At 43.1% G+C, this 117,317-nt stretch overlaps 3 protein-coding genes across 4 annotated transcripts; 1 reads left to right on the top strand and 2 right to left on the bottom strand.

Annotated features, from left to right (window-relative positions):
* Positions 1-9,349: 9,349 nt before the first annotated feature.
* IGF2R (insulin like growth factor 2 receptor) lies at positions 9,350-94,363 on the bottom strand. Of its 2 annotated transcripts, XM_066616194.1 has the most exons (48): positions 94,167-94,363; positions 89,047-89,177; positions 73,948-74,066; positions 71,534-71,632; positions 70,096-70,228; positions 69,563-69,680; positions 68,512-68,623; positions 67,185-67,347; positions 66,313-66,484; positions 63,399-63,502; positions 62,484-62,648; positions 61,194-61,334; positions 59,776-59,922; positions 57,474-57,611; positions 56,400-56,541; positions 54,663-54,840; positions 54,310-54,425; positions 53,693-53,843; positions 52,723-52,905; positions 51,065-51,166; positions 50,141-50,242; positions 49,124-49,304; positions 47,980-48,147; positions 41,008-41,151; positions 40,037-40,215; positions 38,899-38,986; positions 38,081-38,299; positions 37,065-37,198; positions 35,805-35,902; positions 35,223-35,359; positions 32,400-32,590; positions 31,812-31,938; positions 30,848-30,973; positions 29,899-30,167; positions 27,901-28,104; positions 26,374-26,523; positions 24,914-25,075; positions 24,484-24,691; positions 23,086-23,232; positions 21,826-22,060; positions 20,534-20,670; positions 18,073-18,190; positions 17,304-17,450; positions 16,297-16,481; positions 14,444-14,630; positions 13,653-13,808; positions 12,848-12,917; positions 9,350-12,096 (listed from the first exon to the last, which is right to left on the bottom strand). In XM_066616194.1, the coding sequence occupies exons 1-48, from the start codon at positions 94,304-94,306 to the stop codon at positions 11,686-11,688; spliced, it is 7,434 nt and encodes a 2,477-aa protein (XP_066472291.1). In that variant the 5' UTR covers positions 94,307-94,363; the 3' UTR covers positions 9,350-11,685. The 2 variants fall into 2 exon arrangements, with proteins under 2 accessions (XP_066472291.1, XP_066472299.1); XM_066616202.1 differs by lacking the exons at positions 9,350-12,096; positions 12,848-12,917; positions 13,653-13,808; ... (4 more) ...; positions 20,534-20,670; positions 21,826-22,060 and adding an exon at positions 22,387-22,529.
* An 8,099-nt stretch (positions 94,364-102,462) lies between these two features.
* LOC136647342 (proto-oncogene Mas-like) lies at positions 102,463-103,416 on the top strand. Its single transcript, XM_066622819.1, has one exon. It carries the CDS (start codon positions 102,463-102,465, stop codon positions 103,414-103,416), a length of 954 nt encoding a protein of 317 aa, XP_066478916.1.
* A 7,053-nt stretch (positions 103,417-110,469) lies between these two features.
* On the bottom strand, positions 110,470-111,117 carry LOC136647335 (proto-oncogene Mas-like). Its single transcript, XM_066622807.1, has one exon. It carries the CDS (start codon positions 111,115-111,117, stop codon positions 110,470-110,472), a length of 648 nt encoding a protein of 215 aa, XP_066478904.1.
* Between the last annotated feature and the right edge of the window lie 6,200 nt (positions 111,118-117,317).

Genomic DNA, 117,317 nt, shown 5'->3' with positions numbered 1-117,317 from the left:
CCCCGCTTAGGAAACTAGTGACAGCCATGCAAATAAGAGGTGAAGGTTACCACTAGAAGCGAGAGTGGAAACTCATGAGAAAGCTGTTTGACAGAGATACACAATTCACCCCCCCCACCACCACCAGCAGATTGGTGTAGCCTTGGATATTGGAGCTGCTTTTCTACAGATTGTGTGTGCTTCCTGGAGAATATTCTGTAAACCAGCTATTTCTAACCACTGTGCCATGGCACATTGGTGTGCCACAAGTGGTCCACAGGTGTGCTATAGGAATTTGGGGAAGGTCTTTTGTTAGTAGGGCCAATGGGGGATGTGAGCCTCCACTGGCAGCATGGTGTGCCTTGTCAATTGTCAAAAACCTGATGGTGTGCCTTGATCATTTTAATGCCTTGTCAGTGTGCCATGAGATGAAAAAGGTTGAAATTCACTGCTATAGACCTTCAGATGCTGGCTGACTTCATCCTGCAATAGATAATATACTAACCAAAATGCCCATAACTGTGATGAGCAGTGTGTTGGGGGTGGGGGCAGGGTCTTCATATTGTCCTGATTCCAAAGGTGTGATATTTCGCTGGGTGCTCTGTACCCCATAGGTTTGTACCCTCTGGTCTGCAGAGCCCAGGTCACCTACCATAATTACTGGGGAACATGGTTTGCTTTCACTCCAAGATGGTTTTTTGGAATTGTGTAGGATGGTGCTTTACCCCAATTGGAGTGAATGGTAATAATTCACTTATGTAGGAAAAAGTCAAGGTGTGCATTTGTGGATGTCACTGGGGTCGAGGATGAATCTGCCCTGTGATCCCAGTGTCTAGAATGAGAGACAGTCCCCAACGCTGACTCTCTACATATTGCAGTTGTCTCTATACTTGAGTCCACAGAGTTCAGGGCCAATTTAAACAAACAGCCTAAACCGAATGGGAAAGTTCCCCCCCCCCCCAATAGAACCATCTCCAGCTGCAGGTAAAGGGATTACAAGGTTTCCTACATAACAATATCCCTAAACCAGAGGTTCTCACACATTTAGCACTGGGAGTCACTTTTTAGAATGAGAATCTGTCAGGACCCACTGGAAGTGATGTCATGACCAGAAGTGACATTATCAAGCAGGAACATTTTTAACAATCCCAGGCTGCAATCCTACCCAGGAGTAAGTCCCATTTACTGTCATTATTAAAAGAATATATACAGTAGTTGTATATATTGTAAGGTCTGTTATATTACCCCAAATGCAGTCACATACCATGGTAGCATCAAGTCCAATATATTAAAAATAAAACATTGAAATGAATGGTGAACCACCTGAAATTGGCTCGCCACCCACCTAGTGGGTCCTGACCCACAGTTTGAGAAACACTGCCCTAAACATTAAGAAAAAAACTAACATACCAAAAAGAGGTGTATCTTAGTTAGCCCAAAATTCTGGCCACACGAAGTTGTAATTCATCCCCGATGTGAATCTGTCCTCCCAACACACTTGTCATTTACGGCAGGGGTGCCCAAACCCCGGCCCTGGGGCCACTTGCAGCCCTCGAGGTCTCTCAATGCGGTCCTCCGGGAGCCCCCAGTCTCCAATAAGCCTCTGGCCCTCCAGAGATTTGTTGGAGCCCACACTGGCCTGACGCAACTGCTCTCAGTGTGAGGGCAACTGTTTGACCTCTCACGTGAGCTGTGGGATGAAGGCTCCCTCCATTGCTTGTTGTTTCACGTCTGTGATGCAGTAGTGGCAGAAAAGGAAAGCCAGCCTTGCTTTGTGCAAGGCCTTTTATAGGCCTTGAGCTATTGCAAGACCTTCATTCATTCATATAAGTTTGTCTTTAATACGTATATTCATTTATGTAAATCTATGTAAATTTATTCAAATTTTAAATGTAAATTAATTCTTTTTTCCCCAGCCCCTGACACAGTGTCAGAGAGATAATGTGGCCCTCCTGCCAAAAACTTTGGACACCCCTGATCTATGGTAAGGGTTTGGGGCTTTTGGTGAGAGACCATCCAAACACAAAACCTATTCATTTTGGCTTCATGTGGCATAGACTAGAAAAAGCTTTGGCCATCAAAGGAAGCCATTAAGAATGGAGTGCCCCCACTACAGGGCCCTACACCATCACCAATCATGCAGGACCGCAAAGGAACAAGCTCACACGTGGATCCTCTTTCCCAGCTCTTGCACATCATGGGATGAGTCAGCACAGTGGTTGTAGATTACACAGGGGAAAAAAGGTTTTTGTTTTGTTTTTGTTTTTTAGGTGCCAAGGATGTTTGAACAAATTTAGGATATTTTTGGGGTGCTGAATCAAAAATGGTATCAATTTACCTGATTTGCTCTAGTTTGGGGGTATGGCATAGCCACCTTATATGCCGATTCAAGCAGCTTCCGCATGAGGAAGCTGACACCATGGCTCCCTCATGAGGAAGCTGCTTGAATCGGCATATAAGGTGGCTATGCCATACCCCAAAATGAGAGCCAGTCAGGTAAATTGATGCCATTTTTTGATTCGGCACCCCAAATACCCAATAATAGGTCTAACTTTTAAGACAACAAAATGTGTGTAGACCTGTGTTATGTCTGCATTGCACATTAACCTTTGTGGCCTCATGAAGTTTGTCTAATTGTGGCTGACAGCTAGGAGTCTAGAGAGGCTCCAGGCAAATGATCCACCTACAGATACTCTGGGTGTCATAAACCCCCTTCCCCATAGGGTTCCAAAGGAACATCCCTTTATTAAGCAGAGTACTGGTTCATTGCCTGGGATGCTTTCTTGATGTTTCCTTAATGGGAGTTAGGGAGATGACTGGCAATCTCTGGATCCTTTTGAATGGAAAAGTTATTAGAGCTTGGGGGGGGGGGTGATGACACCCCACTTCACCCCTGACCATTTTGGGGAAAGAGATTGATGTAAGGTACAGAGTGAGTGAGTGAGTACAAAAGAAGCAGTTAGAGGACAGAGACAACGTCAGATGCAGGGAGTGAGCAAACTGTATTTTGTGGGGTAGAGTTCATACACACTCTGTGGGGACCTGATATGTGGTAGTGGATGTGCTGTGTGGTAGGACTTGGAGCGAACATGGGCCACTTCTGCATTGGTAAATAAAGCAGTTATTACACAAAAGTTCAAAGTCTCCAGTGCTTTCTCCCGCAAAGGAAACCAAAAGCAAAAAGCAGCAGTGATGCCCCTGTGGCAAACAGACAACCAATCTCTCTCATTTTTATGTATTTAATAGCATGCCAAAGATCATCATAGACATTCCTGTAAGCTGTGGACTGATCCAAGTATCTTCTGTTCCAGGAGCCGCTTTTTAAAAATCACTAACTACCAATATTCCAGCAGTAGAAGAAAAAGGTGTTATTTGTAAACTATACGGTCAATGAGTAACTGGAGTGTTGGCACCTAAGAAGAGGCGCAGCCAGTTAATGTACATTTCCACTGACTTGGTTTGTGCTACAGACTCTGTTGAACTCCTTCACCATTTTAGATTATGTCTGCATTGCACGTTACCCTTTGCTGGGACAATGACAATGGTAAAAAAAAGGACAGACACAGATATTCCCTACAGAATATAAATAGGTTTTTTAGAGGTAAATGGAAACAAAACCTGATGTGATTAGCTAGACCAGTGGCTCCCAAAGTGTGCACCCCAGGGTGCCATGGCGAGCTCACAGGGGCACTGCAGGATTTTTCTGGGAAAAATAGTTCCCACCAACCTCGCAGGGCCTTCTAATTTCAATGAGTGTGACTGCAGGCAAAACGAGTCGTGTTTTCTCTTTTGGAGGTTTCCTTGAGAAAAAGATGCTGACAGCCAGCAGAGAAAGCCCCAGCCCCAGGGGTTCTTAATCTTGCGTCTCTCCCCTCAGCTCAGGGCCTGGCAAAGAAAGGAAGGACTGACATATTAGCTAATTGGGCTGTCACCAATCCCTGCCATAAACATAGCACAGCTATCATTTCTGCACTGGGCTGCTTCACCCTCCCAGGACAGGCATGTTCTTCATGCCAGTCAGGGGCATTTGCTTCGTAGTGGAGATGGGATGCTTTGGGCTCCCATCATGCCTTGGAAAGGTGAGAAAGCAAGAAGTGCAGGGGGAAATAGGCAGCCTGCACTTGACAGTGTGAGGCATTCTGGTCGAGCTGCACCAGAACAAAACGGTTAGTATTATAATGCCGTTGTACAAATCGATGGTAAGGCCACACCTGGAGTATTGTGTCCAGTTCTGGTCGCCGCATCTCAAAAAAGACATAGTGGAAATGGAAAAGGTGCAAAAGAGAGCGACTAAGATGATTACGGGGCTGGGGCACCTTCCTTATGAGGAAAGGCTACGGCGTTTGGGCCTCTTCAGACTAGAAAAGAGACGCTTGAGGGGGGACATGATTGAGACATACAAAATTATGCAGGGGATGGACAGAGTGGATAGGGAGATGCTCTTTACACTCTCACATAATACCAGAACCAGGGGACATCCACTAAAATTGAGTGTTGGGCGGGTTAGGACAGACAAAAGAAAATATTTCTTTACTCAGCGAGTGGTCGGTCTGTGGAACTCCTTGCCACAGGATGTGGTGCTGGCGTCTAGCCTAGACGCCTTTAAAAGGGGATTGGACGAGTTTCTGGAGGAAAAATCCATTATGGGGTACAAGCCATGATGTGTATGCGCAACCTCCTGATTTTAGGAATGGGTTAAGTCAGAATGCCAGATGTAGGGGAGAGCACCAGGATGAGGTCTCTTGTTATCTGGTGTGCTCCCTGGGGCATTTGGTGGGCCGCTGTGAGATACAGGAAGCTGGACTAGATGGGCCTATGGCCTGATCCAGTGGGGCTGTTCTTATGTTCTTATGTTCATGTAGTAGAGTGGCATTTTCAAAGATGCTGCTCAGAAAAAGTGGCATGTGGGTGCTGTGGGTTGGCCACCCCTGCTCCATAGTGATGGAACTGTAGGGGTGCCAAGAATTACTGTGACCTTAAGCGTACCAGGTCTACAGAGCTTGCATCCTGAGTACACTTCTGTACTGCAGCGAGTCATGGATTCTCCATTCACAACAGGAGAGGAAACTGAACGCTTTCCACATGCGCTGCCTCCGGCACATTCTCGGCATCACCTGGCAGGACAAAGTTCCTAACAACACAGTCCTGGAACGTGCTGGAATCCCTAGCATGTATGCACTGCTGAAACAGAGACGCCTGCGTTGGCTCGGTCATGTCGTGAGAATGGATGATGGCCGGATCCCAAAGGATCTCCTCTATGGAGAACTCATGCAAGGAAAGCGCCCTACAGGTAGACCACAGCTGCGATACAAGGACATCTGCAAGAGGGATCTGAAGGCCTTAGGAGTGGACCTCAACAAGTGGGAAACCCTGGCCTCTGAGCGGTCCGCTTGGAGGCAGGCTGTGCAGCATGGCCTTTCCCAGTTTGAAGAGACACTTGGCCAACAGTCTGAGGCAAAGAGGCAAAGAAGGAAGGCCCATAGCCAGGGAGACAGACCAGGGACAGACTGCACTTGCTCCCGGTGTGGAAGGGATTGTCACTCCCGGATTGGCCTTTTCAGCCACACTAGACACTGTGCCAGAACCACCTTTCAGAGAGTGATACCATAGTCTTTCGAGACTGAAGGTTGCCAATATAATATATATAATATAAGCGTACCATGACCAGGGTGCATTTGAGACCACTTAGATAGACAATATTCCCTACCTAGATTTGCATTATAGCTACTGTCTATCTTGTCCATTCAGCATCTCCCCAAGCCTAGAAGAGCTGGATCCTGTAGTAATATATAGGCTGATCCTGTGAGCATCAGAACCAAGAACAGTCTGAGGAGCTTGGTGCTCTGCCTTAAGTAACTTTAGGTACAGATGCTCCTTGCTGATTGGAGGGATCAAAACCCTCTTAGCCTACCTTCTTGGTCATCAACTTGGACAGGTGGGCTCAAGCACCTAGTGGGCTGGCACAAGCCAATTTCAGGGGGCTTTGTTGCTCTTCTACCCTGTGAAGAAGATAAGCAATGCACAAAAATGTTGACAGAGCTGACCCATGCTGTAGCCTTAACAGCAAAAAGCCCAGAATGACTCACTGGAGTCACTTTAATGATAAACCTATCTAGAGATTCCCTTAAAGGAAACCAGGGACAAAGGGAACAAAAGGGGAGGGATAGGTGAGCACATGGATTGTAATTTGATGCCACCAGAGATTAATCAGTTCAATTTTACCTATTTAAAGTTTTTGCATATGCACAAACACACTCCCAACCATCTTTAGGGATAATTGTGTAATAGCAGATAGAGAGGACATAAGAGCCTATTAGGTAAAGGAAGGGATCTGTGTGTTGGGGGAGAAGTAGGCACCCCTCACTAGATTGATTACACATGTGAGAGAAGACAAGAGACAGAACACACTGCAAGAATTACTGGCCCTTATTGTAGTGCTGCAGGGGAATCCCCAGTATAGAGTAACAGATACAATACTGGACTTAGCTTCCTAGGTGAGCAGGAAACCTTCCTCTCCCTAGGCTAACTGTCTTGTCTTGGACAAGCTGTTATTTCATATCTCAGCCTATTTTAATCCACTTTTAATCTAATCTACTTTAAAGAGCCCTTATGAGGATAAAAACGGGTAACACAGGCCTACAAAATTGAGGGTCAGAAAGGTTTTTCCCAAGCTTTATGGTGGTTTGATATGAATTTGGGGTGCCAATTCAAAAAATGGCACCCGTTTTGCCCTATCACATCTAGTTTTGGAGATACAGTATAGCCTCTTTAGTGAATGGGTCGAGCTGCTTCCTCATGAGGAAGTCATGGTGTAGGATTCCTCATGAGGAAGCTGCTTGAACCATTCACTAAAGTATCTCCAAAACTAGATGTGATGGGGCAAAACAGGTGCCATTTTTGGAATCGGCACCCCAAATATATTGAGGAATTGGTGTAATATTTAAGGAAGCAAAATGTTGGCCTGTGTAATGTGGTGTAAGCATTAGAGAATAGGGGTTCAGAAAAAGGGGTTCAGAAAAAGGGGTGGCCGATCATTTTGGAAGGGGAAATTGATCACTTGAAGCATGGGGAGCAGCGTGGTTTAAGCAGCAGTAATTATTGACCAAGTTGTGGCCAAGTCAGTACAAACTATGGATTACAAGCTGCTTACTCTGGACACACATTCTTGTAGCACTAGAGCTCTTTGGCTACAACCCTCTCCATTGTGATTAGACTTTAGCCCTTCTGGTCAAGGCACCTTTTGCTCCCTGTGTATCTGCTGTTCATATGGACTTCCTCAATTTGTCTTCCAAGAAGTACTACCTACGAAGATCACATTAGGAAGCTGAAAATCATTAACAAACTTGAAGAGACTGTTCTTGGGAAGCCGAGCAGAAGGGACCTGCCACATTTCTGAACCAGTAAAACTGCATGTTGAAATCAGTAAACCAGACTACTGCAGTTTGAATAGAGTCATGTGTCAGGCCTGAGGTAACAACAGCCTTCCACTGGCGGACCTAGAGGAGGCAAATGCCCTGAGCGCCGACCCTCTAGGGGTGCCTCTCGGACCTTCTCCCCCACCCCCCCAGGAGGAGCACCCAGGAGCTCCTGACGCCTCGGGGCTGACTGAGCCGCCCCCCTGCCCTCATCCACTATAGGAGGATAGGAGACACCTTAGAGAGGCACTGACGCTCTAGGGCACCCATCTCGTCTCCTCCTATAAAGGAGGGGGGCAGCCCAGTCAGCACCGCGACACTGCCTGAGAGACAGCTTCCCGCTGCCTCCCAGGAGCACTCCTGGGCGCCCCTGCTCCACCCCTGAGTGCATCCCTCAGAGGCGGAGCGGAAGCAGCGCGCGCCTCCTATGATTTTGGAGGTGTGCTGCTTCCTGGGTTCCAGAGGAGCCTTCCGCACCACTTGTGAGTGGCATGTAGGTCTCCTTTGGAGCAGTCTGGGGCTGCTGGAAGCCCGCCTGTGTGGGGCGCTGCTTCCAACAGGCCCAGACTGCTCCAGAGAAGACCTCCGTGCGGCTAACAAGTGGTGTGGAACGCTCTGCCAGGTCGTCCCTCAGAGGTGGAGAGGAAGGGCCACGCGTGTGCAGCTTTCCACGCCCCCACGGAGCCTTCCGTGCTGCTTACAAGTGGCATGGAGGTCTCCACTGCAGTGGTCTGGGGCTGTTGGAAGCAGCCCCAGACTACTGCCATGGAGACCCCCACGGAAGGCTCAGTGGGGGCCTCGATTGCCTTCTCCATCCCCCTTGTTTTGAAAGGGGGAACGGAGGAGGCAGCTGCGCAGAAGTAATTGCGATGTCACCACAATCACTTCCGGGTCAGGTGTGCGGGTGTGTGTGTGTGTGTGTGTGTGAAGTGGGGCAGAACAGGGTGTGGGTGGTGGAATACTCGGGGTTGCCCCGGGCGCGGGGACCACAGGAACGCCTCTGCAGCCTTCCTTGTCTGCTTGCCCGATTATATTACCTGCTTGCTAATCAGATTGCAGTGTGATTACTGGAACCTATGAGAGCACTACCTCCTAACACTGGCCTACCTGCAGAATATGCCTCTAGTCATGGCTATATAGGTACATTGCAAATGTATAGTCTTACACATTCAGATTGTTGAACTGTGTAAATGGCTTTTTGTTGAAAAGTAGTATATCAATAATAGTGACATTAGAGTGGATAAGTTTCCTTTTAATGAGATACTCTGTTCAGCCCGCAAAAGGTACCCTAATCAAGGCCATTATGGAAGTGTGTAAAAGGTGTGTGTGTGGGGGGTGTACTTCTGAAGAATCCTCTGCTGTCATGGTTACATTTTAGCATATTCACATAGCATAGCAGCATACTGAAAGAGGTGCTCTCTGAGCATTTTTTAAAATTATAAATACAGGCATGCGTAGCTTAACAACCTCCAACTTAATGATGGACAACATATATGTTTTAGGGCAATATATCCTAGCTCATGTTAGTAGAGCATTTTGTTTACTACTAGAATTAAAGTAGGCAGGATTGAAATTGGCGGAAGTGGAGTATACTGGCCAATTCTCCCTGGAGAAGTGAAACAGATCAAATAGCTACTTGCCCATCATATTAATGGAATATTGAAAAGGTGCATTAGATCACTAGTACAGGGAACTTCCACATGCCCACTGGAGGTTCAGAAGCCCTTGCAAGTACAGCTCTACTGCTGTTGAAATTAAGTCTGCTTGATCAGTTAGATTCACCTTTTTGATATAATTTCCCATGCTTAGAGGGCATGCAGCCATGCTTCTCCAGAGCATGCAGCCAAATCAATATCTGAACCAAGCCTTTTCAAGGGTACACAGTGGATTGTTCCTCACCCATGCAGATTGAATTTGTTTGCGCACCGTCCAATGAACACTCGAGACAACAGACATGGGAGAAAGGGCCACTTTATTAGTATTTACAACCGATGGGGAGGCTGAGACCTGCAGCCGCAGAAGGAGCAAAGCCCCCCGTGGTGCGGTGGTGGGACCACTGGGCAGTACCAGAACACATCTGCCCCCATGCTGGCATGCACCCAACTCTAAGCCACGCCCCAATTCTCAGGCAGCATAGCTCATCCAGGTCTGTCCCTTAAGGGGAAGGCAGCCGGACCACGGGCTGTGCCGCCCCGAGCCTCTGAGGCGGACCCTGCGATCCTGGCCAGGGCCCCGTCTACATCCTTGTGCCGCCGGGCCCCTGAGGACTGCAGTTGGGTTCTGTCCTGCCTATGCCACCTGAAGGTGAATGCCAAAGTCCACTTCTCCTAGCCCGCACCACCTGCTGACCTAAAGTGACCAATGGCATTTAAAAGGGGGAAGACCCCTTGCCCCAGACAGTCTGGGGTAGGCGAAAAAACTGCCTGCCCTTGGCCAATTGTGGCAGGCAGCAAAAAATTCCTACCCAGCCCCAAACGCCAACCAGTCAGACTGCCTTACAGGTGGGTGTCCACACAGCGCCCAATTGCTAAGGAGGAGGGCTGGGTGTTGTCCCTTAAAAGGCCTCTGCCTCCACTCAGTTCCAGCCCACCTCCACTCCCCCCCCCCCCCCGGAGGAGACTCTTGTGTTTCAGGCCAGGCTAAACAAACTCCGAACACCCTTGTAATTGGGCAATCGGGATAAGTGGAATTCCTCCAAAATACACAATATTTGGACAATTTCATTTTGATTCCACATAAATTGTTGCCAGATGCTTAAACTCTGCAACATCAGGTGCACCAATTTTTAAAAAAATCAGTTTGAGTCCAATTGAGTCCCCTCCCTGAGCTTTAAAATGACAGAGTTATTTTTATCACTTACAGATTCTTAGGGAGCATAACTTAGCTTTTATTGAAATTGTTTGAACACTTGTGTTACATTAAATCTGATTCCCAAATGGAAACCATCCCTAAGGAAACCAACATGAGCAGGAAACATACAAACAAGGAAGAATGTCTGGCCAGCACACAAGTACTAGTACATTGTCTATTGAACTGCTCTGATTGCCTCTGACCCCCCCTTAGGCACTGAGCAGGTACCAACAACTGCAAGAAAAATCTTAATTCAGTCTTGCCAACAATACTGTTTAATCCTGCATGCAACATCACTGAACCTTCCAGGAAATAGTACTCAAGATTTTTGCCTCTCATTGTCCACACAACTAGTATCAAAAAAGGATTTGTATATATCTGTGCAATTAAGGCTTCTGTGGACCTGTGGCTTTAAAGTGGACAACACACCTCCTAGGGCAGTGAAGCCAATGTTCTAGGAATTCTACAGCTTGGCCTGAAACAAATACTTCCTCAGTGGGATCAGGAACCTTTTCAGAAAAATCACTTTCCCCGTAGGGTTTCTACCCCCCCCCCCCACCACAACTCAGGCTCCTAAAACAGGACAACATTCTAAAATATGATAGCAATGTTTTGATGGGAGGAGCTGTACCAGTGACTGTCGCTTTTAGAGCAGCAAGGCAGACAGAAGCTCATCTGGAAATTGGCCACCTTATCTTTGATCCAATTGGAGCTAAAGGGAAAAATCTGGGTGTTTTAAACAGTCTTGCAAACACTGATGAACAACTTCATGTGATTGGTACCAAAAAAGATTTGACATGCAAAGAACAGCCACTGTTCTAGGCTAAAGCTATAACGATCTGTACCGTCCAGTAAAAACACTTTTTTTTCCAAATCAAAACAAGCTTTAAGTTAGGATACAGGAATCAAATGTACAGGCAAGTATATCGGACCAGCTCCAAAATGTACATCAAAGCAAACCTAGCAAACAGAGAACCCCTAATCTCCATTTTGTGTGATGGGTGAATCTGGAGAACAAATACCCCGCCTGCAGGAAGAACACGCCTATTTTCACAAACCTGAGTCGCGAGAGCAATAAATACAGTGTTAAAATGCAAGTCTCTTTTTCGAAGCTGAGGAGAATTGATCATACCCTTTGAAAGCCTTCTGTAGCCACCACAAATCTACAGAGGGAGGAGGAGTGCAAATCCTGGTTTAGGAGGAGAATTGCCATCATTCAGTTCGCTGGATGCTGGAAATCCAGTAATCACACACCACTTACAACGAACAACTAGGATTAGCCCTTTTTCCATTCTCCTCTTCCCTTTGAAGCATTCCCTTGCAAAAGACATCAGCAGCTAAAGGCTTCATATTTGGTTGGAAGTGTTTTCTTTGTACCACCTTAATATATATATATGCACATGTACACACACACTGAATCCTGATTAGGCACAATAGAAAGTTAAACGTTCAACAAGTCCTCATCGCTATCATCATGAAATGTTGTATTTGCTAAGTTCTGAAGTTTCCGATGGCCAAAATTGGTGGTGCCTTTGCTGTTCTTGCTGCCATTCAGCAGGCCAGTTGCATCACTGCTTGGAAGGTTATGAGCCTTCTTATAGGGAGGCCTACTTGGGTCTGAGCCCCTGGCCTGGACAGCCCCGGTTGAATGAATCTTCACCTCAGGGAAAGTTAGAACTTCATCCTCACTGTCCATCTCATCCACATGAAGGGACGGGAGGGTCTCTGCCTTCACTGCTTTACTGGGAATGTGGCCATTTCTTTGCCCTTCATTTCCCAACTTCTGATCTGGTGCATCCACTTCTTCCATGAGCCATTCCATTTCATTCTCATTCACTTCTTCAGTGTTGATCTACCATGTTCAAGAGGATGCAAGTTAGTGAGCAACACTTTAAGAGCTTTCCACAACCACTGAATGGATGCCCCGAGACTGCCCCACATTTTCTTCTTTTCCCCTTCTTATAACTTGTCTTATGAGTGTACAAAGGACTCCTGAAGCAATTTAAATTTAACAAAGAGTAAATTGCTCTGTAAAGGCAATGGCTGTCAGAATTCACTACAGAAACATACACCTTGAAACAAGCCTGCTTCTTCTTGACAATAATTTCCCCAGAGCAACTTTTATTAGCCATTTTCTCTTAAGAACATTTTACCGTAAACACAATGGAATTGCTTCAGACAGTCCTGGTTTGGTCATCATATCAGAAAGTTACCCTCTTCTTGCTGAACTACTTTCTTTGCTATAAGTATAATCAACATGCTTAAGCAAGTTAATTTTCAGGATAAGTCCCTTAAACATAGCAGGATGCTTTGGATACTTTAGCAAAGGTCACTCAAATATGCAATATATGGAAATTAAGGGATTTTTCTCAGATTGGAACAACAGTGAATTTCAACAATGGAATATTATGAATAATCAAGTTTTAGATCATAGAGATTCTATGTGGGTTTTCTATAAAGGAAATCAACATACATATCATGACGTGTATGTTTACATGGAATCAAATGCCACCAATATTGATGCCTTTTCCAGCTAGGCTTATCATTCACAGCTTTAGATAGCAAGACCTTCAATTTACATACATGCAGATTGGAACAATTACCTTTGTATATTTATAGGAAACATTTGATGTTCTCCGACAACAGTTGGCTATCTTTTGCTTCATAGTCTCTCTACAAAATAGAGTGATACACTTTGATTACATTTGACTACAATATCCATGAATTCAGTTTCATTAGTAACTGCTAGCCCAGCCCTGCCATAGGTTCTACAACCCACACCAAGAAGTAAATGCACGTGCAATTGGATTTACGCTGTAAATCTTTGAAAAGGAAATTTGCAGACCTTCTGGCTCAGGTAAGCACCATACTCTGAGCAACTAGAGCATGTCCTCCATGCAATTTCCCCTTCTGAAGTTACAGGCTATAACAGAAAGAGGGAGGGGAGGACTAGTAGTGTAGGAAGTGCAAGAGTAAGCAAGTCTTGCAGGGTAGTTAGAAGAGGGAGGTTAATGGAGAGAGCAGATGAAAGAAGCTCTTTGGGCACAGGTGTAAAGGTGGGAATAGTCAGAAAATACTGGTAGGCATAATTTAGCATTCAAAGGGGGCATCTAGACAACAGCTTCCCCAAGAACTGTTGTGTCAACAAAAGGCAGTAAATAGGACATCTGAGACTCCTGTTGCTAGCTGTGCTATAATTGCCATGTCAAGTCTGACTAGAAGTCATCAGTTCTGCCATCAGTTCTAACCAGGTTAGTGATGTAAACTATTCTGTGTGTATAGCACCCACAAGCCCTTCAGTCCAGAAGTACTCTAAAGTATGGACCGATATGCATTAGAAAACAGGGGACAAGAATATGAAGTTCTTGATGAAAGTTAAAATCTTGCAAACCCATCTGTCCGTCTTACCTCCTTTCCTTTTTATAAAGTAACAGGATCACTAGACATGCTGTCAGAATCACAAGCAGCAGACTCAGCACTGCACCAACTGCTTGGCTCGTTCCCGACAGGCCTTTATGAAAGTTATCTTCCACATATGTTTGGTCGTTGGTAGTTTCAGAGCTTCTATGGGTGCAAAGGAAACAGGAATTAGGTTGCACATTAGTAATTAAGCAGTAGTGAAACATGAAAGGCTTTGATTACATACAAAAGGATTCTGATAGATTTGACCAGGCTGCATGCTGTGAAACAAACACATGGAGAAGAGGCGTTTTAGAAAAGGTTAATGATTATGTTCACACTAGGTTGCACCAGTCTTCAAAAAGGCACTCGGATGCTTATTCAGTGCCTCAGGGGTACTCCAAGTCTGCAATTTTTCCACTAGGGTAAGCCCTAAACCTGCAGACAGCCAGGTTAGAAAGAAATCTGTCAAAGTGTTATGCATGAACATTGTTTTAAAAAAAAACAACCTAGGAACCACTTTGCCTTCTGCCAATTACAACCATCCTCAGAAATGACAGCAAAATGGGACCTCAGATTCAGTTAAGAAAATTTTCATCAAATACCCCTTTGGCAGATGCCACTGAATGCCCCAAGGAAAACTGCTAAGGTTGCCAATGAGTGTGGTCGTTAGATATTGTTTAGGATATACTAAGGACACATTCAAAGTGATGAACAAGTCCTCTGCTATTGGATGTTGTAAAAAGTGCCAAGTCTTGCTAATCTATTAGGACAACGTGCAGAGGTAAGGGCTCACTTACACCAGTGGGCAGACTGCTGAGGTGTACCAGGTGAACAAATACTGGCAGTCTGATGACTCGTGAAGGAATTCAGGGGTGCCTTCCTTGGCCTGTGGGCTGCAGTGGAAGAAAACAGTTGAAGATGCAAACTTTGAATTGTCTCTACCACATGGGGAGGAGGAGGAGAACACAACTTCCAAGTCATCATCTGCAAAAAGAGAGAAGATAGAGAGGTCATTTCACATGAAACTGTGAACACACACAATCCAACTATTAATATTTAAACTTGTAAAGTGAGAGAAAAAGTCAAGTCACTACAGCTGCTTTTGGACAATATTCCATTGGGTTTGGTCCCAAACACTTTAAGGGAGTCCTTCAGACTTCTAGGTAACGGATACACTGGTTGCATACAACTTTGGTTTCCTGAATGCTTTCCAGATCTTAAGCATCGTTTATCAATATATGCATGATAACATCTACTTGAATAAGCTTCTTCTCTTAGAACATAGTCTGTACAGGAAGAACCATTCCTGTAAGGCAGAACCATGCAAACCGCGACCTGGGGGCCAGATCCAGTGTCCCCGTAGATCCGTCCAACCAGTGAGCAGACCTTTTGAGTGCCATTGCTGTAAGGTAATGAGAGGACGAACCATTTCAAAAGAACATTAAGGACCCAGAAAGCTCTCCCAGTTTAGAGGTTAATACAAAATGAAAGGTCATCCAATTCCCTCTATACAGCTGAAAATAGTAATAATCCCTTTGGAATAAGTGCTTTTCAAGAGAGCATATTGTTATGTGATTGACAATCGCACACTGTTCAAATATTAAATGTATATGCATGCATTGCTCATCATATGAACATGAATCATGTCAGTGGTGTTGAAAAAAAACTAACTCCTGCTTGGAAAGTAATTTTACCAGTGGGCACTCTGAATGTGGAGAAGAAATGGGCACAACCTTCTGTGGAAGGGTTAGATGACAAGGTTGCACACTGTGTTCTTTGCACAATGAGTGATGGGTTGAATGGTAAAAGAGGTACAAAAGATCAATTCCTTTTGTACTATTTGTCCATCTATCTCCTTTTGCTCAATCCTGGAAGATAGAGGGGGAAGGAATACCGAAGATAGCTCCTCCCCCCTCACACTCTGCCATTACTGCAACTATCTCCCTTTTGCATTTCAAGCTGAGAAACTGACGAATGATGAATACACATGGGAAACCACTTCTACTTACTGCCTGTCAGTTATTTTTGCCTTTCCCAGATGTTTCCAGACTTGGAAAGGCAATCGGGAGAAGTAACAAAGGAACAAGAAAAGGGAGAGTTCATTTATTCATGTGCGGGTGTGATACACACAAGGAAGTGATTGAGAAATCCCCTGAAGGGAGAATTCTCTTGCACGATGTTATCTACCTCTTCGGTAAGAAACATGTCAGTAAATCAAGGGGAAAAGGGACACACACAAAGAAGGCAAGAATTCTCTTATCCATCAGTTACTGTTTCTCCTTTGCTGAGAAGCCAAGACAGAGTGGGGGAGTGGGCAGATAGAATCCTTCAGAGCAGCTCTTAAACTCCACAGATCACCAATTACCAAATGCTCGTGTAAAAACTTGGAGTGAAGTACCCCACTTTGACATGTGACCGCTATAAGCTCACTCCCGAATTGGCCTTTTCAGCCACACTAGACGCTGTTCCAGAACCACCTTTCAGAGCGCGATACCATAGTCTTTTGAGACTAAAGGTTGCCAACATTTCAGGCTCTTTGGAAGCCAAGAGAATGAATGTGAAGATACGCAAAACAACGAAAAGGAAAACCACTATCCTGGATCATCACTAGTGCAAGACTTATGAACATTAGCCACTACTAGATACTTACCACGAATAAAATATTTTGCATTGTTTGAAGTCCCAATTTTTCTAAAATGAGTACCCGATGTTTTAACCTGGCATATGCTGGCCCCTGAACATTCTGGATGCTTTGAATCTGTGATTGCAGAGAGTTGAATTTCATAAATGTAGGTGTCGCCATTAGTTCTGAAGTCACCCGAGGCATTATATAATCTGAAATACAGCAGATTTTTATTTTTTTAATAAACAAACTATAGTTAACACGAGGAAGAGAAGCTTCAGGGTAAACAACCAGTCACTGCAAGCACCAATTCCTTCTTAGCTCATTATAAATTATATCTATTCAAAATGGACCTTGTTCTTCCAAATAAAAATTCAGCTCCAGTTCTCTAAGAAATGGACCACCAGAGTCCCTTTCCAACTAACCTATGATCTTTCAAAATATTGTATATTTCCTAGTGTATTACGCCATTTTCTGTTGATAATTAATGATACTTATTTGTCTTCACTACTGTTTGCCAAACTTACTAATCTCTATCATTCATCATATACACGGCTACAACACTTCTGCATGCCCAAGACATCCTGCTGTACTAACTGTTGCCCTCAGATGCTTGCTCAAAATCCTTTTGACACCAGCATCATAGTTGAAAGCCCCAAACAGACCCATTGCTTTGTGGATTTGCCATCTTCTCACCTGGTCTTCCCCAAAACCATAGGCCATAGCCAGCCCACCTGCCAAGGGGGGGCATGAGAGTGTTTTTGTTAAAGAGAGAAACCACTTCTCAAAGAGTCATTATTTTACATGGGATTGGGATTAACTATTGCTTTTAATTGGGCAGAAGTCCTGTCCATCGTAAAATATGCCACATGTTGTGTACATGTGTACACTACTCCTGTACTGAACATGTTCTTTCAGTTCATCCTATTGCTTGATCAGTTGCTCCACCCCATTTTTTAAAAAGCACCAGTGGCATCCGAGCAGTTGGATTTTGGCAGCCCTCTTTTGACCAATTCCATTCTTCTTCTACTTACTTGTAATAAATATCACCCAGACTGAAGTTCTTCCCAGTTGTTGGATTTATAACTGTGCCATTCTTTATTTCTACTTCTTGGGGTTTCACTGCACAAGCAGCCCGAGTTTCCCATGTGATATAATAGATACAATTTTCTTCATCAATCCTAAAGAGGAAACACAGGCATTAGCAAAAAGCTTATCAGCAATGAGCACACATTCTTGCACAGTGTAAACCACAAGACAAAGCAGCAACAGTTTCAACATATTGTTTACCATCTTTACTCCCTTTCTGTGACTGTAATGGTACAATGCACCAGGGAGCATTTCACCAACATTATACATTATAGTGCTCCTATTAACAGATTTTCTACACATATCTGAACCTAGAAATCCTGGATTTATCCTCCTTTGACACTGGCCCATAAACTGGGTCCACAGTGAGCAATTCATGATCATATTCTTCCTCGTCAGCAATCGCAGATTGGACATGCCCACCCCTTTCTTGAAAAATCTGACTTCTAGTTAGATAAAACTGACAGAGAGGAAGCAAGAGTGAAGCCAAAACCGTTGCCCTGTTTTTGGGTGGGTCTCTCTGCTTAAGCCATTGCTAAACTAGAAATATCTTGGCCATAGACACCATCCAGCTACACCGTCAAGTAGACCTTGGTCCCTGTGACATGTCACTGAAAACACACCCATCAACTAAGCCATGTTCCTGTTTATCCAATAACATAAAAGGGGGTTTCAAGTACGCTGTGAAAGCCGGTCAGTGCAGTTTATACCTACCTATTGAACTTTGGCAAGCCAACTGTTTTTCCACATTTCAGTTCTATCACAGTCGTTGCTTTTTTGTTTCTCTGTGGACATTCATGGCCATTTGAGTAACTGACAAGGATTTTATCATCTGAAACAAGCAAGCACATTAATGGTAAAAAAAGGCCTGCAACCCATCTCTCTGAAAGTGTCTGGAAGCTAGCAAGCAACTCTTTGAAACAGAAGATACCCCAAAGTTAAAGTCATATCAAGCGTCACTAGTTCTGGCATCAGCATCCACCCTTCTTCCTCTCACAGGAGAAGAACTTCCTTGGGCTAAACCTATTGGTTCTGCATGTGAAAAGCTCCTGATTTACCTTAGAGTCATATAGACATGCTCAAATATCCATTCATCTTCATGTGTTTAGTTTTCCATGATTAACAAAAAACTTTCATTGTCGTAATAGACACAACTACCATCATCATCAATTCAGATTATGAAATATTGAGAAATGAACAATGATGTTATCAGCAGTTGGCCCTTTACAGCAGGGCCTCCAAACTATGGCCTGATCTAGTGCGCCAAGGAGATCTTGCGTGCAGCAGCGGTGAAGTCTTACAGTTTCAACTGCCACCTCTTGTCTTACATCTGGTGCAAAGAACATGGGAACATAAGAACAGCCCGGCTGGATCAGGCCAAAGGTCCAGCTTCCTGTATCTCACAGAGGCCCACCAAGTGCTTCAGGGAGCACACAAGACACAACCTGCATCCTGGTGCCCATCTCCATCTGACATTCTGAGGTAGACTACTTCTAAAATCAGGAGCTTGCACATACCTATCATGGCGCATATCCGTGATGAACTTTTCCAATTTTCTTTTAAAGACATCCAGGCCAGATGCCATCATCACATCCTGTGGCAAGGAGTTCCACAGACTAATCACACACTGGGTAAAGAAATATTTTTTTTGCCTGTCCCAACTCTCCCAACACTCAATTTTAGTGGATGTTGCCTGGTTCTGGTGCTATGTGAGAGGAACAAGAACATCCATCTATCCACTCCATCCCCTGCATAATTTTGTATGTCTCAATCATGTCCCCCCTCAGGCACCTCTTTTCTAGACTGAAGAGCCCCAAACACTGTAGCCTTTCTTCATAAGAGAGGTGCCCCAGCCCAGTAATCATTTTGGTTGCTTTCTTCTGCACCTTTTCCATTTCCACTAAATCCTTTTTGAGATGTGGTAACCAGAACTGGACGCAATACTCCAGGTGTGGCATTACAATTTGTACAACGGCATTATAATATTAGCCATCTTAATCTCAGTCTTTCAAGACTGAAGGTTGCCTACATTGTAATCTCAATACCTTTCCTAATGATCCCAAGCATAGAATTAACCTTCTTCACCATTGCTGCAAATCGGGTTGACACCTTCATCGAGCTGTCCACCAGCACCCCAAGATCATTTTCCTGATCTGTCACAGACAGTTCAGAACCCATTAGCCTATATGGAAAGCTCTGATTCTTTGCCAGGGACAGACTACATTTGCTCCCAGTGTGGAAGGGATTGTCACTCCCTAATTGGCCTTTTCAGCCTCACTAGACGCTGTTCCAGAACCACTTTTCAGAGCATGATACCATAGTCTTCCGAGACTGAAGGATGCCAATGATGATTCTTTGCCCCAATGTGCATGCCTTCAAATTTACATCTGTGCATAAACTGGCACTGGGCAGCTGCTTCCCCCAGAAAATTGGGGCACAGAGCCTCCTGGGCTGATTGGCAGCAGAATCAGCTGCCCGGCATGAAGTGCTGCACAGATTGGGCACGAGGGCGGGAGGCAGCAGGGTGGACTGGTAAGGGTTTGCCACTGCCACACCAGAGATTATTTTTTCAGTGCACTGCAGGTCATGGTTTGGAGGTCCCTGCTTTACAGTGAAGGCCAAATGACAGCAAGTGTACAACTTTTGTCGTCTTCCACACATGTCTGTGACTTTAAGAAGACAATACAAGTTACTGCTTCACCAATATATGCAACTGCACTACACATTAGGGTAAAAGCCAGTTATTCCAACCAATACTTGACATTTGGGGGAACAGCTGGGTTTTCAAACATTAAGAGAACTCCTGCAATAGCCCTTATACTTGGGAAGGGGGGGGGTAAGAGAATCTTTATCCTGTTGTATCCTTGCAGTGGAACATCTAGTAATAAAGTGAAACTGGATTGCATCATTGGATGCCAAGTTGCAAAACTGAATATTTTCAATTAGACTTAGTTTTCAATTAAAAACCCAACTTCTAAGTAGTCCTATGAGCAGTCCTATTTAGAAATCCTAAATAACTGGGATTCTAAAAATGGGTTTAAAAGCATATTTACTAAAATGTGCAATACCTTTCTAGTGGCAAGGTCTCCTGAGAAGTTTCAGTTGACCCCTGGAAATCATTCACTGCACTCCAACTCCTCCCCCAATGGAAAAGGCTCCAAAACGTATATCATACCTGTTAAGTTTAGAGTTTGTGTGTGCACCAGTCCGAGAACCTGAACAGCCCCATTTGGTTGTTTCCGGCAAACACTTGCCCGGTCAGGGCAGCCTGAGGGCCCTGCATGGACTCTCTGACAGAGATTCATGTAGTAGCTAGAAGTTAGAGAAGGAGAAGAATCAGCACTGTGATGCACTAAAGCCACATGAAAATTGCATTTCCAAAAATGAAAGCAGAGGTGTTCGAGAAGCTGCATTTTGTGCCCAATAACCAGATTCTGTGCTCTTATAGTACTGCACCACACCCTAGCCTTTGCTTATTGCCATCAAGATGGTAATTTTTTTTTCCTATGAACTCAACATGGTAGTATCTTAAATACATGTGTTTTGAAACAAGATTCCAAGAACCTGCATTGCTACCTTTCACACATGATACTTCCCAAAGGACATGAAAGACCAACTGCTATTTGAAAAGGGAGAAATCCTGTATCTAATGCAGTGGTGGCCACTTTGGGGCAAAAATGTTATTAAATTCAATGCAAGTTCAAAGTGACCATGCCACTGTAGTGCAAGCTACTATACGAATGCAGCCCTTCTAACTACCACCCCCCCCCACCGGTCTGGATGTGGCTTTGCTTCCAATTTATTGAGCCCAAGAGCAGACAAGTATGTAGGCCTGACCATACTACAGCAGGCCATGGGTCCCCTGCTCCAGTTCAGATACTCTCGTAAGAGCTGACACAACCTGCATCACTTGTGGTGGTCATACTGCAGGCTGACTACCTATGATATAAAGCACCTATAGAGGAAGTCTTTCCCAATTCCCATCCCATCTATCTTTGCTAAAGCATCCAAAAGAACACCCAGTGACTTTCCAATGCCCGGGGAAGGCTCACCCTTTCATATATAACACTTCACCGATCTCAAAATCTCTTGTAGCTTGGCAACTTCTTGAATCCTATTTTAACGACATGGGCCCCTACCAAGTGGCAACCTGAATGGCATTAGTCACTATGTACTCTTCCCCTGCCCCCCAAGATGATCTCGCCCCCCTGTGATCACCTTGTGGCAGATGTTCTCATTTTACTGCGACCAAGTACATTGAACTGGGAGAGTTGGCACGTTAAAAGCAAAACTAATACCAAGTACTGCTTGGCCCCAACAATTTCAGTGTGGCATTGGCACACTTTGCTGAACTTTGCACAATATTCATCTGCACATCAGCCAATTAGCACAACCAGTTGCTCAAGGTGGTCGTGTGTCCTCCAGTTAAAATTGGTGATGTTTCTGTTTGAATGATAAAAGACTCACGAGCTGCCCTTGTCGACAAAGGTCCACGATCCTGTGAGGGATGAGAGTACCCTCAAATCATAGGTTTTGTGCTGCAGAATAAATTTGCATTCCATCTTCCTGGGTGGACACACAGCTTGCGTTTTCCACTCAAATGTCACAGCGCAGCCACGCGTCTCACTCAAGAGCTGGGGTCTCCCATCGCCAGCACTTTCGTCACACTTGAAAATAATAGTAGACTCACGATGCCCAGTTACTGTAAGACACAAGCAAGTATTTACTACCACAAAGGACTCTAAATTCATGCTTGGCAACTATAGCCCAATTACAACACAGAATTTTTGGTAGGAGAACGTGTGGCTGGGCTGAAGCATGTGGCATTTAGGGAAAGTTGCAAAGGAATTCCCAAGCAGAGCCGCCAACCAACAAAAGATGCGTACCAAAATAAAACTGCTTTGGTGATATTTCCTGCAAGACTAACGTGTTAGGCAGGGTAAGTAATCATTCCAAGTTCTGCAGAACCCTCTTGAAGCTTTAACAGCAATATGTGAGCTGGGCAAAGAACAGTTTGGACTAACACAGACTTGTTTGCAAAAATGCCTAAATCCATACCACAGTGAGCACCAGGCAAGAAAGTCAAAGCATCAACCATTACCATTGTTAAAAATGTCCCTTCAAAACTTGGAAGCAATTCTTACTCCACAGGGGAGCAGCCACTTACAACTCTGCAATAAGAAGGCCAAGTTAAGCCAAGAGCTGAATACAGAGAATCTGCATAGGAATGCAAGCATTTTTATTTATGTAAGAATTAATGCAAGTCAATGAGCCCACTGGAGAGATGTACAATTTAGAATGCAGGACATCCCTGGTACATGAAGCTGTATAGAGATTTTTTAGACAGCTCATAAAAAGCTAGCATCTTCATTCAAATTGCATGCCAGTCTGGCCCAGAATTAAATAGCTTGTCACAATCATTCGAATAGCAGACTGGATCAGGTGGGAGAGCACTGTGTAATGCCCAAGTGTTGCAAAAATGCAAACATTCAATTATGGTGTCCAATGTGAATTAGGGCAAAGGAAGAGGAAGCACTTGTAAGCATGGCTGTTGCCACATTTCTAGAGTATGTGCTAAGTGCTGCAATACAGGACATAAAGCTGGATTTTTCTTAATTTTGTTACTCCACCCTTAGAGTTTAACTAGTCCTGTCACTATGTAGGGAGGATGCTTGTTCTCTCACTCCCTGCATGTACTGCTGCAGCACTCTTGGTGTCCTTACTTACCATTTCCACAGAATCCCCATTTTCCATCTCTATCCACATTTTCAGTTGTGGCACACCATGGCTGCTCTTTATTGTTTCTAATGCATTTGTCATAACTTTTACCGTTGTATTGGAAAGGGAATACACAAAGTTCATCCATTTCAGTCACTGTAAAAGAAGGAAGACTTCAACATACTAGCCCTGTCAAACTTCCACACATTTGAAATCTACATGATGGTGGGATGCCCAGCTTCCTGGACCAGAGAGAATCTCTCCCAAGGTACAGCAGTTGTTGCCCCAGACCAGTGCCCACCAAACTACAGATCACAGGCCAGATCCAGCAGGATGCTGAATCCCTCCCCACTGTGAGCAGCGCTTACTGCTCTGCTGCACTGCTTGCAAGAAGCCCCTCTATCTTTGTCGCATAACCATCTAGTCCAGTGGTTTTCAGACTGGGGCATTGTTACGCCCCAGCCTGAAGGCCCTGGCCTCTTTAAGGGGGAGGCAGTGATGTGATCCCTGGGACCACACCGCTCAGGAGGGCTGCAGGAACTGGGATGCACTCACCACTCCCTGCAGCAGCCTGTCGCGGGTGCGGGGAGCCCTGAGTGAGTGTCTGCAGGGCTCCCCAGATCGTGAAAAGTGAAAGTGGAGCGATCACGCTCCACTTCTGATTTAGCGGAAGTGGAGTGCAATCGCTCCACTTTCACTTCTAATGAGCAGCTTCAGGAATGTGCTAGCATGAGTTTTCTGGCACACTCTTGCTCCCCGCCCCCCCCCCATGCATGGTTTCACGCCAAAGTTAGCCTGTCCGAAAAGGGCTATTGTGGATTGCATTTTTGAAATATAAATGGTTAACTCAATACACACAAGTCTTTCTTGGGCAAGCTATTCATCACAAGAATGCTTTGCATTTAGCACATCTTCAGATTTTATTTTTCCCTGCTCACATCATACAAAGCACCACACACCTCCACCCTTTTATAATGCCTGAATGGCAAGGTGTAAGTCTGCAACATGCATCTTGCCTCCCTCTTAAGTCCTATTCATAAAACATTCACCAGATATTGAACGTTGGGAAGATGTAAGAGCCAAAAACCATGCCTGAAACAGCCCTGGAGGATCACATGATCAACCTCGCATGAGGTTCAACCTCATTTCGCCTGGGAAAGTTCCAAGGGCTACTTCAGTTTGATTCGCCTTGGAGGTGTTAACTCTAACAAATGTGTTCTTTAAAATGGGGAATTGCCTCTTCAAATGGCCATTGTGAGGATAAAAAACTAAGGAAGAAACATTAAACAGTTTGGGCTTTAGTTGCTGCTCAACTCTACGCTTAGCTATGGTTTGGCTTTAGAGTCTTTCTAAAGGTAATAGAAAGTAGCTTGAGGTTTGATGGGAACAACTGTAGAAAAATCTTACCTGGAGGGCATCCATCACCTCCCTTATACTGCACCAAGAGAGCTTCATATTGATGCTGATAGTCCATTTTCATCTCCTTTACATTGCCAAATGAGGCGGCATTGTTGCCAGAGACCAGGCATACTGCAGCATCTTTGCATTTTCCTTGGGGCACCTCAGTTGCACCAGAACACACCCCAACATGGTACGTCCTGCGTTCAGAAATGACCTTGTGAAAAAACCAACACGACACCATTACTGAATTGAGAAAACTCCATATTCTTACTAAAAATACTTATATACCTGCTTTTCAACAAGAGTAGTTCACAAGGTGGTTTACGTAGTAAAATAAATCGTTTCCTTTCCCCAAAGGGTTCTCAATATAAAAAAAGCTAATTTAAAATATGCCATTCCTTACTGGGTGCAGCAGCCAATACACGCAATATCTCACCTTGAAAGGCCTGCTGGAGAGGCTGGAGAGGTTGAAAGTATAGTGCAACTGCTCATCCGTCACAGAGCAGCCCGAAATATCCACTTTATCAGGGCATACAACTGGAGTGCCCCATTCAAATATGTATGTGCAGGTGGACTTCCATACAAGTTTTGGCTTCCCCTGTTAACAGAAAATTGTTTACAATTAACTTTCACTACAATGACTACATAAAAAGCTCAAAGCTACTCAAATGACTGTCATCTTCAGAACTTATATAACCTGCTGAATTCAATAATGTAATATATTTTCTCTTTGGCCTTTGTTATTTTATGCCTACCAATTCACAATCAAATATTGTTTTCTTTCTCTACATGAATACTTTTAGCAAAGACAGACCTATACTGATGGACCTGAACAGCCTATAGAAAAAGTTCATCTGCATCCAGTATTTTAGATAGATGATGCTCCAACTGTGGGCACACAACCCAAACAACATCAGGACTACTACAGTATGGCTTCTTTGGATGCTACTTTGGTGCTGCAGTAATCCCAAGATCGTGTTACTGGGGAACAGTAACACTACTTCCAACAAATTATGGTGAAAACTTTAAATTCTTATTAAACTAAGCTTCATTTTTCTAGTTATACCTTAGAAATACATAGGTCCAAGTCTTCTATTCACAGAGTAACTATTACATGCTACTAGTTCAGCCACTGTTTCTCAAACTGTGAGTCAGGACCCACCAGGATTGCGAAAAAATACAATATTTTTATTGTATTGACTTGATGCCAACATGGTATGTGACTGCATTTGGGGAGATTTGTACTTTTAACAGGCTACAATGTATATGCTTTTAACAATGATAATCAATGGGGCTTACTAATGGGTAAGTGTGGATAGGATTGAAGCCTAGGATTGTTAAAAAATTTTCCTGCTTCATGACGTTACTTCCAGCCATGACATCACTTCCATGTTAATGACATCACTTCCGGTGGGTCCCGACAGATTATCATTCTAAATTGTGGGTCCTGGTGCTAAAAAGTTTGAGAACCACTGACCTGTTAAGCCATTTCTGCCAACGTTGCATATACGCAACAGGGATCAAATATGTACATCTGTGGGCTGGGCAGAAATGGGCTTCACGTGTTTTTCAAGTGGGGGTCAAAGATAGTTAGCTGTAGCTTATGCATCAGTACTCTTGTGTTAAGAAAAATGAGCAACGGGTTGGGGCCCGTTTCTACAGGATTAGGGAGGAGGAAGGAATTTAAGTTGAGAGAAGTAGGTTTAAACAGGACCTCATCTACAAAACAGAGTGGGGTATAACTGAAATAAGCAAATCCAGTGCAGGCTCTTAAGATATCATGAAAATCACAGTATTTTGAATGGGTGTTATTGCTTATCCATTAAGCTTTTCTAATTCCTTTTTCAGAGGAGTTCCCTCCAGGCTGGGCAGTGAACAAAGAAAGTAATTTCTTACCAGATCTGTTCCTCTGTTGCAATGGAACATGATGAGAGAGGAAAGGTTGAGATTTTTATCATTTGGACAAGTGGTTGTACTGTTAAAAGCAATATAAATTTCATTTGTTACAGAGTTGATCTTAGGAGGTGCAGTGATGCGGCCAATATCCTAAATTGAAAACAAAAGTAATTTAAGTTGGTTAGGATACTTCAAACACACCACTGGACTAATTCTTCAGCTAGACAAGTTTTATGACTGACGGCTAGCATCAAAGCAGGTTCAGAAGTTCAGTACATGAGATATACTGAGCAAAGGATGACTTGATGGCATGTGAAGATCATTGGAGTGGCTCAGGTTGGAAACTAAGGAGATTCCAGGTGGTGGAAAGAGGAAATGTACAGGTATTGTATCTTTCTGTGGAAAGCCTTGACCACCCTAATCAACGTACTGCTCTCTGCCTCAAACCCTGAAGTCGGACTGGGGGTGTTGACACATCTGGGGAGAGCTTGTTCTTTGCCCCACTACCAATGCAAATACAGCAGATGTAGGATCAACGAGCCTGCCTCTTCCTTCTAGGGAGGAAAATCTATATGCAAAAAGACAGCTCCTGCTGAAACAGCAAACAACTTTTTTCAAACATCTGCAAGTCATTTTGAAGACCCAAATAATGGAAAGTGGCAAGTCTAAAAAGTGGAAAATCTGATCAATATAAATAATTTAGGAGTAATTTAACAGAAGGCCTTACTCACTGTCCATGCATGTGCACAAGAGAGATTTACCAGGTACTCAATATCAAGCAAGAATCAAGCTCACAATTCAGAAAGCTACAAGAAATGACACTCTCAGTGAAATACAGGAATGCCAGTTTTTCTACTGTTCAAAGCCATACTTAGAATGGCACCCTACAGACAGCTGGTGGATGCTTGTAACTGCCTGTGATTATAGTTTACCACAACTACAACAGCCTGCATCTTACATTCAGAAGGAATAAGATTCCTACATTGTGCTCTTTCCCTAAACACCCTTATAATGTTTATGGGTCAAGATTCAATAAGAAAACTTTAGCTTTCAGTGTTTTGAGCATGCCCCATTGTAACCTGATTGTTTTAGAACTCTTAGCAGACACCAGCGAGCAACTTCTTTGTTCCTCCGCCAGCCATATTATACTGCATTAGAAACACCACAGTTTCAAAAAAGGTTTAACAGGAGGGATGGAGAGTAGATATTTAAAAACTAAAGTCCAAGTGCTTCCAGGAGCGAAAGAAAACTAGCTGCATAGTTCTTTGGATACAGATTAAGATTTTGTAGGAGCAGCCTACTGAAAGTGCCTTGCATGCAAGGAAGAGACTGTGTGCAAAAGCCCATCCCTCCCCTACTCCTTCCCAACCAGGTTTCATACCATATGCAATCATCCTCAAGAGCAATTGTATCTCTGGCTAACCCACTGCTTCTACATACTAGCATCATAAGTTGTTAAAGACGGTCTAATGTACGAGATGTGCTTTTCAAAGTCTAACTCAGAAGCTAAAAAGAAACTGTACTTACTACAGGAGCACCATTAGTTGGGACCATGCAGACAGCCACTCCAGGTGGGCAGCTGACATCTATGATGGGGTTTAAAGGTCGGCAAATATTTATGTAGAAACTTGCAGTAAGATTGGCTGTATCAAAAGCCTCATAGGATCCCCTTTGCCGGATCAAAGGAGAAAGGTCAAATACTGTCCTGCCACTTGTAATGGAACATTCCTCCTGTTGGAATGGGAAGAGAAGGGGACACAAATCAGCATGTGTGGGCAGCCATTATCAGCTGAGCTCCACCAAGCAAAACCTTAATGCAATGAATCACTGCCATTGTTGCAGGCATCTCTGCTTCTCCGCTTCCATCAGGATGCATTTCAGGGCATCTGTTGTCACCAATTTATCTCATCCCAACTTGGATCTTTCTGCAGTCTGTTCCCATTTCTAAGTACTTTTGGAACCACAGCAAACGTTTCAAGACAGATACTTGGAAGCAAATTTCTCTAAAGTCAGCTGCTTTTTACATATGGTTAGGTGCTGAACAGAGAGCTAAAAACCTTAGCAAGCCCACTCTTCACCATAGCACTTCAGCATCACAAGAGTTTCTGCTGCTCCAAGAGCATTACCAGGACCAATGGCATAGCTAAGGAGGTGCAGAGGGTAGCAATTACACTGGGCAACAAGCTTTAGTGGGGCAACAAGCAGAGTTCGGCACTAGTGGCCAAAATTGTGAAAACCTTGGTTATGTACAAATAATACCATAATGTTATATATCATTGGAAAGGTAATTTGATGCAGAATGCAATGAAACAAACTGCATTGGAATAGCTGTATTCTATCAAAAGTTATGGCCAATTAACCAGAAAACAAAAACGTAACTGCCTTATGGAACAAAAAACTGAATTTGCTTAAAATTGACCTATGAGACTGACTGTTCTGCGAGCCAATGAAATGTTATTAAGATACAGCATGGAACCAAAAAGGTGTCAGTGTGAGTCAGCTCTCATTTCCATGTAAAATAATACAGTTACCCCTGCTAACTGGGTGAAGAGACTTTTTCAAGTGGTGCTCTTATATTTAGTAGGGGTAGAATAATCGTCCTTCACCCAGGACAGTGTCTCTAACCAATAAGGCGCACACTTTTTATTTACTAATTAAATTCCATTTTGTCATGGGGGTACAAAATCTTCTTTGATCCCAGGTAGCAGATAGATGCCTTAGCTATGATGCTGACTGGGGAGGGGCCGCAGAGCAAGTGGGTGGCAAGCTGCTGGGGGGGAGGTGGTGGGTTCCCGCTCGATTTTCACTTTTTTAAAAGCCTCGGTGTGGTGGCACTTCTGGTTGTGACAACATTTCCAGGGCATCATTTTGAGCTCGGCACTGGGTTACACAATCATTAGCTATGCCACTGATCAGTACTAAATTGTTCACAAGATGTACTCGTATTTCCAGTGTACCATGATATACTGAGGATTAAATGTAAGAAGTTCATCTACTAGCAAAATCAACACGCTCAAATCAGTTGTTACAAGCGTCAAAGAGATCCAGTGTAGAAACAGTTAAGAAACTGCAACATGAGTTTGTTTTTTCCCTTGTCACGCTGCCTGTACTCCTCCACATGCAAATTCCCTCTGCCTTTCCTCCCTGGTGCAGTATAAAACTGTCATTAAGTGAAATTAATATCAACCTAAATTCTGTTTCGGAATCCCACTGGTCTGCTCCTGCTCTCTTAACCCTGGGTAGCGTTACATCTGCACTGTCCAAGAGTGACTGGTTTAAAATGCATTATTTTGTGATCTTCACACTCCTAATAAACCTGTGGTTTACTGCTTTCTCAACAGAACACATCTATAGAAAAAAGCACTCTCAAGTAAGCACAATTCTAGTATTGCCAATTAATATTCTCAGAACAGCTTCAGAACACTCGCTTTTTCTAAGTAAAATAGGAGTAGACAATGCTGCTACCATACTATTAGGTTACCAGTTTCTAAGACAGGAAGATAGTGAAGTTCTCAATTCCCTTACCACACTCTCTTCTTCACAGGCTAAAGGAGTGCGCCATGAGAAATAATAGGTACACGTTGAGTCATAAAAGGAGACAATCACAGGCTTGCTACCAGGCCCAGCATCAGACTGGCATACAAAACTGACAATGCTTGTGTATTTCAAGTCAGGATTTCCAGGGCAGGCATCTCCATCTTTGTAGGTAAGTTCCAGTGCTCCATCTTCATAAGTTAAGGCTTTGTTCAATCTTCCAGCATTAATTTGTTTCTGGCCTTCCGTGAAGCAGGCACCTATGATCAAGCTCACGGTATTAGTGTTTCTGGCAAAAGGAATCTCAAGTTAAGCAGTTCCCAGGGTCACTCCTGGTCTGCTACATTTTAAACCCAATTGAAAGTAACTGTACCAGTTAGACCAATAACTCGCTTTGAGGCTACCAGCAGCCAGCAGTGCTGCAGCAGAGAATGCACTGGCTCTTAGTAATTTGAATTCAGTGCTCTAACTCACTGGGCCACCTTAAGTAAAATTGCTCATTGTCAGTTCATTTCAACCACCTGTAAAATGGCAGCAAGACAGAATTCAGATACTTTCTGAACCAATGTGAGATCGTTTGCCTAGCACTAGATTTAACACATGTGCACCTTTGGTGTAAATTCTTAGATGTGTGGATGGCTGGTGATATAACAAGTGGAGTAGGCATGCTGGTTAGGTGGGGAAAGCATGCTTCTGCCCTCCCACACAGGAAGGGGAGTAAATATTGTCCAATGCAATCTTTAGAAAGTATAGACAAGTTATGTAGAATCAGCAGCCTTTCATTTTTCTGTACACTAGTCTTGCCAGCAATTTCTGATACACAGTCAGATAATAGCTAAGATTTATTATAAACTTCCACTATCCCATGAAAATTTATTCTTTATGGGCTCAACATTCATGCAGAAGTTGTTGATGGAGAAGAATAAAAAATCAGCCTTACCTATTCCACTACCGCATGAACTTGTAGCTTCATCACACACCCCCAACCAAAGTTCTCTGTGGTTCTTGTGGTCAGAGACAGTGTAGCCAGCCCGTCGTTTTAGAGGATTAAGGTCAAAAAGATGGCCTGAAAAGAAAGCAGAGTCACAAGTTTTTTCTTTAAACCAAAGGCAGCAGAGACATTCAAGTGTCATTGCTTTCCCTTCAGCAAGGTGGTGCAAAATCAAAACAAATTAAAAGGAAATCCAACACACTGGGCCATCTACACATTCGTTTGACATGCACGACCATGATATTTTAAATCTGTGTGTACTTTCAAAGAGAAAACATGCAGGTGCCAAATATGTGAACCATACGGATACAATCACAGGGAACTAAAGTCTAACTGAACTCATTACTGAGGTCACACACTGTTGAAGACCCAGGTTTAGCTCTGTATAAATGTGGCTCTCAATCTGAGCTACCAAGAGCACTTGTTCTGTAGTATAGGCAAGCAGCATCTAGACAGATGCAATACAGTATCTGGAGAATCACACCTTTTGTCTTGACTTCAGGCCAGTGCCTTTTCCTTTGCCATTTACTGCTCAAAACACTTAAATGATTTGTTCCACATTCTTCCAGTGCAAGACTCCACTTGGGTCATATGACTTCACAGACTTCTCTGCAATCTTCCAGGATGGCAAATACTTGCAAGATTCAGGGAAGAGAGTGTACAAAGACACAAAACAGGCTGTGCAGCTGCTACTGGAATTTCTCTGACTGCTTTCCACATCTTTAAATGTGGTCAGGGGGAATCCGACATTCAAATTAATGTGATAGCTTCCTGGATGGCTGTTTACAGCTTACTGAGAAGGTAGTGGGTGGAAGTGGATGCAAAAGTTCACCAGAATTCCCTCCCTGAGCAGAATGGAACTTAGCTCTGACTAGTTACTCCAAAAGCTTACACATAAGAAAAAATGTTTTACCTGTGAGAGGGTTGGTTACCGTGCAGTTATTTTGTACGGTGTTTTTCAGAGGACAAGCAGCAGAAGTGAACCATATAAAGGTATATTCACAATCCTCAAGGGCTGTTACTAGTTCAGGTTTGGAGTCCTGAACAAAAAAGAATCAGGAGTGAACATTCACAAGACAGAGCTACTGCTGATATTTTTGCAACAGTCCTGTAATTTGGGGAACATGGCAGAGTACAACAATGGCTACCACTGGGGTGAGGTCAATTTTCAGCAGAATTTTAAGTCTAACCCAAGTTTTTGTAGTTGGCACTGATGAGTAGGAGAAATTTTTCCCCCTTTGTTAGCCTTCATTAGCACTATGCCCATTCTGGGCCATGACCACTGTTCTCTTGCTTCCTATACAAGGAGCCAGTTACCTTGAACGAGCTCTTACTACAGGATGGCTTTGCATTCTCCTGCAAAGTGGCAAGGAGGACTTTTATGTGGTACAGATGCGTGCATGGGGCTTAGAGTCCCAATCCTGTTACTTGTCCTCTCCCTCAAGGGTCGGGTTCCTCCCCTTCCATCATTACAGAATCATACCTACTGAAGCATACTTACAACTCTGTTTTCATCACACTGGAAGCGTATTATTGTAGACTTCTTGCGGACCTGGTCTGGACACTTGGTTCCATTGATGTATTTAAGAACAAGAACACCACTCTCCAATCGTAGTCCCTCAGCTACTTCACCCATGTTTATATGGCTGGTCCCCTCCACCAGACAAGCTGCAGCATCTGATGAACAGGAGCCTAAATTTGACACATCAAAAATAATTTAGCATTGTTGGCACTTGCCCCTCTCTCCTGTTCCCTTGCTCATCTGCTTTTTGAGAAGTGCATACAGATCTACAAACTACTCTAAGGAGGTAACAGCTACCTTTTCAGAGATGCTTTTATCTTTCCTTCAGCTGAGCTAAAACTGGATTGTCCACATAGGGACAACTTTAAACAAATACTTCCCTACAAAAAACTGAGATAGTTTAGTCCCCATGTCAGAACCTACACCTATAATCAACCTGTGTGCAATTTCTATTCATCCGATACTCAAAAAGTGTGTTTGTTTTGGGAGTGTGTGTGTTTTACTTGTTTGTTTTTAATTCTTATGTGAATTTTTCAATCAATAGTGCTCCTCACATTTCCAGCTGCTCAGATTCCTAAAGCAGGTTTACAAATGCATATAGTGTACATTCAATTGTTCATCTGATGTAACCAATTCCATTCAAAGTTCATGTCATTGTTTGTCAAAACAATATTCTGTTGGTGACAGTATATTCTCTCTTTTACATCACTGCAGTTAAATGATGAACATGTATATGTATGAACTAGTCCTCAGCATGCATGTCTGCAAGAGACATGGGTATGTAAACTGGGATGGCTTGCAGTAGCATTTCATTATATGCCCAACACAGCAATATTAAACCAGCTTCTACATAAAGACAGATTTAAAATCCATCTTAGGTCTCTTCATAAGATTCCAATTTCCTTCTCAACCACTGAGGAAGATCTGGTTCTCCATGGATTACAGCAAATTCCTTATTTCCCAATACATGTTGAAAGTCAGTAACAAATTAATCATTTGGAGGATACAACAAATGCCTATTACTTAACACTAACTGAGAAACAAGCTCTGCCCCAAGGTTAGGTAGAAACTGAAGTAGTCAAGAGTGGCATGATCACACTACTGATAAGTACGATCATCACCAAAGGAAAGAGCTCTTACGCTTATACAGCTGGGCCTCTTTATAAACAGATTTGGGATCTGTGGATTTATCTATCTTCAGGTCCCAAACCCACAGGGTTGGCCTGACCTGGACCCTCCAAAAGTGTGCTTTGGTCACCTCTGGAGGGTGTTCTGAGGCTCATGGAGGCGGGATGTGGTCTCCACAGGGCTCAGGAGGTCTTACAAAGACCTAAAACGTCACTTCATTTCTTCAGGAGAAAAATGGAAGTGACAGTTTAGGTTTTTATAAGGCCTTCTGAGGCACAGGGGGGCCATGCACAGCCTCCACGGGCCTCAGAACACCCTCCAGAGGTGACAGGAGCATAGCATAGCTCTGATCACCTCTGGAGGGTTAAAAGGTGCTGGGTCCCATGCATTTGATCACCTGAGGATTTCAGCATCTTCAGGGGTTCCGGGAATGGACTCCCCTCAGATGCTAAGGCACCACTATAGTAGCAAATTCTATGTTAGCACTGCATTTCAATTCTTAGCTGGCAGGTTCACCTTAGCAGGTTAAATCACAGCATTGTTACATATCTGAACCACCCACACCTAATTCTTTCTATACTAGATATTAATCTTTGTTCCTTCTTTCAAAGAGCCTGTAATAGGTTCACCTCACTTGCTGCAAGGGAATTTCACACATAAAAAGAGATTTGCTGGATAAGGTCAAGGCCAATCTAGTTCAGCTTCCTGTATCTCATAGTGGCCCACCAGATGCCTCAGGGAACACACAAGACTACAAAGAGACCTGCATACACGTGCAGAAACAGACACCTGAATGAGACAAGGCTAGCAGGCTGTTGCGCATACATATTGAAAGAGGCTGATGAGGAATCTCAACTTCTGAATAGAACAGGGAGGAACATATTTCTACATTTTGCGGTGGCAGATCTGTTTTCAAATAGGACAGAGAGTGTATGGGGAAAACAGGATCAGTAATCAGGAAATGGTGCACTGCTGCTCCACAGAACTATACAATCATCACTCTTTGCTTCCAATTGCTGCCCACACTGCTCCAATCGACTGCCCCAATTGACACACTGCCTCAGTTCACTGCCTCACCATATCCCTCCTCTTCTTCCTAGTTTGTACCTTACAAAAGGTACCAGCAATTCAAATAGCAAGTTCAGTAAGCAATACAAACTGAAAACATATAGTATCTGGATAGCCACAACATTCACAAGATTAATAAGATACCTTTAACAGGAAGAACATTTAACCATGTGTGAACATTGCTGTGTTTCAATAGGGTGTATTTTATTAACCCTATGAGTTCTGTCCTAATGAACTAATGTGGTGGTATTCTAAATCCGAAGTTGAATTCTGTTTCTTGATGCAAAGGCTAGCTTTGTTCCTTGGCTGCATATAATCTTGGAGCAGCTAGGATGAATTACCTTCAACATTAGTAACATTTTTATTACCAAAAATTCAGCTCTGACTATTCCAAACTTAAATATTCATAACAATTTTTAGTATACAGCTAGGAAGGAAAGTGCTCCCCAAATTTTGGCTTAATTTGCATACTATGACTTGCTAGCATATTTGGGTACAAAGCCTGGGTTTCTTTAAAGCAAAATGTGGCAGACATTAATGGAGAATTCCACCCAGTCTTGCCACAGGGTTTCTGGATAAGAAGTTCACCCATTTTCATATTCTTACCCGTGACTTGATGTGGTACTAAAGATTTACAGACATTTATGTAAAATTTCTGAGAAGGGTCAGCCCTTGAGATGGCTTCCCAGTTTTCCTTATGTCGTGTCAGCGGAGAGAGATCATATGAGCTCCCATCACTGCCCCTGCAATGAAGTAAAACAACATTTTAAAATATCGAAGAAAATTGAAGTCTTTCTGCAAAAAAGTGGGCCAACACCTCTAAGGCATTGATTATGTAAGAGCGCTACCATGCTATCCAAAAATCTAAGCCCATTTCCAACTCAAATCAGTTGGTTAGCTTATCTAGCAGTGACATTACCATATCCTTCAGTATTATGAGCATATGAGAACACCGAGTATCTGAGGTTCAGAGATTGCCTAAATTTCCAATTAGGTTACCTTTGGCACCTCTATCATTTAACTGTTGGGATTCCTGTTGCTGCTGAGGAGAAGGGGGGGGGAAACAGGACAGGCTCTATAAACAAGTGCCTACAAATATACCGAATTACTGCTAAAATAGGGCATCCCATGTTGCCTGGTGAATGGTGCCTATGGAACACTTATTTCAAGCATGAAAAAATAACTTACTTGTAGGAGCAGTCTATGGACTTATAGGGTGGGCAGGCAAAAGGGGTGTGCCACTCAAACATATAGGTGCAATCTTCAGTTTCCTTTAGAAATACAGGCTGAGAAGACAAATGGAAAGCCTCTAATATACACAAATCCACAGAACAAGTAGTGCTGAAGTAGCATCAGCATGGCAACCAATTATACTAGACAAAATTGTAACTATTTGTCGTATTTTCAAGAAATGAAACCTACATTTCAATCTTAGGACCACAACAGTGTACTGAGCAACTTTAGCAGCCACTTTAAATTATAAAACCTACATGAAAACAAAAGCTTTGGCATCCTTGACCTTGCCAGCTTCCGTTTCCAAATGTATATTTGGAAGAGTTCTCAGCTTCTGTTCATTTTTTGACCTTCTGCTCATCAATGCCATTCACTTGCAAAGCAAGATAAAATATCTTCGCTACTTCATTAAGAACTGCAGCAACTGCACCCAATGAGCTCTCATTATGGTTAAAAGTCTCTGGGTTAAAGGGCACTTTACTCTCACATAGCAAGGACTTTGTAAGAAGTCAAGTATAATACTTGTAAACCCTAAATCTGTTTAGGGCTCAAAAAATGTTGAACATAACCAAAAATGAAGTTAAAAATTTGATTTTAATGCAAGTTTGGGAAATTAAGACTTAATGTTCACCCATTTCTGCCCAACCCACAGGTGTACACATTAGATCCCTGTTGAATATATGCAATGATGGGCAGAACTGGCTTAAGTTAACAGTCAGATTCTCTTTAGCCTGGGAGGAAAGGCTCCATAAAGAGGACATCCAGTATCATGAAATCTTATTGGTAATACAGACATTTATATGGCCCTTTGAAATTCACAAGATGCCTTATGTATATGCATAATCTAGTTATCCTTGCAACATCTTAATACAGAAGGCCAGTACAGAGACTGTCGCAATCAAGAGTCGTGATCACGTGATCCACCCACCTTCCTAGGTGCTCACACTAGAAACAGCACATTGACTAGACATTACATGCAGGCCTAGATAAATAGTTGTGATCATTATTCAGTTAAATAAAAAAAGGAGGGAAGAAGATGACATAACAGTATAGAAGAGTTCAGTGCACCAACTCTACTTGTCTGAGCTTCTACCTGTACATGTCATCTGGACACTGGCTGTTAGGAGAGCTCAGGGCTCTTGGGAACAACAAACATTATGCAAAGATTGTCATGATTAGTGATCTAGGGAAAGATGGAATTCCCAGTCTACCTACCTTTAAGTCTGGATGAGGATCACAATAGAAAAATATGGCTGTTGAGCGCTGATATATTTTGTGGCACTTTTCCCCACTGGTGTAGTTAATCTTGATGAATCCATTTTCATAAGTCAGATTCCTGCTAACCAATCCTAATAGCAAAATTATAAATAGATACCCATTTTTAATACTGTATGGGACATGCCTTTTTTATTTTGTAAAAAATAAACAGCACTAGATGCTGGAAACACTGATAGGACAGATTTCAATCAGTAGGATTACTTTGCCAATATCAAGTGCACTAAAAAAAGTTACAGCTTTAGAAAGGGCAAAAATCGTTTATATAGAATCTGCTCCCATTTCAGCAATTTTAGAAGTAATTCCATTCCTACTCATGTTAAGACAACTTTTTCCCCCATATTTTATATCATTCTGATGTCTCCATCACTGGCATTTTCCTTTTTCAGTTTTTTTTCCCCAATAAAATTTTTCATTTTATTGGATTCCCTTATAGTCAAATAGCTTATCTGTTCTCAATCATCAGTGACTAAAGAACTGGCCTTTCCTATATTTTTATATTAAAGATTGCCACCCATCAGACAATCTTTTCTAGGAGTTAAATATCAACTATATGAGCATGAGATCCAAACCTGTTTTTGAGCTGAGTTTACAGTTTAGTGCAAGTGCTCAGGAAAAGTCTCAAACTTAGCTCAGTTTCAAACAGCAAAAAAAACTTCATTATTCTCAACACTTTAGGGGTAAGAACAAAAAAATGGAAGCTCATATTAAACATGGATCCTACCTCTAATGATGCACAGCCAACATGCAATTGCTACAGCCAATCCTGAGCAAGACCGTTCCCAGGAGGTCAGGGGATATGAAACCAAACTCAGCAGATGCAGGCTTTAAATCAAAATGCAAATGGGCATTTTCTCTGGAAACTTATCTTGGTGCTCCACACATCTATTCCTACAAAGTCAGACAGTCATCCACTCTGATAAAACTAGAGTCAGTAAATCCCACAATTACATTACCTGCTATTTTTTTAAAAGACTGGTTTTGCTTCTTAATTTGGCAGGATGCTACAACATCAGAAGCTGGCACTGGGGTTTTGCATGTTCCTGTTGATAATCCACCACAGACTCTGAAGTAGTAATCATATTCTTCAGTGCTTACTTTCACATCCTTTTCAGAAAGTGGTGTCAGGTTATATACATAATCATATCTTGGATGTTTCACTTGACAGTTCTTACCTTTAAAAAAATCAGATAAGGAAAAATGAAAAGAGTCAAGTAGGTAGATGCACACACTTAAAGGAGTTTTATCCCAATGCAGAGCAAAATCTACACAAAGAACACCAGATTCCTAGGTCAATAAACTGACTAGAGATACCAGTGCACAACATTTTAAGCCATTTCTGCCCAACCTTTCATATATGAAACAGGGAACAAGTGTGCACACCTCCGGGCCAGGCAGAAATGGGTTAATTCATTTCCTGAGTAGCTGTTGATTGAAGCATGTCAGCAAAAATATAAACAGCAGTAAGTCCAGTCACTTTATAAGCCACCACGTGCTAAACAGAAAAGGTGATTTCAAATAAGGTGTTCCAATCAATCATTTCCAACAGCTAATCAGAGAATTAGAATTGTGTTTAGTCAAGAATTTCAATGGTGCTTAGTCATGACTAACTTTCTTTGTATTACAACACAATGCATTTCGCAAGCTAATCATTTTTGTAATCAAGGAGAACTTAAGCTCAAGATGGGATCTGCCTTGATTCTCTCATTTCTTCTTGCATCCTGATTACAAACACTTTTTATACAACAGCTTCAAATAGAACACTCATACTTGCCTTCTGCTTTGTGCACAGGACAAGCTGCCGCTGTTCTCCAAAGAAACACAAACTCACAATCCTCTTCATGTTGAAACACTGGGGGTCTCTACAGTATAAAGATGAAGAACAGGTTGCAAGTTTCATATAAATGAAGTTCTTCTGGAATCTCTTTCCTAGCAATTAACTAAAGGGCCACCAGCCATCACTGGATTACATAACTAGCATCCAAATATCATGTACCACAAGAGTTCTTGTTGAGAAAAAACCTATGAACTTGAGACATGTGCTGTTCACAGATCTACTGGTTGAGTCAAATGCTTTGTGGGATCAGAACCGCTTCATGCACAATAGGTTACAGGGCAAAGGAGAGAATAAGGAGGGCATGTACTGACCCATTAAGTCTGCAAAGCTGATTGAGTTTTTCCTGCTACAGGTATATCATGTGGCTGCAGGACCAGTGAACTCATGGCAGCGGCGGGGGGGGGGAGTAGACACAATTCATATGTACCACATTTCAAATATTGTAAGTCAACACACTTTTGCCCACACCAAAAATCAACCTCCATATAGGATATTATAATCAAGAAGATCGTCTTTGCGCACAACATGCAAATAGCACCTTTTCAGACAAGGTGAGAATCGCTAAAGCATACATGTGTCTTGCATCAGAGAACACTTTTTACCTCAAATGAGCTGGGACATGGGAACACACCACAACTAGCTGAAAGTTGCGAGCATTCACAAAGAACAGAAAAACTATGGCCCACTTTCCTCTCTGCACAAGCAGAAGAAACTCGCACTCCTATTCATTGAGACAATGACATACATTATAAAAGCCATCTCCAGAAGACAGGATAAAGATGAATTCCACATCACTACTGTTTAAAGTCTGCTTTCTGGACAAGCAACTGTGCCCTTCAAGTGGTAGGGAACCTGTGAACAGGGTATGCAAATGCAGTTTTTCTCCTTTAGTAAGGAAGAGAGAAATCCTTAGCTGCACAGTATTTCTTAATGAGGATTCTTAATTCTTCTTAATGAGAAGAGGGAGCATTGCAAGCAAAGACCTATTCCCTAAATAAGTTTGCAAAGTTAGACCAAAACAGATAGTCTGATTACATCTAGACACTTCAGCACGCATGTGCAGTCACATACTTACCATATCTTGAGCACACTGGAAGATGATTCGGGTCGAGTACTGCTTGTTACCTTTGCATCTGTCACCATTCAAATACACAATACTGAGGGACCCATCAGTGGCAGCTTGAGGACTTATCTGAATCATACCAAGATTCTGGCCTCTCTCACCATGTTTCATACACGAGCCTATTATACCACCTGCAACCCAAAAAGAATGCTTCAATATTTCCTTTGGCATTTCACCCAGTATATTGCATTAATTCTCTCTGAAAGTGGTTGGAAACAATTCAGAATGCTTTCCCCTCTTCTTGAAGCTAGGCATCTGAGCTTACCACCAATTGTGTTTACCTGACATAAAGCCAGTTGTACTAAGGCAAGAGGATTTTTTAATAATGGTTTTGAGATGTTCTTAACATTAACCATTTGAACTACGGAAACTAGCCCACGTTACAGCTAGAAAGACTAATTCTGAGTCCAATATAAATTGCCTGTTGTGTAGAACTAATTGGTTATTCACTTTTCCTCCCTAGTAAACTTCTAAGTTTAAAATACAATCCTTAAAAGGTCAGAAAATAGAGGCAATTTCAAAAATAAATTAGTTGTAGGCATCCTACAAACCAATCCATCTCTACATACTATAAGCAGCTAGCACTGTCTTGTAATCCAGCAGAAATGGATCCAATAAAACTCTCACCCGAAGTAACATTTGAAGAAATTAAAGCATGTATTCTTTTCTTCTGGACTTCTGAATAATTTGAATGCCAGGTTTTCTAACACTTAGCTGGCTAGCCCAGAGCTGCCCAGATGCCCCGCCTTATCTGCCTAGTAGCCAGAGGGCTATGACTGCTGCCCTAGGGAATTAGTAGACCAGCCAAAGCCATCAATCAAGAGACCCAAAGCAGACAGAGAAGGGTAAACCACACACCTGACAACCTGTCATACTAACTGTCCCTTTCAGTACAGAAGTTGGATAAAATTTAAGATCCTTACCTGGGCATCCTGGAACGTATGGAAGAGGTTTGCAAACATTCAGATAGAAAGTTCTTGTTTTTGCATCTTTTGAAGTATCCAATGCAATCCAAGGTTCGGTGTCTTTGCTCAAGTCACTCAGATCATATTCATTGCCAGCAGAATCTGAATACATAATCAGGAACCACAAAACTCTCAGTTAAACTATATCTGCCTTATCCACATGACTCCAGCTTCTGTGAGTTAACAACCCAAACCACAATTACAAGTAAGAAGTGATGAACAGTGTCTCATGGAAGGTTATCTCTAGGTCAGCGGTGCCCAAACCCTGGCCCGCGGGCCACTTGCGGCCTGCTGCAGGTCCCCATCCGGCCCCCAGGGGGTCCCCCCACCTCCAATGGGCACCTGGCCCTCACCCCAGCCCGCACTGGCCCGCCGCACAAGCTCCATGCCTTGCTCTCCCTCGCTGCCACTGAGCTCAGTGGCAGCGAAGGAAAGATGAGCCCAGCCAGCGTGCAGGGCCTTTTATAGTGGGAAGGTAACGTAAGACTTGCAGGTCTCGCGTTACTTCCCACTATAAAAGACTCTGCGCACTTGCCTACTAGTCTCTTCTTCATTACCCATGGGCTGGGCTGGGCTGGGCTGGGAGCAGCTCCATTTGGCTCTGCTCGGCTCCCTTCCCCTCCTCCCCTCCCCTCCTGCAGCCTGAGCAGAGGGGAGGAGAGAGAGATCATGAGGGAGGGGAACCCAGCCCAGCTCGCAGCACGTCTCCCTCCGGAGGGAGGGAGGGCTGGCTGGCTGGCTGGCCAGCCAGCCAGTCGGCCGGCCAGGCAGGCAACAGCAGCAGCACATGGGCGGGCAGGTAGGCAGGCAGCTGGGCAAGCAGGCAGGCAGCCCAAGCGAGGGAAGGAGGGAGGGCGAGGGGGCAGGTGAGCAGGCGGGTATGTGAAAGTATGAAAGATCCCCCCCTCCATATATATGTGTGTGTGTGTGTGTGTGTGTGTGTGTGAGTGTGAGAGAGAGAGAGAGAGAGAGAATGTGAGTGTTGGGACATGTGAGTGTTGGGAGAGTCAGGACAGACAAAAGAAAATATTTCTTTACTCAGCATGTGGTTGATCTGTGGAACTCCTTGCCACAGGATGTGGTGATGGCATCTGGCCTGGATGCCTTTAAAAGGGAATTGGACATGTTTCTGGAGGAAAAATCTGGCATGAAGATCCCCCCCATTCTTAGGGTGAATGTGAGCATAAACTGGATTGAATTCATTCATTCATTTTCCGTCTCTAATATATTCATTTATTGGCCTTCTTTACTGCCGCCGCACATTGGGTCGACACATTCATCGACTTGTCCACCACCACCCCAAGATCTCTCTCCTGATCTGTCACAGACAGCTCAGAACCCATTAGCCTATATGTGAAGCTTTGATTTTTTGCCCCAATGTGCATGACTTTACACTTACTGACATTGAAACGCATCTGCCATTTTGCTGCCCATTCTGCCAGTTTGGAGAGATCCTTCTGGATCTCCTCACAAACACTTCTGGTCTCTGGTGTCACTTCTGACACCACTCAGAAAAGTTTGGTGTCATCTGCAAACTTAGCCACCTCAATGCTCAACCCTGACTCCAGGTCATTTATGAAGAGGTTGAAGAGCACCGGTCCCAGGACAGATCCTTGGGGCACACCACTTTTCAACTCTCTCCATTGTGAAAACTGCCCATTGATATCCACTCTGTTTCCTGGTCTTCAACCAGGTCTCAATCCAGGAAAGGACCTGCCCTCTAATTCCCTGACTGTGGAGTTTTTTCAGTAGCCTTTGGTGAGGGACCGTGTCAAACGCCTTCTGAAAGTCCTAATATATAATGTCCATGGATTCTCCCGCATTCACATGTCTGTTGACCTTTTCAAAGAATTCTAAAAGGTTTGTGAGGCATATCATATTGGCAACCTTCAGTCTCGAAAGACTATGGTATCGCGCTCTGAAAGGTGGTTCTGGCACAGCGTCTAGTGTGGCTGAAAAGGCCAATCCGGGAGTGACAATCCCTTCCACACCGGGAGCAAGTGCAGTCTGTCCCTGGTCTGTCTCCCTGGCTATGGGCCTTCCTTCTTTGCCTCTTTGCCTCAGACTGTTGGCAAAGTGTCTCTTCAAACTGGGAAAGGCCATGCTGCACAGCCTGTCTCCAAGCGGACCGCTCAGAGGCCAGAGTTTCCCACTTGATGAGGTCCATCCCTAAGGCCTTCAGATCCCTCTTGCAGATGTCCTTGTATCGCAGCTGTGGTCTACCTGTAGGGCGCTTTCCTTGCACGAGTTCTCCATAGAGGAGATCCTTTGGGATCCGGCCATCATCCATTCTCACCAGGTCTACAGAGCTTGCGTCCTGAGTACACTTCTGTACTGCAGCGAGTTATGGACTCTCCGCTCACAACAGGAGAGGAAACTGAACGCTTTCCACATGTGCTGCCTCCGGCGCATTCTCAGCATCACCTGGCAGGACAAAGTTCCTAACAACACAGTCCTGGAACGTGCTGGAATCCCTAGCATGTTTGTGAGGCAAGACTTACTCTTACAGAAGCCATGCTGATTCTCCCTCAGCAAGGCCTGTTCGTCTATGTGTTTTGAGATTCTATCTTTGATGAGGCATTCCACCATCCTATCCAGCATAGATGTTAGGCAGACTGGCCTATAGTTTCCCAGGTCCCCCCTCTTTCCCTTTTTAAAGATCAGCGTGACATTTGCTATCCTCCAATCCTCTGGCACTGTGGTCATTTTGAGGGACAAGTTGCACATTTTAGTCAAGAGATCAGTGACTTCATTCTTCAATTCCTTAATAACTCTAGGGTGGATGCCATCAGGGCCTGGTGACTTATTGATCTTTAATTTATCAATGAGGTCTGAAACATCTTCTCTTTCAACCTCTATTTGACTTAATTCCTTGGTCAGGAGAGGCTGTTCGGGCAGCGGTATCTACCCGAGGTCTTCTGCCGTGAAGACAGATGCAAAGAACTCATTTAATTTCTCTGCCATCTCTAAGTCTCATTTCCCCTTTCCCTCCCTCACCATCCAGAGGGCCAACCACTTCTCTGGCGGGTTTCCTGCTTCTAACGTATTTGAAGAAGCTTTTATTATTCCCCTTAATGCTGCTGCCCATGTGTTTCTCATAGTCTCTCTTGGCCTCCCGTATCACCTTCTTACATTTCTTTTGCCACAGTTTATGTTCCTTTTTATTCTGCTCATTAGGGCAAGACTTCCATTTACAGAAGGAAGCTTTCTTGCCCTTTACGGCCTCTCTAACTTGTCTGGTTAGCCAAGAAAGCACCCTCCTGGACTTAGTCGAGCCCTTCTTCCTTGGTGGTATACACTTCCGCTGGGCCTCTATTACTGTTGATTTGAGCAACCTCCATGCTCTATGTAGAGACTGAACTCTTTTTACCTTCCCTTTCAACCTCCTTCTAACCAACCTCATTTGAGGGAAGTCCGCCCGTCGGAAATCAAGGGTTTTTGTGAGAGATTTGCCCAGTATTCTTTCCCCCGACGTGCATGTCGAAATGGATCGCAGTACGATCACTGTTCTCCAACGGCTCAGTAACATTGACATCTCTAACCAGGTCCTGAGTACCAAACAATATTAAATCCAGTGTCACCTGTCCTCTGGTGGGCTCCATGACTAGCTGCTCTAAGGCACAGTCATTTAGCATGTCAAGGAATCCGGTCTCTTTTTCGTGACCAGAACACAAATTGACCCAGTCTATATGAGGATAATTGAAGTCACCCATGATTACAAACCTGTCCCTCCTTGTCACCTCCCTGTTTCATTTCAAGGTCACCTGATCTGTTTCATTTCAAGGTCCCCTTCCGGTTTCTGGTCTGGATGATAGTACGCCCCCAGTATTACATCACTCCTCAGGCCTGGTAATTTAACCCACAGAGATTTTATGGAGTCAGACCCACCTTCAATCTCTACTTTGCTGGATTCTATTCCTTCCTTAACATAAATGGTCACCCCACCTCCAACATGCCCCTCCCTGTTCCTCCTGTAGAGTTTATAGCCCGGGATTGCGGTATCCCACTGATTCTCCGCATTCCACCAGGTTTCCGTTACGCCCACTATGTTGATGTTTTCCCTTGTCACCAGACATTCCAGTTCTCCCATCTTTCCTCAGAGACTTTGGGCATTTGCATAAAAGCATTTGCACATGGAATGCCCCAGGATGCTTATTCGCTCCTTTATCCCTGAATCCTCTCATTGTGCCAAATCGTCTATCACATTCCATCACGCTACCATTCCCAATTTCTTCTCCTACTCTGCCTTTGCCTTGTTGTTCTCTAACCTCCCCATCCTCGTCCTATAGGGATGAGGAGTTCCGAAGCGGATGCCCCTCGGCTCCTGTTGGCTTTCCCCCAGGGACCAGTTTAAAAGCTGCTCTGCCACCTTGTTTAATGTTATGTGCCAGCAGTCTGGTTCCATTCTGGTTCAAGTGAACCCCGTCCCTCTTGTACAGGCCCCGCTTGTCCCAAAACGTTCCCCAGTGCCTAACAAAACTAAACCCCTACACCACCATCTCATCCACACAATGAGACCCCTTATCTCCGCCTGCCTAGCTGGCCCTGCGTGTGGAACAGGTAGCACTTCAGAGAACGCTACCTTTGAGGTCCTGGCTTTCAGCTTCCTACCTAATAGCCTAAATTTGGCCTCCAGGACCTCACGGCTACACTTGCCCACATCGTTGGTGCCGACATGCAGCACAACCGCTACCTCCTCCCCAGCACTGTCGACCAGTCTAAACAAGAAGTGATGTCCGCAACCTTCGCACCAGGCAGGCAAGTCGCCATGCGGTCCTCACATCCGTCGCAAACCCCCCTCTCTATGTTTCTAATAATCGAATCCCCCACTACAAGAAGCCCCCGAACCCCCTCCCGCCGAGGCGTATCCTGAGTGCGTTTGGATACAAGACTGTCCCCTGGAGAAGGGGTCCCCCTAGGGGATTGTTTCCCTCCTCTCCAGGCTGACATCCTCCAGCCCCGAGACTTCCCACCCGGGCAGCTGAGGAGCTGCATGCCTGAGGTTGGGACGATGCCCAATTGTCCCCAGCAGTCTCCCCACAGTCCTTCTCTGCCTTCCTCTGCTTCTCCAGGTCAGCCACCAAGGCTTCAAGGGAGCAGACGCGTTCCTTGAGTCCCTGGAGCTCCTTGCACTGAGGACACACCCATGACTTATGCCCCAGAGGCATATAGTCATACACGTGGCACTCAATGCAAAACACTGGATAGCCCCCACCCTGCTGCTGGCTGTCTGACTGCATAGCTTTTTTTATTTTGTTTGTTTTTGTTTAGGGGTAGTTAAAAACCCTACACTGGTTAGCAGCCCCCCTTCTCAAGGGAAGAGAAGGGCAGTGTCTGGGGCCCTGGCTTCCTCGCCCTGCTGCTGAACTCGCACTGAGTCTAAACTCGCGGTGCCTTACCTGGCACTTTGTTCCGGAAGCACTGGGTTTCCCAGAGGCCACGGGCGCTTCTGCAGAGAGGCTCACGCGGTGGCAGGCATTAGCTTTATACTCCTAGCTGGCTCCTCCTCCCTCCCTCCTTGCTGACTGAAAAGGGGCTGGTCTTCCCAGGTGGGATTTCCCTGAATAGGGTACTTGGATTTGCCTAATGGGGCTCTTATCAACTCCTAAAGGTCAATTGTTATGACCTAAACGACAATGACTATGCTAAATTGCCCTGGCTGGGTGGGAACTGGCCCTTCCTAGGTTCTTACCCTCCTACTTCAGTTCTCTGAGGCTGGACTGTTTTTTTTAACATCAAGCTGGTTTTTTATTTGAGTTTAAACTGCACTGGTTTAAGAGTTTTTTGGTTTGCAGAACTTGCATACCGAGGTTTAAATCCTGTTTAGCCCTGCTAAAATCCTACTTTTATTAAGAGTGCACCTTTATTTTATTTATTTATTTATTGCTCTCACCTAGATCCTGTGTCCTAATTTACTGAACCTTTAGATTATGTTCTAGCTTCGATTAACTTGGGTTAAGTATAAGGTTTATTTAAACCAAGTAGAAAAACTTGCTTTCCACTTTATCCTCCTCTGTTTTATTTATTTTTCCAAGTGCCTGTACCTTGGGTTCTTATTCACAAGTAGGACTCTGCTCCTGCTCAGAGTAGACCACTGTATGCACTTACATTCAACCAAGCCAAAACTATCCTTAAGTACAACAAACCAGTTTCCCAAAAAAATCATTTTCCAGGGAAAAAGGCAAATGCTATTGCAGTGTTCTACAAAGCTGGATGAGGAAAGAGATATAGAATTGTCCATTCCTTATATTCACAGACACTCTCTCCCCCCTGCTCCCCCTCCAACTGCACTTCTTCACTCCTGTTAACATATACATCTTCAGCAGACCCTCTAAGGCAGGGTTGTCCAAACATTTTGGCAGGAGGGCCGCATAATCTCTCTGACACTGTGTCAGGGGCCGGGGAAAAAAGAATTAATTTACATTTAAAATTTGAATAAATTTACATAAATGAATTTATTAAAAATTGACCTTATATGAATAAATGAAGGTCATGCAGTAGCTCAAGGCCGATAAAAGGCCTTGCACAAAGCAAGGCCAGCCTTTCCTTCGCTGCCACTGGTGCATCACAGACATGAAACAGCAAGTAGTGGAGGGAGCCCTCATCCCACAGCTCAGGCGAGAGGTTGAACAACCGTCCTCATGCTGAGAGCAGTTGCGTCGAGCCAGCAAGGGCTCCAGTAAGTATCTGGAGGGCCAGAGACTCAATGGAGACTGGGGGCTGCCCGCGGGCCAGACTGGGAACCCCCAAGGGCTGCAAGTGGCCCCCGGGCCGGGGTTTGGACACCCCTGCTCTAAGGGGGGAAAAAAACTGTTGAAGTATCCCATATACTAGCACTTCTTGAGAGAAAATGTGCCATCTGTAAAACTATACCACTGAAATGGAACCTACTGGTGTTTTGAGGAAGTCTTCCAACTCTAATTTACTTACCAGTAACCTGGCAATCTACTGGACTAGGTGGACAGGCCAAAGCTGTGTGAAACTCAAATAAAGTATGATGAATTTGCTTTGCAGAATTCAGTTCTTCATGTGCAAATTTCAATTCTCCAGGGTAGGATTTGTTGCAGATAAATATCACAGTGAAAGAGTCAACAGTTCCTGAGAATTGAAAAGTCAGAGTCAAGTTATTTACTTTTGGTCCCTTTAAAGTTGCACACACTCATCATCCAAACCTTATTACCATGCCATTTCTATCCCTGTTAAAACTTGTTCATTGACTAGACTAGTACTTCCCAAACCTTTGGACTGCATGAATTTCTAAGTACCTTAACTCTCCTCTTACAAGAACATAAGCTCTGTTGGATCAGGCCAAAGGCCCATCTAGCCCACTTTCCTGTATCTCACAGTAGATGCCCCAGGGAAAGGTTTCTGACCCAGAATGAAAAAGTTCACAACCATTAGGTTAAAAAATCCATTAGCTGCTTTGAATGCCCACTAGGGAGATAAAGTGTAAGTAAATAAATAGGATTTGTCATCTGCCTCTCCTTCTCTGCAATTGTGCGTGCATCACATATGCCCCATCTGTGTAACTTGCAAGGTCAACATACATGCCAGGGTTACAGTAAATTTGCCTGCAGAATGCCATATGAGCTGGGAAGGCATTTATAGTCAAATCACGATCAGGTTCCACCAGACATGGTTCGCAGCACCCATATAGCGCAGGCTGATGAAACAAGCAGTATATCAAAGTGGCTGCAGTAAGCCAGGGCTGTGCAAACAGCAGTCCGGGGGCCAAATCCAGTGTTCATGCAGATCTGTCAATCCACTGAGCAGACATTTTGGTTATGCCCAGGCGCCACCCCTAGGATGCTCTGGGCAGCTAGACGTCCTGTTGTGTGGCCTTCTGGAACACCAGGCAGACAACACAACTGCCCAGAGCATCCCTGTCCTCTGAACGAGGAGCTTCATGTGGCACCCAGGCAGAACACTTGGATGCGGTCCAGATGGGGACCACATTCCAGGCGCAGGCACAACTTTGAGTTGCCACTGCAGTAAGCCACCTAGAAATTCTTCCTTCTAACAACAGCCCAGGTAGTAATACCAATCCTGTATAAAACTCACACAGCTCCTTTACCTGTGTAAGTAAGAGACAGATATCCTTCTGTAGATAGTTGAAGAGTCTTGTTCAGTTTCACCAAACGAACATGCTTCAGATCATCTGTTTCACAGCCACCAACAACGCTACCATCAGCAGCCCCACCACCTGAACTACCATCAGTAGATGAACAGACTGTTGCTGGTCCACAAATATTCAGCTAAGGGATTTAACACACAGTACATATGATTTGCCCTAAGGTATCTTAACCCATTATTGGACAGCATAGTAATCTCTGGCCCTAAATATGGATCATCCTCATTCAATCTTGCACCTGTTTGCACACTTTGGAAGCACAGCATTTAGTATTCTTTCAGCTCCGGCAAACAACCTACAACATACTCTAAGTCAGGGTTCCCAAAGTGGTGGGTCACAACCCACCACTGAGAACCCAAACTGGGCAATTCCCTCTTAAGGGGAGTAGCCCACTAATGGGTGTCCCGACAGTGCTGCAGTGAATGTGGTAGTGTGGGGATTCAGGGAATTTCCCCTTACCTCACATATGAAAACTAAAGTGTGCTCCAATCGATAGATAGAGCGATTTTTAGCATCAGGGAGGCCCACAGCCCCTCCTGGACTCTCCCCAAGGCCAGTGGGACTCCCCAAGTAAGGGGGAAAACCCATAGGTCCAAGAAGCTCTGCAATGCTAACAAGACACATATCCTGCCCCAGGTCCCACTCCCACAAATATTCACTTGCAGTCTGAAAGTCCGAATAGGACTTTGGGAACCGCTGTTCTACATTTAAAGAGAATTTGGTTTTATTTCCTTTCAAACCTTACCTGTCTTCATATATACACAGTACTTTCTACTTGCTTTCTTTACTGATCTTTATTAAATCTACTGGATTTAATACCCTTTTCATGAACACTGAAGAAACAGACATAAATACTTTCTGCTCTTCCCATATGGGAGGGTAATTACTAATTTTCAACAAGAAAGAAAAACCACAAAGGCAGGTGCAATGTGAAACTCTAAGCTTAAAAAAATGGTTTACCATATATTGCTTCCCAATTCCATCGACCAAGTAACCTTTTTCTGAAGCCAGCGATTCCAGGTTATACACAAAGCCACTGTTAGGATCCTTTACAGAGCAGCTCTGCAGAATACATAATATTTTATCAAAGAGGAAGAGAAAGATGAGATCCAATGAAATACTGGCATGCTTAAAAAGGTACGTTACAGTGTAGACATCTTCAATGTTGATTAGGGCAGAGGTGGTCAAATTTTGTTACTGTGCCCTATAGACATTTACCAAAAAGATCCATACTACAGCTAGTGGTGAACCAAACTAAGAGGCCCTTTCAACTCTCATCAGTCTTTCTACACACAGTTTGTCCACCCGGCTCAGTATTCCCTGCGTTTATCAGCAACAGGTTCCTGGGGTTTCGGACAGGTCTTCCCCAGCCCTACCTGGAGATTCCAGGAACTTAAACTACTTCTTCAGAGCTATGCAATCCCCTTCCAAGCTGCTTGTGAACTCCCCCCCCCCCCCAGTTATAACCCAAAACTTTGAGAACCCCCTGGGCTAAGATAATCCTATTTCAGACTACTCTCAATGGATAGATGGCTATCATGTGAAACAGTAATATCGGATGAAAGCAGGAAGCCCACAGAAGTTAACTCCCTGTAGAATCACACCAGTCAGACTGTGCTCAAATCCCATTCAGCTCCCCTTTCGCTCAAGAGTTTGAAATGGCACAGGCTGTTTCATGCTTTCCTTCACAACCAGAAGATCAAACAGGAGCATTCCAACAAACAGGATTCTCAAGTGCTCCACCTAATTAAGCCTGTAGTCCTCATGCAGACTTGAATTTCTCCCAACAGGACTCACTTCTAAGGAAACATGAATAGGCTTGAAATATAAGGGTAGCTAAGTGGCAGACAGGAAAATGTCACATTTTTGTTTCCCATTCCTCACCTCAGATTGGCCTTCCACCGTTGCAACTGGACAAGCAGCTTCTGTTTCCCATAGAAATGTTGCAACACAATCTTTAATCTCTATGAACTGTGGGCTGCTAGTCTGGAAATACAGGCGGTCAGGAATTTAACAAACCACTTTTGCAAGCACTACAAGAGTCTGTTCTTTGTTTACTGAAATTTTTCATGCAATTGTTTCGGGGTAGGATTCCAGCTGTGGGTACAGCAACTATCAATAAAAGCAACATCCTTAATACAGGTGTGCGTCAATGACATTCTCTGATCACCACTGTTATGTGATTAGGTTGTTAAGCAAACATTCAGCCCAATCTAGTGCCTTTCTGGTATAAAGGGACACTCACTGCCAGACACTTGCTGGCTGCACAGGCTACTGGAGACTGATTGCCCCCTCTTTGCATTAAGAGCCTCTTTGTTGTGTAAACAGACACTTCTGCCCCAGCCTATGAAAGACCTGATTGCTTCATTAAGAGTCTGTTGTGCTTTGACCACCATCATAAATGCAATCTGTTAGGTGGAAGATCCTTAAGCAATGCATGAATGTATTTTATAAACTATCAAAAGGGTTCAGGTGAACCAGGCTTTTGCTATTACATAGCATGCACCTATATATGAACATCAGTTCAAAAGACAATAAACACTTTTAAAAATCATAGGTAGAGAAAAAGTTATGTACATTATAGAACCCAAAAACATTCCATATTGAGACATTAAAGAGCTTTAGAAAGAAAATGAAACCAGACCATACAATGTTCCGTAATGAGACTGCCAAGCTGATTTTCAGAGTTTGGCACATAAACAGTGACCCTTAGGCTGTAGCATATGCATGTTACAGAGAAGGGACTTTTTTCCTCCAATAGATGCCAGCTTAGCTCAGGGCCTGGGTGGGGATCAGAGTGAAGCAGAGAACTCTAGCAACTTTCCAACCCCTTCCCTCTCACAGCATTCCCAAAACCCCAACTACCACCGCCACTTCTGCTTCCAGGAGTGAGGAAGATGGAAGGACTTTCCCCAGGAACTGTTTCATCTGGAATGATTCATTCCAAGTTTATTTATTTACTGGGTAGTTGTTACTGGGATTAAGAAAATTAATCACTTCACATTGCTTCTTATCAACTTGAGCAGTATAAAAATGTGAAAAATAATTTTAATACTGTACTATCAACGCACGCACTATTGCTGAGGATTACAGATAATTCAGCTTTAGTTACAACTCAATATTGTAATTATATTAAATCAGGTTCTAATAACACTCTGCGGATTAGTCACATCAACAGATAAAATGTGGAAAAATAATATACTGTATAGTTTATGTACTGAACTTCTGCCTTTTTCTGTAAACTTGTCTCAAAGCACCCATAAATGGCTTCTACCTTTATCCACAATGACAATGTAACTTTGTAACATGATTTACTTACTAAGATTAGCTGCAATCCAGTCAGCCCACCCAAGAAACAGGAAACTGATAAGAATATGAAATCAGACTTTTTCATTATGGGTCCAAGCTATGTAACAAGGGGGACTTGAGATAACACCCAGAATTTGTCCACAAATACCATCAGTACTTTCATATTGACTGCCTAGTCAGATAACACTATAGTGACACTATAGGAGAAGAAAGGATGCTATCTGGGAACTTACAAGGGTGCCCTTGGAGCAGACAAGATGGATGAGGCTTGTGAAAGCTTCACTCTTGCCACCATCTGCCCAGGAGCACAGGGAGCCACTGGTGTAGTTTAAGAGGATTCTACCATGTCCTTCAATAACTGGACCTTGACTGGCAATTCCCAGGTTACTGATGGAAGTGACTTCAGAAAAGACACCCTGCAATTAAAAAGAACATTGTTCTGAAACAGTCACTTAAAAAAAAAAAGTCAGTTCTTTTAAACTGAATACAGAAATCAAAATAGACACGGTCATGTTACAAACAGCAACTGCAAGTTCCAGCCAATTTAGGAATTGCTAAAACTCTTGCACAAAAGTAATTCATCACATAAGGCTGAAGCCTGTAACATAACATCACATAAGGCTGTAACCCTGAAGGGGTTACAATTAGAAAAATAAGGGAGCAAAAAAGGGGGGAGAGTTAAGGAAGAGGATCTCCAAAATACTAGCCTTGAACCAGAAAACAGTTTTCTAGGAGAAAAGAAACCAATTAAAGGTGAAACATGGGTTATTATTAAGAGAAAGAATGTCTGGACTTCAAAATGCTGCAAGAGCTAGTGCTGAATTTAACAGACTTCAAAGATTAAAATGAACGAAATGTAGCAAACTAGTAGCGGTATAAGAAAAAGCCAGTAAGGATAGAAGCAAAATTATGCACAGTCTTACAATGCAGGAAGGGTGTCAAAATGTTGGACAAACTTGGGAGCCCAAGAAAAGTGTGCTATTGCCAGAACACAGTACAAATTCTACTTCTAGGACAGTATACCAGGTACCAATAAAGTATCTTGCCAACGTAACAAAAATCTTGACAGCATTCCCAAATACAAAAGGGAGATCTGCATTATATGTACCCACTACACTCACTCAAATGCTCATTTTGCTTGTCTTGCAATAACAACAAAGTCTGTTTCGTGACTTCTTTAGGCATTAGCATGGAGATACTCACATCAGTTTCTTTGTATGTCATTTCACAGACAGATGCCTGTCTATCACAACCCGGGACAGGATTTAAAGGCCTGCAGATATTTATGTAGTACTTTTTGCGTTTGCCCTGTTCAGAGCTGTCCATGGCATACCAATTTTTCGTTCTGTCTAAGCTGAAATGTACAAAAAAAACTAGTACCAAACTCTAGTGTATCTGCTTAGATTAAAAAATACAGATGGTGAGAGCTTTACTGAAGAGCATTGCAACATTCGTTCACTCTTCCATCCTCACATCTCACTGCAATACATATTAAAAATACAATGGGTTTATGCCTCAGTGCGGGTAACATACTAGTTCAGATTCTATGCCACTGCTATCACTGTGTTCCCCCCCCCCAAAAAAAATACACACATTACAATTCATGAGTACCCACTACCTTAAGACTAGAACCCCAAATGGACACACTTAGGAGTCATAAGTCCAGACAACCCTTCCTCCCAAATGATGGTAGAATGCAGCAATGGCACTACTGGTCTATGCACTGCATACAAAATGAAAGCTCTAGGACAACAGAAGCTTTCTTGCTCAGCATTTCCATTCACATTCTACATTTTTAGAGCTATTCCTGTACTGTTTACCTTGAAAGGTCATATTGCTCCATGGTCTGAGGATCTGTTACAACACATTCTACAGGTAACGCTGGACAAGCATACTGGGTGTACCACTTGAAATTGTATGTAAAGTTGTCTTCTGCCTACGTTACCATATCCATATAAAAACACAGCAAAGAAAAAAGTCATTAGAACTAGAAAATGTCAAACCATTTTGGTTCCTTCCTGTCTTGAGAGAAAAATCTAAGAAGCACTGTATACTTCTGAGCTAGCACCTTCATTGAAAAGACTCAGAGAGATTGGTTAGTTTCCCATTATATTAAGATATTAGAGGCTTCGTGAGAGTGTGTAATGTAGAGTTAGCAACATTTAGTTCTTACCTGATACTCAGGTTGACCTACACCTGCGTCACGATCGCACAAGAAAGTTATATGGGTAGATCGTTGTGTGTGCTTCTCATCGTTGTAGACTGTGCCATTTTGATAGTTCAGCTGAATCATCCCATCATAGTAAGAGAGCTCAGAACTAGGCATCCCCAGACTCCACGCATTCTTGCTACTAAAAATACACATAAAAAACCTCTCTATGTAGTTATACCAGTTGGTTTATGCAAACAGAAGGTTATAGAATTGTTCATGTCACAGTTCCCAAGAGGCATCTGGTATCAAGGCCCACAAGTTAAAAACTACATGGACGAGATCTGTCCTTTTTCACGCAGCAACTGACATGATACCTACCATACAGCTAGCAGTCAGATACTGTATACTACGATACAGCAATGACAGCTTGATATAGATAGCAAGTAATAGATTTTATAAAGATTTTATTTAGAAAGATGCACATTCCAATTGATCAAACTTTGTTACCACAGCCAAGTTTGAGAACACTACCGAAACAGATGTTTTTACATTTCCGGAACAGCAGCACCCCAATGCTTCAGGGCAGAAAATTTATTTATTTATTTTTAAGAACAAGGAGAGTTACAAGAGCAGTTTTTGAGAGGATATGGGGATGGAAAGAGAGACTGCCATTTTACTTTAAACATCCCATTGAATGAGCATAAGCCCCTTCAGAAGTAATTTAGATACGAGGCGATTTCTATAATTTTCTTCAAGATGAGGACTGTTTAATACAATTTAGAAAGTACCGCTAAGGTTTCTTGATCTTAAGCTTATTAATTCAAAATTAAGTCCCACCAAATTCACTGGGGCTTACTCTTAATAACTGAGCTGTCTGTGACAGAACAGAAGAGAGATCTGGAGTGCTTGCGGAGAGCTCAATCAAAGTATCGACCCAATGTGTGGCGACAGCGAAGAAGGCCAATTCTATGCTTGGGATCATTAGAAAAGGTATTGAAAATAAGATGGCTAATATTATAATGCCATTGAACAAATAGATGATAAGTCCACACCTGGAGTATTGCATCCAGTTCTGGCCGCCACATCTCAAAAAGAATATAGTAGAAATGGAAAAGGTGCAGAAGAGAGCAAACAAAATGATTACTGGGCTGGGGCACCTTCCCTATGAGGAAAGGCTACAACGTTTGGGCCTCTTCAGCCTAGAAAAGAGGTGCCTGAGGGGAGACATGATTGAGACATACAAAATTATGCAGGGGCTGGATAGAGAGGTGCTCTTTTCCATCTCACATAACACCAGAACCAGGGAACATCCACTAAAGTTGAGTGTTGGGAGAGTTAGGACAGACAAAAGAAAATATTTCTTTACCCAGCGTGTAATTAGTCTGTGGAACTCCTTGCCACAGGAAGCAGTGACAGCATCTTGCCTAGATGCCTTTAAGAGGGGATTGGACAAATTTCGGGAGGAAATGTTTATCACAGGTTCATGGTAGGTACAGGTAGGCTGCCTCTGATTGCCAGATGCAGGAGAGGGCACCAGGATGCAGGTTGTGTCTGTTGTCTAGTGTGTTCCTTGATGTATTTGGTGGGCCACTGTGAAATAAAGCAAGCTGGACTAGATGGGCCTGTGGCCTGATCCAGCAGGGCTCTTATGTTCTTAACTGTGCTTAGGTCAGCCTTTGTCACCACCACATAAGATATTTGGGTGCATGCACACACACACACACACACCTCAGGGAAGGGAGTATAAGAAATTCTTACCTTTGCTTTACTTGACAAGCTGCAGATGATGACCCACACAAATTATCTGGTAAAGTGCCACAAATACTGATGTAAAAAGTGTAGACGCTTGAGTTTACACTATAAATCTCATTTGTCAGCGGTGATAAGTCAAAAGAAAACCCTGATCAGAAATAGATAAAAGTCTTTGTTCAATGCAGTAGCTTTTAGGAGCGTGCTCAACTTGTCAGCTTAAAAAGACAATAGGTTTCCATGATAGACAACTAACGCAGATGTCATATATTATGGCACAACCATTTATAGTTGCCGGTTTACACTAAAAAATTACACTTAGTCCCCTACTTAGGTTCCAGGAATCTGTACTTAAGTCCAACGTGCCATGGAAACAAAATTGTGAACTATTTTGCAGCAGTTGAATATTCTTGAATAGCAGTTGAATATTCTTAAGAATAATTTTACTGCATTGGTAACAAGTATGCTATGAAACAGGAAACCTGTATTTAAGGTACACCTACAGTACAATACTATATAATGTGTGGTCTTTTCTTGAAAAGTAGGGTTGTTTCCCAGGAAGCCATACTGAGGGGGGAGCCTTATCATACAGCAAAAATGTTCAAAGATGCAGGGCTCGTAACCTTTGCCCCACATTCATAAATTTACTGAATAGTACAGTAGCAAAATTTGCTATGGGTGTGCTACAGTGGGGCCTTTGCACAGGCGTGGTAGTGCCTAGGCTGATGAGCACTGCAAACAGGATGAGCACAGGACACCAGTGTCTGCTGGTGCACAATTTTAAAGCTTGTGTACGGTTTTAAGGGCCATCCACAGAGTTAACAAAATGAAGTCTTGTAGCACTTGAAGATCTGTGCCGTTTATTTCAACATAAGCCCAGAAAGAATTTTTTTTAGTCCCAAGATGCCAACAAGACTTTCCTGCTGCAACAGATTAACACAGGCTGCAATCCTAACCACACTTTCCTGAGAGTAAGCCCTACTGAACAAAATAAGACTTACTTCTGAGTAGACCTGGTTAGGATTGTGCCCACAAATAGTTAACCTCTGAAACAGGTTTAAAAGATTTCAGCTGGATACCTACCTGCTTGAGAAGCAGAAACTTTGCAATTGTCGCCTTTTGTTTTAGATAGGACACAGGCAGCAGCTGTATGCCATTCAAACTCAAACAAGCACCCATTGTGCCTAGAGTTAATCAGAACAGGAGCACTTTCCAGATCACCTGGCAATAAAAAACAAACAACTTTACCATTAGTTTGGCTGTCCACCACTCATTTTCAAAAGCTGGTCAAGAAAAATGAGGAGGAGCATTTCACTCCCCAAAGTCTCACATAATTTGATCAAGAATACAGATAACTTGTTTCAGTCACTAATCTCAGAAAGGTTGGAGTTTCTCAGTCTCTCCTCAGGCAGAATTTGCTTAGCCTTATATGTTTTTAGTATCTTTTTTCCCCATTTCAGAACACCACAATATTTAGGAGTACCGACTCCCTGTTTTTTTAATGTGTAGCTTCTGGGAGGACATACATACTCACTATAGTACCCGAAATTTTTGCCAAGTAATCAAGCTCCAATTATCACTTCACCTTATCTCCGGGTCAATCAGAGGGCAGAACCTTTCAACTCTGAACAGTTGAGCTGTTGCTCAACTCAGGCAGGCACCTCATTAGTGGCTATAGTTACTTTCCAGAGACATTCCAGCCAAAATTAACTTTTTCTTCTCCTTCCTTCTGCTGCAGCCTGGTTCTGCCTTGCAAATGCTTGCAAAGCAGGTCTGTTTTTTGAAACACCAGGATGGGAATCCTCCTTCCCAGGCTACAATTCAGTGCACCATTACTTCAGAATAACACCCATGGAAAGCAGTGGGTCTACTTCTGAGTAAAAAGGGTTGCAAATATCTCAGCTCTCTGCTGTGAATTGAATTGCACACTCTCAGTTATGTGTTATGGGTTGTGTATTGTATGTAGAGCTTCTGGCTTAACACACCAGACACCTTAAAGGTGGATTTGATTCATGGATCTCCTGCAGTGGTTCCCAACCTTTTACACTTGCATATCCCTTGGCAGCCCATTTCCATAAATTGTACCCTTCATATTAGCAAAATGTTTGTAATTAATAATACAAGCCCTCATCTCCTCCATATGAAAGCCCAGACTTCATGTATTCATCACAGTGTTTTCTCTTTTTATTTGTTTGAGGAACAGAAGACTCTGCCTTTGCACTGTTTTGCACCAGAAGTGTGCTGAGACATTCTGGGTGATTGATCACTTTCCATATTATGTTTCAGCTTTTTTACTGTGCTGGTTTTCAATCACTGGTTCATAGATGAATTGATGACCAAAAACTAGCTATTGGTGGGGCTTTCACAGCCAACTAGCTACCTCCCTTCCTGCCTTGCTGGTCCTTGCAAGGCATTCTGGAGCACGGTCTGCCTTTTTCTGCCATTATTTCATTCTTTTTCAATTACCCCTAAAGGTTCTGTTGAGTGTCCCTGGGAGTACGTGAATATCAGGCTGGGAACCACTGTTTTACTGGTATATAGTTTACAGTGCACTTACTCTGACAGTGCTTACAAAAAGATGGTGAAGACCAGAATTTAAAAAATAAACATGTATCTTATGATCTTTTACTATGTTTTTAATTAGAGACTGCAGTTCTTACGTAACAATTAGTGGTAGGTTATTTTTCAAGATCTGGCCTGGGGTCAAATCAGACAAAACTATAGTCAGACACCCCCCTAAGTTTAACCCCCAACTTATCTTAGGGTCATAGAAAATTCCATGATTGTTGGCTCAAAACCTGCCCTCAACTTATCTGTGGGGTCAACTTATGGGGCGAGTGTCTGAGGTGGTTTGAGAATGAATTTACACTGACCACAGCTTTGAGTAGCATTCAGACTTTTTCAATTGGCTTAGTTTTTCATGGATTAATTGGACTAGAACAAAAAGCCAGCTCTGAAGGCACTGGGGATATTAAGACAAATTGCAGAGGAGACAAGAGAGCCGGTGTGATAAAATTAGAATATTGGCTTCGGGCTCACATCCACACTTGGCTACCAGATGATCTTTGCCCTGTCACCCTCCCTCAATCTAAACCATCCTGCGACAATATGTAGTAGTATTTTAAGCCATTATCCTCTCATAAGGGTCCTCACAGCAGCTTACGAACAAAAGCAACATAAAGACAACATACAGCAGCCCACGGCATATCTGTAGACACAGTTCTTGAAATGTAAGACACAGTTCTTGGCATGTGTGGTACACTGACCAGATTCTGAACCCACCATCACAGCAATTACAGCTTCTCAGACCTCCATGAAGTTTGGCTGTTCAAAACTATATTAACAGATCTTAGCTTTAATCAACCTTTGGGCAAACAGTACTCACCTGGTTTGCAGACAAGGGTTATATTTGTCTCAATTTTCTTGCCTTGCTCCTCACATTCATCACCATTTGAATAAACAAGCTGAATATTCTGACCAACTTTTGTAGGAGGAGACATAAAAGTTCCCAGATTTTTTATACCATCTTTACCTAAAAAGCCATACAGACAAAAAAAAATGCCAGCTTTAAAACAAAATCTTAAGGTCATTCAAATAGAAAGTTAAGAAACCAACAGAAGGGCCATATAAATAAAAAGTCAGAAAGATACACTTATTCAGGAGATAATTTTAAAAACGTATTTATGCTGAGAACAAAAAGGACATTTCTAAATAAGTAATTAAAAAAAACAAAAGTAGTACATTCATTCCTGTCCTTCAGGGACATTTACATGTAGAGAATAATAAAAGGACTCTCTAAGTCAAGCAGACTTTCAAAATTCTCTTTCGTTTAGTCTACTTGTCTATGGACAAATTGCAACAGCTGCCATAACCTGATCAGCCTAAACCCAACTTCCCAACATGCTACATCACAAGATACCAAGAGGCCTTCCCAAGTACAGAAGACAATTCCATTTGTTTCCACATCACCTAAAATTTGCATAGTGCTTCTCAATGAGAGAAAAAGTCCCTTACTCTGAGGGACTTACAATTTAGATACAAGGGAAAGGGAGAAAGGAAATGAAGATAGAGAAAGAATATGTGTTTGCTCTTCTACATCTTCTCAGGTTAGATACAGCAGGGATTGGATTAACATACGGATGGCAAACATAAGGGTGGCAAGGGAGAAAGGGCAGAGGTGTCTGAAGGAGGCAGAGACCTTCAAGGAACTAAGGATAGTGAAATATTGAGTGAAGGAGTATAGAGGAATACAAGTTCAAACGCAAGGGTATAAGGCCTGGAGGGCAATTGGAAAGGACAAGAAACTGGGGCTAAATTTGGGAATGGATGGGGAGCAGGTGCTGGGACTCAAGGACAGGGGATGATGTGGTCAGAGCAATGAGAGGGGTGAATGATTTTTGTAGCAGAGTGCTGGATAGAGGTTGCAGTGGGTCAAGGAAAGGACAACCAAGGTGTGAACTACAGTTTTTGGTCAGGGGAACAGCATTTCCCAATTCTTGCAATACTGTACAGGAAGAAAAGGCATAATCTGGTGACAGACTGAACATGGGAAATAAAGGAGGAAGAAATGTCAATGATAAAGAAAAAGCTTGAAGTCTGAACAGGATACATGGTGATAATATGTACAAGAACATTTTATAGGTCAAGTTCCCGTATATTTTTCAGCAGTTGTATCTCAAAATACACTTATAAAACCTGAGATTGTAAATTTTGCAGCCAACACTATTCTCTCTCTAGTGCTGATCTACTGCAAAAAAACAAAAAAAGATAAACAGCACTGACCCTATTCAGTCACATACTCACCAACCGAGCAAACCGATGCCTCTCTTGAGCAGTTCACTGCTCCGCCTGTTGGAAGTACCTTGTGACAGACATTTATAAAAAAGTGCCTCCTGTCTGCTTCAACAGGGTTACCATCTACGGCTTCCCAGTTCTGCTCCAACTCTAGAATCAAGAAGTCACATTTTAGATTTAAACCCACACTTGACCAGAGGGTTAATATTGCACACGGACTTGTCAACTAAGAACCATCTTGTAAAAGCTAGTCTGTGCCAGTTATAAATTGAGCAAAATGACACAGGTAATCCTCTGGAGGACACTCAGCCTTTTCTTACCAAGCATTACAAACACCTGAAATAAAATGCATGTGTTGTGCAAGCAACAATGCTGTTTCAAGAACCCACCAACAAGTGGAAGTGGGACTACTTGGGTCTTACCCTGCTTAACCATTGTTGAATAAGAACAAGACTATTGAAAGACAGACCAGATAATGACAGACTGGAAGACTGATCTGGAGAAAATTGGGATATCAAGTGCGGAGGCACAGCTCATTTTGCTAGACGAACACAGCAGTGATAATTGCACAAATCACATAAAAAGGACAGAAAACAGATTAATCTCTACCACCATTTCATTCACTTTATCAGTCATATTAATCTAGGACTAAGAAAAGAAGGAGGTCATCACCCACAAGAGGTGGAAGAGACCCTCCTACGCTGGGTCAGTTTGCAGTGTTTTTAGAACAAATCTATGTGCCTTTCAAAGTCAGGTACAGCAGAAGCACTTGACAGGAGCAATCCTGCCCTACTGATAAAACACCCACCTTTACCCTTGCAAATTGCTATAATTTCAGGTCTGCACACAACACGTACAGATCAGGTTCTGGAAGATGTTTATAGCTAGTGCAGAATATGGTGGCTCATTTCATTGCAAGCAGGACAAGACAGTTAAGGCTTTTAAAGTAAAAATTGACAGCTTAAAGGCGACAGTGACCCATGTTCCTCAAAGTAGCATCCCTTATGATTCATTCTGACCATCAAAATAGCCAGAATGGACAGAACCATTTTCTGTTGTCCCTCAACTACAAATTCCCTTTGTTTTGAAGAACCACCACTATCTCATCACTGACCAGCCAGATATACTGCTACCAGACAATGAATGGTCTTGCTGATTTGGATGGTCCTTAAACAGCCAGTCAAATATCATTCTATGGTCTCTGTTCTAAAAACACCTGCAACTGAGATACAGAAGATGAGACAGCCAGAAAAATATAGCGCATGTCTTTTAATAAGAAAAAATTTCAAACAGCCATACCAGAATGACGAATCAGTCGTGCCAAGTCATAGCGTTTCTTATGGTCTGCAACCATGCAAGGGAGAGCTTCGTTTTCTCCAACACATGCGTATTTTGTTTCCCAGGTGAAGAAATATGTGCAGTCTGTTTCAGTCATGAACACTGGGACTCCTTTGCCATCATTGACTTTTGAACATTCACCAAAAAAAAATACACTAATATTAAACACAGAATAACTCCACCAAGGAGGAAGATTATGAAACCCGCTAAACCAGTTTAGTCCACAGTTAGAAAGAAAAATTCAGTTCTCAGGTAGAAGCATACTCTGAAGTACTAGGTACAGGAACTGACCATACAGCTTGGAAGAAATTCCCCTCTTAAGAAATTAAAGTTGTGCTATATATGGATGGATAACAAGAATTGTTTAGCCTGGTCAGACCAAGCAGTCCTCTGGTTCAGCATTCTGTTTCTAATCAGGACCAGCTGCATGGTTCTGGAAACCTCCCAATAAGAGTACTAAAGGCCCATTCCTCATTTGCCTCCAGCATCAACAACACTAGACTATATGACCTCTTAATACAAAGGTTTCATTTCTCTATCATAGTCAACAGCCAGTTATGCCTATCCTCCACAAGTATCTTATTCTTTAGTTGCACTGATATGGGATATACTGTTCTTCCCAATAGGGCACAAAGCTATGAAGAGTGGTTGAATGTGCACTGTGCCAGCAAGATGCTTAATTTCTTTCTTGATGGTGGAAGACATGTTCTTAACACAAGAAAGGTCCTGCTGGGTAAGACCAGAGGTCCAATCTCAGGCAGTATCCCATTTCCCTTTAGTCTGCCTCTAAAAAGCCCACAACTCAGGCATGACAACTGTTGATCATTTCTATAGCAAAAGCAAGATACATTGCTCAAAGCAAACCACGTTTATCACCTGCTGTTTGATTGCACTCAAAGCTTATGACAGTCATTCGCTGGAAGCCTGAGCTGCACGAGTCTCCTTCTGGGTATGTTAGAACGAGATCCCCATCAGCATACCTGATTGCAAAAATCACAATAATACAGTTCTGATTAATAATCACCAACTGATGTAAAGAAGAGAACTTAAGGGGTCCACGCTCCATGGAAACCAAACCAAAGTGGCTACATGACAATCTGAATTTAAGAACAGGTGCAGAAGAAACTCATCAGAATTATTAACAGTCCAGTTTAGTTCATAAGAATTTGACTCAGAATTTTGCATTCATACTCACTAAAATTGTCACACTCCAAGGGTAGTTATTTTCTAACTTGGACTTGCCACATTTGTGCCAATGAAACAGGAAGTTCAGTTACATAAAATAAAGTAGTTGCCTGAGCACTGTCATGGAGAAGAATCACACCTTTCATTTACACAAATGCAAGCTGGCTTAGCTCCCCAGCATCAACTTTTTTGAGGAGGGGAGACAAAAGCTTGTCCCAGGATAAAACAACTGCCTTGATTCAGGTGGAGATTACATGGAAGTGAAGTGCTAGCATGTTATGTAACTTTTGAGCAGTATCAGATTGTTTTCTTTCATTCTTGTTTTTAAAAAGCCAAATGAAGGTTAGAACATAAGAACGTAAAAACAGCCCCACTGGATCAGGCCATAGGCCCATCTAGTCCAGCTTCCTGTATCTCACAGCGGCCCACCAAATGCCCCAGGAAGCATACCAGATAACAAGAGACCTCATCCTGGTGCCTTCCCTTGCATCTGGCATTCTGACATAACCCATTTCTAAAATCAGGAGGTTGCACATACACATCATGGCTTGTACCCCATAATGGATTTTTCCTCCAGAAACTTGTCCAATCCCCTTTTAAAGGCATCTAGGCTAGACGCCAGCATCACATCCTGTGGCAAGGAGTTCCACAGACCGACCACACGCTGAGTAAAGAAATATTTCCTTTTGTCTGTCCTACACCGCCCAACACTCAATTTTAGTGGATGTCCCCTGGTTCTGGTATTATGTGAGAGTGTAAAGAGCATCTCCCTATCTACTCTGTCCATCCCCTGCATAATTTTGTATGTCTCAATCATGTCCCCCCTCAGGCGTCTCTTTTCTAGACTGAAGAGGCTCAAACGCCGTAGCCTTTCCTCATAAGGAAAGTGCCCCAGCCCCGTAATCATCTTAGTCGCTCTCTTTTGCACCTTTTCCATTTCCACTACGTCTTTTTTGAGATGTGGTGATCAGAACTGGACACAATACTCCAGGTGTGGCCTTACCATCGATTTGTACATAGATTTGCATTATAATATTAGCCGTTTTGTTCTCAATACCCTTCCTAATGATCCCAAGCATAGAATTGGCCTTCTTCACTGCTGCCGCACATTGGGTCGACACTTTCATCGACCTGTCCACCACCACCCCAAGATCTCTCTCCTGATCTGTCACAGACAGCTCAGAACCCATCAGCCTATATCTAAAGTTTTGATTTTTTGCCCCAATGTGCATGACTTTACACTTACTGACATTGAAGTGCATCTGCCATTTTGCTGCCCATTCTGCCAGTCTGGAGAGATCCTTCTGGAGCTCGTCACAATCACTTCTGGTCTTCACCACTTGGAAAAGTTTGGTGTCGTCTGCAAACTTAGCCACCTCACTGCTCAACCCTGTCTCCAGGTCATTTATGAAGAGGTTGAAAAGCACCGGTCCCAGGACAGATCTTTGGGGCACACCGCTTTTCACCTCTCTCCATTGTGAAAATTGCCCATTGACACCCACTCTCTGCTTCCTGGCCTCCAACCAGTTCTCAATCCACGAGAGGACCTGTCCTCTAATTCCCTGACTGTGGAGTTTTTTCAGTAGCCTTTGGTGAGGGACCGTGTCAAACGCCTTCTGAAAGTCCAGATATATAATGTCCACGGGTTCTCCCGCATCCACATGCCTGTTGACCTTTTCAAAGAATTCTATAAGGTTTGTGAGGCAAGACTTACCCTTACAGAAGCCATGCTGACTCTCCCTCAGCAAGGCCTGTTCGTCTATGTGTTTTGGTTACTAAGGTTACTTTTTGAATAGCCCTTGTAGAACAGCTTGGTATAACCATACTATGCCTGCCTGGCCTAGCCCCACAAATTTCTATTCAGGACCACCCCACAAATCAGTGCAAGCATCTCAGCACGTGCACCTGCAGAATACACAGAATACCCTGAGGCATTGATTCAAAGTGGGGCCTTCTTTAATGTTTACAGAAAAGCCACATGGAATATCATATGTTTTGCTGCCATGACCATAACCACCTGAAACAGCTGGTCATTTTTTCATTAATCTACTCACAGTCTGCTTGATCTAGTTAGGCTAAAACAGCTATCCGAATTCCAAAAGCCATGTCTATCGTCACTTGTGTGAGTTAAGCCTAGTGTGATGAAAGAAACTACAATGATCTTGGATTTTGAACTAATTAAGGGCTCATGTAATATTCTCAACTGTCTTACCTTGTTTACATTGCCAAATACAAAAAGCATGTCACAGCAGGTCAAAACAACATTTGCCCAGACTGTTAAAGAAATGAGCACCTTGGGGAAGAACAAACTCAACGGGAGGAAACTAAAGAAATGTTACAGGAGCTTTTTAGAGCAGGACCAACCGGGTAACACAGAAGCCAGTTTCTGGACGGCTAAACAATCTGAGCACAGAAGGCTGCCTTACGCCAACTCAGATCTTTGTTTCATCTAGGTTGGTACTGCCTACACTGCAGTGTTTCAGACAGGGGTCTTTCATCTCACAAGGACTGTCCTCTCCATGCAACACCGAATTAGAATTATCAGGCTCCTGAATGACAACCAATAAATTTCTAAGAATTTTAAGTTGAAGAAATGAGTACGCACCTTAGGGTTTGATGCGCAAACCTTCCTGCCACTTTGTGCTGATTATTCTGAGGTTTGACTTGGCATGAAGAAACATACTGATCATTGCAACCACCTCTAGTTATTTTCCCACATACGTTCAAATAATAGTAATACTTTTCCTCGTCTTTAGCAACGTAAGGTGCCACATAGCCTAAAGGAAGGGAGGAATTGGATGGTTGAAGCATATGTTCCGTCAAACTAGTTCAGTGGATATGCACAAGCAAATAGGCACTTGAAATGGCAGTGTAATCCATTTCCATCCTTCTGACCTACTTGCATGTCAGTTCCTGCTCCACACCCTTGTCCCTGCATTACTTTCCAATTTTTTCACTCAGCCACTTCAAAGGGCCCATGCAATCATTCCCCAGAAAAGGTTTAGTCACAAAGTGATGCAAGCCACAATTCTTATTTTTATCGAAGCAGGACTGAGTCTAGATTCCTGTGCAGCACACAGTTTTCTCATTCTCCACTAATTATTCCTTCAACAAGGACATGCGCATATCTTTGGCAAATTCCAATTCATATATTAAAGACATAATGCAGGCACATGGTACAATCCAAATAGGACTGTATCCTTTCTATAAGGGATACAGGCAAAACCCTTGTTTTAAAAACACCTTCAAATTAGTCTCTGTGCCTGTGCAAAGCACACACCTCAGCAAAGATGCTTTTTAAACTCACGGCCATGGGAGCATTAAGCATTGGAAACCTTTCAATGGACACTTCCAGAAGTGCTACAATCCCAGGCAAAATTGCTATTTACCTGCACTGATGTACAAAGTAGAGCTACTGATAACAGTTGCTACCCACAATGCCCCTACTTCCATCCTTGAAAGACAGAGGACATTTACCTGCAGGTTGTGTGAGGGATGTCAAATTCACATAGATATTATGTTGTTCATTGGTCAGAACACAGCTTTTACTTTCTAGGTAGTCCCTGTGACAGGCAGACTCTGTAACCCATTCAACCTCATACCTGCAGTTGCTTTGAGCAGTGAGTTTGGGGTTTGTATCCTGCAATGAAAGAAAGGTATTTGAAACCAGATTTATAACCAGTCCTCCACATTTTTTAACACATGTACTCCCACTGAAACACATATTCCTACTCTGTGTGAGTAGAACTAGCCAGCACTATACATAATTTAAAGGCCCCTAAATTCACATTCTTCCCTGTACTGGATACATTTTGTGTCTCCCTCTTTCAGAGAGATTTAATATGTACCTCCTTCACAGTTGCCTGGTTATGGATCTATTTCTACAGAGGAAAAGTGGCAGAGCCTTCATGGTCTCTAACACTTGGCATGAGTGGAGGGTGCTGCTCTTACATGGCAGCCAGGCCTGCTTCCAAATATACTCCATTTTGGAGATGGCTTACAATACAATTTGCTGAACTAGGACCACTTTGACTTTTGTACATTAGTTCAAAGTGCTTGCCAGGCAATTAAACTGAAAGGTTGACCAATTTCTCCAATAGCTACTAAAAGCCCACTGAGCAATAGAAGTTCCTCACTTAAGTCCTGTTGGGTTCAGGTACTATATTAACAGCACAATCCCATACGTATTTACACAGAAATAAATTCCATTTATTCAACGGGGCTCACTTTCAGGTAAGTGTTACAGGATTGCAGCCCAAGTCATTGTTAAACAGCCACGATACCTATAAGTGTGACAACACACACATGCAGGTGGGCTGCATTTCGCTTGACCAGAGTTACAGTCTCAACAATGCAGCATCAGTGCCAAGACGGCTCTTAGGATATGAGCCAATGGACAACCAACTTCACTGCCTCACTCCCTACTCTTGTCACACCATACAGTCCTAACTTGTTGAGAAGTGCAGGGATGTCACACCTTTCCCAAGGGATCCCCAGTGCATATGATTAGTACCTCCATAACAAGAAGGAGATTAGGTTAACCCTTATGGCATGTGCTAAAATCTGGGCACTAGTTCCCCCAGACAGCAAAGCATGAATTGCTTGTGTTAATATAAAGTGATTTAATTTACAACAACTTTTGGCTTCCCCTCATTTTTTTTGGAGAACTTTAGATTTGGAATCTACACTGCATGTTTAACTGAGACAAGTCACCTAATTTTTGATTATAGGAGCCAAGGGCATGAGCCAAGAGTTTTCCTGAGTATTCAGTACTGACTTAACATGCCACAGGAGATTGCATTACCTCACTTCTCCTCCCCTGCGGACACACAAAAGTAACCGTCACTGCTGGACTGTGACCACCACAGAAACTTGGCTTTTCATCACCAAGTTCTGTCTCATATCTCATTACAAGCCTGGAAGACAAGAATAAATCCATTTAAGACAAGAATAAAATCCATATAGTTGAAAAGCAGTATATAAATACTGTTGTTGTTGTTGTTGTTGTTGTTATTATTGTTAATAATAATAATAAAACAGGAAAAGACAGTAGCTTTCCAGTTGTGTGTCACACATAAATAGCAAGGACTAACTATGTGCTGCCACTTTGCCATAATTTCAAAGTATTTAAGTTTAGGTGGTGTGAGTGGGATGTACAAGTGCCCTTGTGTCTCCCTTCTTTACTTCAGATCTGTCCCTATGACAGGGCCCAAAAATAAATCAGTAGACCTGGCTGCCACCATGAGGATAAAACTGGGAAGAGAGAAAGATCACCCTGAAAGCCTCACTCCCACTTATGGAGTTAATTCCCACAAGTAATGTTGTGGAGTATAATATGTAGTCTGTGACAGGAGTGTCAAACATAACGCCTGCAGGCTGGTTACAGCTTGTAGAATTCCTAGAAGAACTTTGTGCCTCCATACGGAAGAAAGTAGAGACCATGGGGAGTTAGTTTATCATAAGTGGTCTTCAGAATAACTTGCTGAAATGTATACAATTCAAGAACCAGATGCTTGCCTGATCCTGTGGCACATCACAATCTAGCTATTCAGATTCTAACTTCCAACAAATTGAGAACTGGTCATAATCAGTAAAGAATTCAAGTGTTTCTGTTTTCTAAATAAAGGACAGCAGCCCAAAACATTAAAAATGAACTAACATAACTCCAAAACTGAAGATGAAAAAACACATAAAACCAATATTCTCAAGCTTCCAACAGCCTCAGTAGTGACAGAAAAAAGGAAATTTTGCCATCAAATGATGCATTTGACTTAACAGTTTTATTCTTTTGTGTGCCATTTAATATGCTAGCAAATAATAGTTTCTTTAAAATATCTCAGTGGTTTCACACACACCTGTTTTTATCATGTTGTTTGAGTGGTTCTCTAGGACGCCCCATGTTAAAAGCACGACCACCTTTCAAGAGACAAGCTGCAGCATCCTCTGGACAATTCTTGGCTTCGGTTGACTTTCCTGTTAATACGTTAGATATTATCCACACATCATATTATTTTACATAAATAGAACAAATAAGACCTTGGTCAGGCACAACCTATCACTTTGGAAACTTCCATTCCTATCTTATTAGATATGGAATCTTTATTGTAAAGATGCTGCATTTCTATAAAAAAAATAAGAGATTTTTTCTATTAAAAAATAGACTGATGAATAAGACTAGGCAAGACAAAAAATTCACTTCTGTGGCCAAATGAGTTTTTTTTCTTTCTTAGTCTTGTTCCTCAGGCTTTTCCTCTATAACAGGCTTCCCTGATTACTTTCAAACCATTAAAAGAAAGATTCCGATACAGCAATTTGAAGCAAGACTAAAAGATGGAGAAAGCAAGCTGAACTATAGCATATCTAATACAAAGCTCACAGATGTTCAGACCTATGTTTCTACAGACGTTGATTAACAGCTCCAGGTCATCATCCGAGTCATCTACAGGATACACTCCAGAAATCTTAATCAATGGATTCAGGTCTCGCTTCTGCAGGTCGTCGTCGAAAACATAGCAGGGTACCTGGAAAAAACAACAAATATTAGTGGAATACAGACCAGCTCTCATTGATCTTTTGCATAATAAGACAGACTTCTAAAGGACTACCTACTCCACAGGAATCTGCCTGCCAGCTCATTTAGGGACCTCACGTTAGATGCCTCCACTGTCTGAGATGAGGCAGGCTAGGAAACGGCCTTTTCTGAAATGGTGCCACAACAGGCTAACTCGCCCTTAAAAGTTTAATAAAAAGGTCTTGGTTTGGTACTGAAAACTCATGCAGCGAGATGTTCCACAAACAGGAGAGCATTCCAAAGGACTAGTCAGTCTGTTGTTATACTATGCTTTTAGTTATTTTCCTGTTTTCTGCTTTGCCAGTTATGTTTAGTACAGCAATTTCTCCCATGATACAGGGAATACATTCCTGCAAGCCAAGCACTGCATGAAACAGTGCTATAGGCTAAGGCAGGACATTGGAGCCAATTGGCCCACACTAGCCAGAATACAATGCTCCCACTGGCTGCAGGATGAATCATAGCCAAGGAGCACTCTAATGAAACAGCACTAAAAGCAGCATTTTGGGAAGTATTCATGTATTGTTATGATTATATTCTAATTGGCAGCTTTTCTTATTTCTGTAGGCAAACCTGAAAATTTCTAGTTAAAAGGTGGAAAATGATTTTTCAGACAAACAAATCTGCACAGGTTGTGCAGGTATGCATAGTTTCAAGTCATTTCAGTAGGGAAAAATAAGAATGCACATTTTTATTAGCTCCTAGAAACTTAACCAAGATCATGAGTTATTCTTCACCACTAGAACTGGGAAAATGCCAGGATGCCCAAACAGACACAAAAGGGCTGGGGTCAGCATGACTGGACAGATCCCAAGACCTGGAGCTCTCTGTAACAGCTTGCTGCCATCATCATTTGTTCACTGCCTCCTGCCCCTAAGACAGAATGGAAGCAATGGTTGCTCTTCCTCATGTTGCTTTTCCCAAGCACTCGCTCTCTGAATGACTGTGAGAGTGGCAGGAACAACCAGGAGGAAGAACCGTCATCATACAAGGGGCACCTAAAGGCATTTCCTCCACCAGGACTCCCCACAGAATGCGTTTGGGAAAGTGGGCGCTGATAGCAGCCAACAAGGATTGCAGAGTCCCTTCAGAGTAATTGATTATTTAACCCTGAAGAAAAAAAAAACAGCCACCTAGGAGTTTATGAATCTGACATTGCTAAAAAACCAGAAAAATATATTTTGACTGTACTCATTTTAAACAATGCAGTAGAACACTGCTGGATCCTTGAAGAGACAGCAGAAAAATCACTTACCTCTTTTATTGGTTTGAATGAGTCTTTCTTGCACGCAACAAATGTCTTCCACTCAAAGTAGTGCACACAGTCATCGGAGGTCACAAATTCTGGGGAACCCTAAATTAGGAAAGTGGCAAGACAAAGTGCTCAGTTTCATATTTTGAAGTTAAAAAATAGGAAGTTAAAATCTGTTATCTGCTTGATTTATTAAAAGAAACTAACCACCCAAGCTAAGAATCACAAAAGCAATCTGGCAGGACATTCGTGGTTGAATGATCTTTTGCAGCCAAGAGTCTACTTCATTCCCTCTGCATAATGGAACTGGAGGTACTACACTGTGTAATCAATAGTCTGAAGAACAGTATGATAAATAAGGCAAGGACTACAGATAGTAAAAATACACCATGCACTGATTACACACTAAGAATGATAAATGCGACCAAATTAGTTTAATTTATCAATGTGTTGTTCAAAGTAAGAACATGCAGGAACCCATGGGGGACATTTCAGTAAGCGATAACTGAGAGGTTACAAAAATCACTGATGTGCTCTTTCAACACTTGAATAAAAATTACTGATAAAAGAGTCATGGTGGAAGGGGGTTGAAGATGGAAAAGGCAAAGCAAAGAACTATACAGAAGGAAGAAATCTCTGCTACGTCATGAGAAACTCATCTCAGACTCCTTTTCATTCCTGAATTTCACCACATGCCACCTACATGTTTTCCTACTGGGGGCAGGAGGTCTGGTCTAGAGGGTAGAGCCTTCGTTAGCCCAAAGATAACATCAGAAGGTCGCCCGTTCGAGGACAGCAGACCTCGAAGCATCTGACAAACCGAGCTGAGTGATTCTACCTGCTCTTGGTGTGAGCAAGAAGCGTCTTGGCTGCCCTCCATGTGAGAGATGGAGCTGCTTGTCAGCCTGCATGGGAGAACTGGAGGCCAGAAGTGAGACCAAACCAGGAAGATCCATTCTGAAATGTTGTTGGTTCTTGAAAGAGAGAACCTCTATGATTGTAAAAATCCCCTTGAGGGATTTACAAACGCCTGCCTACGTAAACCACCTTGAATAAAGTCAGAGGAGTAATCTGATGACCAGAAAGGCAGTATGTAAATACCTAGTTATTATTGTTATTACTACTACTACTACTATTACTACTACTATTACTACTACTACTTTCATTGCTGTTAATCCATTAACCCAAGAAAAAAAGCAGAGCTTCACAGGGTACTGTACTGATTGCCAGGTACCACAAATTGTCAGTGAATTATGCACCCACTTGTTATACTAGACTTTTACTTCTATGGGATGTTTGGCTGCTTTTTCATTCATACCCCTTAAGTGCTAGCAATCAATTAAAATTGAGGCTGCACCAAATACTTGCCAAATGGCAATGTCTATTTCAAAATACTCTCAAATACATATTTCTATGGTAGCTGGTATCTCCCACTTCTCTGCTGCCACTTTGCCCTTACTGCCATTTAACCTGATCAGATGTGATGACCAGCACAATTTTATTTACAGTTATTTAAGATGTCGTCATCTCAAAACACCAACTGCTACATGGGTCAGCACAACCTGATTAAACATTAAATGAGGGCAGCAACAAACAGGGAACAAAGAAGGGGCAGTGAACACAAGTGTTGCTTAAGCCCTAGAGACACTTCGACATTGGTAGCGAGGGACAAACATATTATATCAGACAAACTGTTTTGACTCAGACCTAGTTAAAGCCAATATTCCCATTCCATGATTGGAGCGGTTTACCTGGGCCAACTTGGACCAAAATCTCACTGCTTAGCCAATGCAAACATCACTGAGTTTCTTGGAGGACATGAAAGCTCACAGAAGCCATAATATTCCTGTCCGTATCTGGTCAGCTAAAAGGGGAAGTGGGGAAAGGTGAAAGAGGGTGGAACAAAGCATGCCACAACACAGGAGTGAGGACTCAATGTCACAAGAACTTTAACATCCTTAGGATGCAATCCTAATCAATTTTCCAGCACTTGGCATAGCTGTGCCAGTGAGGCATGTGCTGCATCCAGCAGTTGAGGGGCAGTCACAGAGGCCTCCTCAAAGTAAGGCAATGTTTGTTCCCTTACCTCGGAATTGCATTACCCTTATGTCAGTGCTGAAAAGTTGGTTAGGATTGCGGCCTAACCAACAGGAATTTGACAGGAAAAGGTGTGCATGTGCCTATATTTTTTAACATTAGTGCTCCTCTCCACATACATGCTCCAGGAATAATTCAACAGACTTCAGTAACCCCACATGCTTGCAGGACTAAACCAAGAAGAGACAGTCAAGGCACAGATGAATTTCCAGGTCCAAAAGTGACAGAATTTCATGAGAATGAGGCATGCATGGTGATCTACTGCTATCAACATACTTGCTCCTTTTGCAGCAAAGATAGTTAATAAACACCATACTAACCAAAGTCTTCCCACAAGAGAACTGGATGTTGCTTTGCAACGGAGTGCCTTGATGTGAACAAGACTTCGTACTGTTGAACTCCAAGAGCAATTTCGAACTTCTTATCAGTGAGGAATCACCTAAGTCAAAGAAGTTACAAAAAATCAATTTAGACTTTACACTTCAACCATACCAGAGGAAGCATGAAACCTGTTTCTCTCCATACACAGATCACTACAGATGCCCAGCCTTCAAAGTGACACATCTGCCTACCAACAGAAGTAGACTTTGATAGAAAAGTTACCAAGTACGGGTAGTGCACGCAAAAAACACAAAGCTTCTTATGTGCCTGGGTTAGGTGGGGATGGCAAATGCAAATTCTGATAACTGTGGCAAAAATCTGAGAAACCCCTGCTAAAGAATACCAATTTGAAATTCAAGGTATCATTTTTCCAGGGCAAAACGTAGGCCAAAGTTGCACACTATCTACCTGACCAGATACTCTGCAGAGGTAATTGCAATTTTTAAAAAGATCATTTTGATATGCTGGCTGCTTTAGATGCCTCAAGTGGCATTTCCATGTCACGGCAAGCTATTCAGGGAAAATTCATGCACTTATAGTATCCTTCAATTCTCGTGTAGGGAATTTCCACAGATCATTGCCTTTAAGTATTTCTAAGATCAGCATTCATCTGGAAAATGAACACGTGTGGCAGCAGGATGCAGTAATTCACAATACTGTACTTGCATGGCGGCCTTTGCTCATGGATTCTTAATTTCAGATTTTAGTGCTAATTACCATTTAATTAACACAATGCATGAACTAACAAAGACAGCCACACATCACACAACAAAGACAACAGTATTCTTACCTATGGTTAGGCCCTTTCAAATGTTCTACCTCTCATGCCTTTTCAGTAACCACCAAGGGCCTGTTTTTATGTTATCAAAACAGCAACAATTACTTGTAGAGTTACCACAACATTGACCCATTCCACTCACTTTCTTGCGCCTATGTTAATAGAATAATGTGGATGGAGCCTTGAGAAATGGCAACTCCACCACACTACTCCAGCAATGCTGGAACAGCACCCAAACCTTCATAACCTGTGTTAATTTTGGATGAAAGGTCAAATCACTTGCATGTACAAATGTTTTCATTTAAATTGGTCATTCACAATCAGCCTGAAGAAAACACAGGTCATGGTTCAGGATGTGGACTCACCTCCCTGCATTACAATCTCTGAGCATGAACTGGAGGTTGTCCATGACTTTGTGTACCTTGGCTCAACGATCTCCGACACACATTCTCTCGATACCGAGCTAAACAAGCGCATCGGTAAAACAGCTACCACGTTTTCCAGACTCACAAAGAGAGTCTGGTCCAACAAGAAGCTGACGGAACATACCAAGATCCAGGTCTACAGAGCTTGCGTCCTGAGTACACTTCTGTACTGCAGCGAGTCATGGACTCTTCGCTCACAACAGGAGAGGAAACTGAGCGCTTTCCACATGCGCTGCCTCCGACGCATCCTCAGCATCACCTGGCAGGACAAAGTTCCAAACAACACAGTCCTGGAACATGCTGGAATCCCTAGCATGTATGCACTGCTGAAACAGAGACGCCTGCGTTGGCTTGGTCATGTCGTGAGAATGGATGATGGCCGGATCCCAAAGGATCTCCTCTATGGAGAACTCGTGCAAGGAAAGCGCCCTACAGGTAGACCACAGCTGCGATACAAGGACATCTGCAAGAGGGATCTGAAGGCCTTAGGGATGGACCTCAACAAGTGGGAAACCCTGGCCTCTGAGCGGCCCGCTTGGAGGCAGGCTGTGCAGCATGGCCTTTCCCAGTTTGAAGAGACACTTTGCCAACAGTCTGAGGCTAAGAGGCAAAGAAGGAAGGCCCATAGCCAGGGAGACAGACCAGGGACAGACTGCACTTGCTCCCGGTGTGGAAGGGATTGTCACTCCCGGATTGGCCTTTTCAGCCACACTAGACGCTGTGCCAGAACCACCTTTCAGAGCGCGATACCATAGTCTTTCGAGACTGAAGGTTGCCAATACAATTCTTTGCCTAGGATTTCAGAAGCCATGTTCCAACACTTTCTGAAAGGGATCACACAGTCCCGTCAGTTTGTCAATGACGATTACTGACAGAGCCCCAGAGCATAGTCTAAAAGCACACGATGCAGCAACCATCTCAAAACCAAGGAGGTCTGGTTTGTGCTTGGAGGAGAGATAATCTGCCCTCGTTTCCATCATGAAAGAAAATCAGGATGTAAATTGTAATAAACTAAAATCAAAGGCGTACTACATCCTAACCACTCAGAATACAAATGCCTGTTCATTTCTCAATTTCTACTTTTATCACAACCATATTTCTGGCAAGATCTGCCAAGTGAACCAAATTTTGCATTAAAATGAAACACAAAAATTAGGAAGAATCAAGACTACTGTTTTTAAAAAAATTCCTTTTTACAGAAGTTTTAAAGCAGGGGTGTCAAACATAAGGCCCAGGAAGCTTTTTATCTGGCGCTCAGGCTCTCAGCTGCTGAGCAGTGCCGAGGTGTTACTGCTAAAAGGGCAGCCCCCACAAAATATGGGCTGTCCCATATCTTGAAATGTGATAAAGATTTTCGTGTTTTCTCTTCTGTCATTTGAAGTTAATGAATTCCTAAGTGAGGAAAGAGTACTAATTTTTGGTTATGGCCTGTTTAATGACATCACTTCCTGCCTAACGACATCACTTCCGGCCCTCAGCTGGCATCATGAATGCCATTCAGCCCTCGGTATGAAACGAGTTGACACACCTGATTTAGAGTTAACCAGTTCACGGTTATCTGTATGCAAAGCAGTTGTGTCTCGATCCAGATTATCAGAAGATTAATCACCTTATTTGTCTGAACAAGTCAATCCTTCAGAGCAAGTCAGCAACACCTTCACAAAGAATCAATGGGAAATCATTGAATGGGGGTGGAGGGAGAAGAGGAAAAATATTATCTAATTTAAAGAACATAAAGGAAGTAAAACTTGCTCTAAGAAATTGCTTAACAAAATTTCTAGAAGAATCCATAAACTGTTTTTTATTCATGCATGTCAGAAGGCAAGGATAGCCAAGGAGAACTGGTGATGCAAATTAAACATGACAAGTCAAACAATACTAAAACCATACTGGACAACTCCCACCCCCCACCCAAAAAAACTACAAACCATTAAATGGAAAACACCAGTCAGTTGGTTATATGCCCTGTGAAGAGGGAGTCACTCTTCACTGCTTATTTGTTATAGATTCTTATATACATGCTAGCCAAATTATAGAAGACCATTGTGGCAGAGCAGGTCCTCTGCGGAAAATTTTTTTGAAGACATTCAGTTAGGTTTATTCCATACTGAAGGCAAAGATAAGGATTGCTGCTTAAAGAAACAAGGATAATTTTAAGAAGCTGACTATGCAATTCTAGGAAAGGCAACTCAGAAGTGAACCCCAATAGAATAAGTCCTATTAAACTCAAATTATGTATATATAGGGTTTCGTCACTAAATGAAGAATAGGTAGGCTTACACAATTCTGCCCCGTCTGGGAATTCTAATGATGTGATCTAATTTCACTTTCCAGAGCAATACCAGTATGCTACTAACTGTAGTCTGACTTCCGTTTCCAGCTTGTCTTCCGGAAAGTCATGGATTTTCCAATTCCCTGTGCATGTTCAAGTTTGCAGCCGTCTTCAACTATTTTTTCCCCCTCCCACTTAGGAGCTGTAAGTACACACCAGTAACCATATGCGCCAATTAAAATCACAGTGCAAAAGAGCAATCATAACAGATCATGACTCTCTGCACTGCGATTTCACACGTGTGGATAACTTGCAAAAAATAAAAGGTAACTCATGATAGTGGCAAGCTGTACATGCCTCAACTTTAAAATTAAATTTCTCCCAACCGGAGACAGGCAGAGGAAAACCTACTGACCCCCAAGAATCAGACACTCAGTACAAAAGTGTAACACCTAATTATAAAGCAAGTATTCACTTAAAAAATACTTTCTATTACACTGATAATCCAGAATGCTTTGGGCACTTGAAAGTATTACATCTTCCTACACAGTAACTGTCTGGAAGTGAGCCATGACTCTAATTTAATAGAACACAGGCTTCCAAAATCCATACAGCATCTAGGGATTTAGGTCCAGGTCTCAAATGCAAGCACATTATAACCATCGATTCACCAAGCTTCCTGTTTTCTATAGCTACAAGGCAGCTACTCCACAAGGCAGGAGTGCCACAAAAGTCAGGTCTCTTTCCTTTTTTGGCTTGTTCTTTTTTATTACATTTGTTTAAAACAAAGTACGTATGCTTTCTATAACAGTCACAAACCATTTTCATTATAGTTACAAACTTAAGTCAGCATATGTGTGAATTAATATTATGAAGACAGTTACGAATATTTGTTAGAATTACAGGTCCAGCCTATTTACACACGGATTTTTTATACACTGATTTGACTCAACACAAATGGCCCCTGCAAATGAGAAAGAATATGCTGATCCCTAGAGAAGGGGAAAAATGCATCCCTTTAAAATCAGTTTTAAAAACTGAACAGTCCTTTAACAGCAGCCTCCCTAATGAGAGAGGGCAGCAGGCTAACAATCCATCAATGCTTCTCTCTCCTGCAGACCCCTTCCTTCCCCCAGCACATGAATGAAAGGTGATCATTTTGCATTGGTGAAGGGAGGGGCTGAGTGAAGTGCTGATGGATTGTCTTCTTAAAGACTCTTATCTTAGAGGCAAAAGGTCAGCAAGGCTGTTTTTCAATCACTGGAACAAAGAAACTGTTTTTTAAATTGATCTGCTATAGTGCATTTTTTACCCACATGAGTGCTTGGAACGGAACCCACGTGAATAATTAGTCTCAACCTGTATATTTAAGCTCCCCTTCAGGGGAAAAAAAACCTTAATGGACACCACATTTTACTGTCCTGTGCTTTCCATCTAAGCTTCATAAATTCTGAACATCAATATTTGGACTTCAAGCCGAATTTTATTAAGTCTTCTTAAACTCTGCCACTTTAGCAGCAGGTAGCAATTCAGAAACTATGAAAGAATGATCTTCTTGCACATTTGTATTCAACAAAGGAGAATGTTCAAGAGGTAATGCAGAGGATGCAGTTGTCTTTAGAATTTTAGTTCAATATGCCTGCATCTTAGAGAACTTCCACCAGATGAAATCTACATCCCCAGTTTTTACATTTATTGTCCCCCTACCTGCCAGGTTCATCTTGCAAGATGCTATATATTTTTAAAAATTGTACCCCAACTTTCCACTGCCAAAGCAAATGTCTAAGGTGGCTTACAAAGTTTAGTTACCAAATTCACATGTTACAGAGATACCAACTACACAGTTCTTATTGTTATATACTTTTCACCTCTTAATATTAATAGAAATCAGGGAAGTGAAACCTTTAATAAAGCTTTTACACTTACCTGCATTGTTTATGACAATTCCAAACATCCACAATGGGCCCTCCTTATCCATAGGCTTGGAATCTGTGGATTTCAGTACCCATGGATGCCCAGCCCACAGCTGGAGGGCCTCCCGGATGCGCTTCGGATTGATTATATCTGGGAGGTGTTATGAGGTGGGGAAGGCAAAGTGATATCTCAGCAGAAGTGGCACTGCTGAAAGGGTGAACCATATTATAATTGGGCTCTCACAGCACCATCCATTCAGCAGCACCACTTCCACCAATGTGTCATGCTGCAGCTCATGGTGGTGCTGGGAGAGCCCAATTATCATGTAGACCATATAAAGAGCTTTTGCACGCCTTATTGGACCACAGGCCTTATGTTTGACACCCCTGGTCTAGAGAGTAAAATTTTATGTTGAGTTTACGGGCCCAGATTTAAACTTTTTCTTGTTAATTTTATACCCATAGGTTATGCATGCCAAGCAAGGATCACACTGTACAGTATTTAGATGCTTTTGGACTCATCCAGGATAGCATAATGTATAGGTAAAAAACCTATTTTTTACTTATTTTTAAGACCTATTTTACTTCTTTTAACCACTTGCTCATACCTGGTTACAATAGACAGAAGTGCTATACCTAATATGAATAAGAACTAAGGCATCTTGAAATAGTATGACCTTCACCACTGACAACTGGGCTTGTGGCTTACAAGAAACAGCTGTTTTGCAATCAAGGAAGTGATCATTTGCATTAAATGTTTCAAGAGCTTGGAAAACAATTGTATGGTACAATACTTAAGCATGTGAGCCTCTGTCTTCAAAGTGAAGGGCAGAATTTCAGCCAGCCACCTGATCCCCTCAGAGAGAAACTAGGTCTTTCTGCCAGCGGCACACTAAAGAAAGAGCAGGACAAGCAGTTTTGAGCTAATGAGCTCCAACAAAAGACAGGAATTCCATTTCCCCCACCCAAGCCACAAGTATATCTAAGTGTAGGTCAGTAAACTAATCACAATGCCATATTTCAGGACATTAGAAATATTTTGTAGCTGGTATTAGCAAACACAGCTACAAGTAATTCTTCCGCCTCAATCCTACAGCCGGGTCCCTCTCTATCTACCTCCACCACAGCTTGTAATGTTTTATCTTGTTCTTTAAATTATGTTTTTAATTTATGTTTTTAACCTTTGTTGTAAGCCGCCTTGGTTCCCTTCGGGGAGGAAGGTGGGGTAAAAATAAAGTTGTTATTGTTATTATTGTTATTGTTGTTAATAATGTTGATAATAATAATAATAATCTTGTTTGGGTTTTGTTTTTTTTTAAACAGTCATCTGACAACCCCCAAAGTATGTTGCCATCATGAAATGCTTGAATAATAAACACCTGTAAAATTTTGGGTACGTCAATTTATTTTACTTCCATCAAAAGAGGATGAAAATGGTGTGAAAATGCTGGTGTCTGGAAAGGATCCTACTAGAATCAGCCCTGCAGCCTGGACCTTTGCCCATGCAATGAGACTGAAAACCAATCTACATTTTGTCTGGCTTTGACACTGCTATTTAAAAATTGTAAAGACAATAGTACTACTTTAAAGGACTCCAACTCCTCCTTCTGCAGCAAGGAGCCAGTCTATGGCTACGAAGGTTAATGGTACTTTGCTGGAACTAACATCTGTTCTCCGGAAACCTATTGCAAGACACTGGTTACTGTCATCAAGAGAAGTGCTAGATTTCAAGGTTAAATACCCAAGTCTACAAAACGAAGAGACTTAGAAATGTATGAAGAATTCTTTCTATTTGAAAAGTTACACATTTTATAATTCAACAACTGTAACTTTCTATAAGATCAACTTACTTTACTCTCAAAATTGCAACAAACCAACTTGACCCTCTTTACTTCACTGCCTGTTCAGTTGCATGCAAGAATAATAATTCCTGATTATTGTTAACCATATACCTGTTCACGCAGGTGCAGTGCATCCTTTGTGGGTGCTCCTGCACAGGCAAAATAGTGCTGTACACAGTAGAAGAAGGTCAGTAGCTGTGGACCAGGTACCATCACTGAACTTCTCACCAAAAAGTTTTAGGGCAGTGATTTTCAACCTTTGTTGTCCTGTGGCACACTGATAAGGTACTAAAATTGTTAAGGCACACCACCAGTATTTTGATAATTGACAAAGCACACCATGCTGTTGGTGGGGGGCTCACATCCCTACTAATAATTGACCCTGCCTCAAATTCCCGCAGCACACCTGCAGACCATTCGCGGCACACCAGTGTGCCACAGCACAGTGGTTGAAAATGGCTATTTTAGGGGGATACCAGGCGTCTGAGAACAGTTTGAATGTCACCTACTGACCCTGTATTTCTCAGCTGCCGAAAGTAATGTTGTTTCTTCCATACCAAAAAAAGCAAGGATGACTTTCTACACAAGTGATTAGCAGACTCCAAAAATCCTATAAGAACAGCATAGGATGCATGCCAGTCAATGACAAACCTATTCTCTTCCATCACATAATGCATTTTTTACAAAAAGAATCTTGAATTCTGCATTTAACTCTGAATTCTTCAACTGGACTAAGCAGGAACAAAAACAGTGTCTTAGATACCAAACCTGGGGCACCTAGAAAGGTGTTGCTCTCTAGGAAACCAAAATATTTTTCAAACCCTGATCCTAGTTTGTACAAAATTAGATTTGCTACCACAGTAAAGTGTGCAAACTACCTTAATGCACACTATACTTCTTTCTTCCTCCACTGCCAGGACCATCCAGCTACCTTCACTAGGGCAAAAATAGGGGACAGGAACAATAGTCAAAACAGGACATAGATTTCAGCCGAACCTCCCGTGCTTTACAAGAAATACATACATTATAGGAGTGCACATAACTGGTTACAACAATTAACGTATATTGGGTGGCATCCCAACAGGAACTCCCTCCACAAACAGAAGTTTCCTGTGAACAAAAGGAGCGTTCTGCTTTCGGAAGCAGTGTTTGCATGAGTGGAAGCTCCTTCCATGAGTGGAGGAAGCTCCCCACAGCGGAAGAACTAGACAGGATGGCATTATTTGTTTTGCAGCCTAGGAATAAGTGCCAAAAGCTTCTAGTCATGCATAATGAAAGCAAGCATGATTATGTGGGCTAAACAGCATTTCTCCAGAAAGAAAGAAGCTACACTGTTTTGCTGGAGCTGAGCATTTATGATTTGCCACAGTAATACATGCATGACGTTGCCTTGGAGCATTCTACCCCACTGGAAAGCTTGCAGAGCTTCTGCTCAAGAGAAGGTCATGCGCCAAGCCAAGACAAGAGTGTAGTACTTAACTGTTTCTCTTACATTAAAACTGAAATTTTAAATGAAATCTTAATGAGACATTTAATTTGCCTTTTTTTTCTAAAGATCAGTTTAAAATAGGATGTCCCCCCAAAAATACTGTGTTTTATCCATCCTGAGTGGACAGTAGCAAAATAGAATCATATATAGTTAGGGAATCAGGGAGTTGAGAAGACAATAAATCTGACACCAAGGTCATTAGAACCTGTCACTTCCAGATTCCAAGCCATGAACTCATCCTGCATACAGAAGTATTGCTCTACAACCACCAGAGGCATCAGATGAGCCAATTCAGCCACTTGATTGCACAACTATGCATACCATTTTAGCTCCCTTGCACCATTATAAATTTGAAAACAGACACATCACCAGGGAACTATAAGGCAGACCACCAAAGCATATGGGTGCAAGTTCAGTTCTGTGAAACACAAACATGAAGCCCACATCAAGCTCAAATGGTATAGACGGCATCACAGGCTTTGCTGTAAGAGAAAAGGCTATGTTTTGAAAAAAGAAACTAAGTGATAGTTTTCAGCACTTTTTCTGCTCAATAACCATCACACAGACATTCTGCAAGTGTAGCCATATCAGATTACTCTAATAAGCCAAGAGGCTTGCGGTATATAAAGGCTTATAAATTTGTTGCAGCATCTGCTTTTGTGGGCTCTTACCAACAGGCTTTGGATTTTATACACACACAAACTCTAAGACAATAAACTATTGGGAATATCAAGTCCAACATACACAACTGAACAGTGCCCATTTACTGATTTTAGTAGCTAACTGAACCACATAGGAGTGCATCTTTTATTCCATGACGGAGGGTGTCTGAAAATGAGGAGTGCCAACAGGAGTAACAAATTACTTTGTTTTCAACGCTGTTTATTTGGCCACAGTTTAATTAAAACAAGCTACCCAGCTGTGTTTTCAACACAGCTATTAATACAGAGTCATTGTCATTATAAGGTGCAATAGTCTGTTCCACCCATACTCAGCACCTTGTATTGCCTATTGCCAGAGACTGACAACTTTTCTCAGCACCATCAGCAGTTACTCTGGGGCTTTCAAAATGCTTGAAACAAGTATGCAAGCAAACAGCAAACAAAGCAGGGCAGGAGGTCTGGTCTAGAGCCTCCGTTAGCCCAAAGATAACATCCGAAGGTCGCCAGTTTGAGGCCACCAGCACTTTGAATGGCGAGACCTTGAAACATCTGACAAGCCGAGCTGAGTGATTCCACCTGCTCTTGGTGTGAGCAAGAGGCATCTTGGCTGCCCTCCATGTGAGAGATGGAGCCGCTTGTCAGCCTGCGTGGGAGAACTGGAGGCCAGAAGTGAGACCAAACCAGGAAGATCCATTCTGAAATGTTGTTGGTTCTTGAAATAAAGAACCTCTATGACTGTAAAAATCCCCTTAGAAATGCCTGCCTGTGTAAACCGCCTTGAATAAAGTCAGAGGAGTAATCCGATGACCAGAAAGGCGGTATATAAATACCTTCTTGTTGTTGTTGTTGCTGAACAGAGATTTAAGTCCACACTTTTCTATTTCAGGTGATCTACACTAGACTGCAGTACTGAAATAGAACATTTCTACTGCAACCCAGGATCACAGTTTCAGCAGCATGGCTGGTAAGGAAGCTAGCTTATCCAGGCCTACTCCACTCCTCCTTTTGCAACTACAGGTGGAACCTATTTATCTGCATTAGTTCCGTTCTGTGACGTGACTCGGCGCAATTAACAAAAAACGCGTTGGGCTAAATTCCATAGAGTTACGCAAATACACTGCAGCCTGACACTTCCAGATAGGAGGAAACTAAGGCAACTGTTATCAATTCCCTAGTTGCCAGCTGCCTGGCTTCTTTCACATGGGATGCTGATCTTTTAGGAGTCCAGCCCTATGCGTTTCTACTCAAAAGTAAGCCCCATTGTAGTCAATGGGGCTTACTCCCAGGAAAGTGTGGAGAGGATTTGGGCTAAATCTCATGCTTTGCTTGGTGGGAAGGCTTGCTTGTGTCAGTGATAGCCTGCACCATGGGGGCCGGTTGCTTGTGTTGGTGATTGCTGCACCATCTCAATGGGGGGGGGGGAATTTGGCAAACACTCCCTGGGTTTTTTAAAGCAATCCCCTCTGTTGCTACCACACCTGCCCCTGTGTGAGTGAGTGAGAGAGCACTCCACCTTGCTGCACATGTTCTGGCTACAGAGATTTTTGGGGCCCCCTTCCCCTCTTCAGTCTCTTTGCTAGCTCAGGGGCTCTAGGAGTGTTACTGTTCCTTTGCAAGGGGAACCTCTTCCAGGGCTCCAGGGCTAATTCCTGCCTCGGTGAGGCAGAGCCTTTTTGCAGTGTTTTGGGCTGCCTGGAAATAGAGAGAGAAGGGCAGGGCAAAGGAGGCAACGGTGCGTGTGACTTTCAGGTCCTCCACCCCATTAGCGTTGAGACAAATCTGCTGATAAAAAAATCCGTGGGTAAATAGGCTGCACCTGTACTTTGTAATTTCATTCCACACCAGAGTTGTAAGAAAAGTGCACACACAGTTAAATAAAGGGCCATGGCTCAAAAATAAAGAATGCCTGACATGTATAGTGACCCAGACAAATTCTGCCATCTGATTAAAGATCCCACAGATAAGCATGGCTAACAAAATTGTTCTATATCCCTTTCTACCAAGTCCTTAAAGCCCCTGCCAGACCAGACAATACCAGGTTACATTATTTGTTTCCCAACTTTGCTCTGATGAACTCTGGACTTCCTCAAAGTCAGATCAGTAACAGCTAGACTTCCTTGAAAGACAAGATTGTCCACCAATACAATTTGGAGTTTTAGGGGATGTTGTGTTTACTCTAGGGTTTGAGATAGGAAGGCCTGGGGAAGGAAAAAGCATGTCTTCCTTGTAGAAAGAAAACAAACATTTTAGTAAAAAACAAAAACCTCTCTTGAAATATTTTTTATCAGAATATGGGCAAGATGCTTGAAGACCATGCCTCAACACAATACACTGGGTCCTTACACCACAAACATCTGCATCAGCACTTTCACTTAGTAACAGTTCATTCATTATGATGCTTTTGTAATGGCATTATAGCACTGAGACAGCAAGAAATACAAAATACATATTTCCGACTTCCAGACAAACCTCCAGAACAGAACTTGCACTTATTAAATACAGTGGAACCTCTTTAAGTTGACCACCCAAGGGACTGGAGGAAATTGGTCAACATAGGGAGGTGGTCAACATACGGGGAAAAAAGGCATTTAAATATTATCATGTTTAGCTCCCAGGACAACAAATGCAAGGCCAAGTTACTATTTAGATTGGATTTTTTAAAAGTTTTACTGCAGTTATGAATGAGAATTGATTCTCTTGTGATGCTTACTATTTATATCATGTATATCTATATCAAGAGACAGAGAATAAACAGCCCACAATCAGTGTTTAAAAAAAACCCTGAAAATTCATAAGCTTAAAAAAAATTATAAGTTAAAAAAATACTTGGTTTCATAGCAGACAGGCAGACCAATGCTAACCCTTGCCAGCCCATAGCATGTAGCATGTTACATAGCCCCAACAGCTAAAAAGAAACACAAAACACTTTTTTACTTAGGCTGCCTGGCCTCCACTGGGTCTCCTCAGATTCACTAAATGCCAGAAGGTGTTTTCCTCACTAAAGGCTGTTGAGAAAACTCCACAGTCAGGGAATAAGAAGACAGGTCCCTCTCATGGATTGGGAACTGGTTGAGGACCAGGAAACAGAGAGTGGGTGTCAATGGACAATTGACAAAAAAAGTGGAGAGAGGTGGAAAGTGGAGTGCTTCAAGGATCTGTTCTGGGACTGGTGCTTTTCAACATCTTCATAAATGACCTGGAAACAGGGATAAGCAGGGAGGTGGACAAGTTTGTGGATGACACTAAACTTTTCTGAGTGATGAAGACCAGAAGGGATTGTGAAGTGCTCCAGAAGGATCTCTCCAAACCTGAAGAATAGGCAGCAAAATAGCAGTTGTGTTTCAATACAAGTGTAAAGTAATACACTGGTGATGGGAACCAAAGTGAAAGGACAGTGGCTTCACTATGCACAAGCAGTATCGCGTTCAGTGGGCAACTTACGGAGGGTAAATTAATACTCTGTGCAATCGTCGAAGTTGTCTAGATACAACTTACGGAGGTGGTCAATATAGAGAGGTTGGTCTCCCATAGTGTATATGCAGTGTCTGTCCATACTGTGAAAATTAGGTCAACTTAAGGAGGCGGTCATTATAGAGAGGTAGTCAACTTTGGAGGTTCTACTTATTATTAACAGTATTCATATACCACTTTTCAACAGAAAGCTCACAAAGCGGTTTACAGAGAAAAATCAAATACCTAATGGCTCCATGTCCCAAAAGGGCTCACATTCTAAAAGATGCAAAAGAACACCAGCAGGCAGCCACTAGAAGGACACTGCTGGGGTGAGGCCTCACCCCTTATCTTATCCCCTTATCTTGGGGAGTGAACATACTACCACAGCCAACTTGTGCTGCTACAAAGTTCTTTGATTCAAGAGACAGACAATGTTAGTTGCTACCACAACTAGGTTACTAAACAAGCCAGCACTATTTAGGACTTGATACTGGAAAACAATACTGCCAAGTGTTGCATAAGAGAATATTTTCCAAGTCTGCCAAATAAACTGCTCCTGCAACATCATCATTGCATAAACAAGCCTATGGCACCTCTTGGTTCTTGCGTGCCTCATGTTTATGAAGGCAACTACCTTCACCATTAAAGGAATAGTATCCTCACTAGCACTGTCACCATTTGGAGCTTTTCCAAGAACACAATCATGAAGAAATCATCTGCTTGCTCAGTGAGCTTCCAAAGGCAGAAGCACTAGTCAGGATGTCACTCAATGCACACGCTCACTTTCAATCAACAATTAAGGAACAAATCAGCATATGAGAGAGACAAAGAAGTCTGCTTCAATTAATTGGGCTTACATCTTTCCAAATTCATGATGCTCAAGATGCTATACATTTTTCAAACAATGCTTAGAAACAAACACATGTTTTTCAAAGTGTATTTACTATGAACAAAATATGGGATAAGACATTTAATTCTCTACAATTTCCATGATACTTGCAACAAGTTTGCCTCTATGCCTATTTACTCAGACAGTCTGGCATTCATTTCATAGCACACTAGGATTGCCGCCTGTAAAAATGGATATTAGGTTAAACTTTAACACCACTGGGCTCTTTCAACTGAACAACTATTTTTTATTATAAGACAGGAATTATGCCAAACCTCTCATTAGGCTCTGGGCTCAGTCTCATTCTTCTAAAAACCACTATTTCTTCATGAAGGAGAAACAAAATTGTTAATAAACCTCATTTAAAAAATTCCTCTGTTGATGGTTTCTGTTTTCAACTGATAAAAACTGTTCTGCAGAATTCAAATGGCAACTTCATCTGTAACACTGGATACATTTTTAACTACTGTTTGAATAAACACAAGCATTTACTTTGTTTTTTAAAAGCATTTACACAATGCTTCTCCAAAAGAACCCAAAGTATTCTACAAGAACCACCAACCAAAGTATCAAACAAGTGAATAAGACAATAAGTGTGCACGTTTAAGTATCAAATACAATTGAATGAGCAACTATCAACCATTGACAGAATCCCAATAAAACAAGGAAGTCTTGCACGGACACACACCCCAATTTCAGAGTTCATGATACAGCTTTGCAGGTCAGGCAAGATCACTGCTTAAGACAGGGGTTTGTACCACTGATCTATGAGCCTGGGAAGTTACAAGGAACAATTTGCATTTTGCTGTTAGAAAATCTGCCTAGCCAGATACTTGGAGATATGGGGACAACAAGAGGGACCTTCTTTACAAACACAATCCTTGGAATACCATCCTATTTTAGGGCCACTATTTTTTCCTTTAATAAAACCGTTTTTCTTTAAAAAGTTGTGAACTCCTGACTGTTGGCTTTTAGAGATCCTCCTCTGGTACTCAACTACTCTAGACGCACAGTTCATGTTATGCATACTTGAGCACATGGCTTAGAAAAGTTCTCCACACTTCAACGAGAAACACCCCCAACATTAAGCCAGTGTCCCTGCTCTGGAAATGCAATTGAGATTCCCATTATGTAAAGATATGTTGTTCCAGGTTTGCTCAGATCCATAAGAAAAGAAACACTGAGACAAGCACCATTAAAGCCACCTTGGGTTCCCCAATGTGTGGTAGAAAAGCAGGGTAGAAATTATTTAAGTAAATAAATACATAGACTGCTGGCATTGGCATACCATGTCATAACTAAACCGTTGGACTTACCTACTGAGAAAGATGATCTGCTTTTTAGGTCATATGCACAAACAGCACTGGATGCTCCACAGTCCAAGACATTCCCACAGGGATTTATTTTATAGTGCACTTTATCTGGATCAACAGCTTCCCATGTATAACTGAAAAGAAGAAAAGAGAATCAATTTTTGCTAAACTGCATTATAGCGCTACAAATATTTATTTCAGCCCAGCCTACTCAAAAAGGATGCTACAGCCAGCAATCCTTCTGTGTACATTTGACCCCTGAAGTCTTCCATTGCACTACTGGCAAGCACAGATTTAGGATCAATTCAGGGAAAAACAACAGCTCCATCACTAGCCATCTTTTTTGACAGACAAAATTTGGGTTAAATTCTAACTTAGTGTATTCAAGATAAGATTTCACCTTCACTATCATAACCAAGCCATTTCATTGCTAGGACAAGCCAACTTAAAATACAGAAACCAAAAGGTTTTGTGCATTGGTTTCACATCGTGAAACCAGACTTTATTTTCAAGGGCTATCTTTGGCTGAAAACTAGAGACTCGCTTTTTAATCTGACAAATGCTGTCAGCAGCAAGTATTTCTGCTGGATTACTAACATTTATTGCACAGTACACCGATATGGTGGAAACACCAGAAACAAGAGGGTCATGATCTGAAGAAAAAAACACCAGCAGCTCTTAGCAACAGATAAGAACACTCAGGGAGAAATGAAGTTTGATTGTAAGTTTCTAGTTATAGAACATTTCTGCTTATCAAGCAACCAAGAGTTTAACAGGTGTTCATCACCATGCCCAGAAGTCAAATATGTTAGAACAGTGAGCTTAAGAAAGCCTTCCTCTGAGTTTCCTGTTCCAAGTTATATGATGCCAGAAAACCAAAACATGTTTATTATTATGAAGAAGCACAAAAAAAGAAAGACCAATTTAAAATGTTGTGACCGTGTATCTATACTGTACTTCCCCACTAAAGTAGCAAACCTGCACTACTTCACATCGCAGATGGGCATTCACATGACTGAGTTCTCCTCCATGCAAAACATTCCCTCCATACAGAAAACTGTATCCAGGAGAAGAAAAAATTCTCCCATTAGATACAACTTGGAAAAAATCTGCTCTAGGTAAGACTAGATGTGCGGGAGAAGTAAGTATACAGTGATAAGCCCCAGGTTGCCATGACACTTACAAATTTCATTGTGGCATCTATTATTTCCAACAATAACAGTATTTCCACTTCTTTTCAAGTCATTGTAATAGTAAAAACATAAACAGTAGCGACTCTTGAGTGCTGAATTTTTTGTTTAGCAACATTTGCAATTGTGTCCATCCTGGGGTATATGATCCATGGACCTTTCATTTGGCCATGCCACAAAGCAAGGAATGCAGAGACTGCTTGTGTACCAATCTGAAAATCTGCATAAATATGTAGATGAACAACAAATGACACTTTATATTCTTGCTGGTGTGTAGTTTGCATTGAGCATTTTTATGGCATGCTAATAAAGTTGAGCACACAATCACACCTAGGAGACAAGAAAAATGTGAGGCAATAGTAGAAATAAGCAAGTAGTGCATCTGATTCCCATCAAAACATGTTATACTGCATGGCACTGATGTCCATGAAGTTCTTCTCTATGCTTGTTCATACCATTCACTGGTGGCACAAGAAGCGTTTATTTAATTCAAATATAAAAACAAGGAAGTTGAAAAATTTGTCTGACTCCTAAATTTGGAGGCTAGCAACTTGCTCCAAAGCAAATTTGACAAGCCCCAATTTACACAACGGAAATAATACCTTGAAATGACAGATTAAAGGACAATTGATGCAGTGCTAGACATCAGCTGAAGGAACTGTTTCTGTGGATTCATGTCACAATGTCAAAGAAAAGGCCTGTCACAATGTAAGCATGGCCAACTGCATGGACTTTTACCACTTAGCAAAAATCAAGATTTACCACTGCAATCTCGCAGACAACTGCAAGAGAAAGACCTGTGACTGTCCCATCTCTGTAGCACAGGACTCTGAAGCAGCATCCTGGCATGAGCTCATGTAAGAGAGTAGCTCCTGCAGCAAAGCTGTAACATCTAAAGTGTCCAAAGAAGCACCCCTGCCTGCCTGCCACATTCCTCATGCAGCATCTATAAAAGGAAGAAACACAACTGCTTGTTAATTAGAAAACAGAAAGTAAAAGGCACGTTGGGGGGGCCCACAAAGCATTTGCATCTATAGGGTTGCCTCATATCCAGAGTTTTCGTCTCTTTGGCAGAGGATTGGAATGGCTCCCCCCACCAATAAGGTGGGGGGAGGGCAATATAGACAAAGTATATGGACTCATTGTAACACAGCATTCCTCTGATATAAACAACTGCTTCATATATTAGAGAACACAAAATTTAAAAAGACAAACATGTACAGGACAACTTATTCATCCAATGAATAAATGTTTGATGTTTAAGGTTTATTTGAATTAGGAAAGCACATTTGAACAGGATGTCAAAAGAGCTTCTCTCATGTTGCTGAAAAGTGTATTTAGATTATAAATAAGAACTTTTGTTTCAAAATTATCAATATTTATAATTTAACTTAATGAGTCACACTAGTTTTTCGTATGCACAAGCACCTGCTTTGTTTATCCAAAGCTTCTAGTTTGAAAGTTTCTAATTGCAGAAATAGATGCTATTGTAAAACAGTGTCTAAGGAAATAAGCTGAAATCAAAGAAATCCCAAATCATACCTCTGCCATGAATTTATAATGCACCACTGTCTCCTGAACCTCAGCCCTCTCCTTTCACAATATGGGGACAATGATTTAAACTTTTCTTAGAAATGGAAAGGTAGGATATAAATATTCATAAAAAATATTATGATTTCAGCTGTCGAAAAACCATCTTTTTGAAATCACAAAAAGGCAAGACACTCCTGGCAAAGAACCACTGCACTGACAAATTCATTCAGAGCTTGCTATACTTGTCATGAAAATATGTCTACTGATCCCTTGGCAAGCAATAAGAATCACTACAAAAATTGAGTCCTCTATGTAGCCTCATCTAGACATAGAAATGCCACTTCAAGAAAGACAAGTGTGTTGATTCTGATGTTTGTTTTTACTGAGAACCAACTATTTTGATAGCTTCCCTGCAACCTGGAATACAGTGGTTGGAGGTATCTGGAAAGAAACCAGAAAGCGGCCTGCTTGGAGGCAGGCTGTGCAGCATGGCCTTTCCCAGTTTGAAGAGACACTTGGCCAACAGTCTGAGGCTAAGAGGCAAAGAAGGAAGGCCCATAGCCAGGGAGACAGACCGGGGACAGATTGCACTTGCTCCCAGTGTGGAAGGGATTGTCACTCCCGAATCGGCCTTTTCAGCCACACTAGATGCTGTTCCAGAACCACCTTTCAGAGCGCGATACCATAGTCTTTCGAGACTGAAGGTTGCCAACATGGTATGCAAATCACTCTGAACATTCTAAACACACACTTTTGATTAACATAATGAGATGCAGAACATCCAGATGTTCTGGGATATTCATAGGACAGGATGCTACTTTTGCATAATATGCTACCAGGGGCTAAGCTTCCTTACACACTGTGACTTTTTGGCTCAGAAACCACCAACACAAAAGAAGTAGAGAGTTTGTCTGTGTTCTACCAGAAGAATAAGTTACTTTCTGCTACTATTTAACTTGGCATCTCCTAAGGTGGCAACAGGAAAAACCTGCTCTACTGCTAGATTTGCAATCACACATACATTGTTTTTTACACTCAGGCAATACTTTTGATTTCATAAAAGCCAAGCCCACTAAACACATACAAGAATTTTATAGCTATATCCCCTTCAGTAGAGGAAAGCCGGATTCAAGCCAATTAAGTGCACTTTACGGTAACATTCCCATAGTGGAAGTTTTATTCAAATATACCCTGGCAAAGTGCCAGAGATCCAACAGCAAAAACAGTGAAACAAAAGCCTGTGCATGAACATTATGGTAAGAGATGACAGATGGTCACAAGAGGAAACTAGCAACATTGCTCTAGAACGTGCATGCTGCAGCAGCTGACACCTGAACAAAACTCTTTGTGGAGGAAGCTTATCCTCCCACAAAAGCAGTCCATGAACTGGAAACTCACATGCTCTGTAGTCACTTCTGCCGTTATGACAAGCTCTACAGCTTGCCCAAGTACATGTCAGAAGGGCATTTTTAGAAAGAAGTCCTGCAGAATGCAGGCAACTAAATGGAGGGTGGCTTTTGTTAGACACACTCATTTATTTAACGTGACAAGGGTAGGGAGAGGAAGATTATTTTAGAGAAAAAAGGACTACTTTGACATTTAAATGCAAGATGTCTCCTAACCCTTACACACTCTTATGAAGAAATGTCTAGACCAGTAGTTCCCAAACTGTGGGTCGCGACCTGAATTTTGGGGGGTTGCCAAACGGTGATGGAAAGCTCAGATAAGCAATTGCCTCCGGCCCTGAGGTTATTCAAACATCAGATACTGTAGCTGGTAACCGCCCCGCAAAGAGCCAAGCTCCTCCAGTTTGCAAGGCAGCTGCTAACTGCCCCGCAAAGAGCCAAGCTCCTCCAGTTTGTAAGCACATGTAAGTACAGAGAGATAAAGTTTTAGGGCCTTTTTTCTGGTCATTATTACTAGTGAATAAAGAAAATATTTGTTTCTAGAGCTCCTTTTTAAAGTCTGTCAAACTTACACGTGTCCCCACAAAGCGCTGCTTTTAAAAGCAGGTCCTGGTACTACAAAGTTTGGGAACCCCGGTCTAGACAGCTTAACACTTGTCCCTACCAACTGCGTGCCAAGCTCTGTACAGCAGCAGAGAAGTAACTCACAGCCCAAGCCTCTGCGTGTCCACTCAGCAGTAAGACCCACTGTGTGCAACACAGGAAAGTGTAAAAGTAAACACTTTTACTCCCAGGAAAGTGTGGGCAGGGCTGGAGCCTGAGGCTGCGGTCTCAGCCACACTCACCTGGGAGCAAGTGCCACTGACTGGAACAGGGCTTACTGCTGAGTAGCCACGCCGAGGCCTGGGCTCTCGGTCCCAACTGCAGGGCTCTGGAGCCGACCCTCCCGCCCGCCTCGCTGCCACTCCCCAGGGCTGCGCGGACGGCCACTCACCGGCACAGCTCCTGGTAGCTGAAGCCGCCCTGGGCCGCTACGCCGGCGCTGCCGCCCCACAGAGCCGGGAGCAGCCACAGGAGCAGAGGCAGGCGAGGCAGAGGAGCCCCCCGAGCAAGAGCGGAGGCGACGCGTCTCATGGCCGGGGGAGAGAAGGCGCAGCCCGGCCGCTCCGCGAACACCGTCCGGCAGAGGGGAGAAGGGAGAGCGCTGGCAAGGCGGTCATGTGACTCCCACCCCAGCAACTCACGCCCTCACGTGACTGTCCCGCGCCCGTCACGTGGCGCCAGACCTCTGAGGCGGTGCCAGGACTGGCTGGTGGGGAGGGTGGGGTGATGGTGGCTGCGCAGCCAGACATGCTGACTCCAGAGTAAGCCCCATTGAGTTCCATGGGACTTACTCCTGGGCTGTGAGGTTGCAGCCTTTTAGGGCCAGCCTCTGCCAAAGTCTAGAGAAAAGGCACAAGCCTCACCAGGTCTACTCAGAAGTAAGTCCCATTTTGTTCAATGGGGCTTACTCTCAGGAAAGTGTGGTTAGGATGACACAAAATTATGCAGGGGATGGGCAGAGGGAGGCTCTTTTCCTCCCAACACCAGAACCAGGGGTGAGAACAGAGCAAAGGAAATACTTCTTCACCCGCCATGTCCTTAGCCTGTGGAACTCCTTGCCACAAGGTGGGGTGACAGCATCTGGCCTGGACGTCTTTTGAAAGGGATTGGACAGGTTTCTACAGGAAAAGCCCACCATGGGTTATAAGGTGCAACCTCCTGATTTTAGAAATGAGCTACGGAGGACTCACTGAAATGGGTGTGAATCCTGTCAAACTCTGATACAAATCAGGCTCTTAGTTTAAGAGCCGTACAACTGCCTTGGTTCTGAAATTAGATTTTTCTGTTATGCATGACAGGTACATAGCCTCCTAAACTAGAAGACATTGCCTCAAGCTATTAACTTCCGTCATCAGTCTTTTACTAGATATGTTTTGCTAAAAGTTCTAGCAATGTGGATCACTTTGCTTATTCTTCTGATCACCAGGTAACTTTTGTGCAAACCTCTTATGACCTGCTGTCATTCATTCATGACCTGCTATTGATTCTAATAATCAAATAACATACCCAGGAGTTGTTGGAGAAATTACAGTCACCCTGCAGTAGCCTTTAGCATTTCTTGATCTTCCATTCTTCCTCACTGAATACAAAGTCTGAAGATGGCCATTTTCCATGTGGTGGCTTCTTGTAAGCTCACTGCAGGGTAACAGGGTAATGGTGAGCCAGGGCCCAATCCTAACCAACTTTCCAGCACTTTCCAGCAACTTTCCAGGGTGCAGTCCCAATGCAGCCCAGAGGTAAGGGAACAACTGTTTCCATACTTAGAGGAGGCCTCTATGAGTTCCTTCCCATCACAGGATGCAGGGCACATCCCATTGGCACAGCTGCGGTGGCACTGGAAAATTGGATAGGATTTGGCCCCCAGTTGGGTATGGCATGCAACAATATGGTGTGGCAATAGTTACTGTGAGGTTGTCAGGCTACAAGAGCTAGGTGTCAGACTTAGCATGCTGGACTTTAACCAGGCAGATCAAGATTCAAATCCTTTCTCTATGAAGCTTAATGAGTGGGCTTTCATCCAGAGTAATCAAACAGAGTTAAAATGAGTGGGCAGTCATCTTATCTAGTCATGTATTGTCTTGAGCTTTTTGAGAAAAAGATAGTATGTATAAATAAATAAAGAAATAAAATAGGTAACCTCATTCCTGATACTAAAGAGCAGGAATGTGCCAAAAGTATGTTGGCATTTACTGGACTATCTCTGTGTAATTTGCAGTAGAGAAGCAAAAGTGTTGGTTCTTTAATACATGGTAGGCAACCTTCAGTCTCAAAAGACTATGGTATCGCGCTCTGAAAGGTGGTTCTGGAACAGCATCTAGTGTGGCTGAAAAGGCCAATTCGGGAGTGACAGTCCCTTCCACACCAGGAGCAAGTGCAGTCTGTCCCTGGTCTGTCTCCCTGGCTATGGGCCTTCCTTCTTTGCCTCTTAGCCTCAGACTGTTGGCCAAGTGTCTCTTCAAACTGGGAAAGGCCATGCTGCACAGCCTGCCTCCAAGCGGGCCGCTCAGAGGCCAGGGTTTCCCACCTGTTGAGGTCCACTCCTAAGGCCTTCAGATCCCTCTTGCAGATGTCCTTGTATCGCAGCTGTGGTCTACCTGTAGGGCGCTTTCCTTGCTCGAGTTCACCATAGAGGAGATCCTTTGGGATCCGGCCATCATCCATTCTCACAACATGACCGAGCCAACGCAGGCGTCTCTGTTTCAGCAGTGCATACATGCTAGGAATTCCAGCTCGTTCCAGGACTGTGTTGTTTGGAACTTTGTCCTGCCAGGTGATGCCGAGGATGCGTCGGAGGCAGCGCATGTGGAATGCGTTCAGTTTCCTCTCCTGTTGTGAGCGAAGAGTCCATGACTCGCTGCAGTACAGAAGTGTACTTTAATAATAGCAACAATAAAAGGCACACACACATGCAACCCTATTAAGTAGCTGAAATAAAGATAGGGGGGAATTCAAGAGTGGGTTTTTTGTTTCAAGGGACTCTAGGTTCAGATCTGGAACTGAAAACAAATTTCCTGGCTGAACAGGAAACTTCCTGTTCAACTTCCTGTTCAAAAGTGTTCTTTAATTCTAAATAGGTGAGATTGCTCTGCACCCTCCCCCACCCCCACTATCACTGACTAGGGATGTGCAAAGCCACATCCCTCACCTCTTCCCAATGTGCCTTTCTCTTTCTCCTACTCTTTAAACATGTATTAGATCTAAGAAGCATTTTGACTATATGTGAGTTCCAGCAGGATGTGCTTGTGCAAGTCCTGCATCATGGGGCAAGGGGAAGGAGAGCTGGCTCAGACATGTTATTTTGCTTTCCCCTCCCACGATAAGATTCAGTATGCACACCCTTGAGAACCAAAGTGTGTACCTTTGTGATAGAGATGCAGTTCCCTAAGCAGCCACCACACTGCAACTAGCTGTTGGTGCTTACAGTAACAGCGTATCTGGTCCAGTTTGCATGTTCAACTTCTGTGTAGCATTCCTGCCTGTCAAAGTTCCTGACTCCTTACTTTCTGCTATTTTGTGGCATAATGAATGGGTGGCAAGGCATGGCCCATTTCCTCTCCCAGAGCAAAGAAACACCTCCCTCTAGAGCACATTGTTAACACAGCACAAATATTAGCCTGTGCTTTTACCATAAGGTGGCAGTAGTACAATTGTGCCTAAAACCCTGTGCATGTCGCACATTTTGATTTTTTGTGAAGAAATTCTCAAGTATTGTCACACAGTCCCAGTAAGGATAAGAACACATAAATACAAGCACATTATTTTACTGCGGATAAACCATTCCAGAATAACAACCATTCTGATATGTAAAAATATTGTTGTGGATTAGTCAGCTCTATAGGTACAAGTAAAACGAAAAATTTTATTTTGATTTTACATCTTTTTTTTTCTTTTATTGTGCACTGTCTTGGGTCCATACTGCAGAAAGGCAGTGTATCAATTATAACATACACAAGTAAAATTAAATATCCATATATTTAATAATAATAATAATAATAATAAAAGGGTATGTTTGTTCCCTTACCTCAGGGCTACATTGCAGCTGACTCAGCACTGGAAAGTCAGTAAGGATTAGGCTGTTAGGCTGCAATCCTAACCACACTTTCTTGAGAGTAAGCTTGAGCCCCAGTGAACAAAATAGAACTTACTTCTGAGTAGACCTGGTTAGGTTTGTGCCCTTCACGAGGTATCTCCTCCTAAACCCACTTTATCCATCCTACATCTCAACTCTGTTTGGGGGTTTGCATAACCCAAAGCCAGATTCAAATGGATTCAGAGGATGCCCCTGTGGGTTTCATTACTGTAGCTAACAATTGCTATGAGGTCACAAGATTCTCATGTTCCATTTGTTCCTTAAGGAACACATTATCACAGTAGAGCAGGTCACATCATTGCAGGTATCAGCTCCTCTGAGGAACAAATGCAGAATCAAAGAAAATTGAAAAGAAAACAGAGACTGACCAAGTTAGTATAGTATTTATTTTTCTACCATGTTATCATTTGTATCAACTGGTTTTTAACCCTAACCCCACTGGTCATTAGTCACATCATCACGCATTTGTTTCACAGTATCAGAGGAACTTGCCCAATTGATTTTTCTGGGCATGTCTGATTTTAGTCCTGTAAGAGCATCCAGTCAGTAACCAGAACATTAAGCAGATCACAGCACCTGAGGATGATGGGAGTGGCAAATGTACAGGAACTACTGCTTAATGGGTAGTAAGGGCAATGATGGGGAAGAGAAGAGAGAAACAGAACAACAGAGAGAATGAAGAATCTGAACATAAGAACAGCCCCTCTGGATCAGGCCATAGGCCCATCTAGTCCAGCTTCCTGTATCTCACAGCGGCCCACCAAATGCCCCAGGGAGCACACAAGACAACAAGAGACCTGCATCCTGGTGCCCTCCCTTGCATCTGGCATTCTGACATAGCCCATTTCTAAAATCAGAAGGGTGCACATACACATCATGGCTTGTAACCCGTCATGGATTTTTCCTCCAGAAACTTGTCCAATCCCCTTTTAAAGGCATCCAGGCCAGATGCCATCACCACCACCTGCGGCAAGGAGTTCCACAGACCAACCACACGCTGAGTAAAGAAATATTTTCTTCTGTTTGTTCTAACCCTCCCAACACTCAATCTGAGTGGATGTCCCCTGGTTCTGGTGTTATGTGAGAGTGTAAAGAGCAGCTCTCTATCCAGTCTGTCCATCCCCTGCATAATTTTGTATGTCTCAATCATGTCCCCCCTGAGGCGCCTCTTTTTTAGGCTGAAGAGGCCCAAACGCCGTAGCCTTTCCTCATAAGGAAGGTGCCCCAGCCAAGTAATCATCTTAGTTGCTCTCCTTTGCACCTTTTCCATTTCCACTATGTCCTTTTTGAGATGCGGCAACCAGAACTAGACACAATACTCCAGGTGTGGCCTTACCATCGATTTGTACAACGGCATTATAATATTAGCCGTTTTGTTCTCAATACCTTTTCTAATGATCCCAAGCATAGAATTGGCCTTCTTTACTGCTGTCACACATTGGGTTGACACTTGCATCGACCTGTCCACCACCACCCTAAGATCTCTCTCCTGATCTGTCTCAGACAGCTCAGAACCCATCAGCCTATATGTGAAGTTTTGATTTTTTGCCCCAATGTGCATGACTTTACACTTTTTGCTGCCTATTCTGCCAGTTTGGAGAGATCCTTCTGGAACTCCTCACAATCACGTCTTCATGCCATAGGAAGTGGTGATAGCATCTTACTTGGATGGGGATTGGACAGATTTCTGGAGGAAAAGTCCATCATGGGTTACAAGTCATGATAGGTATGTGCAAGCTCTTGATTTTAGAAGTAGGTTTTGTCTTGCTGTCTGTGCTCCCTGAAGTCCTGTAAGAGCATCCAGTCAGTAACCAGAACATTAAGCAGATCACAGCACCTGAGGATGATGGGAGTGGCAAATGTACAGGAACTACTGCTTAATGGGTAGTAAGGGCAATGATGGGGAAGAGAAGAGAGAAACAGAACAACAGAGAGAATGAAGAATCTGAACATAAGAACAGCCCCTCTGGATCAGGCCATAGGCCCATCTAGTCCAGCTGATGGGCCACTGTGAGATACAGGAAGCTAGACTAGATTGGCCTGATTCAGTGGTGCTCTTCCTATGTTCTTATGTGGGCTTTAAGCTCAATTGGGAGCAGGTAGACCTGAACTCCAAGTCCAAGTGGGAGCTCAGCTCTACCTGCCCAGCAGACGCTATAAGCTCAATCAGGAGCCCAGGTATGCCCAGCAGGTTTGGCTGTACTTGTCGTAAGAGGTGACTAAACAGCCACCGGGTAGGTGGGACTCGTTAGCCTGGGAAGGCAGCTCATCTGAGAGAAGGAAAACCTCTGATCCCAAACCTCCACTGCCTTGTGGCTACATCCAGTTGTGGAAAAGGCTTCAGGAGTCAACCTCGAGGCAAAATCCGGAGCCGGAGTCCCTGAGGCAGTTCATGGCTGAACGCAGTCACGTTCTGGCAACTCCTGCGATGCTGCTGGATCCAACTGTATTGGCTTCTGCCTTTCCATTGGACCATTTCAGCGACATGGTGAGGGGGGATTTGCTGCCTGTCCTCCATACCTACTTTACCCAGGCTTCGCACACTGGAGAGGACACTCTGTTCCAGAACCACCATTCAGAGTGCAATACCATAGTCTTCCAAGACTGAAGGATGCCAACATTGTAGAGCAATGGGTAACAGGCCTGTTCCACAAGGACAAACTGGTGATAAAATCTAGTAGTTTAGGTGGTAGACACTTAGATTTTGGGCCCTAAGCAGGAATGTAGGAGAATGTCAAATTATGTTGCTAAAAAGCCTTTCTCAGCTGAAGGGTTTGTTGGGGTTCAAAGAGGATAAAGATTGCATGGAGTGTAGAAAAGTTAGATCTTCCAACTTTGAGTTCTTCCAAGCAAAATTATTAAAGGGTCCACAGTGTTTGACTGACTCACTAAAGACCATTTTCCCAATTGTGTTGGCTTTCCATGTCATTTTTGAACATTGTCTCCAAAGACGTATTCCCTTTTAGCCTGGAAGACATATTATCATGTCTAGATACCCCAAACCAATATTTAAAATAGAGATGTCAAAATTCCAAATCCAGTACATGCTAATAAAGTTGTTTGATCCTGTTCTCAAGAAAGGTACACTAATATTATAACACACCAAATACTTAAGTATCAGGGGTGCTAACACTTGCAAGCAATTGCCTATTTCAAGGGTTTTCTGCATGTGGTTGCATTATGGTGGTATGGAATATTCCCCTAAAGGGGCTGCACTTTTGTCAATGTTGTATTCTTCGCCTTTATAGCTCTCTGTTCAAAACTCCAGTACACAACAAGAAAGACACAATTGTGTCTGCAAAGACACAATTACCTACTCTGTCATTTACACAGGAGCATCTGGAGGACATGATCCTAGGCGATACCCGAAAGGATGTTGGATGCTAGGGTTTACTGTCAAAACAGTAATATCCCAGATTTTCCAACCTCCAGCCATCTAGTAATGACCAGCTAGCTGAAGCAGGAGCAGATATTTGTGTTGGCCACCCCCAGCCAAACTGTTTGGAAGTGCAGTACAGTCAGTTCTCATTATATGCGAATTTGCTATGAATTTGCTTACCTGCGAAGGGCAGAATTGTTACCTTCTCTCATCATCAGCACCTCTGTTCTTGCTATCCACTATGCAGAGACCTTCTGGAGGCTATAGGGACCTTCAGAATGGTGCCTGTAACCAGCGCAGACCCCTTCAAAATGACCCACAGAAGCTTCCACTGGTAATTTTAAAGGGGTCTGCACTGGTTGCAGGAGGCATTCTGAGGGTCCCTGCAGCCTCTTGAAGGGATCTGCAACATTCGGATATATTTTGGCACTTCCTGCTACACTCTGCTACCATCCTGAGGGTCTCTGCTGGATTCTTCTGATGGCAGGGAATGTATCCCTTCCCTCCCCCAAGGTATCCCTTGTACTTAAGTCCATTGATGTCATGGGATTTAATGGTTCATTTCCAGGAACCTAATCCTAGTGCAGGAGTGCCCAAACCCCAGCCCAGGGGCCATTTGCAGCCCTTGGGGACTCCTAATCCGGCCCTTGGGGAGCTCCCAGTCTCCAATGAGCCTCTAGCCCTTCTGAGACTTGTTGGAGCCTGTGCTGGTCCAACGCAACTGCTCTCATTGTAAGGGTGACTATTTGACCTCTCGCGTGAGCTGTAGGAGGAGGGCTCCCTCCACTGCTTGCTGTTTCACATCTGTGATGCAGCAGCAGCAGCAAAAGAAAGTCCAGCCTTGCTTTGTGCAAGGCCTTTTATAGGCCTTGAGCTATTGCAAGACCTTCATTCATTCATATTCCATCTCTTAATATATTATTTATGTAAACTTATGTAAATTTATGTAAATTTGAAATGTAAAAATTCTTTTCTTTTTCCCGGCCCCCAACACAGTGTCAGCGAGATGATGTGGCCCTCCTGCCAAAAACTTTGGACACCTCTGCCCTAGTGGATAATGAGAAGTGACTGTATTATAACACAAATATCCTTCCTGATACATGATCATTTCTGAAGTTCTCCTACCTCTGTTACCAAATCTCAGCATGTTGATACTTACAAATTATGCTTAATTTTGGCAGGTTCCAGTGAATTAACGAACACTCTGAGAATGTCATGATGGCAGAGATAGATGCCTTCTCTTACGTTCCAATGAAGGTACAGCCCATAGGTACCCATTTGCCAAAGGGCTTGGACACTGCAATCACAATCATTGCTATTTTAGCATGCATCTTAGGATTCATTGCAAACTTAGTTATCTTCTGCATGCTCAGATTCATGATCAAGAAAACGAAGATTGGTACTTATTTCCAGAATATGGCCATTGCCAATATTTTTCTTGTCATCTTCTGTCTCTTCTTCCATATTAAGCTTTTCATTAGGATTTTAAAACCAGTGAAAGTCAATGTGGTTTTTGCACGTCTCATGGTAATGCTGCATATATTAGGAGACAATACCAACTTCTATATCTTCACCGTTATCTCTGTTGCAAGGTTTCTCTTTGTCTATTTCCCATCTTGGAAACAACAACACCGGCCAGACAATTTCACTGTCTTTATGTGTATTCTTGTGTGGATCCTCTCCATCCTGGTGTCCCTTGTGGATAATTATAGCTGCTACCCAAGATACCAAACAAGCATCGATGACTTTCTTTTCCGTTGCAGAGCTTCAAGCCTATTTAGAATCATCTTAGAGTTGGTGATTTTATTACCGGTCATGATTTTTTGTGCCATGGCCCTTTTTGTCAGAATGCAGAAGAGAGAGCCACAAACCGCGCCAGCAGGGATTGACGTCAGCATCATTGCCACAGCTGTGCTGTTTCTTTTACTTGACTCACCAGTTCGAGCTGGTCAGGATGCGCTGCCTTGGAATTACAGTGTCAATGCAGATGTTCTAGTCAGAATGTTCATGTTTTTCGAAAGCATATCCAACAGCGCCTTCCCTTTTGTGTTTTTCTTTGTGGGACTTTGGAAAAGGCAAGCCAGGGAACCTCTCTTTATGTATCTTGAGAGAGCTATCATTGAGGAAGAAAATGTGAGAGAGACCACAGAAACAAGTGAAGAGGAGGCTTAAAAAATCCTGTGCCTCAGAAGGGAAGCAAGAACACATGTATTCATAGATGAATGACGCAGTTGTAGAATAAATGTATTACTGACCCTTTATTTTAGTATTCATTGCTTCTCATATATCAGCCTAGGCACCTATTCTAGTGATTACAGAGGCAGCACCACACTTGTGGCTTTGAGAAGCACAGCTTCAAGAACCTGCAAGGGCACACACTGAACTCTAGTTTGTGCCATGAGCACTGAACTCTGGTTTGTGCCATGGCAGTCTATGTCAAATGAAGAGTCACACAGTGGCTCTCAGTTATCTGAACTACGTATGGAATCCACACATAGGGTTAAGAACATCCCTAGAGCCACCATGTGACTAGGTTTTCCACAGGCTTTTTTAATTTGCATGGCAGTCCATAGGAGCAAGCTTGACTGGATGGGTGGGAGGGAGGCAGGGGGTGGGAGGATGAAACAGGACCAGTAAGGGGGTGGGTTTGGCAGCAGTGGTGTCTACCGAATCCTAACCCCTTTCCTGGCCCTAATCCTCTGATCCAGGTCTACAGGAATACACTTTCACTGGGCAAGTGGGCTTAGATCCTTGTAGACCCTGGGCTTACCTGGGCAAGTGAACAAATGTTTCACCCCAGGAAGGCCTCCAGAGGCTGAAAATCTCCCACAGGATACAGCGAGTGCCACATTGGTACCTCTGGATTGCTATGCAAACAGTTAGTTAGAATTGGGTTGCCTGTGATCTTTTCCAGTTTGTTGCATTGCATTCTGCATTAGATTACCCATCAAGTGATATGTAACAACAACACCTCCCATTGTCAGAACTACCGTGGCACAGGCAGAAAAGGGACAAAAGCAGAGAGCAGCCAGAAATACCAGTCCTCAGGGTTGAGCCCCCTTATGACATTCGTACAAACACACACTGCCAAGAAATATCTGTTTGGCAGCAGCAGACAAAGGAAAAGAAGAGAGCTCCTATAGGAGATAAGTAGGCATGTAAAGTAAATACACAAGCCTCCTCAGGGCAAAGGGAATGGGGCAGTCCATCAGGTGTACATAACTCTTTTGCCAAGGGAGGACCTGGGATGATTGATTAAGGGAGCCCCATCAACACCCAGGCAAGCTGGAATGTTGGTATCCCACAGCACAGATGCTAGGCTAGAAGCCTGGCAAGGCAGCTTTGGGTGCACTCAGGTATAAAAAAAACCACAGTTATTTTTTGCCTGATTGGCCAGACATACCCGAAGTAGAACAAAAGTGAAGATGGAGCTGGAGGTAGGTTATGAACCCATGTTGAGGAGCTCACAGACCACTCAATCACAGCAGGAGACTTGTAAAGAGTGCCTAATGAGCAGAGATGTTTTAAAATGGTGTTACTTATTTTATTCAAAAATGTCCATTTTGTTCAGTATGACTTGGGCTGAAATCCTATCTTACTCACCGGAAACAAACACCTCTGCTAATGAGACATTCTACCTCCTGCAGGACCACTACAAAGCACACCTGGTTGGGAGGCTGTAGTACATGGCTCAATCAGAGAGATCACTGCTGCAGGGTTCAATCACTGGGCTTGCATGTAAGACAGCGTTCCTACTACTGATCAGTTTCTAAGCTCCTCTTTTTAGACAAGTTGCTTAAGAACATAAGAACAGCCCCACTGGATCAGGCCAAAGGCCCATCTAGTCCAGCTTCCTGTATCTCACAGTGGCTCACCAAATGCCCCAGGGAGTACACCAGATAACAAGAGACCTGCATCCTGGTGCCCTCCCTTGCATTGGCATTCTGACAGAGCCCATTTCTAAAATCAGGAGGTTGCACATACACATCATGGCTTGTAACCCATAATGGACTTTTCCTCCAGAAACTTGTCCAATCCCCTTTTAAAGGCATCCAGGCCAGATGCCGTCACCACATCCTGTGGCAAGGAGTTCCACAGACCGACCTTGTATTGGCAACCTTCAGTCTCGAAAGACTATGGTATCGCGCTCTGAAAGGTGGTTCTGGCACAGCGTCTAGTGTGGCTGAAAAGGCCAATCCGGGAGTGACAATCCCTTCCACACCGGGAGCAAGTGCAGTCTGTCCCTGGTCTGTCTCCCTGGCTATGGGCCTTCCTTCTTTGCCTCTTATCCTCAGACTGTTGGCAAAGTGTCTCTTCAAACTGGGAAAGGCCATGCTGCACAGCCTGCCTCCAAGCGGGCCGCTCAGAGGCCAGGGTTTCCCACTTGTTGAGGTCCATCCCTAAGGCCTTCAGATCCCTCTTGCAGATGTCCTTGTATCGCAGCTGTGGTCTACCTGTAGGGCGCTTTCCTTGCACGAGTTCTCCATAGAGGAGATCCTTTGGGATTCGGCCATCATCCATTCTCACGACATGACCGAGCCAACGCAGGCGTCTCTGTTTCAGCAGTGCATACATGCTAGGGATTCCAGCACGTTCCAGGACTGTGTTGTTTGGAACTTTGTCCTGCCAGGTGATGCCGAGGATGCGTCGGAGGCAGCGCATGTGGAAAGCGCTCAGTTTCCTCTCCTGTTGGGAGCGAAGAGTCCATGACTCGCTGCAGTACAGAAGTGTATTCAGGACGCAAGCTCTGTAGACCTGGATCTTGGTATGTTCCGTCAGCTTCTTGTTGGACCAGACTCTCTTTGTGAGTCTGGAAAATGTGGTAGCTGCTTTACCGATGCGCTTGTTTAGCTCGGTATCGAGAGAAAGAGTGTCGGAGATCGTTGAGCCAAGGTACACAAAGTCATGGACAACCTCCAGTTCATGCGCAGAGATTGTAATTACATTGTTACAGACCGACCACACGCCAAGTAAAAGATATTTTCTTTTGTCTTTCCTAACTCTCCCAACCCTCAATTTTAGTGGAAATTTTAGTGGAAATTTCCTTAAGCAGGAAATGATGGCCCAACACCAGAAATTCCTTCATGAGAGTCATTCTGGACATGTTTCAAGCCTATTTCAGGCCACAGCTTGGGACAGAGACAGCCACAATCATACTGATTGATGACCTATGCTAGGAACTAGAGTGTTTCACTGTTGGTTTTGCTGGACCTCTCAGCAGCATTCAGTCCCACCAACCATAGTAACATTCTGGATTGCTTTGCTTGGGTGGGAATTGGGAACTGTGTTTTTCAGTAGCTCCAGTCCCTCCTGTAGGGTACTTTTCAGAAGATAGCATTGGGGAACTCCTAGTTGAACACTTGGCTGTTAGTCTTTGGGATCTTGCAGGTTTTAATCCTGATCCCCATATTGTTTAACATCTATATGAAACCACTGGCGACATTATCAGGAGGCTTGATGCTGGGTGCAATAAACATGCAGATGACATCAGCAGCATCACTGGGGGAGTCATCACCCAGTGCACAGCTTGGCAACCCAGAAATTTGGCAGTGACGTGATGTCGCTTCTAGGTTGCTGAGCTTTTGCTTCTGGAGGGAGGAGAAGGCAGCTATGGTGTGCCAGGTGAGGGTGCGCATTGGCTCTGGCAGCAGTGAGTGTAGCCACTACATTTTGGCAACAACTAAACCTTCTAAAGGCTGGGTTGCAGCATGTCTGAGGCTGGCGCATCCAGTACAGAAGCAATGCTGGAATCTCCTTAGCACCCTCTTATGGTTGGTACTCTGGGCAGACTGCACCCACTGCACCCCTTTTACCACACCACTGGATGACACCCAGGTCTGTATCTCAATTTCAACAGGGAAGTTCAATTCCCATAGGGAAGCTGTGCATATGAATTGAGTTGGTAATAGACTGAACAACGGCAAACAAGCTGAAACAAAATCTGGACATATTATGAATGTCTTGTCTTTTCTACTCTTTTTATTTCTTTAACACTTTTAACTGCCCAGAAGCTACTTTGCAGCTGCCTAAAAAAAACTGCTGGCAAGCAAGATTTGTCCTTTTTTTGAAATGTCATTATTCACCAGCCACATGTAGATGTGGATTCAGAGAAATCCTTTGCCATTTGGAGCAGCTAGTCTGCCTAGAGTGCCCATCCAATTGGATAATAAACCTGTCTATCTAGGTAAAGGTGTGGGATGGAGAGGCCAGATGGAGTTCATTCCTCCACTCAGGTAATGACATTATCAAACTGTGGTAATTTAAACCCAAGCACGAGAAAAGTCAGTGTGTTCTGCCAGGTTCTGCTGGTAATCTGATGCTCCCACCTGTAAGAGGTGCTCCCACTTACTCTCCAGTAAGTGCAGGAACCAGAAACCCTAGGACAATATAAGTAGTTAGTGATGGCGACTGTAATGTAGGGACTCTAGCTAGTGATAGCTAGAGCATCAGGGAATTACTTTTTATTATGCTCTATTTTTTTCCACTCCAAACCAGCCTGCAGACTTCACAAGTGTAGCAATGCAATACATTGGCAGGTGCGGGGTGGTCTTTGTTCTTGAGAGGCATCCCATCACCATCTGTTGGGCATTAATGGTTACAGTATCCACTTGATCTGGCTTGGCTTTCCAAGCAACCTCAAGCATTTCCATTAGCCTACTTGTACTTTCACTGTCCACTCCCCCTCCCCATTTTGTTAAATTCATTTTCTTTTGGACATTATATAGTTACATTTTGACACGTTGCCAGCCAGCCTAGTCCATGTTCATGGATAAATCAGTGGGTTGTCATGGCTCTTCACCCTACAGAAACTACTGTGATTTTGATTTTTAACAAGAACTCCTGGGGCTCAGTCAGTGGTCTCTTGGGAGTTTTCCCATACAGGACTCCTCTGCCTGGTCTCTGTGCCTGGGGTGGTGGTAGCAGTTAAAAACAACCAAAGTTCACCTCTGTTCAGATGCTGGTGTAATAAAGGGAACCTGAGAAGTAGGATGGGGGACATGCACATTAACCACTAGATGTTACCCTCCTCAGTCAGCCTGCCTTCTCCTAGTGCCCTTTCCTAACAGGTCAATATGCAGGTGCTATTAGTTAGGAGATCTGTATTCTCCTTAGGGATCAGGGATTGTCAGCCTGTTCTAGAGAAGGTGTTGCACTCCGCTTGAAAGAGCAGGTTCCCAGCTTAGGATGATTTCTGGACCTTACCTTACATCTGGATGGCTTGAACTGGTGCGCCAGCTCCATAATTTCCTGGGCCAACCCCAGACCTGACCTTGGTTATCCTTGCATTGATTGCATTTCATCTGACTACTGTAAACACACCACATGGGGCTGCCCTGAAAGACCACCTGGAAACTTCAGCTTGTACAGGACACTGCTGCCAATTACTGATTTGCATTAGGCACCTCAATTACATCACATCTGTCACCTGCACTTTCCTGTTTTATTTTGATTTAAGAAGCACTGCTGGGTTATTTCAATCTTTCTTTTGTTCTGGTGTCACACCTTTATTCTGATGCTGTTATTGGTTTTGTACTCTTTTGATTGGCTGCAATTTTTTATTTTATTTTATCCTTTTTATTGTAACGTGCCTTGTATACCTCTCAATAGGAGAAGAAAGTGTAAGTGTGGCATCAGGAGGATGACATCATGGCCAGCATTGAAATGCGGAGATTATTGGAGGTGATGTCATTGCTGAGCACCCCTGCCTCTGTCAGGCAAGGGATTGCTGCAGGTGGGAGGAACAGCCCAGCTGGCAGCAGTCAGCTGGGACAGGGGTGGAGGCCCTGGGATCAGCTAATGGGGATGGCAAAGGGGTTTTTTAGAAGGGAGATGAGGACAGGATTGGGGTTGTGCAAAGGAAGAGAGCTGGAACAAGAGGTAGCTTTGGAGAAGAGAAAGGAGGAAGAAGAAGGAAGATCTGAAGTGGAGGAGTGGAAGTTGGACAGAAGAAAGAGGGTAAAGGAACAAGAGCTTGGAGGTCAAGCCAAAATGGAAGACTGGGGGAAGAGTGGACCCTAACCAAGGCCAATTCTGAAGGACCAACACCAGTGAGTCCCCTTCATGGGTCTGCATGCCCACTAAGGCTCAGTCAGCTCTTGGGCAAACCAGGAAGCTGAAATTTTCTAAAGGCTGGGATGACCTTGCTCCAACTGTGCTAGTTGGGTGCTGCCAGGTAGCCTGGGCATTCCTTGCCAGGCGCAGGAGAAGATCCTCACTGTAAAGTGCAGGAAGCAAGATGGAGAAGCCATCAAGGGTGAGGTCATCCACTGGATGGTGCACTCCCACCCACTATTTACATTGGTCTGTATCCTCTGCCTCTTTCACTTGTGATAAAATCCCTCTCAGTAAAGAATAAAAACCCCTGCATCAAAAAGTACATGTTTATGATGTGTCTCATTTGGAGGCATTTCCTACATAAACCCTGGCAGTGTCAAATTGCCCCCTTGGGGGAAGGAAGAGGGGGTGACACAGTCCTAGGTTACATAAGAACATAAGAACAGCCCCTCTGGATCAGGCCATAGGCCTATCTAGTCCAGCTTCCTGTATCTCACAGCGGCCCACCAAATGCCCCAGGGAGCACACCAGATAACAAGAGACCTCATCCTGGTGCCCTCCCTTGCATCTGGCATTCTGACATAGCCCATTTCCAAAAACAGGAGGTTGAGCATACACATCATGGCTTGTAACCCGTAATGGATTTTTCCTCCAGAAACTTGTCCAATCCCCTTTTAAAGGCGTCCAGGCCAGATGCCATCACCACATCCTGTGGCAAGGAGTTCCACAGACCAACCACACACTGAGTAAAGAAATATTTTCTTTTGTCTGTTCTAACTCTCCCAACACTCAATTTGAGTGGATGTCCCCTGGTTCTGGTGTTATGTGAGAGTGCAGAGAGCATCTCTCTATCCACTCTGTCCATCCCCTGCATAATTTTGTATGTCTCAGTCATGTCCCCCTGAGGCACCTCTTTTCTAGGCTGAAGAGGCCCAAACGCCATAGCCTTTCCTCATAAGGAAGGTGCCCCAGCCAAGTTATCATCTTAGTCGTTCTCTTTTGCACCTTTTCCATTTCTACTATGTCTTTTTGAGATGCGGCGACCAGAACTGGATACAATACTCCAGGTTAGTGTATTAGAAGTAATGAACAACAAAAGAAAGCATCTGTAATGCATTTATTCTGGATAAAGCTAATCAGTATCTCATACATATATAATAATAATACTTTTCATTTGTCTTCCAAGGCCTCTACGATGTCTGCTATGTATCGTTCATCCATTAAAGCTCTCTCCAGAAAGATGTGGAAGCGATCACGGCTCTTCACGTTCTTTGAATGTCCAATGAAGGCATATAGAAAAGGTTTACTGCTGCTTTGGATAGAATCAATCAATGGAATACATGCAAAAAACTTTGATGTGTGCAGTTTTGGAATCCAGTAGGCCAGGATCTCAACAATTTTTACGGAAGCAGCCAGTATAAGAAACAGAAAAACTGTAGCCACAATAGTGATGTCCAGCTTTGTGACAGGGGTTTGCTTTGGTAAATTCCTCATTCTGACATAAAGGCCCACAGTGGTAAACACCAGGAGAGGACCAAAGATGACAAAGTGGACAATCAGGTAGCATATTATTGCAGACTCGCAACTGAGGACAGCTTCATGGCGTGGTGAACTGGACTTGACATTGCAGGAAATATGTATCACCAGTGCCATGATGGTGGCCAAGCCCCACAAAACAATGCAGACGAAGATGGTGAAATTCAACGGTCGGACACGATTGTAGAAAAGTGGGAAAAAGAGACTGAGAAATCTTTCAGTACTGACAGCTGTCAGCAGGTACATGCTAATGCAGAATCCAATTTCATGCACCAGCTCCATTTTAAGAAAAAGGTGTGGAGTGGCAGGCATTAATTTTAAAAACAAAACAAGCATGATAACATGGCAGATGAGTATAATAAGGTCAGCAGCTGCCAGGTGAAAGAGATACACCGTGAACTTTGTTCTCCTGACCTTGTTGCAGAGGTTGCATGCAAGCAAGCTATTCCCAATCAATCCAAAGATACATATTGGAAGAGAGATGTATACAACGGTCCTTTCCATGGGGTATATAACAGCCACATCTGTGGCACGATGGGAGGCTGCAGTAGTGTGAGAAGACAACCCTCTTGCCACTTCCATCATGACACTATCAATATGTCCAGCCTTTCACTGCAACCTGCCAAAATCAGACACAATTTGTCATTAGTAAGGTGCTGAGATTTTGCAATAGAGATAGGGAAGTTTCAAAAGGATTACAGCAGCTGTTAGATAGGGGCATCTGGGTTATAAATATTACACTCCCACAAACCTTGGCTGGAAACAGCTGACTTGGATATTGCTTCTTCTCCTCGAGTGGCTCCTTAGTGCTGCATTAAGAGGAGATTTTAGTATTAGATTAGGGAACAGAGATGTCTTGAGCCTACAAAATTTGGCATAGCCTTACAGTAAACCCCTGCACTTATCCATCCAGATATCATCCAGAACAGTGGTTCCCAAGGGGCACATGCCAGAAAATTTAGGGGTATGTGAAAAAAATTGAATAATGGTGGGAAAGGGCACATATGTCAACAGTGTAAGACAAGATACAAGTCAAAAGTTGTGAGATTAATTCAATGTTGTGATGAGTGGTGGTGCAGGTTTTCTTCTTTATTTAACCTTGAGAAAAGCCTGCTTTCCTTGCTTTATTATTTTGGTGAATGGTGAGGAGTCCCTCCCTAAACAGTGTGTTGCAAACATGCCATTGCAGTGTGCATGCTTGGCAGCGCACCTCCACACAGACTCAGAGTGCAATCCAAACCAGCTCTCTGCCTGCAGAGCAGCTGCTGTGCTGGTAGAGTTTGTTGCAATTATGCCATAAAGCACATTCATGGCACCTGTAGAGGAAGCAGTGCTAGCAGGGAGGCCTGCACCACCCTGCCAATGTTGTATCCTGAAGAGCGGCCACTGGCAGAGTTAAGGAATGCACTGGGTTGCAGAAGGATGGAACCGAAGTGGGGAGGGAACATTTTGGGGTGGGGGAGGGCAGAACAAAGATCAGGTTTAGCAGGGGGTGGGATTGTCAGAGTAGGCCTCTGCCATATCCTAACACCTGTTCCGGGTCTGCCATCTTTACATGGGACTGCTCAGTCTTGTGCCTGCTATTTAGCAGGCACAGATTCAAGTAACCCTACTGAGCAGGGTTCTCCTGGGGGCTGGGGATAAGAATAGGCCCTCAGTTTGGCTGTACTTGTCGTAAGAGGCGACTAAACAGCCACCGGGTAGATGGGACTCGTCAGCCTGGGAAGGCAGCTCATCTGAGAGAAGGAAAACTCTGATCCCAAACCTCCACTGCCTTGTGGCTACATCCAGTTATGGAAAAGGCTTCAGGAGTCAACCTCGAGGCAAAATCCGGAGCCGGAGTCCCTGAGGCAGTTCATGGCTGAACACAGTCACGTTCTGGCAACTCCTGCAACGCCGCTGGAACCAACCATATTGGCCTCTGCCTCTCCATTGGACCATTTCAGCGACGTGGAGAGGGGGGATTTGCTGCATGGGTAACAGCCTATCCTCCATACCTACTTTACCCAGGCTTCACGCACTGGAGAGGACACTCTGTTCCAGAACCACCATTCAGAGCGTGACACCATGGTCTTCCGAGACTGAAGGATGCCAACAAGACTGAGCAGGCTGGGGCTTTATTCAGTGTACGGGGAAAATATCCCCTTACCCCTAGGAGACCTCCAGCATGCTCCAAAGCTGTGCCGTGCAGCCCCACTACACCAGCACGTATTAAGATTAGGCCGCCCGCTCTCACTTTCCCCTTCTTCATGAACATTTGAGTGCCGTTGCGCAGGTACGCTTGTATATATAAGCGGGCCCCTCAGTCAGTCTAGTGAACAGTGTTTAATGAGTGAGTTCTTCCAGGTCTTCTCTACTTACAGTAGTTTTTCATAGTTATAAGTTTTAAACAATATCTATTTTCTCACTGCCAAGCAGTGGTGCAGCCAAGGGGGAGTGGGGCATGAGGGGGAAACAATGCTCCAGGATTTCTCCCACAGCAGGAGCAGTGATGGCCTCAGCAGGAGCTCAGATACTGCCTTTGAAACTTTTTTTCAAAGGATCTTAGCCAAGAGAAGAAGCATCAGGCTTAGCAGAAGCCAATCTGGGAAATTTGCTTGGGGCATATGTTAGGCTGTCATCTTTCCCAAGGGCTATGGGAGAGACAGTATGTAGTTCATGTTACATTATGGCTACAATGCTATGCTAATTTACCTGGGAAATAAGTGCTATTGAACACGGTGGGATTTACTTCAGAGTAACAGGCATCAGCCAGCACTCTAATATGTACCTGCTATATTTATCTGGGATATTTTTAAAATTCCATTTTCCCATTTTTAAACACTAGTTTTAAACTCTTGCAACCCACTCCAAGAGTCTGGGATGAAATTGGCCAGATCTTCAAAGGAAAACTTGTGACTGTCGAAGAAGAAATCAGTGATGAGAGAAGAAAACCCTCTGATGATGGTTCACTGCTTAGCTCATCTTCCTGGGAATATTTCATATAAAATGAACCTATATTTAGAAAAGCACTGAAATAGGCATAATTATCTTTGGTCCATATTATGTAACAGACTGATGTGCTCCGTGATATTTTTGGACCCCCAATGAATCCTTTGTGCAGTCAAAATGAGTTCTAGACAGTTCAGAGAAGTAGCCATATTCCTGATGGGAGCCCAATATAATGATTTGTCCCATCTAACTTTTCCAACATGTTTTCTATTACGGTATGCCACACCAATTCAACTTTTAGGAATGTAAAGTCATAACCTACTGCATTTGGCTTAGTAGTACTGGCAAATGAGATATAAGCCACCGTCCTCTTGTGTAACAAGTATTGAAATAAATACCAACATATGCATCTGAAAGCAATACAGAAGATATATCCAAAAGTTATTCTCTTCCCCACTTCAGACATTCACAATGAAGATACTTTGTAATAGGGTACAACTCTTGGCCTGATTTTAAAAGGCATACCAGTCCAAGGGGCCCATGGTCTACTTTCCTCTGGACCTGACATATCTTGAACTACATGAAAAACCAGTGTGTACTGATGTCACTTCATCCTAGTGTGTCATCTAAACAATTATTGACCATTTGACTGAGATATGGTTGGTGGGACTGCATGTCTGACTACTGGCAGGACCAGAATACGGCTGTGCCCTCTTGAAATATTGAGCTGCACTTGGCAGGCTCACACACACTGCGAAGGAGAGTGGCAGGTGAACACACAGTTCTCACTTCTGAAGAAAAGATCTCAGAGGCAAGGGCTGCTGGAATTCAGATTTTCTGTTTTGATTTCTCCTCTTACTTCCTCCACCGCTGCCACTCAACTTCCACTCCTATCTCAGATTTTGAGATATTTGTGTAATGAATTGCTAAATTAGTCACTATTTGGAGGCTCTTAAAAAGAATAGCGGCTTAGTCCAATCCCCTGCATGTCTACAGCATGTAGTCCATAGCCGCCAAGGCTATGATGGGAGGGGGAAACCAGATGGCCTGGGAGAATTAAGTAAAAATATTTTCTACTTCTCTCCCTGTAGGCCACCAGGTTGCCAGTGGGTCTCCTTGAACCCAGACCAGCTCTTTCGCTAGCAAAAGTCCCAGGAGAGTCAAGGGGCAGGTCCAAGCCAAGAAAGGAGGATAGAATCTACTGTTGCTGATGAGCTCTATCTCCCACACTTGAACAGATCCTCCCCTAAACTGCCCATGAGCGTTCTCTGGGTCACCTTACCTGCTCCAGGGTGGCTTGAGTGGCATGTGGAGCCTCCAGCCACTTGTGCCAAGAGGCTCTGGTGTGCCCAGTGGTGATGCTCCTTTTATGCCACTTCAACTGGACTTGTGGCAGTGGATTATGAGATCTGCTGCCGAAGGCCCAGGATAAGATTGGGCCGTAAATCAGATAAACCGTGAATTATCAGGCAGGCAAATTGCCATTATGCCTGTTAAACAGATATGTAATGATGAGACTAATGGAAAAAGTACTATTGACAATACGATATTGATATCAATATGAACTATAAGAGCAGATATAAAATAGAAGCATAGATTCTACCATGGCCACACTCTGGTTCTTTCTAATCTTCTGTGATCGTCTATCTGCTCTTTACAGAAACCTAAACCCTCAGAAGTATGTCCAGCCCTTCACTATGGTGATGTGTTTTGTATGTAACAAACAGAATGTGAAAGTGTCATGATGGCATAGCAACATCAGCAGCAAAGTTGTAAAGCTCACCGTAGAACCATCTGGATCTAGTGATCTGATTTGGGACCAGGGTTTGAGATGGAGGCCACCTTGATCAGCTGGGTAGATGATCCATGCCTGGAGAGAGGATAAGCCTGAATGGGATTTTTTAAGGAAATCTGTTAAGAAGTTTTTGCTCTGTCCACCTTCTGAATGGGTGGTATGAAACAAGCATGGTGCTTAGTATTGGTTTGTATTTGTATTTTCTATATTGCAAACCATTTAATAATATTTCATGAAGTTGTTATTATGTAATGTGCTGAATATGTAATAAATAAATGATTTCTAAAAGGTCATGGAATAGTCAAGAGTAGATTGCAGGCTATTGTCTGGATGGTGTTTGTGGATGATTTCCTGAAGATTATTAGTTATCCTTGTAGAGGCCCTTACAGTATTTGTCTTTTCAGAATGTAGAATGATTGATTGTGGTAAAGGGAACTAATTTAGAACAAAATCAGGGTCCAGAGTAGAAAGCAGCTGGGCAAGGGCTAAACCATCCTCTTGCAGGAAATCTGCAAGAACACAAATGGTGCAATCATATACTTCAGAAAAGCCACTCTGAGTGGCACAGGATATGGTGTATGACCTCAGACACTGACAGCCCAATCCTATACATGTCTGCTAAGAAATAAATCCTGTTACAGTCAATGGGGCTTACTCCCAGGAAAGTGTGGATAGGATTGGGGTGTCATACAGCTATGCCAGTGCAACAACAGCCCAGCCATGACAGCCTCGGTTCCATCAATGGACATGCCATGGATAATGGTGCAATGTTATGTTGATGTATCTCTGATTCCAAGACTACTAACTATGAGTGAGGGATAAATAATGTGGTTAACAAAATCCTAGGCATCATGGTTGATTGGGGAGGCTATAGACTTGAAGAGTGAGCTGGAGCATGAAATAATCAGCTGGAAAGGACTGATTTAATGTGTATTTGCTAGGGACTGGCCACATATTCAAATTTCTTTTAATAAAAGTTTAGTGGGCTTCACTTATTTGAAAATACATGGTAGGAAAGCTAAGGGAACATATGAGGCCAGGCACTGATGGATTACATTGTTTTATTGAGGATTAACAACTAAAAATAAAAAAATTACTGACTTATCCTCAGCTAAGTTTCCCCTGTGCTTTTAGGAGAATGTAGCAATTACTGAATGAAAGCATGGGTGGAATGACTACAGTGAAAGAGGGTGAACATTCTTTTCCCCCCTATAAGAACCACTTTTGGACTATTTCCATTTTATTACTTGGCCTTTGGGCTAAGAAAGCATTCTCTATTTTAATATTCCATTCCAGTAGCATTTGCATGTAGAACTCCCAGATTGTTTTTCTTTGAACTTTTTTCTTTGATACTACATACTAATATGATAATTGTAGTACTATATAGTATCAAAGAAAAAAATAATTCAAAGACAAGCTGAGAGTTTTACAATTTTTATCACAGTGTAGAATTTCAGGATGTCTATTCACCTTTTCCAGACCCAATTTGCTGATGGGGGAGGAGACATACTGTTACAAATCTGAGAGGGAGCCAAAGAATATGTTGGGGAATCTGAAACATCTCCTTTGAGAAAGAGCCATCAAATATTGTTTTCTAAGGAAAGGCCCCATAGGATGCCCAGATCTGAAGGGGGTGGGGCAAAATCCCTGGGGCCTGAGCTATACAAAAACAAACTATACAGTACAAAACTATACAGTACAAAACTATACAAAAACAAACTATACAGTACAAAATAAATTTAGGTATCTCAGTCTC

Source organism: Tiliqua scincoides, chromosome 1 (assembly GCF_035046505.1).
Source record: "Tiliqua scincoides isolate rTilSci1 chromosome 1, rTilSci1.hap2, whole genome shotgun sequence".
Taxonomy (NCBI): Eukaryota; Metazoa; Chordata; class Lepidosauria; order Squamata; family Scincidae; genus Tiliqua; species Tiliqua scincoides.
This window is presented reverse-complemented; position numbering and strand designations above follow the sequence as displayed.

Coding starts and splice junctions, on each gene's coding strand:
- IGF2R (XM_066616194.1), bottom strand. CDS start 94,306: ATGAGACGCGTCGCCTCCGCTCTTGCTCGGGGGGCTCCTCTGCCTCGC. Junction 54,426..54,662: donor TAGGTCAACCTGAGTATCAG/GTAAGAACTAAA, acceptor ATGGTAACGTAG/GCAGAAGACAACTTTACATA. Junction 38,987..40,036: donor TCCAGTGTGCTCAAGATATG/GTAAGTATGTGA, acceptor TTTATACTGTAG/AGACCCCCAGTGTTTCAACA.
- LOC136647342 (XM_066622819.1), top strand. CDS start 102,463: ATGGCAGAGATAGATGCCTTCTCTTACGTTCCAATGAAGGTACAGCCC.
- LOC136647335 (XM_066622807.1), bottom strand. CDS start 111,117: ATGGAGCTGGTGCATGAAATTGGATTCTGCATTAGCATGTACCTGCTG.